Source organism: Hypanus sabinus, chromosome 9 (genome assembly GCF_030144855.1).
Source record: "Hypanus sabinus isolate sHypSab1 chromosome 9, sHypSab1.hap1, whole genome shotgun sequence".
Taxonomy (NCBI): Eukaryota; Metazoa; Chordata; class Chondrichthyes; order Myliobatiformes; family Dasyatidae; genus Hypanus; species Hypanus sabinus.
The window spans coordinates 87,589,541-87,733,719 of NC_082714.1; the positions used below are offsets into that span (position 1 = coordinate 87,589,541).

Consider the following 144,179-nt stretch of genomic DNA (forward strand, 5'->3'; position numbering starts at 1 on the left):
TGTAGGGGTGAATCACCCAGCCTCCCGCAGACTGTACCCTCTGCTGCTCCATCTCCACCGCCTTATGGCTGCCGAACATGCGGAGGGAGAACTTGTTGACCCCGGGCTGTAGCAGAGAGCCCAGTTGCCGCTGCATGAAGCTCGATCCCAGGCCAAGGTCGGCCTCGCCAGCCCGGGGCCGCTCCGGAGAGCCGCCGGCCCTCCGTACGCTACCGCGTCCCGGCCCGAGGGCAGGGGCAGGAGCCGGGGCCGGGGCGTTAGTCCCTCCCGCCGACTTCTCTTCCATCTCCCACCCCGGAGGAGTCCGACCCGGGGGAGTCCTACCCGCGGAGCTCCCGCTGCCCCTTCCTCTGCTGCTGCCCCTCCGGGAGGCCTCTTCCTGCCCGCTGCCCCCTCGCTCCATCACTGCAGACACAAGCCCTGCTCCCTCCCTCCCGCGGTTTCTTCCCTCCTGTCTCCTTTCCCTTTGCCCCTCTCTCCCTGCCTCTCCCTTTCGCCCTCCTTACTCTATCCTCTCCTTTTCTCTCCCTCCCTTCCTCCCTCCCTTCCTCCCTCCCTCCCTTCTCCCTCTCTGTCGTTCCTCCTGTCCCTCTTTCCTCCCCCCTCTCCCTTCTCCCTCCTTCCGACCCCCGCTCTCTCTTCCTCTCCCCCTGTCCTTCCCTTTCTCCTCCTCCTTTCCTCCTTCTCTCTGTCCTTCCCCCTCTCCTTCCTCCCTCCTTTTCTCCCCTCCGCGCTCTCTCCCTCTCTTACTCTGTGTCCTTCCCTCTCCTTTCCCCTGTTTCCTTAACCTCCGCTCTTGTGTCCTTCCTGTCGCGATTAATCCAGACCTATCCAAGCTCTGCCTTGGGTTGCCCGGGAGTCCGGGCCGGGCTCGTCAGCCGGGCTAGGGGCTCTCCGAGGCATGTTGGGGAGCTGGCCCACCGCACCGCGCCTGCCGGGCAGGGCTGCTGCAGCGGCCGCGACGAGATTTCAGCACCTGGACAGCGACCGGCGGAGCGCCGCACTCCCAGCCTCCGCGGCCCGGGCAGAGGCTGCGCACAGCCCGCTCCCGCTCCGTGCAAGGCAGGCAGCCGCGCCAGACTGTCGCCCACCCGCGTCGGAGCTGCTCACTGCAAGAGACGGAAGGGAGAGAGGGAGGAGGGAGAGGGGGAAAGAGAGCGCGGAAGAAACGCAAAGGCAGAGGGAGATCGGGGGTGAGAGATGAGGGAGTGGGATGTTGTCGGAAGGAAAGGAGGGAGAGTAGGGGATGGAGGAGAAAAGAGGCAGGGGAAAGAATATAGGGAGAAGGAGAGTGGGGTGGAGGGAAGGGAGGGATGAAAAAGATAGGCAGAAAGAGCAGAGAGAGGCTGAAGGGAGAGTAGGAGATAAGGAGAGGAGAGACCAGATATAGGGAGAGAGAGAAAATGAGAGGGATGAGGGAGGGAGGGAGAGAGATGGAGGGATGGTAAGGCGAGGTTTTAAAAGGGGCAAAGGGAGAGGGAAGAAAGAAAGGGAGAGGTCTCAGGAAGGTTGGACATGAAGAGTTGGGAGATAAAGGGAGGATGAGAGGTAGGGAGAAAATGGAAGGAGGGAATTAAGTAAAGGAGGGAGAGGGTAGAAGGAAGATGGGAAAGGAACTGAGAGAGATGTGGAGAGTGTAAAAAAAGGATCGGGGATAAGCACCTGCACACACTCACTTACACACAGACACACACACACTCATTCACACAGACACACACTTAGATACACACACACACACACACACACACACACTTACACATATACACATCCATACTCTCACTCTCACTCTCTCTCTCACACACACACTAACTCACCTTCAAAATACACTATTCAGCCTATTGGGTCTACTCCCCCATTTGATCATGGCTGATTTATTATCTCTCTCTACCCAATGCACACAGACGCACACATACACACATGTACACACACATACACGTACACACACATACACATGTATACACACACATGTACACACACGTATACACATACATACACACACGTACACACACACACACGTATACACACACACACACGTACACACACATACACGTACATACACACACGTATACACACACACACACACATACACGTACATACACACACGTATACACACACACACACACACACGTACACACACATACACGTATACACACACACACACACACGTACACACACATACACGTACATACACACACGTATACACACACACACACACACACACACACACACACGTACACACATGTACACACAGACACATACAGAAGTGGGTGTGTTTAGACGGAGTCACTGACACTTCGGGGTAAGGATACGCTCAGGAGAACTTGCAGCCACACAGGAATTATGAACTACGGAGACCATGTCATTGGGAATATTTAAAGCGAGCTTGAATGTATCTTGATTAGTAAGGGTGTCAAAGGTTATGGGGAGAGGGCTGGAGAATGGGGTTGAGAAAGAAAATAAATCAGCTATGATCTAATTTTTTTTAGTCAAAGAGAATGCTGTTGCCACGGACTGAGGTGGAGGCCGAGTCTGTGGATATATTTAAAGTGGAAGTTGATAGATTCCCAATTGGTCGGGGCATCATGGAATTTAGTGAGAGGGCAAGTGTATGGGATCTGTGATCAGCCATGATGGAATGGTGGAGCAGACTCGATGGGCTGAATGGCCTAATTCTGGTCCTATGTCTTATGGAATGGTGGAGCAGACTCGATGGGCTGAATGGTCTTATGGGAGGCAAAAGAAGGGCAAAGGACAGAGAGATTGAGGGAGGGAAAGGGCAAAAGAAACAGAGGGGGAGGGAGGAATGGAAGAGAAAGAGAGGGAACATGATGAAGAGTGGGTAGGGAGGAGTGGAAATAAGAAAAAGGAAGAAGGGAGAAGAGAGCTAGAGGTAAGAGAGGAAAGTGGGGGGAGGGGGCAGCAGGAAATGAGGGAAAGATGGAGAAGTGTGAATGTAATAAACAAGCGAATATGATGGTGAGAAGGGGATGGAGGGAGTGAGGGAAGGGTGAAAGAGATGGGGAGAGGGTGGGGAAGGTGGGTAGTGGGAAAGAAAGACAGAGAAAGTGAGGGAAAAAGAAAATTATGATTGGAGATCTGTGCTGTACTGTTCTGAGTTCGATGACATAGGCAGGACACTTAGAACTGAAGTGAGAAGGAATGTCTTCCCTCGGAGCATGGAGACGGGGACAGGGAGGGGTAGTGAATGGGAACAGTGGATAGTGAAGAAGCGAGTGTGGAGAGGGAGGGTGGGAGAGAGTGGATCAGGACAACCTCATAGGTTGATTGGACCGCTAGAGAGTAGGACTGCATGTCTAATGCAAAGGGGCATGGAAGTTTGGGGGGGTGGGGGGAAGCTGTCAGATAGGCTTTTTACACAGAGAGTTGTGGGTGAGTAGAAGGTGATGTCAGGGCGGTGGTAGAGGCAGATACATTGGGGCATTTAAGAGACTCTTAGACACATGGATGAAAGGGAAATAGAGGCTATAAGGGAGGGAAGGGATCTTGGAGTAGTTTAAAGGCTTGGCACAACACTGTGGGCCAAAGGGCTACTATTGTGCGACTCTATGTTCTATATGAGAATAGAGGCGCAGTGACTAATTAGGAAGTCATCTATTGCTCAGGGAATTGAAAACAGAAGTAGAAATGTTATGCCTCTGTTAATTTTGATCAGTTATGAAACTACATCTGGAGCGCTGTGAAGAGCATCGATCTCCTTTCTAAGGAAGGGCATTGCTGCATTGAGAGCAGTTTGAAAAAGGTTTGCAAGACTCGGAAAGGGCAGGGGGACCCACAGACAAGTTAGACAAGTTAGGCTTGTGCCCTTGGGAATATTATAGAACTAGAAGTGAAACATGCAACATCCTGAGGAGATCTGACTGGGAGGATGCAGAGAAGATGCCTTGTCTTGTCGGGCCGTCTAGAAGTCAGGGGTCATAAACGACAGATAGACGTGAGTTGAAATTATTGCTCTCACTGGGTCATCAGTCTTTGTATCAGATTAGAAGAATGTCATTTTAGAACAGAGACGAGGAGGAATTCCTTTAGCCAGGGAGCGGTGAATCTGTGGAATTCATTGCCGTCAACAGCTGTGGAGACCAAGTCACTGGGTGTACTTAAAGTTGAAGTTGATAGATTCTTGATTAGGAAGTATGTCAAAGGAAGAAGGCAGGAGAATGGGGTTAAGAGGGAAAATAGTCAGCCACGATTGTGTAGCAGACGTGAACAGTTAAAGATGCAATAATGATACGTGTCTTATGTTCTTCTGGAAATCTCTTTTTCAAATGGCAGTGGATCAAGGATCAACTTTATTCACCATATACATTATTAGGAATTTGCAGTGGTGTATTGATGAGGCTAACTTCAATAAAAAGCAACATTCTACAATTAAAAAGAATCATATAAAAGTAAAGTTAGAAATTAAAGGGCAGATATGGAACAAAATGTGCATTTTATAGTAGATAAGTACCACCACGTATTTGCAATGTTACAATAAAAAACATGTTTTAAAGTGTCTACAATGTACATGATAGAACATGCATTAAAGTGTACAATGTACTTTATAGAACATGCTTTAAAGTGTACAATGTACATTATACAACATGCTTTAATGTGTACAATGTACATGATAGAACAGACGTATGGATGGGCCAGGGTCATAAGATATCAGAGGAATTGAGACAGATTGACATTAGGAAAGAAACTGTGATGAGTAGACTGGTAGGACTGAAGGCTAATAAATCCCCGGGTCCAGATGGTCTGCATCCGAGGGTTCTAAAAGAGGTGGCTCAGGAAATTGCGGATGCATTGGTAATCATTTTCCAATGTTCCTTAGATTCAGGATCAGTTCCTGAAGATTGGAGAGTCGCTAATGTTGTCCCACTTTTCAAGAAGGGAGGGAAGGAGAAAACGGAGAACTATTGACCTGTTAGCCTAACGTCAGTCGTGGGGAAGATGCTTGAGTCCATTATTAAGGACGAAATAGTGGCACATCTAGATGGCAGAAATAGGATTAGGCCGAGCCAACATGGATTTACCAAGAGCAAATCATGCTTGACTAATCTGTTGGAGTTTTTTGAGGGTGTAACAAGGATGTTAGACGAGGGTAAGCCAGTAGATGTTGTGTACCTAGATTTTCAGAAGGCATTCGATAAGGTGCCACATAGGAGATTGGTGAGTAAAATCAGAGCTCATGGCATTGGGGGCAGGGTTTCAACATGGATAGAAAACTGGTTGGCAGATAGAAAGCAAAGGGTAGCAGTGAATGGGTGTTTCTCAGACTGGCTGGAGGTGACTAGTGGGGTACCACAGGGCTCTGTATTGGGACCACAGCTCTTTACGATTTATGTCAATGATTTAGATGAGGGCATTGAAAACTATATCAGCAAGTTTGCTGACGATACTAAACTGGGTGGCAGTGTGACATGCGAAGAGGACGTTAGGAGAATACAGGGAGACTTGGATAGGCTGAGTGCGTGGGCAGATACTTGGCAGATGTCATTCAATGTGAATAAATGTGAAGTTATCCACTTTGGAAGCTGGAACAAGAGGCAGAGTATTGTCTGAACGGTGTCGAGTTAGGTAAGGGAGAAATGCAAAGAGACCTAGGAGTCCTAGTTCACCAGTCAATGAAGGTGAATGAGCAAGTGCAACAGGCAGTGAAGAGGGCAAATGGAATGTTGGCCTTTGTTACAAGGGGAATTGAATACAAGAGCAAGGATGTTCTTTTGCATTTGTACAGGGCCCTGGTGAGACCACACCTGGAATATTGTGTACAGTTTTGGTCTCCAGGTTTAAGGAAGGACATTCTGGCAATTGAGGAAGTGCAGCGTAGATTCACTAGGTTGATTCCTGGGATGGCAGGGCTGTCTTACGCAGAGAGATTGGAGAGATTGGGCTTGTACTCGCTGGAATTGAGGAGATTGAGAGGGGATCTGATTGAAACGTTTAAGATAATTAAAGGATTTGATAGGATTGAGGCAGGAAATATGTTCCAGATGTTGGGAGAGTCCAGTACCAGAGGGCATGGATTGAGAATAAGAGGTCAGTTATTTAAAACAGAGTTGAGGAAGAGCTTCTTCTCCCAGAGAGTTGTGGAGGTGTGGAATGCACTGCCTCGGAAGACGGTGGAGGCCAATTCTCTGGATGCTTTCAAGAAGGAGCTGGATAGATATCTGATGGATAGGGGAATCAAGGGATATGGGGACAAGGCAGGGACTGGGTATTGATAGTGAATGATCAGCCATGATCTCAGAATGGCAGTGCAGACTCGAGGGGCCAAATGGTCTACTTCTGCACCTATTGTCTATTGTCTATTGTCTATTAACACGCATTAAAGTGTACAATGTACATTATAGAACACGCTTTAATGTGTACAGTGTACATGATAGAACATGCATTAAAGTGTACAATGTACATTATAGAACATGCTTTAATGTGTACAATGTACATGATAGAACATGCATTAAAGTGTACAATGTACATTATAGAACATGCTTTAATGTGTACAATGTACATGATAGAACATGCATTAAAGTGTACAATGTACATCATAGAACATGCTTTAACGTGCTTACAATGCAGTGCAGCAAGAGGGCACGAACTAGACTGGTTGATCAGATTAACTGATCAGACTAGTGTTAAACAAGAGCTTAATAAGCAATGGGAGGTGAAAGGTAACTTGGGGTTGGTGGGAATGAACAATGGATATTACAAATAGATCACTCGTGATTTTATTAAGTACCGTGTACAGTTCTGGTTGCCCAGCTGTAGGAAGGATGGTGTTAAGCTGGAGAGGGTGCAGGAAAGATTCACAGGGATGTTGCCAGCAGGGAAGTGTTTGAGTTGCGAGGAGTGACTGGATAGGCGGGGGCTTTGTTTTCCCCTGGACTGACCCTGGAGGCTAAGGAGTGACCTTATAGAGATTTATAAGACTTTCAGGAGCGGGCCCTTCAGCCTGCAAAGTTGTCCCAAACCAATTAAATTAACTAACTGATCTCTCCTGCCTACACAATGTCCATATCCTTCCACTTTTCTCACATTCATGTGTCTATATAAATGTCTCTTTAAAGTCTCTGAAGTTTCTGCCTCTACCACCACCCGAGACAGCACATTCCAGGCAAGCACCCCTCTCTGTGTAAAAAACTAGCCCCTCACCTCTCCTTTGAAATTACCCCCCTCACCTTAAATACATGCCCTCTGGTATCAGATATTTCAACCCTTGGAGAAAGATGCCAACTGTCTACTCCGTCTGTGCCTCTCGTGATCTATCAGATCTCCCCTCAGCCTCCAATGCTCCAGCAAAAACAACCCAAGTCTGTCAAACCTCTTGTTACAGCAGATGCCCTCTAATCCAGACAATGCCCCAGTAAACCTTTTCTGCCCCTCTCCAAAGCCTCAAAAATCCTTCCTATAGTGGGGCAACTAGAACTGTATGCAATAGTCCGGATACAGCCTAACGTGTTTCAAAAAGCTGCAGCATAACTCCCCGACTTTGGGACTCAATACCTTGACTAATAAAAGCAAACGTGCTATTGCCTTTCAACCTGACCACCCTGTCATCTTGTGTAGTCTCCAGTCAAGTCACTTTCATTGTCATTTCCACCATGACTGCTGGTACAGTACACAGTAAAAACGAGACAACGTTTTCCAGGACCATGGTGTTACATGACACAGTACAAAAACTAGACTGAACTACGTAAAAAAAAACACCGAGAAAGCTACACTAGACTACAGACCTACACTGGGCTGCATAAAGTGCTCAAAAACAGTGCAGGCATTACAATAAATAATAAACAGGACAGTAGGGCAAAGTGTCAGTCCGGGCTCTGGGTATTGAGGAGTCTGATAGCTTGGGGGAAGAAACTGTTACATAGTCTGATCGTGAGATCCCGAATGCTTTGGTGCCTTTTCCCAGATGGCAGGAGGGAGAAGAGATTGTATGAGGGGTGTGTGGGGTCCTTCATAATGCTGTTTGCTTTGTGGATGCAGCGTGTAGAGTAAATGTCTGTAATGGTGGGAAGAGAGACCCCGGTGATCTTCTCAGCTGACCTCACTATCCGCTGCAGGGTCTTGCGATCCGAGACGGTGCAATTTCCGAACCGGGCAGTGATGCAGCTGCTCAGGATGCTCTCAATACAACCCCTGTAGAATGTGATGAGGATGGGGGGAGGGAGATGGACTTTCCTCAGCCTCTTTCAGGGAGCTAAGAACTTGGACCTCAAGATCTCTCTGTTCATCAAGGGTCTTGGCCTGAACATGTTTCTGTCTCTTTGCATTTGACCTACCAAAGTGCAACATTTCACACTTGGCTGGGTTAAACTCCAGCTGTCATTTCACCTGCAACTTGATCAATATCCTGTAGTATTCCTTGTCAGTTTCCTACACTATCCACAACACCGCTAAACTTAATGTTATCTGCAAACTTATGAACACACCCATCTACACTTCCATCCAGATCATTTCTGTACTGTATATGTCAAATAGCAGAGGTCCCAGTATAGATCCCTGTGGAACACCATTAATCATAGATTTCCAGCTAGAATGAGTCTCTTTGTCCACTACCTTCTGTCTCCTATGAGCAAGCCAATTCTGAATCCAAAAGGCCAATTCACCATGGACCCCAAGGATCTGACTCTTCCGGATGAGCCTCCCAAGAGGGACCTTGTCAAACACCATACTAACAAAAAATCCATGTAGACAACATCCACAGCTCTACTTCCATCAATCACCCTCATCAAAAAACTCGATCAAGTTGGTAGTGTGTGACTTGTCCCGCACAAGGCCGTGCTAGCTCTCCCTAATTAGGCCATGCTTTTCCAAAAGCATGTCCTATCCCCAAGAATTCTCTCCAGTAGCTTCCCAACCACTGGCGTGAGACTCACTAGTCTATAGATTCCAGGAGTACCCCTGGGTCCCTTCCTGAATAATGGAACAAAAGGACTGCCACGGTCTATTTCCTTGGGTGGGACAGTCTAAAACTCGAGGGCACAAGTTAGAGTGGAAAGATTTAAAGGGGGCCTGAGGGGAAACTTTTTCACACCAAGGCTGATGGGTATTTGGACTGATCTGCCAGAGAGAGAAGTGGATGGGGTATAAAGATGGTTTTAAAGACATGTTATAGGTACATGGACAGGAAAGGTTCATGGGCCAAATGCAGACATGTTGGCTTAACTCAGGTAAACGGGTTGGATAACATGGATAAGTCGGGCTGAACATCCTGTTTTGATTCCAGTAGGTTGAACATGTTTGTGTGAGAGAGGGTGCAGAACAGACGGAGGAAAAGAGTCAGAAGGGGATGAGGAGAGGGGAGATGGAGGGCTGAGGGCGAAGGTGATAGGAAGAGAGGAATGGAGAGAGATTCAGTGAGTTGGAGGCAGAGAAGCAGGTAAATGAGAGTATGTGGGAGTAGAGGGAGGAGAGAGAGAGAGAGCAGAGAGAGGGGCTGGGGAGAGGGGGATGGGAGAGGGGGGAAGAGTGGGAAGGAATTGGAAAGACTTTGGAGGGAGAGTGAGGGAGTTCAGTGAGGAATCCTCAGTAGAGATTGTTAAGAGCACCAAATTTCTTGGTGTTTACCTGGTGGAGAATCTCACCTGGTCCCTCAACACCAACTCCGTAGCAAAGAAAGCCCAGCAGCGTCTCTACTTTCTGCAAAGGCTGAGGAAAGTCCATCTCCCACCCCCATCCTCATCACATTCTACAGGGGTTGTATTGAGAGCATCCTGAGCAGCTGCATCACTGCCTGGTTTGGAAATTGCACCGTCTCGGATCGCAAGACCCTGCAGCGGATAGGGAGGTCAGCTGAGAAGATCATCGGGGTCTCTCTTCCCGCCATCATAGACATTTACACTACACACTGCACCTGCAAAGCAAACAGCATTATGAAGGACCCCACACACCCCTTGTACAATCTCTTCTCCCTCCTGCCATCTGGGAAAAGGCACCAAAGCATTCGGGCTCTCACAACCAGACTATATAACAGTTTCTTCACCCAAGCCATCAGACTCCTCAATACCCAGAGTCTGGACTGACACCTTACTGCCCTACTGTCCTGTTTATTATTTACTGTAATGCCTGCACTGTTTTTGTGCACTTTATGCAGTCCTGGGTAGTTCTGTAGTCTAGTATAGTTTATTTCTGTGTTGTTTTCACATAGTTCAGTGTAGTTTTTGTATTGTTTCATGTAACACCATGGTCCTGAAAAACGTCTCACTTTTACTGTGTACTGTACCTGCAGTTATGGTCAAAATGACAATAAAAAGCGATGACTTGACTGGAAAAAAAGAGAAGAAAGAGAAAGAGGAGGGATTGAAAGGAATGGAGGTGAAGAGCTTATTGGTCAGACAGGGGTCAGGAGAGTGGGAGGGGGAGGAGAGGAATGGGAGGGAAGGGAGAGAATGAGAGAGATGGAAGTGTGAGGGGGACATGAAGGATGGGGAAGAATGAAGAGGGAGGGAAAGAGGGTATATATTGGAGAAGGTGCGGTAGGAAGAGGAGAGAATGCGAAAGAGGGGATGTCAGAAAGCTCTCTGTCATGGGGGATGATGGGCTGGACACGGACTGGAGGTCGTTTTCACTCACAGGGTTTGTGGGGGCGATGGTCCCCCCACCCTCCCCACACACACACCCTCTCTCCAGCAAAAGGGCCGCACACTCTGATACTCACAGGGAATCAGGTCCCACACAGAGAGTGACCCTCACTGGGAAGGGTGGGGGGGGGGTGGTCTGGTCCCACTCACACGCTGTCCCCCTACACAGTCGTCACTGCAGGTAGACTAACTTTACTGACCCTCAGACAGCGTGACATTCCTTCGGCTCTGCCAGAGCTGCGATTCCTAGTGCAGGAAATCCACTCCCTGTCCATTGGGAAATCACAATGGTTCAGCACCTTGATCACCGGGCGATGAACCTCAGGTTCCCCAGGCACACACGGTGGGGCACGGTTCACTCTCCCCTCAGTCGCCCCATCACTGAACTCTGCCCACAGCTGAGGGACTCACTGCCAAGCTCCCGTCATCTCAAGTTCTCGAAATTTATTTACCTACTATTTTAATTCCCTTTCTTTTTCTTTGCAAACTTTGTTGTCTCTGACTCATCAATTGTCTGTCCGTCCTGTTGGGGGCGTCTTTCATTAATTCTAATGTGTTTCTTGCGTTTACTGTGAATGCCCACAAGAATATGAACCTCAGGGTTGTACAGGGTGATATACATCAAAGTGTGTGTGTGTATATATATGTTGCCCTTCCCTTGGACAACATCGGTGGCGTGGAGAGGGGAAGGCCTGCAGCTTGGGCAACTGCCCGTCTCCCATACAACCCTGCCCAGGCCTGTGCCCTGGAAACCATCCAAGGTGCAAATCCATGGCCTATTGAAACTAACGGAGGCCTACACACACACACACACACACACACACACACACACACACACACACACACACACAGACACGCACACACATGCACACACACACACACACACACACACACACACACACACACACACACACACACACAGACACGCACACACATGCACACACACACACACACACACACACACACACACACACAGACACGCACACACATGCACACACACACACACACTCACACACACACACACACACACAGACACGCACACACATGCACACACACACACATGCACACACACACAGACTCTCACACACACGCGCATATGCACACGCACACACGCACGCACACACACACACACACACACTCTCACACACACACGCACATGCACACGCACACACATGCACACACACACACGCACACACATGCATGCACACTCAGGCACGCACACACACTCACATGCATACGCACACGCACACACACTCACGCACACACGCACACATACACACACACACTCTCACACACACACACACACACACTCACGCACACACGCACACATACACGCACACACACTCACGCACACACGCACACATACACACACACACACACACACACACTCACGCACACACGCACACATACACGCACACACACTCACGCACACACGCACACATACACACACACACACACACACACACACACACACACACACACACACACACACATATATACTTTAATAACAAAGTTACTTTGAACTTTGAACATTCACCCAGGCTGTGGGTCCTGCACTCCCTTTCAACTGACTGGGGCCCTGATTTCTTTGTTACCTACACGTACCAGGTCTCAGTTATCACTTAACCAGGGCCCCATTTCCCGTGCTCCCTTTAAAATTACTTGGTTTACTAGAGGTTCGGAGCCCTACCCTTCGGCCCACTATGTCCGTGGCGACCAGGATGGCAAAGGGAGCTAAGGTCCCTCCACAGCCTTCCCATTCACATGTCTGTATGAATTTGTTGTGATATGATGGACCAGCCTCAGAATAGAAGGAAGTCCCTTTAGCACAGGAATGAGGAGCAATTTCTTTAGTCTGAGGATGGTGGCTCAGTGAAATTCACTGCCACGGATGGCTGTGGAGGCTGAGTTATTGGGTGTAGTTAAAGCGGAGGTTGATAGGCTCTGGATTGGGATGAGGGGAGGAAAATTGAGTTAAGCTGGATAGTAATTCAGCCATGATAGAATGGCGGAGCAGATTCAATGGGCCGAAAAGCCTGATTCTGCTCCTATGTTTTTGGTCTAAATGTCTCCTAAATACAGAAATCAGATCTGCTTCCAGCACTACCCCTGGCAGCCTCTTCTAGACTCTCCCTGTGTCGGAAAAAATACCCCAGTAATCCCCCTTCAACCTTAAACATACCCCATACATCCCCTTCAACCTTAAACATACCCCACACATCCCCTTCAACCTTAAACATACCCCAGTAATCCCCCTTCAACTTTAAACATACCCTTGTAATCCTGCTTCAACCTTAAACATACTCCACACATCCCCTTCAACCTTAAACATACCCCACACATCCCCTTCAACCTTATACCCCACACATCCCCTTCAACCTTAAACATACCCCAGTAATCCCCCTTCAACGTTAAACATACCCTAGTAATCCCGCTTCAACCTTAAACATACCCCACACATCCCCCTTCAACCTTAAACATACCCCAGTAATCCCCCTTCAACTTTAAACATACTCTAGTAATCCCCCTTCAACCTTAAACATACCCCACACATCCCCCTTCAACCTTAAACATACCCCACACATCCCCCTTCAACCTTAAACATACCCCACACATCCCCTTCAACCTTAAACATACCCCAGTAATCCCCTTCAACTTTAAACATACCCTAGTAATCCCCCTTCAACCTTAAACATACCCCACACATTCCCCTTCAACCTTAAACATACCCCAGTAATCCCCCTTCAACCTTAAACATACCCCACACATCCCCCTTCAACCTTAAACATACCCCACACATCCCCTTCAACCTTAAACATACCCCATACATCCCCTTCAACCTTAAACATACCCCATACATCCCCTTCAACCTTAAACATACCCCACACATCCCCTTCAACTTTAAACACACCCCATATATCCCCTTCAACCTTAAACATACCCCACACATCCCCTTCAACCTTAAACATACCCCACATATCCCCTTCAACCTTATACCCCACACATCCCCTTCAACCTTAAACATACCCCAGTAGTCCCCCTTCAACCTTAAACATACCCTAGTAATCCCCCTTCAACCTTAAACATACTCCAGTAGTCCCCCTTCAACCTTAAACATACCCTAGTAATCCCCCTTCAACCTTAAACATACCCCAGTAATCCCCCTTCAACCTTATGCATACCCCACACATCCCCTATCAACCTTAAACATACCCCAGACATCCCCCTTCAATCTTAAAGTTTAGTTTTATGTGTTAGGTGTAACATGGTAACAGACAGTGAAATGCCTCATTTTGTGCTAATGTGCAAGTTCGTGCTGGGGGCAGCCCACAACTGACTGGTCTTTACATTTCCTACACCTTTGGAAAGTAGGAGGAAACCAGAACACCCCAAGGAAACCCACAGGGTCACAGGGCGACTGTACAAACCCCTCAGAGGCAGTGAAAGGAATTGCTGGCGCAGTACGTTAACCGCTATATGTAAATGTGTTGCCTCCTTAAACCTACTAATTGGTAAATTGGATCAGCAAATTTGCTGATGATACAAAGATTGGAGGTGTAGTAGACAGTGAGGAAGATTTTCAAAGCTTGCAGAGGGATTTGGACCAGCTGGAAAAACAGGCTGAAAAATGGCAGATGGAGTTTAATACAGACAAGTGTGAGGTTTTGCACTTTGGAAGGTCAAACCAAGGTAAGTGATAGGCACGGAGGAGTGCAGTAGAACAGAGGGATCTGGGAGTACAGGTACAAAATTCCCTAAAAGTGGCATCACAGGTAGATAGGGCCATAAAGAGAGCTTTTGGTACATTGGCCTTTATAAATCAAAGTATTGAGTATAAAAGTTGGAATGTTATGGTGAGGTTGTATAAGACATTGGTGAGGCCGAATTTGTGTGCAGTTTTGGTCACCGAATTACAGGAAGGATAGTAATAAGGCTGAAAGAGTGCAGAGAAGGTTTACAAGGATGTTGCCGGGACTTGAGAAACTGAGTTACAGAGAAAGGTTGAATAGGTTAGGACTTCATTCCCTGGAGGTTAGAAGAATGAGGGGTGATTTGATAGAGGTGTATAAAATTATGATGGGTAGAGTGAATGCAAGCAGGCCTTTTGCACTGAGGCCAGGGGAGAAAAAAAACCAGAGGTCATGGGTTAAGGGTGAAGGGGGAAAAGTTTAAAGGGAACATTGTGGGGGCTTCTTCACACAGAGAGTGGTGGGAGTGTGGAATGAGCTGCCAGATGAAGAGGGCTCACTTTTAACATTTAAGAAAAACTTGGACAGGTACACGGATGAGAGGGGTTTGGAGGGATATGGCCCAGGTGCAGGTCAGTGGGACTAGGCAGAAAAGTGGTTCGGCACAGCCAAGAAGGGCCGAAAGGCCTGTTTCTGTGCTGTCATGTTCTGTGGTTCTATGGCTTCTTTTTCTATACTCAGAGATGTAATGCAGAACAGGCTTTCCCAGCCCAACGAGCCTTTCCGCCCAGCAACCCATTAATTTGATCCGAGCCTAATCGCAGGACAATCTACAATGACAAATTAACCAAAACACTGTTCCATCTTTGGAGTGTGGAAACTCTTGTGGTCACGGGGCAAACGTACAAATGCCCTACAGATGCCACCGGAATTGAATTCTGAACTCTGAGGAATCGCACGGACTCCGACACCATCGTGGCGCCTCGTTCAAGTCCTTGACGTTTCTTTCTTGGGAGAAAAATCCTGACTGCTTACCGTATCTACGCCTCCCATAACGTTCGATCAGGTTGTCCCTCAGCCTCCTCCAGAGCTCCAGAGACAATAATCCGCCCGTCCAAGTCCGAACCACGTTCTGAGTGAAGGAACTCTGCACTCTCTCTTTGCCCCCTCACCGTCAGGAAGGAGGTACCACAGCATTAGGACAAGGACTGGGATTAGGACAGCAATGGGAAACAGCTCCCCCCAGGCCGTGAGACAACTGATCTCCCCTGCCACCCCACCCAGGTCACCATCGAGGATGAGGGTGGCTTTGTGCCATGGGGTATGACCTGGGTGATCGAGGGCTTTCCATCACCATGACTGTTCCTGGCAAAGTTTTCTACAGAACTGGTTTACCATTGCCTTCTGGGCGGTGCCTTTACAAGATGGGTGACCCCAAGCATTATCAAAACTCTTCAGAGTTTGTCTGCCTGGCGTAACCAGGACGTGATCTGCACCAGCTGCTCCCATGGCTTCACATGACCCTGTTTGTTGGGGAGGAGGGGCTACCCCTTTCCTACCCTGCAGATAAGCGGAGGAAAGAAGCACCTTACACCCCCTTTGGTAGGGACGCATCTCTACGCCACCACCCCCAGTAGCATTATAATGTTTACTTTTTAACTGGCGTTGTAAATTCACCTTAACTTTACTCATGTTAATATCATATCAGTTTTGTGTACAGTGTTGTACACCTTCATCCAGAGGAAGGTTGTTTCTTTTGGCCGGTGGGGGGGGGGGGGTATGCACATGTACAGCTAAATGACAGTGAACTTCAACTGAATCCGATTTACCTGTGTTGCAATTCTCAGGGAGTTGTGGACTTGGACCCCAAGATCTCTGTAATCTGACATTTTGTTATGTTTTCTGGTGTTAATATGAGTAACATTCAATAATCCGGACAATTTGCTAATCTGTCACCACAGGGAAGATCATAGTAACTGTGCACATGACTCTTCGCAGCCCTCTGCTCTCTGACAGGCTGACACCCCTCTGTGCTGTGGTTCCAGCCGCTAGACACACTCCCACCACAGAGGGGCGCTCCCTCACTGACCCTCTCACAGTCCGAGGATCCCTCCTCACTTCCCATCCCACAGAGTGACAATCCCTCCTTATTTCCCTCCCATTCCGTGACAATCCCTCATTTCCCTCCCACAGAGTGACGATCCCCCCCCCTCCCACCCACAGAGTGACAATCCCTCCTCACTTCCCTCACACAGTGTGACAATCCCTCCCACACCGTCCCTCTGACGAAGCACTGTTCTCTCACAATCTCTCCCCGGAGACGCTGTCTGGCAGCACGGATTTTGTCTGCTGCCTCGGTTTTGGCTGCGAACCCGGCACTCTCTGATGCAGACAAGTGGACATCTGCCTTCTCTGTGACCAACACAGAGACTGTGGGACAGGACCGTCCCTGAACACCGACACTGTGGGACAGGACCGTCCCTGAATACCGAGACTGTGGATCAGGACCTGAACACCGAGACGGTGGGACAGGACCGTCCCTGAACACCGAGACTGTGGATCAGGACCTGAACACCGAGACTGTGGGACAGGACCGTCCCTGAACACCGAGACTGTGGGACAGGACCGTCCCTGAACACCGAGACTGTGGGACAGGACCGTCCCTGAACACCGAGACTGTGGATCAGGACCTGAACACCGAAACTGTGGGACAGGACCGTCCCTGAACACCAAGACTGTGGGAGAGGAACTGAACACAGAGACTGTGGGACAGGACCTGAACACGGAGACTGTGGGTCGGGACCTTTACACAGAGACTGGGGGACAGGACCAGAACACGGAGACTGTGGGACAGGACCTGAACACAGAGACTGTGGGTCGGGACCTGAACACAGAGACCGTGGAACAGGACCGTACCTGAACACAGAGACTGTGGGACGGGACATGAACACGGAGACTGTGGGACCGGACCTGAACACAGAGACTGTGGGACCGGACCTGAACACGGAGACTGTGGGTCGGGACCTGAACACGGACACTGTGGGACGGGACCTGAACACAGAGACTGTGGGACGGGACCTGAACACGGAGACTGCGGGTCGGGACCTGAGCACGGAGACTACGGGACGGGACCTGAACACGGAGACTGCGGGACGGGACCTGAACACAGAGACTGTGGGACAGGACCTGAACACGGAGATTGTGGGACAGGACCGTACTTGAACACAGAGACTGTGGGACAGGACCGTACCTGAACACAGAGACTGTGGGACGGGACCTGAACACGGAGACTGTGGGACCGGACCTGAACACAGAGACTGTGGGACCGGACCTGAACACGGAGACTGTGGGTCGGGACCTGAACACGGAGATTGTGGGACAGGACCTGAACACAGAGACTGTGGGACGGGACATGAACACGGAGACTGCGGAAAGGGACCTGAACAGAGAGACCGTGGAACAGGACCGTACCTGAACACAGAGACTGTGGGACGGGACCTGAACACGGAGACCGTGGGACCGGACCTGAACACAGAGACTGTGGGACCGGACCTGAACACGGAGACTGTGGGTCGGGACCTGAACACAGAGACTGTGGGACCGGACCTGAACACGGGGACTGTGGGTCGGGACCTGAACACAGAGACTGCGGGACGGGACCTGAACACGGAGACTGCGGAACGGGAACTGAACACGGAGACTGCGGGTCGGGACCTGAGCACGGAGACTGCGGGACGGGACCTGAACACGGAGACTGCGGGACGGGACCTGAACACGGAGACTGTGGGACGGGACCTGAACACGGAGACTGTGGGACAGGACCGTACTTGAACACAGAGACTGTGGGTCAGGACCGTACCTGAACACAGAGACTGTGGGTCAGGACCTGAACACAGAGACTGTGGGACGGGACCGTACCTGAACACAGAGACTGTGGGGCGGGACCTGAACGCGGAGACTGTGGGACGGGACCTGAACACAGAGACTGTGGGACGGGACCGTACCTGAACACAGAGACTGTGGGACCGGACCTGAACACAGAGACTGTGGGACCGGACCTGAACACGGAGACTGTGGGTCGGGACCTGAACACGGAGAGTGTGTGACAGGATCGTACCTGAACACGAAGACTGTGGAACGGGACCTGAACACAGAGACCGTGGAACAGGACCGTACCTGAACACAGAGACTGTGGGACCGGACATGAACACAGAGACTGTGGGACAGGACCTGAACACAGAGACTGTGGGACGGGACCTAAACACGGAGACTGCGGAACAGGACCTGAACACGGAGACTGCGGGTCGGGACCTGAGCACGGAGACTGTGGGACGGGACCTGAACACGAAGACTGTGGGTCAGGACCTGAAGACAGAGACTGTGGGTCAGGACCTGAACACGGAGACTGTGGGTCGGGACCTGAACACGGAGACTGTGGGACAGGACCTGAACACAGAGACTGTGGGACGAGACCTGAACACGGAGACTGCGGAACGGGACATGAACACGGAGACTGCGGGTCGGGACCTGAGCACGGAGACTGTGGGACGGGACCTGAACACAGAGACTGTGGGACGGGACCTGAACACGGAGAATGTGGGTCGGCACCTGAACACGAAGACTGCGGGACAGGACCTGAACACAGAGACTGTGGGACAGGACCTGAACACGGAGACTGTGGTACAGGACCGTACTTGAACACAGGGACTGTGGGACAGGACCGTACCTGAACACAGAGGCCGTGGGTTAGGACCTGAACACGGAGACTGTGGGTCGGGACCTGAACACGGAGACTGTGGGACGGGACCTGAACACAGAGACTGTGGGACGGGACCTGAACACGGACAATGTGGGTCGGCACCTGAACACGAAGACTGCGGGACAGGACCTGAACACGGAGACTGTGGGTCGGGACCTGAACACAGAGACTGCAGGACAGGACCTGAACACAGAGACTGTGGGACGGGACCTGAACACGGAGACTGTGGGTCGGGACCTGAACACGAAGACTGCGGGACAGGACCTGAAGACAGAGACTGTGGGTCGGAACCTGAACACGGAGACTGTGGGACGGGACCTGAACACAGAGACTGTGGGACGGGACCTGAACACGGAGACTGTGGGTCGGGACCTGAACACGAAGACTGCGGGACAGGACCTGAACACGGAGACTGTGGGTCGGGACCTGAACACAGAGACGGCAGGACAGGACCTGAAAACTGAGACTGTGGGACGGGACCTGAACACGGAGACTGTGGGTCGGGACCTGATCACGAAGAGTGCGGGACAGGACCTGAAGACAGAGACTGTGGGTCGGGACCTGAACACGGAGACTGTGGGACAGGACCTGAAGACAGAGACTGTGGGTCAGGACCTGAACACGGAGACTGTGGGTCGGGACCTGAACACAGAGACTGTGAGTCAGGACCTGAACACGGAGACTGTGGGTCGGGACCTGAACACAAAGACTGTGGGTCGGGACCTGAAAACGGAGACTGTGGGTCGGGACCTGAACACGGAGACTGTGGGACGGGACCTGAACACGAAGTCTGTGGGTCAGGGCCGTACGTGAACAAAGAGACTCTAGGACCATAGCTGAACACAGAGTGTGGGTCGGGACCTGAACACGGAGACTGTGTGACAGGATCGTACCTGAACACGAAGACTGTGGAACGGGACCTGAACACAGAGACCGTGGAACAGGACCGTACCTGAACACGGAGACTGTGGGACGGGACCTGAACACAGAGACTGTGGGACCGGACCTGAACACGGAGACTGTGGGTCGGGACCTTTACACAGAGACTGTGGGACAGGACCAGAACACGGAGACTGTGGGACAGGACCTGAACACAGAGACTGTGGGTCGGGACCTGAACACAGAGACTGTGGAACAGGACCTGAACACAGAGACTGTGGGACGGGACCTGAACACGGAGAATGTGGGTCGGGACCTTTACACAGAGACTGTGGGACAGGACCAGAACACGGAGACTGTGGGACAGGACCTGAACACAGAGACTGTGTGTCGGGACCTGAACACAGAGACTGTGGGACAGGACCAGAACACGGAGATTGTGGGACGGGGCCTGAACACAGAGACTGTGGGTCAGGACCAGAACACGGAGACTGTGGGACGGGACCTGAACACGGAGACTGCGGGACGGGACCTGAACACGGAGACTGTGGGTCAGGACCTGAACAAAGAGACTGTGGGTCAGGACCTAAACCCACCGAGACTGTGGGACCGTACCTGAACACAGAGACTGTGGGACAGGACCAGAACACCGAGACTGTGGGACCGTACCTGAACACAGAGACTGTGGGACGGCACCTGAACACAGAGATTGTGGGACGGGACCTGAACACGGAGACTGTGGGACGGGATCTGAACACGGAGACTGTGGGTCAGGGCCGTACTTGAACAAAGAGACTCTAGGACCATAGCTGAACACAGAGTGTGGGTCGGGACCTGAACACGGAGACTGTGGGTCGGGACCTGAACACGGAGACTGTGGGACCGGAGCTGAATACAGAGACTGTGGGACCGGACCTGAACACGGAGACTGTGGGACGGGACCTGAGCACGGAGACTGTGGGACGGGACCTGAACATCGAGACTGTGGGTCGGGACCTGAACACGGAGACTGTGGGTCGGGACCTGAACACGGAGACTGTGGGACGGGATCTGAACACGGAGACTGTGGGTCAGGGCCGTACTTGAACAAAGAGACTCTAGGACCATAGCTGAACACAGAGTGTGGGTCGGGACCTGAACACGGAGACTGTGGGTCGGGACCTGAACACGGAGACTGTGGGACCGGAGCTGAATACAGAGACTGTGGGACCGGACCTGAACACGGAGACTGTGGGACGGGACCTGAGCACGGAGACTGTGGGACGGGACCTGAACATCGAGACTGTGGGTCGGGACCTGAACACGGAGACTGTGGGTCGGGACCTGAACACGGAGACTGCGGGTCGGGACCTGAACACGAAGACTGTGGGTCAGGACCTGAAGACAGAGACTGTGGGTCGGGACCTGAACACGGAGACTGTGGGTCAAGACCTGAATACGGATACCGTGGGTCAGGACCTGAACACGGAGACTGTGTGACAGGATCGTACCTGAACACGAAGACTGTGGAACGGAACCTGAACACAGAGACCGTGGAACAGGACCGTACCTGAACACAGAGACTGTGGGACGTGACCTAAACACGGAGACTGTGGGACAGGACCTGAACACAGAGACTGTGGGTCAGGACCTGAACATCGACACTGTGGGACAAGACCTGAACACAGAGAGTGTGGGTCAGGACCTGAGCACGGAGACTGTGGGACAGGACCTGAACACGAAGACTGTGGGTCAGGACCTGAAGACAGAGACTGTGGGTCAGGACCTGAACACGGAGACTGTGGGACGGGACCTGAACACGGAGACTGTGGGTCAGGGCCGTACCTGAACAAAGAGACTCTAGGACCATAGCTGAACACAGAGTGTGGGTCGGGACCTGAACACAGAGACTGTGGGTCAGGACCTGAACACAGAGACTGCGGGACAGGACCTGAACACAGAGACTGTGGGACCGTACCTGAACACGGAGACTGTGGGACAGGACCTGAACACAGAGACTGTGGGACCGTACCTGAACACGGAGACTGTGGGTCGGGACCTGAACATGAGGACTGTGGGTCAGGACCTGAAGACAGAGACTGTGGGTCAGGACCTGAACACGGAGACTGTGGGACGGGACCTGAACACGGAGACTGTGGGTCAGGGCCGTACCTGAACAAAGAGACTCTAGGACCATAGCTGAACACAGAGTGTGGGTCGGGACCTGAACACGGAGACTGTGGGTCGGGACCTGAACACGGAGACTGTGGGACGGGACCTGAACACGAAGACTGTGGGTCAGGACCTGAACACAGAGAGTGTGGGTCAGGACCTGAACACGGAGACTGTGGGTCGGGACCTGAACACGGAGACTGTGGGACGGGATCTGAACACGGAGACTGTGGGACCGGTGCTAAATACAGAGACTGTGGGACCGGACCTGAACACGGAGACTGTGGGTCGGGACCTGAGCATGGAGACTGCGGGACGGGATCTGAACATCGAGACTGTGGGTCGGGACCTGAACACGGAGACTGTGGGTCGGGACCTGAACACGGAGACTGCGGGTCGGGACCTGAACATCGAGACTGTGGGTCGGGACCTGAACACGGAGACTGTGGGTCGGGACCTGAACACGGAGACTGCGGGTCGGGACCTGAACACGGAGACTGTGGGTCAGGACCTGAAGACAGAGACTGTGGGTCAGGACCTGAACACGGAGACTGTGGGACGGGACCTGAACACGGAGACTGTGGGACGGGACCTGAACACGGAGACTGTGGGTCAGGGCCGTACCTGAACAAAGAGACTCTAGGACCATAGCTGAAACAGAGTGTGGGTCGGGACCTGAACACGGAGACTGTGGGTCGGGACCTGAACACGGAGACTGTGGGACGGGACCTGAACACGGAGACTGTGGGTCATGGCCGTACTTGAACAAAGAGAGTCTAGGACCATAGCTGAACACAGAGTGTGGGTCGGGACCTGAACACGGAGACTGTGGGTCGGGACCTGAACACAGAGACTGTGGGTCGGGACCTGAACACGGAGACTGTTGGACAGGACCTGAACACAGAGACTGTGGGTCAGGACCTGAACATCGAGACTGTGGGACAAGACCTGAACACAGAGACTGTGGGTCACGACCTTAACATCGAGACTGTCGGACAGGACCTGAACACGGAGACTGTGTGACAAGATCGTACCTGAACACGAAGACTGTGGAACGGAACCTGAACACAGAAACCGTGGAACAGAACCGTACCTGAACACAGAGACTGTGGGACGGGACCTGAACACGGAGACTGTGGGACAGGACCTGAACACAGAGACTGTGGGTCAGGACCTGAACATCGAGACTGTGGGACCGGACCTGAACACAGAGACTGTGGGACCGGACCTGAATACGAAGACTGTGGGTCGGGACCTGAGCACGGAGACTGTGAGACAGGACCTGAAAACAGAGACTGCGGAACAGGACCTGAACACGGAGACTGCGGGTCGGGACCTGAGCACGGAGACTGTGGGACGGGACCTGAACACGAAGACTGTGGGTCAGGACCTGAACACAGAGACTGTGGGTCAGGACCTGAACACGGAGACTGTGGGTCGGGACCTGAACACGGAGACTGTGGGACGGGATCTGAACACAGAGACTGTGGGTCAGGACCTGAACATCGAGACTTTGGGACAAGACCTGAACACAGAGACTGTGGGTCAGGACCTGAACATCGAGACTGTGGGACAACACCTGAACACGGAGACTGTGTGACAGGATTGTACCAGAACACGAAGACTGTGGAACGGAACCTGAACACAGAGACCGTGGAACAGGACCGTACCTGAACACAGAGACTGTGGGACGGGACCTGAACACGGAGACTGTGGGTCAGGACCTGAGCACGGAGACTGCGGGACGGGACCTGAACATCGAGACTGTGGGTCGGGACCTGAACACGGAGACTGTGGGTCGGGACCTGAACACGGAGACTGCGGGTCGGGACCTGAAGACAGAGACTGTGGGTCAGGAACTGAACACGGAGACTGTGGGACGGGACCTGAACACGGAGACTGTGGGACGGGACCTGAACACGGAGACTGTGTGACAGGATCGTACCTGAACACGAAGACTGTGGAACGGAACCTGAACACAGAGACCGTGGAACAGGACCGTACCTGAACACAGAGACTGTGGGACCGGACATGAACACAGAGACTGTGGGACAGGACCTGAACACAGAGACTGTGGGACGGGACCTAAACACGGAGACTGCGGAACAGGACCTGAACACGGAGACTGCGGGTCGGGACCTGAGCACGGAGACTGTGGGACGGGACCTGAACACGAAGACTGTGGGTCAGGACCTGAAGACAGAGACTGTGGGTCAGGACCTGAACACGGAGACTGTGGGTCGGGACCTGAACACGGAGACTGTGGGACAGGACCTGAACACAGAGACTGTGGGACGAGACCTGAACACGGAGACTGCGGAACGGGACATGAACACGGAGACTGCGGGTCGGGACCTGAGCACGGAGACTGTGGGACGGGACCTGAACACAGAGACTGTGGGACGGGACCTGAACACGGAGAATGTGGGTCGGCACCTGAACACGAAGACTGCGGGACAGGACCTGAACACAGAGACTGTGGGACAGGACCTGAACACGGAGACTGTGGTACAGGACCGTACTTGAACACAGGGACTGTGGGACAGGACCGTACCTGAACACAGAGGCCGTGGGTTAGGACCTGAACACGGAGACTGTGGGTCGGGACCTGAACACGGAGACTGTGGGACGGGACCTGAACACAGAGACTGTGGGACGGGACCTGAACACGGACAATGTGGGTCGGCACCTGAACACGAAGACTGCGGGACAGGACCTGAACACGGAGACTGTGGGTCGGGACCTGAACACAGAGACTGCAGGACAGGACCTGAACACAGAGACTGTGGGACGGGACCTGAACACGGAGACTGTGGGTCGGGACCTGAACACGAAGACTGCGGGACAGGACCTGAAGACAGAGACTGTGGGTCGGAACCTGAACACGGAGACTGTGGGACGGGACCTGAACACAGAGACTGTGGGACGGGACCTGAACACGGAGACTGTGGGTCGGGACCTGAACACGAAGACTGCGGGACAGGACCTGAACACGGAGACTGTGGGTCGGGACCTGAACACAGAGACGGCAGGACAGGACCTGAAAACTGAGACTGTGGGACGGGACCTGAACACGGAGACTGTGGGTCGGGACCTGATCACGAAGAGTGCGGGACAGGACCTGAAGACAGAGACTGTGGGTCGGGACCTGAACACGGAGACTGTGGGACAGGACCTGAAGACAGAGACTGTGGGTCAGGACCTGAACACGGAGACTGTGGGTCGGGACCTGAACACAGAGACTGTGAGTCAGGACCTGAACACGGAGACTGTGGGTCGGGACCTGAACACAAAGACTGTGGGTCGGGACCTGAAAACGGAGACTGTGGGTCGGGACCTGAACACGGAGACTGTGGGACGGGACCTGAACACGAAGTCTGTGGGTCAGGGCCGTACGTGAACAAAGAGACTCTAGGACCATAGCTGAACACAGAGTGTGGGTCGGGACCTGAACACGGAGACTGTGTGACAGGATCGTACCTGAACACGAAGACTGTGGAACGGGACCTGAACACAGAGACCGTGGAACAGGACCGTACCTGAACACGGAGACTGTGGGACGGGACCTGAACACAGAGACTGTGGGACCGGACCTGAACACGGAGACTGTGGGTCGGGACCTTTACACAGAGACTGTGGGACAGGACCAGAACACGGAGACTGTGGGACAGGACCTGAACACAGAGACTGTGGGTCGGGACCTGTACACAGAGACTGTGGAACAGGACCTGAACACAGAGACTGTGGGACGGGACCTGAACACGGAGAATGTGGGTCGGGACCTTTACACAGAGACTGTGGGACAGGACCAGAACACGGAGACTGTGGGACAGGACCTGAACACAGAGACTGTGTGTCGGGACCTGAACACAGAGACTGTGGGACAGGACCAGAACACGGAGATTGTGGGACGGGGCCTGAACACAGAGACTGTGGGTCAGGACCAGAACACGGAGACTGTGGGACGGGACCTGAACACGGAGACTGCGGGACGGGACCTGAACACGGAGACTGTGGGTCAGGACCTGAACAAAGAGACTGTGGGTCAGGACCTAAACCCACCGAGACTGTGGGACCGTACCTGAACACAGAGACTGTGGGACAGGACCAGAACACCGAGACTGTGGGACCGTACCTGAACACAGAGACTGTGGGACGGCACCTGAACACAGAGATTGTGGGACGGGACCTGAACACGGAGACTGTGGGACAGGACATGAACACGGAGACTGTGGGTCGGGACCTGAACACGGAGACTGTGGGACGGGATCTGAACACGGAGACTGTGGGTCAGGGCCGTACTTGAACAAAGAGACTCTAGGACCATAGCTGAACACAGAGTGTGGGTCGGGACCTGAACACGGAGACTGTGGGTCGGGACCTGAACACGGAGACTGTGGGACCGGAGCTGAATACAGAGACTGTGGGACCGGACCTGAACACGGAGACTGTGGGACGGGACCTGAGCACGGAGACTGTGGGACGGGACCTGAACATCGAGACTGTGGGTCGGGACCTGAACACGGAGACTGTGGGTCGGGACCTGAACACGGAGACTGCGGGTCGGGACCTGAACACGAAGACTGTGGGTCAGGACCTGAAGACAGAGACTGTGGGTCGGGACCTGAACACGGAGACTGTGGGTCAAGACCTGAATACGGATACCGTGGGTCAGGACCTGAACACGGAGACTGTGTGACAGGATCGTACCTGAACACGAAGACTGTGGAACGGAACCTGAACACAGAGACCGTGGAACAGGACCGTACCTGAACACAGAGACTGTGGGACGTGACCTAAACACGGAGACTGTGGGACATGACCTGAACACAGAGACTGTGGGTCAGGACCTGAACATCGACACTGTGGGACAAGACCTGAACACAGAGAGTGTGGGTCAGGACCTGAGCACGGAGACTGTGGGACAGGACCTGAACACGAAGACTGTGGGTCAGGACCTGAAGACAGAGACTGTGGGTCAGGACCTGAACACGGAGACTGTGGGACGGGACCTGAACACGGAGACTGTGGGTCAGGGCCGTACCTGAACAAAGAGACTCTAGGACCATAGCTGAACACAGAGTGTGGGTCGGGACCTGAACACAGAGACTGTGGGTCAGGACCTGAACACAGAGACTGCGGGACAGGACCTGAACACAGAGACTGTGGGACCGTACCTGAACACGGAGACTGTGGGACAGGACCTGAACACAGAGACTGTGGGACCGTACCTGAACACGGAGACTGTGGGTCGGGACCTGAACATGAGGACTGTGGGTCAGGACCTGAAGACAGAGACTGTGGGTCAGGACCTGAACACGGAGACTGTGGGACGGGACCTGAACACGGAGACTGTGGGTCAGGGCCGTACCTGAACAAAGAGACTCTAGGACCATAGCTGAACACAGAGTGTGGGTCGGGACCTGAACACGGAGACTGTGGGTCGGGACCTGAACACGGAGACTGTGGGACGGGACCTGAACACGAAGACTGTGGGTCAGGACCTGAACACAGAGAGTGTGGGTCAGGACCTGAACACGGAGACTGTGGGTCGGGACCTGAACACGGAGACTGTGGGACGGGATCTGAACACGGAGACTGTGGGACCGGTGCTAAATACAGAGACTGTGGGACCGGACCTGAACACGGAGACTGTGGGTCGGGACCTGAGCATGGAGACTGCGGGACGGGATCTGAACATCGAGACTGTGGGTCGGGACCTGAACACGGAGACTGTGGGTCGGGACCTGAACACGGAGACTGCGGGTCGGGACCTGAACATCGAGACTGTGGGTCGGGACCTGAACACGGAGACTGTGGGTCGGGACCTGAACACGGAGACTGCGGGTCGGGACCTGAACACGGAGACTGTGGGTCAGGACCTGAAGACAGAGACTGTGGGTCAGGACCTGAACACGGAGACTGTGGGACGGGACCTGAACACGGAGACTGTGGGACGGGACCTGAACACGGAGACTGTGGGTCAGGGCCGTACCTGAACAAAGAGACTCTAGGACCATAGCTGAAACAGAGTGTGGGTCGGGACCTGAACACGGAGACTGTGGGTCGGGACCTGAACACGGAGACTGTGGGACGGGACCTGAACACGGAGACTGTGGGTCATGGCCGTACTTGAACAAAGAGAGTCTAGGACCATAGCTGAACACAGAGTGTGGGTCGGGACCTGAACACGGAGACTGTGGGTCGGGACCTGAACACAGAGACTGTGGGTCGGGACCTGAACACGGAGACTGTTGGACAGGACCTGAACACAGAGACTGTGGGTCAGGACCTGAACATCGAGACTGTGGGACAAGACCTGAACACAGAGACTGTGGGTCACGACCTTAACATCGAGACTGTCGGACAGGACCTGAACACGGAGACTGTGTGACAAGATCGTACCTGAACACGAAGACTGTGGAACGGAACCTGAACACAGAAACCGTGGAACAGAACCGTACCTGAACACAGAGACTGTGGGACGGGACCTGAACACGGAGACTGTGGGACAGGACCTGAACACAGAGACTGTGGGTCAGGACCTGAACATCGAGACTGTGGGACCGGACCTGAACACAGAGACTGTGGGACCGGACCTGAATACGAAGACTGTGGGTCGGGACCTGAGCACGGAGACTGTGAGACAGGACCTGAAAACAGAGACTGCGGAACAGGACCTGAACACGGAGACTGCGGGTCGGGACCTGAGCACGGAGACTGTGGGACGGGACCTGAACACGAAGACTGTGGGTCAGGACCTGAACACAGAGACTGTGGGTCAGGACCTGAACACGGAGACTGTGGGTCGGGACCTGAACACGGAGACTGTGGGACGGGATCTGAACACAGAGACTGTGGGTCAGGACCTGAACATCGAGACTTTGGGACAAGACCTGAACACAGAGACTGTGGGTCAGGACCTGAACATCGAGACTGTGGGACAACACCTGAACACGGAGACTGTGTGACAGGATTGTACCAGAACACGAAGACTGTGGAACGGAACCTGAACACAGAGACCGTGGAACAGGACCGTACCTGAACACAGAGACTGTGGGACGGGACCTGAACACGGAGACTGTGGGTCAGGACCTGAACATCGACACTGTGGGATAAGACCTGAACACAGAGACTGTGGGTCGGGACCTGAGCACGGAGACTGCGGGACGGGACCTGAACATCGAGACTGTGGGTCGGGACCTGAACACGGAGACTGTGGGTCGGGACCTGAACACGGAGACTGCGGGTCGGGACCTGAAGACAGAGACTGTGGGTCAGGAACTGAACACGGAGACTGTGGGACGGGACCTGAACACGGAGACTGTGGGACGGGACCTGAACACGGAGACTGTGTGACAGGATCGTACCTGAACACGAAGACTGTGGAACGGAACCTGAACACAGAGACCGTGGAACAGGACCGTACCTGAACACAGAGACTGTGGGACGGGACCTGAACACGGAGACTGTGGGTCAGGACCTGAACATCGAGACTGTGGGACAAGACCTGAACACAGAGACTGTGGGACCGCACCTGAACACAGAGACTGTGGGACCGGACCTGAACACGGAGACTGTGGGTCGGGACCTGAACACGGAGACTGTGGGACGGGACCTGAACACGGAGACTGTGGGTCAGGGCCGTACCTGAACAAAGACCTGAACACGGAGACTGTGGGTCGGGACCTGAACACGGAGACTGTGGGACGGGATCTGAACACAGAGACTGTGGGTCAGGACCTGAAGACAGAGACTGTGGGTCAGGACCTGAACACGGAGACTGTGGGGCGGGACCTGAACACGGAGACTGTGGGACGGGACCTGAACACGGAGACTGTGTGACAGGATCGTACCTGAACACGAAGACTGTGGAACGGAACCTGAACACAGAGACCGTGGAACAGGACCGTACCTGAACACAGAGACTGTGGGACGGGACCTGAACACGGAGACTGTGGGTCAGGACCTGAACATCGAGACTGTGGGACAAGACCTGAACACAGAGACTGTGGGACCGCACCTGAACACAGAGACTGTGGGACCGGACCTGAACACGGAGACTATGGGTCGGGACCTGAACACGGAGACTGTGGGACGGGACCTGAACACGGAGACTGTGGGTCAGGGCCGTACCTGAACAAAGAGACTCTAGGACCATAGCTGAACACAGAGTGTGGGTCGGGACCTGAACACGGAGACTGTGGGTCGGGACCTGAACACGGAGACTGTGGGTCGGGGCCTGAACACGGAGATTGTTGGACAGGACCTGAACACAGAGACTGTGGGTCAGGACCTGAACATCGAGACTGTGGGACAAGACCTGAACACGGAGACTGTGTGACAGGATCGTACCTGAACACGAAGACTGTGGAACGGAACCTGAACACAGAGACCGTGGAACAGGACCGTACCTGAACACAGAGACTGTGGGTCGGGACCTGAGCACGGAGACTGTGGGACGGGACCTGAACACGAAGACTGTGGGTCAGGACCTGAACACAGAGAGTGTGGGTCAGGACCTGAACACGGAGACTGTGGGTCGGGACCTGAACACGGAGACTGTGGGACGGGATCTGAACACGGAGACTGTGGGACCGGTGCTAAATACAGAGACTGTGGGACCGGACCTGAACACGGAGACTGCGGGACGGGACCTGAACATCGAGACTGTGGGTCGGGACCTGAACACGGAGACTGTGGGTCGGGACCTGAACACGCAGACTGCGGGTCGGAACCTGAGCACGGAGACTGTGGGACGGGACCTGAACACGGAGACTGTGGGTCAGGACCTGAACATCGACACTGTGGGACAAGACCTGAACACAGAGACTGTGGGACCGGACCTGAACACAGAGACTGTGGGACCGGACCTGAACACGGAGACTGTGGGTCGGGACCTGAACACGGAGACTGCGGGTCGGGACCTGAACACGGAGACTGTGGGTCAGGACCTGAAGACAGAGACTGTGGGTCAGGACCTGAACACGGAGACTGTGGGGCGGGACCTGAACACGGAGACTGTGGAACGGGACCTGAACACGGAGACTGTGTGACAGGATCGTACCTGAACACGAAGACTGTGGAACGGAACCTGAACACAGAGACCGTGGAACAGGACCGTACCTGAACACAGAGACTGTGGGACGGGACCTGAACACGGAGACTGTGGGTCAGGACCTGAACATCGAGACTGTGGGACAAGACCTGAACACAGAGACTGTGGGACCGCACCTGAACACAGAGACTGTGGGACCGGACCTGAACACGGAGACTGTGGGTCGGGACCTGAACACGGAGACTGTGGGACGGGACCTGAACACGGAGACTGTGGGTCAGGGCCGTACCTGAACAAAGAGACTCTAGGACCATAGCTGAACACAGAGTGTGGGTCGGGACCTGAACACGGAGACTGTGGGTCGGGACCTGAACACGGAGACTGTGGGTCGGGACCTGAACACGGAGACTGTTGGACAGGACCTGAACACAGAGACTGTGGGTCAGGACCTGAACATCGAGACTGTGGGACAAGACCTGAACACAGAGACTGTGGGTCAGGACCTTAACATCGAGACTGTCGGACAGGACCTGAACACGGAGACTGTGTGACAAGATCGTACCTGAACACGAAGACTGTGGAACGGAACCTGAACACAGAGACCGTGGAACAGAACCGTACCTGAACACAGAGACTGTGGGACGGGACCTGAACACGGAGACTGTGGGACAGGACCTGAACACAGAGACTGTGGGTCAGGACCTGAACATCGAGACTGTGGGACCGGACCTGAACACAGAGACTGTGGGTCAGGACCTGAACATCGAGACTGTGGGACAAGACCTGAACACGGAGACTGTGTGACAGGATCGTACCTGAACACGAAGACTGTGGAACGGAACCTGAACACAGAGACCGTGGAACAGGACCGTACCTGAACACAGAGACTGTGGGTCGGGACCTGAACACGGAGACTGTGGCACGGGACCTGAACACGAAGACTGTGGGTCAGGACCTGAACACAGAGAGTGTGGGTCAGGACCTGAACACGGAGACTGTGGGTCGGGACCTGAACACGGAGACTGTGGGACGGGATCTGAACACGGAGACTGTGGGACCGGTGCTAAATACAGAGACTGTGGGACCGGACCTGAACACGGAGACTGCGGGACGGGACCTGAACATCGAGACTGTGGGTCGGGACCTGAACACGGAGACTGTGGGTCGGGACCTGAACACGGAGACTGCTAGTCGGGACCTGAACACGGAGACTGTGGGTCAGGACCAGAAGACAGAGACTGTGGGTCAGGACCTGAACACGGAGACTGTGGGACGGGACCTGAACACGGAGACTGTGGGACGGGACCTGAACACGGAGACTGTGGGTCAGGGCCGTACCTGAACAAAGAGACTCTAGGACCATAGCTGAACACAGAGTGTGGGTCGGGACCTGAACACGGAGACTGTGGGTCGGGACCTGAACACGGAGACTGTGGGACGGGACCTGAACACGGAGAATGTGGGTCAGGGCCGTACTTGAACAAAGAGAGTCTAGGACCATAGCTGAACACAGAGTATGGGTCGGGACCTGAACACGGAGACTGTGGGTCGGGACCTGAACACGGAGACTGTGGGTCGGGACCTGAACACGGAGACTGTGGGACGGGATCTGAACACGGAGACTGTGGGACCGGTGCTAAATACAGAGACTGTGGGACCGGACCTGAACACGGAGACTGTGGGTCTGGACCTGAGCACGGAGACTGCGGGACGGGACCTGAACATCGAGACTGTGGGTCGGGACCTGAACACGGAGACTGTGTGTCGGGACCTGAACACGGAGACTGCGGGTCGGGACCTGAACACGGAGACTGTGGGTCAGGACCTGAAGACAGAGACTGTGGGTCAGGACCTGAACACGGAGACTGTGGGACGGGACCTGAACACGGAGACTGTGGGACGGGACCTGAACACGGAGACTGTGTGACAGGATCGTACCTGAACACGAAGACTGTGGAACGGAACCTGAACACAGAGACCGTGGAACAGGACCGTACCTGAACACAGAGACTGTGGGACGGGACCTGAACACGGAGACTGTGGGTCAGGACCTGAACATCGAGACTGTGGGACAAGACCTGAACACAGAGACTGTGGGACCGCACCTGAACGTAGAGACTGTGGGACCGGACCTGAACACGGAGACTGTGGGTCGGGACCTGAACACGGAGTCTGTGGGACGGGACCTGAACACGGAGACTGTGGGTCAGGGCCGTACCTGAACAAAGAGACTCTAGGACCATAGCTGAACACAGAGTGTGGGTCGGGACCTGAACACGGAGACTGTGGGTCGGGACCTGAACATCGAGACTGTGGGACAAGACCTGAACACAGAGACTGTGGGACCGCACCTGAACACAGAGACTGTGGGACCGGACCTGAACACGGAGACTGTGGGTCGGGACCTGAACACGGAGACTGTGGGACGGGACCTGAACACGGAGACTGTGGGTCAGGGCCGTACCTGAACAAAGAGACTCTAGGACCATAGCTGAACACGGAGTGTGGGTCGGGACCTGAACACGGAGACTGTGGGTCGGGACCTGAACACGGAGACTGTGGGTCGGGACCTGAACACGGAGATTGTTGGACAGGACCTGAACACAGAGACTGTGGGTCAGGACCTGAACATCGAGACTGTGGGACAAGACCTGAACACGGAGACTGTGTGACAGGATCGTACCTGAACACGAAGACTGTGGAACGGAACCTGAACACAGAGACCGTGGAACAGGACCGAACCTGAACACAGAGACTGTGGGACGGGACCTGAACACGGAGACTGTGGGACAGGACCTGAACACAGAGACTGTGGGTCAGGACCTGAACATCGACACTGTGGGACAAGACCTGAACACAGAGACTGTGGGTCAGGACCTGAGCACGGAGACTGTGGGACAGGACCTGAACACGAAGACTGTGGGTCAGGACCTGAAGACAGAGACTGTGGGTCAGGACCTGAACACGGAGACTGTGGGACGGGACCTGAACACGGAGACTGTGGGTTAGGGCCGTACCTGAACAAAGAGACTCTAGGACCATAGCTGAACACAGAGTGTGGGTCGGGACCTGAACACAGAGACTGTGGGTCAGGACCTGAACACAGAGACTGCGGGACAGGACCTGAACACAGAGACTGTGGGACCGTACCTGAACACGGAGACTGTGGGACAGGACCTGAACACAGAGACTGTGGGACCGTACCTGAACACGGAGACTGTGGGTCTGGACCTGAACATGAGGACTGTGGGTCAGGACCTGAAGACAGAGACTGTGGGTCAGGACCTGAACACGGAGACTGTGGGACGGGACCTGAACACGGAGACTGTGGGTCAGGGCCGTACCTGAACAAAGAGACTCTAGGACCATAGCTGAACACAGAGTGTGGGTCGGGACCTGAACACGGAGACTGTGGGTCGGGACCTGAACACGGAGACTGTGGGACGGGACCTGAACACGAAGACTGTGGGTCAGGACCTGAACACAGAGAGTGTGGGTCAGGACCTGAACACGGAGACTGTGGGTCGGGACCTGAACACGGAGACTGTGGGACGGGATCTGAACACGGAGACTGTGGGACCGGTGCTAAATACAGAGACTGTGGGACCGGACCTGAACACGGAGACTGTGGGTCGGGACCTGAGCACGGAGACTGCGGGACGGGATCTGAACATCGAGACTGTGGGTCGGGACCTGAACACGGAGACTGTGGGTCGGGACCTGAACACGGAGACTGCGGGTCGGGACCTGAACACGGAGACTGTGGGTCAGGACCTGAAGACAGAGACTGTGGGTCAGGACCTGAACACGGAGACTGTGGGACGGGACCTGAACACGGAGACTGTGGGACGGGACCTGAACACGGAGACTGTGGGTCAGGGCCGTACTTGAACAAAGAGAGTCTAGGACCATAGCTGAACACAGAGTGTGGGTCGGGACCTGAACACGGAGACTGTGGGTCGGGACCTGAACACAGAGACTGTGGGACGGGACCTGAACACGGAGACTGTGGGAGAGGACCTGAACACAGAGACTGTGGGTCAGGACCTGAACATCGAGACTGTGGGACCGGACCTGAACACAGAGACTGTGGGACCGGACCTGAACACGGAGACTGTGGGTCGGGACCTGAGCACGGAGACTGTGAGACAGGACCTGAACACAGAGACTGCGGAACAGGACCTGGACACGGAGACTGCGGGTCGGGACCTGAGCACGGAGACTGTGGGACGGGACCTGAACACGAAGACTGTGGGTCAGGACCTGAACACAGAGACTGTGGGTCAGGACCTGAACACGGAGACTGTGGGTCGGGACCTGAACACGGAGACTGTGGGACGGGACCTGAACATCGATACTTTGGGACAAGACCTGAACACAGAGACTGTGGGTCAGGACCTGAACATCGAGACTGTGGGACAGGACCTGAACACGGAGACTGTGTGACAGGATTGTACCTGAACACGAAGACTGTGGAACGGAACCTGAACACAGAGACCGTGGAACAGGACCGTACCTGAACACAGAGACTGTGGGACGGGACCTGAACACGGAGACTGTGGGTCAGGACCTGAACATCGACACTGTGGGATAAGACCTGAACACAGAGACTGTGGGACCGGACCTGAACACAGAGACTGTGGGACCGGACCTGAACACGGAGACTGTGGGTCGGAACCTGAGTACGGAGACTGTGGGACTGGACCTGAACACGGAGACTGTGGGTCAGGACCTGAACATCGACACTGTGGGATAAGACCTGAACACAGAGACTGTGGGACCGGACCTGAACACAGAGACTGTGGGACCGGACCTGAACACGGAGACTGTGGGTCGGAACCTGAGCACGGAGACTGTGGGACGGGACCTGAACACGGAGACTGTGGGTCAGGGCCGTACCTGAACAAAGAGACTCTAGGACCATAGCTGAACACAGAGTGTGGGTCGGGATCTGAACACAGAGACTGTGGGTCAGGACCTGAACACAGAGACTGCGGGACAGGACCTGAACACAGAGACTGTGGGACTGTACCTGAACACGGAGACTGTGGGACAGGACCTGAACACAGAGACTGTGGGACCGTACCTGAACACGGAGACTGTGGGTCAGGACCTGAACACAGAGACTGTGAGACAGGACCTGAACACGGAGACTGTGGGACAGGACCTGAACAAAGAGACTGTGGGACAGGACCTGAACACAGAGACTGTGGGTTAGGACCTGAACTCGGAGACTGTGGGACAGGACCTGAACACAGAGACTGTGGTTCAGGACCGTACCTGTGGCCTTGTTGAAATCCTGGCTGCTGTGTAACAGGGTCTGCTTCTTGCAGGGGATAAGCTGGCAGTTGTTGACGCACTGTACATGGAAAGTCCTGTTTGAGAGGAGAATTAATCCAGGCAAGGCAAGTCCTGATAACAGAAAGGGTCAAAGGAAATGGCCCAAAGTATTGTTGAGGATCCCTAACACCCACTCCACAATCCCAATGAGCCCTGCAATGGGATTGAATGCTATTTTATTAACTTATTTGTGGGAATATTTTACTTAATGTGCTGTGTATGAGAAATACATTGTGAGTACACCGTGATCCAGAGGAACGTTGTTTTGTTTCTTTTATATGTGTATAGTCAGATGACAATAAACTTGAACTTGATGGGGGCGGGGGAAGGATACTGGAGGAGTGTGTGTGTGTGTGTGTGTTTAAAGGGGATGTGCAGGGCAAGTTACTTCAGTGCCTGGGATAGTGGTAGAAGTGGCTTCAGTACTGTGCAAAAATGTCAGGCACCTTGTTTTAAAAGTCTGGTTTCCGATGGGTTGGCTCCTCAGAAGCCTGATCACAACATCATCCAGGTTTTCTGGCACCACCCCGGGAGACGGAAGCAAGCTGGACCACAAAGTCTGCAGTAAAACTGTGGCAAGTTCCCCAAGATTCTTGGAACCACCCACCAGCCGATTGTTTTCAAATAAAACTTGCACAACAGCGTAGCTAAGAAAATTGATGTACTTTTAAAAGTTTTTTGTGGTCACACTAAATATTGATCCGATTTAGTTCCTTTTTACTGCTTACTGCTCTTTATGGTAATTTTTGATGTTTGGAAACTTTCAGGAAGTTTCAGGAACTTTTCAGAATTCTTTCTGAAAGCACTTTAGCTTTCAGAAATTCAAGCAACACACACAAAATGCTGGTGCAGGACTTCCCTTTCAGTTAGTCCTGATGAAGGGTCTCGGCCAGAAACGTCTTCAGTGCTTCTCCCTATAGATGCTGCCTGGCCTGCTGCTTGACTAATCTGTTGGAGTTTTTTGAGGGTGTAACAAGGATGTTAGACGAGGGTAAGCCAGTGGATGTTGTATACCTAGATTTTCAGAAGGCATTCGATAAGGTGCCACATAGGAGATTGGTGAGTAAAATCAGAGCTCATGGCATTGGGGGCAGGGTTTCAACATGGATAGAAAACTGGTTGGCAGATAGAAAGCAAAGGGTAGCAGTGAATGGGTGTTTCTCGGACTGGTTGGAGGTGACTAGTGGGGTACCACAGGGCTCTGTATTGGGACCACAGCTCTTTACGATTTATGTCAATGATTTAGATGAGGGCATTGAAAACTATATCAGCAAGTTTGCTGACGATACTAAACTGGGTGGCAGTGTGACATGCGAAGAGGACGTTAGGAGAATACAGGGAGACTTGGATAGGCTGGGTGAGTGGGCAGATGTCATTCAATGTGAATAAATGTGAAGTTATCCACTTTGGAAGCAGGAACAAGAGGGCAGAGTATTGTCTGAACGGTGTAGAGTTAGGTAAGAGAGAAATGCAAAGAGACCTAGGAGTCCTAGTTCACCAGTCAATGAAGGTGAATGAGCAAGTGCAACAGGCAGTGAAGAGGGCAAATGGAATGTTGGCCTTTGTTACAAGGGGAATTGAATACAAGAGCAAGGATGTCCTTTTGCATTTGTACAGGGCCCTGGTGAGACCACACCTGGAATATTGTGTACAGTTTTGGTCTCCAGGTTTAAGGAAGGACATTCTGGCAGTTGAGGAAGTGCAGCGTAGATTCACTAGGTTGATTCCTGGGATGGCAGGGCTGTCTTAAGCAGAGAGATTGGAGAGATTGGGCTTGTACACGCTGGAATTGAGGAGATTGAGAGGGGATCTGATTGGAACGTTTAAGATAATTAAAGGATTTGATAGGATTGAGGCAGGAAATATGTTCCAGATGTTGGGAGAGTCCAGTACCAGAGGGCATGGATTGAGAATAAGAGGTCAGTTATTTAAAACAGAGTTGAGGAAGAGCTTCTTCTCCCAGAGAGTTGTGCAGGTGTGGAATGCACTACCTCAGAAGACGGTGGAGGCCAATTCTCTGGATGCTTTCAAGAAGGAGCTAGATAGATATCTGATGGATAGGGGAATCAAGGGATATGGGGACAAGGCAGGGACTGGGTATTGATAGTGAATGATCAGCCATGATCTCAGAATGGCGGTGCAGACTCGAGGGGCCGAATGGTCTACTTCTGCACCTATTGTCTATTGTTCCACCAGCATTTTGTGTGTGTTGCTTTGTTTTATAGATTTTTTTACATGTTAGGACTTTTGCACAGGACTGTATGACAGTGGGAGAGGGTTTCACACAGACGCATGAAAATGCAAGGGATGGAGGGATAAGGATCATAGAATCAGAACCAGGTTTAATATCACAGGCATTTGTTGTTTTGCGGCAGTAGTACAGTACAATACATGGTAAAAAAAAACTGTAAAAATCACTACATATAAAATATACAAATATCTATAAATAGTGCAAGAAGAGAGGGATGACGCCTTCTTGAGGCTCTGCCGTTTGAAAGTGCCCTGGGTGCTGGGGAGGTCAGTGCCCATGATGGAGCTCGCTGAGTTTACTCGTTCCCGATATTGTGCAGTCGGAAGCGGTTTAATTTAATTTTGCATTGTGATTGCCACAGGCACCTTAGGCTGAGGGGCCTGTTCCTGTGCTGTGCCGTGAATGAACTGTGTATGCTCGGGTTGAAAGTGTTTAATTCAGGGCTCTGGAGTTGAGCAACTGCGCGACTCCTCCCACCGACCGGCTGCTCGGCCACCGTCCGCCCGATGAAGGCGGGAATCGGAGGCTGGGTCCGGTGGGACACCCGCTGCCATGTCGGAAGCGAGAGGTGCGGGAAAAGCGGGGCCCAGCCCTACCCCTCACCTTCCCGGGTCCCGGCACCCAGCACCTCCCCTCCCCCTCACCTTCCCGGGTCCCGGCACCCAGCACCTCCCCTACCCCTCACCTTCCCGGGTCCCGGCACCCAGCACCTCCCCTACCCCTCACCTTCCCGGGTCCCGGCACCCAGCACCTCCCCTCCCCCTCACCTTCCCGGGTCCCGGCACCCAGCACCTCCCCTCCCCCTCACCTTCCCGGGTCCCGGCACCCAGCACCTCCCCTCCCCCTCACCTTCCCGGGTCCCGGCACCCAGCACCTCCCCTCCCCCTCACCTTCCCGGGTCCCGGCACCCAGCACCTCCCCTCCCCCTCACCTTCCCGGGTCCCGGCACCCAGCACCTCCCCTCCACTACACCCCTACCCCTCCCCCTCACCTTCCCGGGTCCCGGCACCCAGCACCTCCCCTCCCCCTCACCTTCCCGGGTCCCGGCACCCAGCACCTCCCCTCCCCCTCACCTTCCCGGGTCCCGGCACCCAGCACCTCCCCTCCCCCTCACCTTCCCGGGTCCCGGCACCCACTACCTCCCCTCCACTACACCCCTACCCCTCCCCCTCACCTTCCCGGGTCCCGGCACCCAGCACCTCCCCTCCCCCTCACCTTCCCGGGTCCCGGCACCCAGCACCTCCCCTCCACTACACCCCTACCCCTCCCCCTCACCTTCCCGGGTCCCGGCACCCAGCACCTCCCCTCCCCCTCACCTTCCCGGGTCCCGGCACCCAGCACCTCCCCTCCACTACACCCCTACCCCTCCCCCTCACCTTCCCGGGTCCCGGCACCCAGCACCTCCCCTCCCCCTCACCTTCCCGGGTCCCGGCACCCAGCACCTCCCCTCCCCCTCACCTTCCCGGGTCCCGGCACCCAGCACCTCCCCTCCCCCTCACCTTCCCGGGTCCCGGCACCCAGCCCCTCCCCTCCACTACACCTCTCCCCCTCCCCCTCACCTTCCCGGGTCCCGGCACCCAGCACCTCCCCTCCCCCTCACCTTCCCGGGTCCCGGCACCCAGCACCTCCCCTCCACTACACCCCTACCCCTCCCCCTCACCTTCCCGGGTCCCGGCACCCAGCACCTCCCCTCCACTACACCCCTACCCTTCCCGGGTCCCGGCACCCAGCACCTCCCCTCCACTACACCCCTACCCCTCCCCCTCACCTTCCCGGGTCCCAGCACCTCCCCTCCACTACACCCCCGGGTCCCGGCACCCAGCACCTCCCCTCCACTACACCCCTACCCCTCCCCCTCACCTTCCCGAGTCCCAGCACCCAGCACCTCCCCTCCACTACACCCCTACCCCTCCCCCTCACCTTCCCGAGTCCCAGCACCCAGCACCTCCCCTCCACTACACCCCTACCCCTCCCCCTCACCTTCCCGGGTCCCGGCACCCAGCACCTCCCTCCCGCTGACCCACCACGTATTTACCATCTCCTCCTTCTGCTTCCCAGCCTCCCCTTCCTTAACCTTCACCTCCCCTCCACTACACCACTCCACCTCCCCCTCCACTACACCCCACCCCTCCCCCTCACCTTCCCTCTTCCCAAGTTCCCCTCTCCTCACCTCTTGCACTCCCACTTGCTCCCTCAAGACTTGCCCAAGCCACCCACTTACCTTGGCCCTGTGTGACACCATCCACCCCTACCTCTCCCCCCCCCCCCCAAATCTCTTCTAACGGCCTCCTGTGTTTTTGCAGAGCTGGCTGAGGCTGTGGAGGAGCTCAACGCCCAGTTGCTGAGGTTCCAAGAGAATCTGCAGAAGGTCACCGAGTTCCAGGTCTCTCTCCTCCGTGTCAACAAACTGATGGTAAGAGATGGGTATCCGGGGAAAGTGGGCAGGGGGGAATATTCGGCCAGTGAAATCCAACAGGATACTACTGTCAGAATCAATGGCATTGCTGCTTTCTCAATGTTTACGATCTCTCTGCGTCTCTGTCTGTCTCCCTGTCGGCCTCAAACTTCCCAGTAGTCCTTAGAGACGTTTACCAGACCAGGGATTGAGGTGAAGGTAATTAAAGAGTTTCGTAAAGGAATAATGAGGCTGTGCCTCTCGGTCCAGCATGCTAAGTACCACAGGCAGTAAATGAGGAACTTTGGTTTGGGGTGCAGCGAGGGTGTGAGGGCCTCGGTTAGACAGAGTTCACCATCGATTTTGCATCCTAGATGACTAGATACACGAGCCTGGGCAGTAGGATATAGAGAGTGAGCTGTTGCCCACGTAGCAAGCTCCGCTCTCCACGTGTCTGATGAACCCAAAGGAACGGCAGAGACTGACACAGTTTGGCACCAGAAATGTCGCAGGAGTTGCCAGTCAGTGTTGAACTCAATGTAAGTCTGCCTTAGGGACTCCAGCTCCAGGTTTTTCCCACCGGGTATACTCCCTACCCCGTGAGTGGGTATAGTCGTAAGGCAGCGGAGGTTTGAGATCAGAGTTTTCCTTCTAGATGGAGTGCCAACCACGGCTGATGTGTCCCATCTGCCCTGAAGCGACTGGTTTTAAGGAGCCTGTAACAAATGTTGCCCCTTCAGTCAGTAGAAACTATTCCGCCAGGCTTAGTAGCTAAACCACACGTGAAGGCCAAGAGCTGGACTTGGTTGGCAGAGGCTATTTGAGGCGCACGCCATTGGAAGTATCTATTGATAGTGGGAGCTTATTTCCACCCCCCCCCACCTGCTACAGAAACCTTAAAGAACCTTAAGCTATTGGAGGTATATCTACAGATATTGATCTAGAGACTTTAGTTCAAATCCAATAGTAGCTGGGGAATTTAATTCTATTGCAGTAAGTAGATCTCAAATAAAATGCTGGTATTAATGACTGTGAAACCTTGATCCAGGAACCCCTGGTTCCTTCATGGTCTCCAGCAATAGGAAATCTGCTGTGCTTTGACCTGTGGGAGATCTCTAACCCCCACAAACCACTGGGATAGGGCACTAAACGCCGACCTTCTTGCATCATTATCCTCAGAATAGGGTTTATTGTCCCTGACGTATGTCGTAAAATTTGTAGATTAACAGTAGTTGTGGAGTACATTAAAAAATCACTGTGTTACAATAAGAAATATTTTAAAAATAAACGAGTGGAGAGAGAAAGCACAATAGTGATTCTCAAAATGCTTGAAGAACTCAGCAGATCAGGCAGACTGGAATAAATATTTCGGGTTGAGACTCATCACTGTTTATTCCTCTCTATGGATGCTGCCTGACTTGCTGAGTTCCTCCAGAGTACTTGTATTACTCTGGGTGTGGAAATGGTTGTTGGGATGGGTGCAGTGGGTAGTGCTTGTCGCTCTCACTTTCAGCTTCCACCGCTGGCTAACAGTCTCGCGAAAAGGACAGCTGTATGTGCAGGTCTCACATCGCCTCTCTGACAGCAAGCCTCAAGTAGTGCCTCCTTGATGACGACACAGACTTTCGGACTCAGGCTGAACTACAGAGGACAGGGAGGTCTGGCCCCTGCACACGTAGCACGTAGGCCCACTAGTGTGTGGGCACGCCCTGGTGCTCATGAACCTGGTCCCCAGCTATGGGTAAATAGCCCCACTGCCTTGTGGGCAGCCTCGGGAGAGACGAAGGCTACGGGAGTAAACCCAGACAGCAAGTCCAGAGTGGAGACCCTCAGGCAGCTGGACATCATTGAACGTCCTTCCGGCAGCTCCTGCAGCTGAGCTGATGCCAAACGTATCGCTTTGCAAACTTTCCTTTGGGCCACGCTGTTGAGGCTGAGAATGGAATCTTAACAACTGGGCATCTCAGGATCTCCATACCTTCCCCCCAGGCTTGTGATGGTGATGGTCCTTCGAGAAAGACGGATGTCAAGCATCTGCAGAACCTCTTGTGATTAGCAAAATAATGAGTAGTTCATGTGTTCGTAGACCATTCAGAAATCTGATGGCGGAGAGGAAGAAGCTGTTCCTAGAACACTGAGGGGGGGTGTGTCTTCAGGCTCCTGTCCCTCCTCCCTGATGAGAAGAGTTGCTTCAAAAGGGTGGTGAACGTGTGGAATATCAACTGTGGAAGGCCAAGAGGATGAATACATTTAAGTGAGAGGTAGACAGATTTCTGTGCACAAGGAGTACGAGGGCAAAGTGGTAATGTTGCTTTGAGGAAGAGCATCAGCCGTTCACTGAATCACTATTTTATTTTTGTTTTCACAGTGCTTCTGGATGGAAAATACACACAAGTTAATAAAGCATCGCTCACTGATGTTTCAGACACCGCCTACCCTGAATCAGCCCAGGAAATGATTCCAGATGTGTTCTGGTCCCCCACCCCCCCCCCCCCATCCAGACCTTCCGGCTGGTCCCATCTGAAGATTGTAACTCTTTTCATTCCCAAGCTTTGGATTCTCCACTGGGGAGGTACACTGGCTGGTCCCTCCTAAGCCATGACATGCTGGAGTGCTGGCAGGCACGGAGAAACATCGTCGGACTTGTGAAGCTGCGGACAAAACCAGCTGAAACCAACCCCCCCCCCACCCCCGAATGGCTTGCAGGCTTTCTTTTAACCTGATGTTAAGTGTCTATCTGTCAGCTCTCTCTTACTACTTAAATAAACGGAGTGATATCTCTTTCTGTCTGCCGCAGCCCTGTTGACTGAATGTAGGTGTTGCCAGTGTTTAATGCACATCCCTAATTACCCCTGAAATATACAGCTTGCTGTGGCTTCAGTCAAGTCTAGGCCAGGCCAGGCACCTCCTCCTATAAAGGAGTTAGTGAAGCTGGTGGGTTTTGTGACTGGCTTGTAGGGGACTTTTGCCACATTAAGATCATAAAACATAGGAATAGAATTAGACCATTTGGCCCATTGAGTCTGCTCCGCCATTCCATCGTGTCTGTTTTATTCTAGCTCTCTCCCCCGTTCTCCTGCCTTCTCCCCATAACCTTTGACGCCCTGGCTAACCAAAACCTAACAACCTCCCTCTTAAATACACCCAATCACTCGGCCTCCACAGACATCTGAGGCAATAAGTTCCACAGATTCATCAAATTCTGGCTGAAGAAATTCCCTCTCATTTCTGTTCTAAAGGGATGTCCTTGTATTCTGAGGCTATGGCCTCTGGTCCTAGACTCTCCCACTAAAGGAAACATCCATTGTGTCCATGGGGTTCAGTGTTGATCACTGTAGGACCAATGTGTCTGTATTCACGGGGATTTTTCACGGAAACATATCCCTATCATTGGAATCAGTGTGGGGCCCAATGTATCCCCCTCCACGTTCCACTCTGCCATTCCATCTTCTGCGGGGCGAGGCTGTCTGCTGTACATTGGCTACTGTTGTAGAGATTAGAGAAATTAGCTTCGTTTGTCGCAAGTTACATCAAAAGCATACAGTTAATGTTTAGTTTTGCATCAGTGACCAACATGGTCTGAGGATGTGCTGGGGCCAACATAGCATGCCCAGAACACACTGGCCCTAACCCTGCGAGTGCGGGAGGAAATCAAAGTGCCCAGAGGAAACTGGGGAGAACGTACAACACCCACGTAGTGGTGGAAATCGGTGAAGTGTGCTAACTGCTACGCCCGATTGCATTCCCTCTGGAACCTCATCCTCATCTGCAGCCCTGGCAATCAGTCCCAGTGGACCTGTGTACAGGAGTTCCTCACCTATTCAATGGGGGCTTGGTGTCATCGCCATTGCCCTGACTAAGGGAGGTTTGCATTCCAGGCGCTGAGAGATTGGGAGGGAGTCACCTCAGTCTCACGATCCATGGCAATCTGGTGAGCCATGTGAAAGACCATATGATAAAGCCCTGGGCTAGAGGTGAGGTGCAGTGGTGGTGAGCTGCTGGAACTCGATGGCTGAAGATTGAAGAAGTGATCCATCACTTGAAGACTTTGACTTGTGGGGACTCTAGACCGAGTCAGTGGGACAGGTACAGAATGAGAGAAATGCCCAACAACTGGAGATGGATGGGAAGGATGCTGCAGCTGCTTTCAATGGGACATCCTCAAATGGCTTTAAAATCTAATCTCAAATCAACATTGTTTAAAGTACTGATGATAACTGTTTTGGGGAGTTAATTGTGCATCTGTTATCTAGTTGCCTTCTGAGAGTACAATCACATTTATTATCACTGATGTATGTTGGATCTAGTTTTGTGACGGCAGTACAGTGTAATACATTAAAAATACTGTAAATTACAAGAATAAACAGGTAGTGTAAAAAGTGAGGTATTTTACATGGATTCACTGTCCATTCAGAAATCTGATGGCAGGGAGGAAGATGCTGTTCGTTGAACGTTGAGTATGGATCTTCAGGTTTTTGTACTTCCTCCTTGATGGTAGTAATAAGAAGAGGGAATTGTTGGGTGATGAAGGTCCTTGAGGCCTCACCCATTGAAGATGTCCTTGGTGGGGAGGTTAGTGGCCATGATGGAGCTGGCTGAGACAATAAGGGCTGTTGTGTGTTCTCCCAGCTGAAGTCTACAATCATTTCCTTGGTCTTACTGATGTCGTGCAAGGTTGCGATGCCATTCAACCTGTTGATAAATCTCACGTCTGGCTTTCCTGTGCTGTTAGCTTAGGTTAGCAGATCTGTAGCACACTGTCCTTCTGGGCCTGGCCAAGATGGACAATCTCAGGTGGGGTTCTACCTCAAACCCTCTGCCACATACTAGTCTGGAAAATGCAGCCTGAAAAGGTGGTGGGTTGCATACTTGACACCAAGGGCAAGAGAGTGCAGTGCATGGGTATTGGTGAGAACCCTTGGCATTTAATGGGCACCCAAGGATGATAATGACATTGGAGCACACAATGAAAGGCAAAGGAAGCATTGGAATTCATGGCACAAGACACATTGATGCCCATGGTGAGGGACATTGGCATCCATAATGAGGGGGCTTATTGAAATAGTGAAGGAAACATGGATGCCCAGGGCAAAAGGCACATCAGTAAGATGGTAAAGGACCTTGGTAGCCATGGTGATGAGTGTTGCAGGTGTGGTTTGTAACAGAATGAGACAAGAACAGGTGGATTATAAGTGATGAAAAAGACATGACGAGACTACACAGTGAGTGGGCACATGGAATCAAACAGGGTTAATGATAATGAAACGTGTTACCTAAAATTCTAAATAGTAAGAAAATGGAACTCTGAGATGCAGAGGGAACTGGATGCCTTGGTTAGAATGTAGGCATGGTAAGTAATTAAGAAAGCCCAGACAATGTTGCCATGTTAGGAGAAATTAGGAGAATTGAATACAAACTAGTGAGAATGTGCACCAGTTATACATAGAATTGCAGAAACCATGTAGTCATTGAGTTATAGGCACATAATTTGGCTCAAATTGTCATTACTGCATAAATTGCCTGTGTTTGGCCCATATCACTCTAAACCTTTCCAATCCATGTACCCGTCCAAATGTCTGAAATGTTGTAATTTACCATCTCCTGCACTCCCCCTGGTAGCTTGATCTTGTGTACGGAAAAACTTACCCCTCAGTCTCCTTTATATCCTTCCCATCTTGCCTTAATCCTATTTTCCACCTACGCTCTGTCCGCCAGAGAAAGCAGGATCTCCCAGTGGCCACACATTTTAATTCCACATCCCATTCCCGTTCTGATATGTCTATCCATGGCCTCCTCAACTGTCAACATAAAGCCACACTCAGGTTGGAGGAACAACACCTTATATTCCTTCTGGTTAGCCTCCAACTTGATGGCATGACCATTGAGTTCTCTAACTTCTGTTAATGCCCCTCCTCCCCTTCTTACCCCATCCCTGATTTATTTATTCCCCCCCTTTTTTTCTCTCTCTGCCCATCACTCTGTTTGTTCTCCATCTCCCTCTGGTACTCCCCTCCCCCTTTCTTTCTCCCTAGGCCTCCTGTCTCATGATCCTTTCCCTTCTCCAGCTCTGTATCCATTTTGCCAATCGTCTTTCCAGCTCTTAGCTTCACCCCACCCCCTCCTGTTTTATCCTGTCATTTTGGATTTCCCCCTCCCACTTTCAAATCTCTTACTATCTTTTCTTTCAGTTGGTCCTGACAAAGGGTCTTGGCCCGAAACGTCGACAGTGCTTCTTCCTATAGATGCTGCCTGGCCTGCTGCATTCCACCAGCATTTTGTGTGTGTTCCCTCTATTTTTAGAGTCCCTTTTATGGGAAAGAGACTGTGACCTTAATCATCTTTCCCATGGTTTTATAAATATAAGATTACCCCTCAGCCAACTGGGAACAGATCCATAAAAAGTTGGTTGTATGGATTCAGAATTGGTTTGCCCACAGAAAGCAAAGGATGGTAATAGAGAGTGTATTCGTCTTGCAGTTCGGTGACTAGTGGTCACTGACTTTGAAGTGAGTCTGTGCTGGGACCCCTGGTCTTTGTAAACCTTTTATTAATGACGTGAATGAGAAAGTAGAGGCTTGGGTTGATTACTTTGCAGATGATAGAGGTTGCAGGTGTTGTGGATAGGGTTGCAAAGGGATATGGACAGGATGCAGAGCTGGGCAGAGAAATGGCAGATAGAGCTCAATCAAGAGAAGTGTTAAGTGATGCACTTCAGAAGTTTGAAATTGAATCCTTCAAAATTGCCATGCAAGTTGATAGGGTGGCTAAGAATGTGCGTCGTGTGCTGGCCTTCCTCAGTTGGGAGATTGACCTCGAGCGTTGAGGTACTGTTGAGCTCTGCAAAACTCTGGTTAGGCCACACTTATTTCGGGTTACCTCATTGTAAGAGGGATGTGGAAGTTTCAGGGAGGGCGCAGAGGAGAATTACCAGAGTGCTGCCTGGACCTCATGAGGAAAGGGTGAGTGAGCTCGGGCTTTTTGGAACATTGGACGATGAAAGGTGACTTGATGGAAGTGTATAAGATCATAAGAGGCATAGATAGAGTGGACCACCAGCACCTTTTTCTTGGGGTGGCAACGACAAATACCAGGGGACATACATTTGAGAGGAATGGAGGAAAGTTTTGGGGAGATGTCAGAGGTAGGTTTTTAACACAGAGATACCTGGAATGGAAAGCAGGGAGTGGAGGTGGAGGCAGATACAACAGGCACAAGAATGTGAAAAAAATGGAAGATAATGGGCTGTATTGGAAGGAAGGGTTAGATTGATCATAGGGTATGTTAATGTAAGGTGGCAGAACATCATGGGCTGAAGGGTTGTAATGTGCAGTGCTGTTCCACGTTCCTTGTAGCCCAAGCCCTTCAGTCCTGGCAACATCTTGTGAAAGCTTTCTGCACCCTGTCTAGCTTAATCACATCAGTCCTCTAGGTCACCTCTTCATAAAACTTAATTAGATTCAAGAGACACGATTTCCCAGGCACAAAAACACTCTGACAATCAGTTCCTGCCTTTCACAGTACGGAGAGATCCTGTGACTCGGAATTCACTCCAGTAACTATTCCACCGCTGATGATTGGCTCAGCAGCCTGTAGGTTCCTGGCTTGTGTTTGGAGCTCTTTGTAGATAATCTCACAGTAGCCACAGTCTTCCAGTACCTCACCCAAAAACCTGCCAGGGTCCCAGTAATTTCTTCCCTTTTCTCCCACATCTTCCCACATACTTGGGCCTCTGGAATTTCTCCACCTTTATGGAGCTCAAAATGAGCAACAGAGAGAGAATGGTGGATGCATGGAATGCGCTGCCAGGGATGGTGGTAAAGGCAGATACATCAGAGACAATTAAGAGATTCCTAGATAGGCTCATGGTTGAAAGGAAAATGGAGGGCGATGTGGAAGGGAAGGGTTAGACTGAACTTGGAGTAGGTTAAAGGGTCAGTACAACATCACAGGCCAAAGGCTTTAGTATTCTATGTTCTAACACCTAGTCTAGTAATATCAATATGTTTCAGGATATCACTGTTCCCTTCATTGAACTTACTAAATTCCATAACCACCTTCATGGTAAGTACAAACGAGAAATATTTCCACATGTAGACAACCACACTGATCCTTAACGAGGCCTATTCTTTCCCTCGTTACCTTCTGTTGCTCTAAATTTAGTTTCTTTTTGAATCCTCCTTTCCTGCCGAGGTAACTTGTTTCTCCTTTTTCAAACTCAAAACTGCTAAGTCAAAGTAAAATTATTATCTGAGAAACTATCTACAGTATGTTACATACTGTATATTGCCTTGAGATCAATTTTCTTTCAGACACTTACAGGAAAATAAAGAAACACAGTTTATGAAAATTGACAAGCTGCCAATGTGCAAGAGAAGACAAAGAGTGCAAAAATAAACTACTGAGAACATGATTTGTAAAACGAGGTTGAGTTGTTGGATGTGATGTTATCTACACTAGTTCAGGAGCCTGATGGTTCCTGAACCTTGTGATGTGGGACCTAAGCTTTCTGTACCTTCTGCTCATGGCCTGGATGGTGGGTTGGGGCCCTTGTTGATGGATGCTGCTTTCTTGTGGTAATGATGGTGGCGGGCTTTTCCTGTGATGGACTGGGTTGTATCCACCACCCTGCAGATATTTCCATTCCTGGGCATTGGTGCTTTCAACCAGACCATGATGCAATCAATCAGGATACTCACCTCACCAATTTTGTCCTTCCTGATTCCATTCTAAGTGTAAATGGTTGCCATGGTTAGCCTGAAGCTATTACTGCACAAGGGCGTTGGAGTTCGATCCCAGCGTCCTCAGTAAGGAGTCTCTCTATGTCCTCCCCTCTCCATGGAATGGGTTTTCCCTGGTCACTCTGGTTTCCTCCCACAGTCCAAAGACGTACCAATTAGGGTAGGCTAATTGGTCATTGTAAATTGTCCTGTGATTAGGTTAGGGTAAAAATGGGGCTGTCAGGTGGTTGCTGGGCAGTGCAGCTTGAAGGGCCTATTCCTCGCTGAGCGGAGGTGCAGCAGGCTCACTGGAATCCGTGCCTAAAGACCAGGCCCTCATGCCTTGGGCCTGGTCTTGCCAGGCTGGCCAACTCTCTCATTAATGCTGTTCCCTAGTGTGTGCTCCCCAGAGGATAAGCTGAATTACTTTTGGCCATGGGAGATAAGGAACTGCTGCGTGATTGTTCTTACAGGAAGTTGGCTCCAGGAGAACACTCGGACCTGTGTTACTATTATTTTGTGACAGTATGTCCTATTGTAACTATATGTGCTGTGCTCTGTGTGTGACTGTTGAAGGCCTCCTTTGGTCCTCATTACAGAAGTTGTGTCCAAAGGTACAGCAGAGGCCGATACTGTATGGTGCCAATTGGTGTTGAATTTAACATGGGTACGCCAGCTCCGGATTTTCCCTTGGGATTTACTCACAAAGCTTTCCCCGTGAGTGGGTATAGCCGCAAGGCAGCAGATGAGATCAGAGTTCTTCTAGAACTCTGCCAACCATGGCTCATATGCTGCAACTGTGTGTAACTGTATGCACTGTTTAGTCCTGGAGGAATGTTGTTTCATTTAGCCATTTGCACGTGTAATGTTGATGGCAATTAAACTTAAAACTTGAACTACTATGAGGTCACTGATGCTGATTGTGAGGGATAGTGGCACCCATGTGGCATAATGACGTGTATGATGTAAAGAATATTGACACCCAAATGTCAACATCCATGATGAAAGGATATTGGCACCCACTGTGAGGAGCGTTGTGGTGAACTACATTGCCAATGAGGGAACATTGCCACCTGTGAATAAGGGCTACTGATGCACATGAGGGGGCACTGACAGATCCTCTGAGGGACATTTACACTCATGAATGAGGGGTTATAATCCAGGTTTTGCTCTCTTCTTGCTGCTGTTGTCAGGAAGAAGGCACAGAAGCCTCAGGACCCACAACATTTAAGTTCAGAATGAGTTATTACCTCACATCCCCAGGCTCTTGAACCAGACAGCATAACATCAGACACCCCATCACTGAACTGTTCCCACAACCTCCGGACTTACTTTCAAGGACTCTACAGCTCATTTTCTCAATATTTATTGCTTAATTAGTATTATTATTTTCTCATTTTATATTTGTAGTTGGTTGTCCTTCACACATTGGTTGTTGTCTGTCCTATTGTCTTTAATTCTATTTTAATTATTGTGAGTGCCCGCAAGAAAATGATTCTCAGGGCTGTATATTAGTGACATATATGTACTTTGATCGTCAATTTACTTTGAACACTGACCCCAGCAGCATGTGTGTCTGACACATGTGAAGGAGCATGGACAGATTTTTTTGAGGGACACTACACTGATAGTGATGTTCAACTTTGGCACCTATGCCGAGGGACCTTTGACACTCGTGAATGAGGGACACCGACGCACACGCCGGGACAGGAGAAAATAATCTGCAGATGCTGGAAGTCCGAGCAACGCACACAAAATGCCGGGGGAGATCAGCAGGCCGGGCAATATCTGTCGAAAAGACCCTTCAGCAGGATTTCGGCCCGAACTGTCGACTGTTTACTCGGCTGCCCGGCCTGCCGAGTTCCTCTGGCATTTTGTGCGGGAAAGAAGAAGCGCGATTCCGGTCACGGAGAGCAGCGGGGCGTGTCTTTGATGCACCTGAAGGGCGGGGTAAGCGGCCACTCAGGCCCGGGTGAGTGGGCGGGACCCGCGGCGGCGTCAACAAATGGGCGGGAGTTGAGCTGCGTGAGTGCGTCACAGAGGGACGCATGGGCGTGGCTAGGCTGCCGTTGCGGAGAGTTTTTTTCAATTTGAGCGGTGGGGGAGAGAAGTTTGCGATCCGGAGGAATTCCGCCATCACGGATTTCTTGTGGGACAAGCACACTGGGCTGGCTGCGAAGACGGTGAGGAGGAGGGTTGGAAGACGGCGTGCAAGTAGATTGGTAGGGGGCGGGTGGCGGAGCAACGAACCGAGGGCCCGCTCCCGGGCTCGGCGAAGAGACAAGATGGCGGTGGCACTACCAAATGGCCGCCGCGGCAGATTTGGCTCGGCTCGACCGAGACCCGTACCCTTGCCCCCACGGTTTGTGGCCGAACCGCGCTCGCTGTATTTAGAGAGAGAATGTATCGCTTGAAAGTGGCTGTGAGGCGATTCGTAGTCTTTTTTTTTGGTGGGGGGAGGGGTGATAGTGGGGGAGGTGGAGGTGTTGTTGCGCGTGTGCAGAGCGTTGTGTCTGCTGGGAGTTGTAGTTCCTTTGGAGGCGTTGCCCGGATGGTGGGGAAAGCAAAAGAGTCTTGGGGAACCTTTACGACCCCAGAACTCATCGTGGAGCGTGGGTGAGTAGGCCCAGCTCATTTTCAGAAAAAGACGCGTGTAGGTACTGCGAATCTCAAAATAGTCTCCAACACGCCGGGCAGCAGCAGTGGAGAGAAGACAATGTTTGAGGTCAATGCATTATCTAGATGATAATGACATTCATCAACTGAAGGCAAATATTGCGTTAAAGAGAGTATCCCATACCCTTTAAAGTTGGCTTTGTCTACAGACATTGTCATACATCGCTCCCTTGGCATATCCTATGCCTATGGTGCTCAGCGGCCGACTGTTGACAGTGCGTAATTTGTTCTATGTTGTCTTCATTGACCTAAATCTAGGGTATTTCGCCACCTCTGTCTCAGCAACATCCTTTTAAGTTTTGGAGCTCATGATTGCGTTGGGACTTGTTTCTGATTTGGAAAAATGTCTACTCTGGAATTGAATCTGCTGGAAGGTAGTGGAACTCAGCAAGTCAAGCAGCATCTATGGAGGAGAATTAGCAGACAATGAGACAATGTTTTGGGCAGAAACCTTTCAGGACTCCCAAAATGTCAACTGTTTATTCATTTCCAAAAATGCTTGCTGAATTCCTCCAGCATTTTGTGTTGCTTTGAATTTCCAGCATCTATAGAATCTCTTGGTGTTTGGGTGATAGTGACCTACATTGTAACCAGCCTGCCCCACTGTGGTGTATTATTGGTAATCAAACTGAGATGTGTTTTCCAGTTGCTTCCCAAACCCATTACCTCATGTGTTACCCACAAATAGCTTTAGATCTGTTGCACTGTTCTGAGCAAACTGGTAACAATCCCAACAATATGGTTATTCTGAAGCCATTGAGTCAACTGATAAATCATATTATAAAATATAAATTCTAATCATTCCTAACAATCATATAAAAATGGAACCCACTATATTCAGCCCTTTAAGTCTATTCCACCATTCAGTGTGATCTTAAGACGGTACACACACAAATTTTGTTGCAAGCAGCATGCAGTGCTACCTTTTGATTCTTTAAGCTACAAATTTCAGGGATCTGGCAAAACAGGTGATGTTATGTTTGATAATATAAGAGCCTTTGAGATCAAGCAAGAGGTATTTAAATGTGATGCTGAAAACGGCAACTTTTAAGTATTTTCAAACCTAATAAAAACTCATTGAAATTCTTGAAAAGGCAAACATTCCTGAACCTTCCTTTCAACTAATGAACAATTTTCTTTTAAGACTAGCCAAGTTCAGGTCATTTGAAAAAACCTGCTAAGTTCATAAAGTATGCATGTAGTGTAACATTAGACGCACTGAATCTGGAAATGTTACAGTAGATTGATTTGGATCATTTTTAAATGCAATTGAGTGATTTACAAAGCAGTTCAATTTAGAGGCAAAAATTTTGTTACTTTAAGAGCTGAGCTAGAAAATATTGGAAGGTCAGCTAGTGACATAAAAATCTGGTTAATAAGATTCTGAAACTGGAATTCCATTCTTAAAACTTAATTGCCATTGCTAGATTCTTCAGACAATGTTAACAGTATTATCATCACATTTGTGTCATTGTTTTCACTTGGTTAATTGCAGGAGTAGACTTAATGAGTGATGATACGTGCATAGCTCTCAAATCAACCAATAGGAGGCAGATAAAAATATTTTAACAGTGCAGCAACAAAAGTCTCACTGAGAGTAAAGTTTATTTTCGTGAATATTTACTAGAACTTATCGCATTTGTATTTCTTCTGCTATAGGTGAGGTACAGTATTATTTAGAAATAATATATTTCAATTGTCTTTAACAGTTTTTCAAAAATAATTTATTTGAATCTGTTAGTAAAACAATGAATATGCATAAGTTAGCAACAGGGTTTATCCTTTTTCCTTAAAGTCCATAATTATTGGTACTAATCCATTAATCAATGATCTCTGCTCAAAATTACCATGGTGTGTGACAGCATTTTTTTAAGAAGATTATTGCCAATTTGGTCTCAAAAAATATTTGCTACCCCTGCTGTATAAGAGTCAAGAGAGACATTCAGCATGGAAACAGACCTTGAGTTTACTGAGCCCTTATTAACCATTAAATGCCCGTTTTACGCTAATTCTGCATTAATCCATTTTCTTTCTTTTCTCCGTGTTGCCTGTGCCCCTCGCACTTTTGGGAGAATTCATAACAGCCAATTAACCCCGATGATGTGCATATCTTTGGGATGTGGGAGTAACAGCACAGTCACAGGAGAGTGTGCAAATTCCATGCAAGCAGCACTCAGGGTCAGAATTGATACATAGCTGTGGTGCTGTGAGGCAGTCTAGTTATTACCTGTGCTGCTCCTGCAATTTGCCACCTTTACTGCTTTCTGCACCAAAGACTTGCATGCAGTGACTGGTGTACAGGGGCACGACGGGGTCCTATGTGCATCAGCATTCCCACTGCACTATTTTTTAAGTCAACCTCATTACGATTGATCTACTCAAGTGGATATCTTCTCATTTTCCCACATTACTATTGCAGCTGTCAGGATGCTCCACACTTGATCAACTTGGCTCAGTCACCTTGAAGTTTCTGCATCACCTTTGACCCAAAACCATGTGTCCTTTTCTTGCACAAATACTGCTTGCCCCACTCAGTTCTTCCAGCAGATTTTGTTTTATCTATTGTTTCCTATCTAGCCACTGATAACCAATTCTTGCCACTATATTACACAAAATACGTGCATTAACAACTTATACAACGTACTGGACAGTCAGGTCATTTCTGTCGATCTTCCTATTGATCTGGAAACTCACTCTTGCTTGCCCGTTGTGTACTGAGTGTTTTATTTATTTGGAGATATGGGCTCATTGAGCTCATGCCATCCAGTTACTTGAATGTGACTAATTAACCTGTATGTACTTGGAATGTGGGAGGTAACCAGATTGCTGGTGCCTTTGTAGTGTTATGCTAACTGCTGTGCTACTGTGCCACCCTGGTACAGTGACCTTGTTTTTTTAAAGTTCTTTTAAAAACAGTCTATGAATGTTTTCTGTAGAAGTTGGATACTCAAGTTCAATATTCCAGGTTGCTCATCAGCAATGCACAGGTTCATGAAGATAGGAATAGGAGGAGGTCATTCATCCCCTCTTGCCTCCATTTAGCAAACATGCAGATTGGCTCTGCTTGGCCACCTAGTAACAGAACACCCTCCTTTCTCTCTTGCAGATGCCTCGTTTGAGGCGATACCGCTCGTCAGACCGAGAGAGCCGGGAGAGTTACCATGATCGTTACCGGCGAAGTAGGCGAGGAAGGCGGAGATCGCGGTCAAGGAGCAGTGATAGAGACAGGCGACACAGGAATGAGAGTTACATCAGATCCAGAAGGTATTTATTTAGAGATACAGTGCAGAACATGCCCTTCTGGTCTAACAAGTCTCACCATAGTATGTGCTGTTTCCTACCTGTTCAGACCTTTAGCTTGGAACTTTGTCCCTTCTCTCCATCCTAAGTGTAGCTATGGAGAGATGGCATGTCAATTTATTGATCTATAGGAGCAATTCAGTTGGATTTAACAGATGTGGAGTGATCCAGCAAGGAAACTGGCTCTTGACCCTCTACATCCTGTCCTCACTATCAGATATCTACATATATACACACTTGTCCTGCTTTATCCCATTTCATTCTCCCCAAATTGCCATCAGCTAACTCTGGAGTCTGCCTCCTATCTGCACACTACAGCAGCTAATTAATCCACCATCCTGTGCATTTTTTGATGTAGAAGCAAGCAGGAGCACCCAGGGAACTCCTATTTACAAAGCTGAAGAGAAAGGTGATGTGCTTGGTAATCCAGATTGTAAATGTAGTCAGTGGACATTTAAGGATTTACCCAATTGTTATTTACTTTAAAGATGAGGTGCTTAAACTGGAATAAACTGTATAATTGTTTATTGATAGTTCAAAATAACACTTCATTTTCTCAATAATGATGTGGATGATAATTCCTTTTTGTAATCCTGATGTACAGATTTATAGGTATAGAACATTGTGTATACTGCAAGGCCTAGATAGAGTGGATGGGGAGAGAGTGTTTCCAGTAGTGGGGGAGTCTAGGACCAGAGGGCACAGCCTCAGAATAGAAGGATGTTCCTTTGGAACAGAGATGAGGAGGAATTTCTTTGTGTTTTTATTTTGTTTAGAAACAATGCGGAATAGGCCCTTTGAGCCACTCAGCCCATCAAACCCAACAGCCCCAGATTTAATTTCAACCTAATTATAGGACAATTTACAAACACCTATTAACGTACTAACTGGTACGTCTTTGGAATGTGAGAGAAAACCAACACATTTAACAAGGAGGATGTACATCCTTACAGAGGATCCTGGGATTGAACTCCCAGAGCCCTGAGTTGTAATATTGTGCTAACCACTACGCTACCGTGGTGCCTCTTTAGCCAGAGGGTGGTGAATCTGTGGAATTCATTGCCACAGACGGCTGTGGAGATCAAGTGTTTAGGTGTATTTAAAGTGGAGGTTGATAGGTTTTTGATTAGTAAGGCCATCACAGATTAAGGGGGAATAATAAATCAGCCATGATGGAATGGCAGAGCAGATCTGATGGGTCGGATTGCCTAATGCTGTTCCTGTGGTACATCTTGTGGTCTTCGCTGGGTCAGGATTGAACTTTCTGTGACTGTCTACTGTTTGGTGCTTCACTTGTTTTGGGGTGGGAGGAAATAAGGGTCATGATCTCCCGTGAAATAGTCTCGTGTTAGGACTGGTGACCTCTCCTCTTGCAACCTCCTGATTGGAGGTAATTTCTGGATTTGTTGCAGTGGTATCCTACCACACTGTGCGTCGTTTGGCTTTGAAGCTCACAGACACTGGTCAGGAAGGGTCACTATTTGGAGGCTGTTCCAGCTCTCCAACAGACAGGAAATTTGGGCTCATGAACATCTGCATGGAGCTGCTCAGTGACCGACATCCGCCCTCTATGGTGTGAAACAGATGGGCAGAAGTCTGTGAATTATAACTGGCTGTGCAAGTTGACGTATGAGTCACCAGGCAATTGCCTTCAGGCGAGCAGCTAACCAGTTACACTTGCCTGTTGCTTTTCTTCTCCCCATATTTGCAGTGTTACTGTTTAAAATTTTATTTAGAGGTAGAGCATGGTAACAGGCCCCTCCGGCCCAACACGCCCACGTTGTCCAATTACACCCGCGTGACCAATTAACCAGCTAACCTCTACATCTTTCCAAACTGGAGCTCCCAGAGGAATCCCACGTGGTCACGGGGAAAACGTACACACTGCTTACAGACGGTAGTAGGAATTGAACCCAAGTCACTGGCACTGTAATAGCATAATGCTAACATAAAATGAGTGCAACCTTCAAAGCAGAATTATTATCAAAGTACCTTGAGGATCAGTTTATCTCAGGCATTTACAGAAAAATAAAGAAATACAACAGCATTTTCAAAAAAAATCTAAATGTAAATAGATAAATAATCAGTATGCTAAACCAGATAAATTTTTTTAAAAATGCCAAGAACATGAGTTGTAAAGAGTGCTTAGATCTGAATCTGTAGGTGGAAGTGAGTGTAGTTATCCTCCCAGTTCAGGAACCAGATGGTTGTCAGGTAATAACTTCTCCTGAACTTGGTGCTATTCCTCTTGCTCAGTGGAAGTAGTGAGAAGAGACCATGGCCTGGGTCATCGGGGTCCTCTGCTGGATGCTGCTCTCTTGTAACAATGTTCCTCGTAGATGTGCTCAATGGTGGGGGGCGGGGTGTGTGCAAAGTGCTTTGCCTGCTGTGGTCTGGGCTGTATCCACCACTTTGTGTAGGCTAAGCTACAGAAAGAATCAGATGACTGTAGGCATCTTGCACTCAAAACTCCAACTTTAACACTCAATGTTGTGTTTAGTCCAAATAGGTTACTTCTGTGGGTCAGTATATTTACTTGCTGTCTCTTTTTGGTTTACGACAGTGAGAAGGGGCAGCATTTCACGCTAAGGCTGGTGTTACAACAGTGAGACCTGCCTTCTGGTGGTGCTGTCAGTAGTATGCAGAGTGCTTCTCTGCGCCAGATCCCTCATTCCCTCAACTCCCAAAGCTGTCTAAGGCGACGATGTGTGGTTAACTCATGACCAGTAGACTTATAAATGTAGACCATTTCCAACAGTAACAAGGATTCTTACTACTTTAGTGATTTAAAATTTCAAATAATATTTCAACTATAGTTCAATTTAGGATAATGTTTTCACCCATATTAAAATACGTGGCCCGAGTGGGTAGTGGAGGCAAATAGTCGCAGTATGTAAGTGTGTAGACAAGCATGTCGATAGTCAAGCTACAAAACAAAATGCAGGAAACAGGATGTGTTTATGGTTGGTGTGATGGTTCTGTGTGCTATCGAATTCTGGACTGTAGCATGTAGTGATCTCTAATGGAGAAACTGCAGGTGCTTGAAATCTGAAATTAAAATAGAAGCTTCTGGAAACTTCGACAGGTCATACAGCATTTGTAGAATGAGAAACAGATCTGAAAGGAAAACAGATTCTTGTCCTCTGATGCCAGGATCTCCAGAGGATTTCAAGCATTTTCTGTTTTGATCTCCATCAGAGCCCTCAGTGAGGACTAGTTGTTATTTTGTTGAACACACTGCGCCTGTGCATTAGCTGATGATTATATTTTTTATTATGTGCCGTGACGCTCATAATTTTATGATTTGTATTCAGTGCACATGATGTGATAATTTTGTTTGCCAGTTTTTAAAAAACTGTCCCTGGAGCCTTGAGCACACTACAGCTTATGTTGATTTGTCCTTGTGTGTTGAAGTCCAGGGGATTAGGGTAAGGAAAGCAAGTAACTACAGTAGTTTCTTGACACCCCAAACCAGCAATCCAGTTAAATGCTGCAGTGTGAGGGCACTGCTTTGCACCTCAGAACATCTAGGGACGAGCTTAGCGAATCTCAAAGGCTATCTCTGACCTTGGCTTACTGACTGTCTGTTAATGTGCTGAAGAAGCCTGGCTGCAAGGTCATAAAACAACTGTGTGGTTGCTGGAAAGAGGGAGAGAGTTAGGGTGGAGGGCTGGAGAAGATGTACTTCAGCCACCTGCTTTACAACGCTTGGAATGTAAACCAGGTTGGGAGGGGGGAGTCTGCAATGATTAAAGGTGATAGATACTCAAATCACTGAGGAGTGTAGGACAAGTGGATAGCGGAGCACCACTCCTTATTGCACAGGTGCCCGTAGCTAGATGGATTAGCTTTGTACTCCAGTTTCCTCCCATGTTCAGGCCATGCTCTCTTCTCACAACTGCCAGAAGGTACAGGAGCCTTGGGTCCCACACCATCAGGTTCAGGCACAGTTTGATAAACTTCTATAAATGCACAATGAAGAGTGTCACAGCCTGGTAGGAACCATCAGTGCCAAAAAATGAAAAAGCTTACAAAAAGTGGAGAATATAGCCGAGTTCATCACAGGTGGGAAAAAAACTTGGTCACCATTGAGCATATCTACTCAAAGAGTGCTGCTACAAGAAGATCGCATCCAGCAGCAAGGACCCACACCATCCAGGTCATGCTGTCTTCTTGCTGCTGTCATCAGGTAGTCTGTACAGGAGTCTTGGGTCCCACACCACCAGGTTCACAAACAGTTATTACCCTTCAACCATCAGGATGCTGAACCAGCATGGATTGCTTCACTCACCGCAACACTGAACCTATCACTGAAGATAACCTGTGGACTCACTTTCAAGGACTTTATAACTTGTGTTTTCAGTTTTTTAAATTTTTATATTTGCACTGTTTCTCTTGGTACATTGGTTGTGTGTATTTTTTTCATTGATTCTTTAGTGTTTTTTTTGTTCCTCTGTGAATGCCCACAAGAAAATGTTTCTCAGGTTAGTAATTGGAGGCATATACTGTATGTACTTAATTTACTTTGAAAGTTGAAGTTAATACCTTAAAACTATCGGGATCCTGAACTGGTGTAGATAACTTAATTCGCATTTGAACTGGCATAGATAACTCATGTCTGAACTAATTCCACAATCTACAGATTTCCTTTCTTAGACTGTATAAAACTGAACTCCAGGTGCACTTCAAGGACCCCACAGCTCATGTTCTTAGTATTATTTCTTTTGATTTGCACAATCTTATCTCTTGCTCATTGGTTGTTTGTCAGTCTTTATGTATGTTTTATCATACATTCTATTGAATTTCCTGTAAATGCCCACAAGAAAATAAATCTCAAGGTGGTATATGATAACGTGCATACTTTGAGAACAAGTTGAGTTTGACTTTAACATTCTAAAAGATGTACAGCTTAGTGTCAGTAAGTTGTGGACATGTTATGTTGTAGCAACACTTAAGGGCTTCCTCAGCACATCCTTGCACTGTTAGTTGTTGACGCAAATGACACATTACACTGTATATTTCGATGTGACAAATAAAACTGTTCTCTTTTTAGCGAGGGTATCTGAGAGAATTTATTTCAGCTAGGAGATAGATTGAGTCTGGATTGCTCTGTTTAGTGGGGTGGTGGTGGCAGAAGCTTCAGCAATTAAAAGATTGAGAGGTATTGGTAGAGTAGAAGGCAATAAATGTTTTCTTTGTAACAGAGGTGTCTAAGACTATGGTATGTGTTAGAGGTTTAGCGTGGATCTGTAGTAATTGATATATATAGCATATTGCCAGAAGTGGGTGTTCATGCCCATCTAGTCATAAGCACTTGAGTCGCTCCACCAGGCCGCTGAACTTTTTTTGAGAGCATGTGCCTAAATTGGTGATAATCTTCCAAAAGATTTCCTCATGGGCCATGGTAATTTTCAGCAAAGATCATCAATAATGAATAACAATAATTATGGACTTTTTTTAAAGGCTAAAGATTGTATGTAAATAAACAGCAGGACTCATTAATTGTTTACCATTAACAAAAGTATATCAGAGACTGTTTGAAATGGGTGGTGGTATGTATGCACGGAGCAAGAATGACAACAGAGCAGTTGTAGTGGCACACAAGTGCAGACTGCCACACAGTCGCATTTTATTGAGTCATTTTAGCCACGTACGCACAGTGCAGCTTATAGTGCAGGAGATCTGAACTGGACCCTCTGAGATGAAAGCATGCGCACTAGAAACCGCATAAAAAGTGAGTACCTCCTGCATGTAGGAGGCCCAGTTGATTCACTGCGTGAATCAGTTTGCCACGTGCACTTGCTGTATTCTCACAATCGATCCGATACAGTTCAGGCAGGGTTTAAGGTGTTGAGGTGCAGCACTGCATTCTCCTGACCACCATTGCAATAGAAATGTCGAACTAGTATAAAATTTTCATGGGCACGATGAGCCAAAGAGCCTGTGTTTGTGCTGTACAATTGAAATGGCAATCCTTCTCCACCCCCACATCACCAGTTACTCCACTGCCAATCAGTTACTTTAATCCTGTCTACTGCTGTTTCATGCTGGGTCAGCCTGCTGCAAACTGCCTGCACCAACACCACTTAATCCATGTTTCTTCCCTCCTCTTGCCATGGTCACCCTGCAGCATCGAGAACTGTTCGTGCGACAGGCGACTGTACAACGAGAGGAGGTACTGCGATGCCTATCGAGGCAACTACAGCCGGGACCAAGGAGACAGCTACCATGAACCAGACTACTGCTCGCGCAACTCGTATGACTACCGGCGCTCGCAGGACCGCGGCAGGAGCTACAGGAGTCGGAAGAGCAGCAGACGTAAGCACAAACGGCGGCGCCATCGAAGCAGGTCATATAGCCGCTCTTCCTCGGTGAGTACTTCCTCCTCTCTACTTAGTATATCAGTGTCTTTTTGTTCTTACAGCCGACAAGATTGGGTAAGTAGAGCCATTTTTTTTTTCTTTTTCTTCTCATCCTTTATGGTTGTGTGGGGAGTTTTTAAGATGGAATCCTTACATGTGTCCCATGGGTTCAAGGGAACCCCTTCTGGGTACCGTGCAATCTCCAGGCCAGTGCAACGCGTCATTTTCTTCTGTTAGATTGGTCATGAACCAGGAGTACTGTTGATGTTGCATGTAGGACTGGGTTGGTTTGTTTCAATAAGCCATCTCCCCCTACCGATTTCCCCCCCACCCTCAAAATGGCTCTGAGTAGGAGGGTTTGCTTTGGACTGGGTTGGAAGTTGGTTATTCTTTCCCTCCAAGCCCCTTGAACAGAAATGTACAAACATCTGCCCACTTGTTCACCTTGACTGTTGTTGCCATGGGGAAGGGAACTGAGATTCCCATGAAAGTACTGTGTCTCGAGGGGTGCTTTTTCCACCCATTCCTGATGCTGTTTCAGGGTGCGTGTGTGTTTGTGCATGTGAGCATGTGTGCAACCTTGCAGTGAAGTGAACAATCTTATTGTGAGCTGAGCTTGAAGCAGGGTAACTGAAGCCAAAGCTTCCTGTGTGCTCATCTGCTCTTTTTACTTTTTCTTTGTTCCTTTCCTTCCTCCCTGCTCCCTCCCTTCACTGTCTGTACTAAGTTCGCTCCTCTCTCCTTTCTCGCATTCTTTTCTGCCCTCTGCCCCCTTTCTTGCTCTCTGCCCTTGAAATCAGGTGTTCATTTTCTCCTATTTTGTAACAGAATGAGGGGATGTTTTGATTAGTTTGTAACCCTCCCTGCCCCCACAACCCTACATTAATATTGTCCTCCCTGTTTGAATGGGCATTCTTTAAGACAAGCCACTTTGCTTTGCAAAGCTGAGGGTGTTCTTAAATGTGCAGAACTGTCTTCTAAAGAAGACAGATTGAGGATATAAGTCTCTGTGGCCGTTGTATTTGCTGTGATGAAATAGGATCTCAGCTATATTAGAAGCGGGGGGCCTGTTTAACATTGGCAGTTAATGCACTGTGCAGTACTGCTGACTGTAATGCAGACTTGGGAGCTTTTAATGAGGAGTGGTTGCAGCGATATTACATTTTATTTTCCCATCCAGGTTAACTTAAGCAGCCTGTTATGCAGACTGTGAGCTAGAGCAGTGCAGGGATTGAGTCTTTCGCATGCTTCAACTGTTACTCATGCTCAGGGACCTGAACTCCAGCATGCACTATGGCTGCAACTCCTTGACATGTGCTGCATTGTTGCTGGGCTGGTAGAGGAGCCAACACTGTCTGCTCTTGGAGAGGCAGCAGCGGGGCAGGGGCCTATTGCTGAATGCTTACATTTAAAGGAAATAATATCTCTGCAACTCTCCTGGGACATGAACCATTATGTGACGTTATTAAATTAACTGCATTAGAAATGATTTATTGGGACTTTATAAATTAAACTTTGCTTAACTGTATGGAGTGGGGTGGGAAGATTTTAGGTGGGGATATTTGAAATGTTCGTTACTTTTTTTATTTTCTGAGTTAGTACTGTGTATCTTGACATGTTCCCTTGCAATATCCCTATCGTTATATATCCTGTGTGGGCGTATGAATTGCCTGGAATCTTGACAATCTGGCAATCGACCACTCCGTCGCTGCCCCCCTTCTTCTCTGCAATGCGAAAACCCCAAACCATCCAATGTGGCTGCTGGTTTGAAAATGTCTCTCTCCAATTGGCTTGGATGGTGGTTTGATGGGCGCCTCTGTGTCTTGGTGTCACCGCCCGGTCATCGGGGATTCTGCGTACACAGCGGAGCCATCAGAGCAGCAGGAGGGCCAAGAGTGTGGAAGATGACAGCGAGGGCCACCTGATCTATCGCACCGGCGACTGGCTACAAGAACGATGTACAAGCTTAAATCGTAACTTCATTTAGCTCTAATAGTTAAGATCCCAAAAAAAAGTTGCAGAACTCTCATTGCTGTTTTTATTTTCTAATCCCCTTCCTCCTCCTCCTGCTTTTTTTTATGTTTATACTTGTTATAATTTATCCTAAATGCAGGAAAATAATATTGTACAGAGATCTTTTTTTTCTCAGCAGATGGTGTTATATGCTTTCTGCTTCAGAACTGTGGCTTACTTGTACTCAAAAGTGCAAAAAAAAATAACTGTGTAATGAGAAGAGCCTTTGTAATTTACCTTCAGTCTGACTGTTGTTTTTAAATGTTGCTGTCCCTCAGTCCCTTTCAAGAGGTTCATTTTGTGTTTTTTCTCTCTCTTTCCTTTATCAGATGAAATTATTAGCACTTTAGGTGAAGGAACCTTTGGCAAAGTGATACAGTGCATTGACCATCGGAGGTAGGTGCCAGCTGTTAATGACTGCTTCCTTCATTCCCTGAAACAAACCATGGTAGTTGTGTTTTCGAGTAAAACAGCATGGAAATGCTGTGACCCAACAAGGCCAGGCCAACCAAGGTGTTTGTCCAAGATTGTCTCTGCCCATGTTTAGCACACATCCCTCTCAAACCCTTCCTATCCATGAATCAATCGGTCTGTGTCTTTTTAAAGATAATTCTATAATTTTTAAAGATCAATATCTATCACCTCTTCTCACAACATATCCATCACCCAGTGTTTCCCTTTAAATCTTGTCCCTCTCATGTATACCATGCCCTCAAGTTTTGGACTCCCCTATCCTAGGGAAAAGGCTGTGACCATCCACCTCATCTCTGCCCTCGTGATTTCATATCAGGGTTCTCCATCCTCAATTTGTGTGTGAATGTGAGATTAACAGAGCCAACTCCAGTGACCTAGGATCATTTCTTATCTCCTTTGCTGTTTGGAATTTGCACCTCTTTGTGGCTGTGTGAGCTACTGCTGGGTTGCTCCAGTCTCTTCCCACATCCTAAGAGCCTCCAGGGTCTGGGGACCTTCATATTTCTGGCAGTCTAAATTACTGGTACAGAGCAGATGACATTTTGCAGGCTACAGTTCCCAAGGAGATACTGGATTGTGCATGGTGAGCCACTTGGTAAGATCCAATAAAAAGTTGGGTTTAGGCAGAGTCGGACAGTGTTAGAGGGGAATTGAGGCTTCCGTGAAGAGAAGCATGGACCATAGGTAGATTTTTTTTTTTGTTTGTTTGTTCTTGTGGATTTAGAACAATGGGGAATGCCAGGCAGAATAGTGGAATGCTGCTGTTGTGGGATGTGGGAAGAAAGGGAGGCCTCCTGTGTCCTTGACCACTACAACTGGAAGAAGTGCATCCAGCTGCATTTTCTAACGGATTGTGTTAAGGAGTTGGAGGTAGAGCTGAATGAACTCTGGCTCATTCAGGAGACTGAAGGTTGAAGTACAGGACACGGAGGGAGCAAAGCGAGAAGGAGAAGGAAGGGCGATAGGCAGCCTGTGCAGTGTATCTCTGTGGTCATTCCCTTCAACAAAAGGTACAGCGCTTTAGATACTGTTGAGGGATGACCTAGCAGAGGAAAGCTCTTTGGCTGCAAAGAGAGGGATGGGTGGAGAAGAGGTGAGCTGTAGTGATGTGGATTCTTTGGTTAGATGAACTGAAAGGAGGTTCCATTGCAGGAGGATGTGAGAATAAGGGACATCTTGGATTGAGTCTACATCATTCTTAATGGGTGGCTACACTGGCTGGTGGCATCAGTGCCGGACTTCGGAAGCGAAGGCTCCCAAGTTCAAACCCAGTCGGCTCCCACCCCCCTGAGCACGCTTTTCACCCGTGCTGGGTTGAGCGCCGCCCACATAAAGATTAAGGGTTGAGTCAGGAACGTTCATACCGTGACCTGGTTAATCCGAAAGGAGACCAATCCTGACACTAAGTGCCAGACAAGCATGGCTGACTGGTGTGACAAGCTATGAATGAATAAAAGTGGGTGGGTGAGCAGCAGAGGTCGGGGCCTAAGTCAGTATCAATAATGCGGGTAAGAGGGGTGATGAGGTCCTGCAAAGTGAGTTCGGGGAATTGGGTGCTAAATTAAAGGATAGAACCTCCAGGGTTGTGATCTCAGGATTGCTACCTCTGCCAAGTGTTAGTGAAGCCAGAAATAGGAAGATCATACAGGGAAGGCCTCAGATTTTTGGATTACAAAAATCTTCTGAGGAAGGAAGGAAGGTTTGCTAGTGATGGTCTAGAGTTGCAGGGGATGGGAACCAGAGCTCCAGATAGTGGAGTAGTTGTGGAGAAAGATGTTGTTAAGCCTACATACAAAGTTGAGGATCAAAGGGTTGAGCGTGGTGGGTTGCAATGAGTATTTTAGGAACAGTGGATGAGTTTAGGGCACAGATTAGCATGTGCAATTAATATATTGTAGCCCTTATTGAGACTTGGTTGCAGGAAGGGCAGAACTGGTGTCTCAATGTTCCTGGGTTCTGTTGTTTTAGACATGATAGAGTGGGAGGGGTTAAAGGGGGGAGAGGTGGCATTACTAGTCAGGGAGAATGTCATGGCATTGCTTAGACATGACAGACTGAGAGCTTGTCTAGTGAGGCTTTATGGGTAGAATTGAGGAATAAGAAAGATATGACCGCGTTATTGGGATTAGACTATGGGACACCCAATTGTTCTTGCTGAATTTCGAGGACAAATTTGTAGAGACTGCAGACTGTTGCAAGAAACACAAGGGTGTGATAGTAGGTGATGTTAAGTTTCCACATATTGATTCCCATGCTGTAAAAGGGCTGGATGAGAAACAATTTGTCAGATGTATTCAAGAAAGTTTCCATAATTAGTACATAGAAGTTCCAACTAGAGAGTGTGATATTAGATTTCCTATTAGGAAATGAGTCCGGTCAGGTAAAACTTTGCATCTTGTGATCGTAATACAGTTAGTTTCAAGGTAATTATGGAAAAGGATAGGCATGGTCCTCCAGTTGAGATTCTGAATTTGAAAGGGGGCAGTTTTGATGGTACCAGAAAGGATCTGCCAAGTGTGGATTGGGACAGGCTGTCTTTGAAGGCCCCCACATGGGAGGCCTCTAGAAGTGAAATTTTGAGAGTGCAGAGTTTATAGGTTCCTGTCAGAATAAAAGATGGGGATAAGGGGTTTAGGGAACCTTGGCTTTTGAGAAATATTGAGATCCTGCTTAAGAAATAGAAGGAGGTGCATAGCACACACAGTCAGGTAGGAACCGTGAGGTATTTAAGGAGTAAGAAGTGCAAGAGAGCACTTAGGAAAATCAGGTAAGCTAAAAGAACACAAGGTTGCTCTAGCAAACAAGGTCAAGAAGAATCCTAAGGGTTTCGACAGATAAATTAAGAACAAAATGATAGCAAGGGATAAAGTTGGTCCTCTGAAAGATCAGTATGGTATTCTATCTGTGGAACCAAAAGATGGGGGAAATCTTGTGGATTTTTTGCAGATGTATTTACTCATGAAATGGACACAGTCTTCTGAAGTGAGGCAAAGCAACAACGAGGTCATGGGTGCTATACACATTTCAGAGGAAGCAAGTGTTTCTGTCTTAGTGGGGGCTAATAGATGGATGTTAAAAACATCCTTAGCCTCTGCTGAGATGCTGGAGGATAGTGATGTTGTTCCGTTGTTGAAGAAAGACTAAGAGTAAGCCAATTCTAGGCCAGTGAGTCTGACCTCAGAAGTGGGAAAGTTATTGGAAAGTATTCTAAAGTACTGGATATATAAGTATTTAGATATACAGTGACAGAGTAGGGATAGTCAACATGGCTTTGTGTGTGGTAGGTTGCATCTAACCAATCTTAATAGAATTTGTTTATTTTTGAGGAAAGTTGATGGAGGAAAGGGATGTCTACATGGACTTTAGCAAGGCTTTGTGGGAGTGGTGGTACATAGTTGCCTTTCTGACTAGAGGCCTACGACCAGTAGTGTGCCACAGGTATCAATGCTGTGTCTGTTGTTGTCTATCATCTATCTAAATCAACAATCTGGATGATAATGTAAACTGGATCAGCAAATTGGCAGATGATACCTAGATTGGAGGGTATAGTAGACAGTGAGGAAGATTATCAAAGCCTGCAGTAGGATCTGAAACAGTTGGAAAAATGGCAATATAATGCAGACAATTTTGACACCAGCCAGGGTAGGTCTTAGACAGAGATAGGGTTGTAAAGATAACTTTTTGGCACAAATAAATGTTAGGATGTTATGTTGAAATTATATAAGATGTTGATGAGGCCTATTTGGAGTATTGTCCAGTTTTGATCATCTACTTACAGGAAATATGTAAACAGATTTGAAAGAGTGCAGTTAAACTTTGCATTGATGTTGCCAGGACTTGAGTTACAGGGAAAGGCTGAGTAGATCAGCTCTTTATTTTCTAGAAGATTGAGGGGAGATTTGAAAGAGGTATACAAAATTATGAGGGGTAAATGCAGTCAGGTTTTTTCCTGAGGTTGGGTGAGACTAGAGCTAGAGGCCATAGATTAAGGGTGAAAGGTGAAATGTTTAAGGGGTAGGTGAGGGAAAACTTCACTCAATGGTGAGAGTGTGAAACGAGCTGACAGCGCAAGTGGTGAGTGCAGATTTGATTTCATCATGTAAGAGAAACTTGGATACATTGAGGTATGGAAGGCTATGGTCTGAGTACAGGTTGATGAGACTAGGAAGGTTAATAATTCGGCAGAGACTAAATGGCCGAAGGGCCTGTTTCTGTGCGGTAGTGTTTTATGGCAGTGGTCGCCAACCACCGGGCCACGAGGAAACGATATGAGTCAGCTGCACCTTTCCTCATTCCCTGTCACGCCCACTGTTGAGCTTGACCACACGTGAGGTCATCAGTCGCCTAAACACAGTGATACCCTCATGCCAGGGATCACTGGTTAGCCTCAGGTAACCAGCCGCCTCGCACGGTCGGTGAGAAGTACCATTGCTACTGGCCTGGAGCACGGACGGATGGGCACTACCTCTAAACCTGTTTAGTACACCGAATGTTCGTGGGGAACCCGGTGCTAAAATATTCACAGGCGACCTAATTTGAGCTCAGGGTTTTGTAAGTAGCAGAGCAGCTACCTCGCTGCGATCTACTGAAAGTCATCCCTCGAGACAAACTTTTGTCGGCCGATAGATCCGACCTACCTACAAGGGGGGTGGGCATGTTCCCTGTTGCACTCCTCGCTCGGTTGGTCACTTTCTCTGGACTGCGACCACCGCAGCCTCGACACGGGGACCTCCAGCATTTACTTTGTCCTCTCACCCCACCCATGACCAGCCACACCTGGCCAAGGCATCTGGCGGCTGGTGGGAGGCTGGCGTTCGGGCCCAGAGGCAGTGAAACCCTTGAAGCTGCTTCGGCACCATGAGTCCAAGCACCCTGCACTTAAATACAAATCCGTTGAGTTTTTTGAGCAAAAAAAACCATGAGCAAGAAGCAAGTGCTGATAGCCACAAAAACTAAATTTTGGAATAGACTGGACATAAGGAACCCCCTTCGAGTATCGCTGTCTCCCATCAGCCCACGATGGGACTGTCTCTTTGCAGGGAAACAGGGCCAGGGTTCCCACTGATTCAGCGATATTGTTGTGTTGCAATGATTTTATATATTCATACGAGAAAAATATGTACTGTGTGTTTAATATCCAAATGTTACTTAAAATGTTATGATGCTATTGACTTATAAGTGAGTTATAATTGACTTATCACTATATTCATGTGAGGAAAAAATGCGCTGTGTTTAATATTAAATTCATTAGATAAACCCTTTTAGAAATGAAATTGAGTGTATTAGCCACTTGTAAGTGACCTGTAGTTGACTTATCACCTATGTTTTGGTCATGATTAATTCCCTCCCCTGGTTGGCCAGTCTGCAAGAATATTGTCAATATTAAACTGGTCCACGGTGCAAAAAAGGTTGGTGACCCCTGTTTTATGGCTAATCTGACTGGGCGGCATTTTGTCGAACTTGCCTCTCATTCCAATTTTTTCTGGTGCAGAATTCATTGGTGATCATTGTTGCTATTTGGAATCTCAAATGAGGTCATTCAGGCGAAGAATTTCTCTGGCTGGGCATGTATTTCTTTGCATTGGGGCAGCATGGTAGTGCAGCAGTTAGCAATAAGCTATTACAGCACCGGTGACCTGATTTCATTTCCCACTGTTTTTGTAAGGAGTTTGTACATTCTCCTTCTGTCCATGTGTGTTTTCTCCCACATTCCAAAGAAATGCTAGCAGGCTAATTGGTCAGCATGGGCTTATTGGGCCAGAGGGTCCTTTATCGTGCTGTATCTCTAGATAAAATAAATTATATGCACATCTGTGTATGGAAGAGACAAATAAATAATATGTTGTACTAATTTATGTGAAAGAGATGGCTGTAGGGAGGGAGATAGATTCCACATTTGCAAAAGGGTATATCTATATGTACATGACCTGTTGGGAATGTGGGGAAGTAAATCTGGTTTAGTGTAAACAGGTGAAAGTTGTCACTATTGACCTGGAATCCAACTTGGTTGTGACATTGCTCTAAAGATATGAACTTCCATCTCGCTACCTCTGCCTATTCCCAGCAGGGATATAGCTTATTTTATCCAGTAAGCCCAGATTGCCCAGTTGTGCCTATGAATTAGCCTACTAATATGTATTTGAAAGTTACTGAACAGTACAGGCCCTTCAGCCCACAGTGTTATGTTGACACTTTAACCTACTCTTGAAGCTCAACCTAACCATTCCCTCCCACATAGCCCTCCATTTGGCTATCATCTATGTGGCTATCTAGAAGTCTCTTCTATCTTCCTTAATTGTATCTGCCTCTGCTATCTCTCCTGGCAGAGAGTGTTCCATCTGTGTTTATATATCTTAAAAAAAACAGTACCGCTGTCATTCCTCTCCCCACCCTCCACTTCTTTCTTCCCAATGTTTTAAAGTATTAGCCCCTTTAATGGTTCAGTAAGTCAGAGTAATTGTAAATGTACAGCAAAGACTTGGGTGTTTTGATTCCACTTCGCTCGAGTAACATCTTGTCCATTTTATTTAGAAATGCATATCTAAGCTCTTTTTGACAGTGTTTACCAATGGTTCCATTTTCCCTTTTCAGGGGTGGCTCTCGGGTGGCTCTTAAAATAATTAAGAATGTGGAGAAATACAGGGAGGCTGCCCGTCTAGAAATCAACGTGCTGGAGAAAATTAATGAGAAGGATCCTGAAAACAAATTGTAAGTGTTGTCACAGAACTTTGTTTGTGACAGAGTCTCATTTCTGTAGTTAATTATTGCCTGGATGGTTCTTGGGGGGGGGGGGGGGGGCGGTCTTGCCATTTGTTGACGTAATGACGTATTTCTTGGTGCAGAAGGCACAGGGGTGAATGCTTGATGGGGATGGGGATCTTTGCTTCCATTTCAAGGGGTTGGGTCAGTTCACAGAGCCATGCAATAGTCGAAGGTGAATACTGAGTCAAGACCATTGCAAAGTGTTGGTTTAAAACAGAACGCCAGAAGCACAACAGACCCATAGTCAGGTGCAGATGATAGGTCATGCACCTGAAACACTAACCCATTCCCGCAGATTACCAGCATCTAGGTTTTCTGATTTTTGCAGTTGCCACTTCTGAGAACTGTTGCCTTAAAATTTAATTTAATCCTGACCTCCAGCTATCTGTGTGGAGTTTGCAGATTCTCTGTGTGACCCCATTACTTTCCCCATTCATGCTCCTGTTTCTTCTCAAGTCCCAGAGGAGGGGAGTGTATAGTCATGCATTTTGGAAGAAGGAAAGGCATAATCTATTTACTAAATGGAGAAACTTACAGAAATCAGAGGTGCAAAGCAACTTGGTCCTAGTGCAGGATTTCCTAAAGGTTAACTTGCTGTTCAGTCATTTGTAAGGGGAGCAAATGCATTGTTAGCTTTCATTTTGAGAGTAGAATATAAAAGCAAGGATGTAATGCCGAGGCTCTATAAGGCATTGATCAAGCTACATTTGTAATATTGTGCACAGCTTTGGGCCTCGTAATAATGTTCTAGCTCTGGAGAGAGTATAGAGGAGGCTTGTGAGAATGTCCTAGGAATGAAAAGAAACGCATGAGTGTTTTGTGGCTCTGGGCCTGTACTCATTGGAGCTTAGAAGAATGAGGTACAGAGAATGTTTCCAGTTGTCTTGGACCAGAATGGGAGGAACAAAGATGAGGAATTTCTTTAGCCAGAGTGTGATGAATCTGGAATTCATTGCCATGGAAGGCTGTGGAGGCTGTATCATTAGAAGTTGATAGGTACAGAATTAGTAAGGGTATCGAAGTTTGTGAAGAGAGGGCAGGAGAATGGGGTTGAGAGGGAAAAAAATAAGACAGCCACAATCAAATGGTAGATTAGACCCTATGGGCCAAGCGGCCTAATTCTGCTTCCAAGTCATCCGGACAGCGGGCCTGATTGTGCTGTGTTAACTATGGAGTGTCTAAATGCTCTTCTTTTCTCCCATTCAGTCAATGCGTGCAGATGTTTGACTGGTTTGATTACCATGGCCACATCTGTATATCGTTTGAGTTGCTGGGCCAGAGTACCTTTGATTTCCTGAAGGATAACAACTACTCACCGTACCCCATCCACCAAGTGCGGCACATGGCCTTTCAGACCTGCCATGCAGTTAACTGTGAGTTCTCTACTGTTTCTAGTGCCGTGTCTGGTGGGTACACACACAGACATCGTAATACTGGGCTAATTTTGCATAGCAAGGCAAATGCCGTGCTTTTAAAAAATTCTGCTCTCCAAAGTGAAATGCTGTCAGTTCATTGCCTAATTTTTATTTATCCATTCATGGGTCATGGACAGTACTGGCATTGTTTATTACCCTTCCCTTATCTCCCAATAACTAGTCAAGAGCTGACAAATTAGAGATCTGGGGTCACTTACAAACAAGGACGAGCATTAATCTGCCATTACATGATCACCATTGCTGATTCTAGCTGTTTGCTCCTGATTTACTTTGATTAGTTGAGTGGGAGTTTCTTGGCTAGCATGTTTGTGTTTTTGATCTGTGCTGATGAACCAGTGGTCCAGAGCTTGGGCTGCTCATCCAAAATGTACTTATTGCTGAACTCTGGAGCTGCTGACCCGTATAGTTATCTAATATTTACTTTTATGTCTTTAATAGTTTTACATGACAACAAGCTCACTCACACTGACCTAAAGCCAGAAAACATTCTCTTTGTAAACTCTGACTACGAGATTGTGGGTAACGCAGAAAAGGTAGGAAGGAGTGTGTGTGTGAGTGATCTTGTGACTGCTGGGACTTTTGAAGCCTTGTGAATCTTGAAAGTTACCTCCGCATTTTCAGCTACCTTATACGCCTGACTTTCCCTCCTTGTAGAAGCGCGAGGAACGAGTGGTAAAAAATACAGCTACTAGGGTGGTGGACTTCGGCAGTGCCACTTTTGACCACGAGCACCACAGCACCATAGTCTCCACAAGGCACTACCGGGCACCAGAAGTCATATTAGGTGAGTGCCTTCTGCTGGTTTCCATAACACAATGTTTCTGAGCAGTCCGTGAATACTACCTTTTCTTTTACACCATTCATGTATATTTGTGGTGATTTTTTTTTATATATGCCTTTACCCTGTGAAGCAACAAATTTTGTTAAATCAGATTCTGAGAATTGGGCCTTTTGGCCCATAATGTTCTGCCATTCAGACATAGCTGATATTTTTCGACCACATTCTCCCACTTACTCATAACAGTTAGCTCCATACTAATCAAGAACCTATTAATCTCTGTTTTAAATACACCCAGTCATTTATGGCAATGAATTCCACAGACTCACCACCCATTTTCTCTTCGCCTCTATTCTAAAGGGATGTTCCTGTATTCTGAGTCTGTGCCCTCTGGTCCTACTGGTCTCCCACTGATGGAAGTATCCACTCTACACAAGCCTTTCAGTAGTAGGTTTCAATGAGACCCCTCCAGCAACAAATTCCACATTTTTGTCACCCTCTGGCTAGAGAAAGTTCCTCTCATCTGAGTTTTAAATGGATACCCCTTTATTCTGGGTTAGTGACTCCCTAATGAGAACATCCAAGCCTTTCAGTATCAGATAGTTTTCAATAAGATCCCCCTCCATCCATCCTTGAGTAGAAACCCTGGGCTGTTCTCATCGATTAAGCCTTTCATTCCTGGCATCATTTTCATGAGGCTCTTCTGGACCCCTCCAGGACAGTCGCATCTTTCCAGTCAACCAGTGAACTGCTTCCCTCAGTCTGCTCACCAGTGTGATTACTTTTTCTCCCCTTCAGAGCTTGGTTGGTCCCAGCCATGCGACGTGTGGAGCATAGGCTGCATTGTCTTTGAGTATTACCTCGGCTTTACACTATTCCAGGTAGGTTTGCTGCTGGCCATAACCTCTGAGGAAATTGAAAACTTGATGCCCACACCTGAGCTTTAGCAGACATTGTTCCCTTTCTGCCTTTCAGACACACGATAATCGTGAGCATTTGGCCATGATGGAGCGGATTCTGGGTCCTATTCCTGCACGGATGATCAGGAAGACCAGGTAAGGCTTGACTCTGATCTCCAGGGGGTGGGTCAGACATCATGGGAGAAGAAGAGATATGTCCTCCTTTCTGAAAGATAGTAAATCTGATATTCCAGCACCCTTAAGACTTTGGTGCTGAGAGAGAGCACAATACTAGTGGTCCAAGTTCATTATTCCCAGAAAATGGCTGCACAGGTTGATAGGGTTGGTAAAGAAGGTGTTTGGCAAGCTTGCCTTTATTAGTTGTTAAATTAACGTCAAATGTTGCAGCTTTATAAAACTAGTTGGGGTGCATCTGGAGTATTGCATTCATTTCTGGTCATCCCATTATTTGAGGATGTTGAGGCTTTGGGGAGGGTGTAGAAGAGGTTTGCCAGAATGCTGTCTTAATGAGAGGATGTGCTGTAAGGAGAGGTTGGATAAACTTGGGTGTTTTCTCTGGAGCAGCAGAGGTTGAGGGGAGATCTGATAGGGATTTATAAGATTGAGAGGAATAAATGGGAACAGATTTTGGCTCTCTACTCTCTCTAATCCCAAAGCGGGTACAGTGCCACTACAGCAGGAGGACAAAAGAAGTAGTGTAGTGTTCTCCTTGCAGGTAACATTGTCCCCTGAATTCTGGGACTCCCAGTGTCACAGTTCAAAATGGGGATAGAGATGTTGAGACATCCTCGTTCTGAAGAACCCAACCAAGAACTCCTCTTAACTCCTGTCAGCCAGCCATCTCTGAACCAGAGAGGAACCTAGTCACTCCCAGGGACTGTTTAAGGTGGAAAGAGGTTAAGGGTGCAGTGTATGTGAGGCATCTTGCTTAATGGAATGGAAGGGTGGTTGCAATATGTGTAGGGGAGGTTTTCTGTTGAAGGAAAGTGATGGGGTACAGGTGGTTCAAACATTGTATTGGCAATTTATTGTTAAACAGGAAGCAGAAATACTTCTACCATGGCCGCTTGGACTGGGATGACAACAGTTCTGCTGGGAGATACGTAAGGGAGAACTGCAAGCCATTAAAAGTAAGTGCCTTCTGGGCAGTATTATCTCTTTCAGGACCCCAAATATGCTATCTCCCCCTGCTGCTGCTGAAATCTTCCTCTGCTCCTAGACTTCCAGTTCTCCACTACTAATCTCCATAAATTCAGCTCCACTGCGACCACACCTGTTCCGTATTTCTACTGGCCTGTGTTTGTGTCTGAGAGACTGCGGGGGTTTCCTGCTAGAGCTGGCAGAGGCCACCATCTCTCAAGTAATCAAAACTTGCCATTTTAAAAGCTGCACTTAATAGCAGAGATAAATGAGAACTGTCCTCTTCTAAGTTGCTCACACTGATGGAAGTCATTTAGAGAGAAAACATGTTCTTTTTACCTCTGAGGCTGCACTGCATATCGAGCAGCCATATAGACGAATATGTATATATACGGGCCCATTCTCCAGATTCTACCCATCACCCATGTCTTTGTACACAAATGTTTGTGTGGTGTTTGCACATTCTCCCCTATGAACATATGGATTTCCATGGGTGCCCCAGCATCTTCTCACATTTCAAAGATGTGGGAGTCTTTGGGTTAATCGGCCATTATAACTTGCCTCGGGTGTGTGGGGGAGGGGGGAGGTTGATGGAGATGTGGGGAGAACAAATGACCGATAGGAGTGGTTGATGGTCAGTATGGACTCATTGGGCTGTAAGGTGCTGATTCAGTACAAGTGGGTAGTGAGCGTGGCCTGGGGTGGTTGGGAGCCGATCCTTCAGTGTACACTGACAGCTGCATCTTTCCACAGCGATACATGATTGCTGACACCGAGGAGCACTGCCAACTATTCAACCTGATCGAGAGGATGCTGGAGTATGAACCTTCAAAACGGATCACCCTCGCTGACGCTCTCCGGCACCCCTTTTTTGATCCACTCAAAACTGAGCCCAAAAGCACAAAGCCGTGGGAATCCAACCGAGATATCAGCAGATGACACGGAGCCCAGCTGGGGACTTATTGGGCGGGAGGGAGGGGCAAGAGAGAAGAACCTTTATTTTGTTTAGCCTAACTTATTCCTTCTGACTGCTGCCTTGTGGAGCCCCAGGCTGCCCTTCTGAGTTATGGAACCTCACTGCCGACAGTGTTCGGGGCAGGAGGATATGGAAGGATGGGCAAGTGTCCCTGTGCAGAACTCCAGGAGTGGCCGAAATAAACTTTATTTCTGGAGAGGCGGAGAACTTCGGATTGTGTCGGCTGCCTCCAAACTGGGAGGGGATGTCCATGAGTAAGCCAATCAAAGGCATCCACCAAGCCCCTCCCAACCCATGCGGGGCAGCGGCAGGACGCAACCCCACCTCCCGTGTGTCTGGCCAGTAGTGGGACTCTGTCAATATTTCGCTCCCACCATCAGCAAGCAGTTGCCCCTCCCACTCAGCCATGTACCACACCAATTCATCTGCAAGTAGTGTTAAAAACAGGAGTTCTTAAACTGTCCTGTCATGGACTTCATCATGACCACAACCTCTGTATTGCAATTCTTAATCTCCATCCTTTATGTTTACAGACTCGGCAGGTATGCTCTGTAGATCATCAAACGGAGAATATTATACAGGGGAAGGATTAGGCGCTTTTTTGTGATGGTTTAAAATAGTTTATTGGATATGTGTTTTTTTATATATATATTAAATAAAACCTTTGTATTGTCTTGAGTGGAAATGCACTGCGGCGAGAAGAGAGGAGGTCTCTCCCATAGCATTACTTAGCATTGCAAGGAAAGACTTCCCTCCCCCTGGGAGGGCCAGCTATGCGAGACGTGGGTGCCAGAACGATAGCAGGATCTGTCTAAGGTGAGTCCTGGCAGGTTGGTTGAGGGTAGGGACAGTGACAAGGAAATCTGTGACTGTTTGCTTCTAACTCTTAGCTTGCTGTACTGTTGACGCTGTACCCAGAAGGATTTTGCCCCTGTTGTTATACTTAAACCATTCCTCTGATTTATTTATTGATAAAGGCCCTTGCTGTCCAGTAGCCCACTAACCCAAGCCTGATCACAGGGCAATTCATAATCACCAAATTCCCTACTAACAAGTATGTCTCTGACTGTGGGAGGAAACAGGAGCACCTTTCAGTCACCGGAAGGAATGCTGTGTTAATGGCTTTGCTACGTAGCATCCCAGGGTGGGCCCACACATGCTGGTTGTTCAGTTTTATTTCCTCAGAGGCCAGGCGGCTTGTATTTGTGGCTGCCTGTCTTGCAGCTTCCCTCGGCTCCTCTCTTCACCCTGCTGAGTAAGGACCAAGGGCAAAAGTGCAGCTTCTGCAGCCTTTAAAGGGGTGTACTAGGAGTAAGCGGCCACACGTTGAATGTGTTCTAGTGCCAGCATAAGCCATGTATGTATGTAGCAGAGGTAGGAACAGGATATGCACAGCTGAGTCCACCATTTTTTGCCCTTCATTGAGCCATTTAAGAAGTCATTTCAGCTCTGAGTAAGGTTATCCTCAACAGAACCAGCTGGGTATTTAACCCTACCTGTTCCACAGCCACCATTCATGACACACAGAAGCAGAATTAAGCCATTCAGCCAATCAAGTCTTCTCTACCATTTTATCATGTCTGATATATTATCCCTCTCAATCTCATTATTTGTCCTACCTTCACCCTATTACCTTCGACGACCTGTTTAATCAAGAGCCTACCAACCTCTACAAGACTGGGATCTCCACAACTGTCATGGCAGTGAACTCTTAAGGTTCACTACCCTTGAGCTATAGAAATTATTCATCTTTGTATCTTCTAAAGGGATGTCCTTAGACTCCCACTCTTGGAAAATTCTCTCTCTCTTCCTCCCTATACCCCATATCATCCCCTGATTCTTAACAACTGCAGCAAGTAAAGGTCCCGAGCCATCAAATATTGGGGTTACTCACAGGAGCAGGCCATTTGGTCTCACTGCTATTCCAGCCCATTGTGTATTGCATTGCACTGGAACTCTCTAAAACTTGTAGGTGGTTATTCCCACTCTGGGTGACAGGAAGCGGGGGGAAGGTAAGAGTGGACACCCTATAGAGGTGAAATGAACTGATGCTGGGTTGAGCAGCATCAGAGAAAAGATGGTGATTCATTGTCCAGCAAACTGGTGGTGTAATTAAGTAGGGCCCTACGTGGTCTTGGCCAATAATATGGCCCCAGAGAATGCAAGTGGGACACGTTGAGAAGAGGACAAATTGCAGTGGACGAGGTACTGAATCATTCACTCGAGGCAGAGAGGAAAGTTTGTGGGGGTGTGGTCTGGTGATACCTGTGGGAAGCATGACCCCATCACTGGCCTTTGCATCCTGTGTAACTGGGACTGGCTGCCTTTTGATTGGAAACATTTTCCCTCATTTGCTTACTGGCTATTACTCTGGTGTTTAGGGCAGCAAAGGTCCTCTATCACTGATGGTGGTCAGGGCTTCCTCTCAGTTTTCACTGATGTCAGTCATGCAAGTCCAGGCTGGAGACTCAGGAATATTGTCACACTCAGATGTAGAATTTTTCATGGCTGTTTCCACAATTTTGTTCTACCAGTCAATGTTATTGTCCCTGAGCTGAACCCTGAACTTGGAGAACTGGTGGACCACTCTTAGTCTAGCCTCTACTGTTTGGCATACTAAGAGCAGAAGCATAAAGCCCGGACTACAACCAGCATCAGTCTCCATTCACTGAGATGCGCAACAAGCCCTCTTACAGGTTTTCCTCAGCACTTGCCACCACCACCACCAGCTCCTGGTCTTTTGAGCCCTATCCGCTTCATTGATGCCCCTGCTAATTTAAGTCCCCTATGGCTGCAGCACCTCAGATCAGTAGGGTAGAGTGTTGGGAAAAGGCAACAATTTTTATTTACCACACGAAATTGCTGTGGTAGAGGTAGCACCAAGTCGATGGGCCAAATGGCAGTCTTCAGTAAAAATGATATAAAATGCCGTGCAGTATCATTAAAGCGCATAAGAGCTTGCTCTATCAAGGTTCCCACAGGGGAATATCACCCCATTCCCTCTCTCCTGCTGGCCGTTTACAATGGATCTCCCATTGGAGGAGTGAGTCCCATTTTGAAAGGATTGTACTAAGATGGTGCAGATAAACACTTGGTGAATGTTGCATCCAAATAGAATAACTGGGTCACTTGATCCGTACGTAATGCAATGCTGGCTTATAATCTGTCCTAAACGGATTGGGATGGATTTGCAAGGAGCGGTCTTTTGATGCTTGGTCCTTCGGGAGGAACCGACCCTGTCTGTAAGGGAGCTGACAATGCAACATGAGGGTTACTTCGGGGCTCCGTAGATTCGAGAGCTAGGTGGGAGAGCGGAAGGGAGCAGATTTGGCGGAGAGACCGGTTGACAGGTGAGTACCTGGATACGTTGAATTGTTTGTAAAAATGCATGGAAGTGTTGTCCGGCCACGGCCGGTGTGTAAATCTTACAGGTAGCAATCGATGTCTGTTGTCCTTTAATATGGCAGAGGAAAGCTCGTTTCACTATCCCATTAGTATAGAGATCCCTCTATACCGTCCCATCAGACAGTATTAAGGTCCCTCCACATCGTCCCATCACACGCTCTCAGGATCAGACAGAATGAAGCTCCCTCTACACCGTCCCATCACAATCGTGGGGGGAGGGGGGTCAGATACAGTGAATCTCCTACACACGCAATGACTGCACTGGGTTGATCGGAGGGTGAGAGTGTGAGCAATGTTGGATCTGCGGCGTGTTTGGAGAAATTGATTTATCATCACGTGCACCGGGATTCAAGAAGATCATTTCCGTACGGCAGTAGTGTTACAGTACAGGGAAAGTGCAATGCGGGCCATGTAGAGGGAGACTGAGATCAAATCCATCTTATAGTACAATGGAATTGTTCAATAGAGTTATGACAGCGGGAAAAAGATTCTAGCTACACGTCTCCTTTCATATTTTTATAAATTTCCGTATGATCGAACACGTAGGAACGGGCCTTTTGGTATATAATGTGTCGAACTAATTTAATAATTGAATGTTTAACCAAACGAAACCCTGCTGTCTACACACCTCTCCATTTCTTGCACTTTCGCGTGCCTGTCTAAGAGCCTCTTAAATACCTCTGTCGTATTTGTCTTCGGCATCAGCCCTGGCATAATAGCCTTCATGTTCATCCATATCAGTGAATATGGATATCACTGATATCATATAATACGCTCTGCCCTTATAACCACAGCCCTCCAAGACACCAGTGAATCTCTTGGTCTAGAGAACGGTGGTGACGATCTGTTAGACTTTGTCCATGATCAGTCTAACCCTGTTGGTCGGGATCGACCAAGGATGTTTCGTTCCAGTCGTGCTCGTGATACGCAAATCAGAGCCGGGGAGAGCAGCCCGCGCAGCAGGCTCCTCCTTTCCACGCCCCTAATGAATCCAAAGGAAAGCAATTGGCTTTAAGGCACCCGTAACCCGCCTTTGCCCCTTCCCCGATGGGCTTAGTAGCTAAACCACACGTGAAGGCCAGGAGCTGGTCTTGGTTGTCAGAGGTTATTGGAGACGAATGCCTTTGGGAGCATTTAATAGGTAGTGGGAGCTTAGCCATTACCTACAACAACTTTAAGGAAACCTTCCCTTCTCCATTGTCCTTATACTCATGTGCCTACCTTAAATCCTAGTGTATCCGCCTCTACCCCTGGCAGCGCCTACAATACATTGTGTAAACAAAAGCCTACCCCTGACATGTCCCCTAAGCTTTCCTTCAATCACCTTAAAGGGAGCTGGACAATCCACATAAGGAGTGCGTGAAAAGAACTACTTTTTAATCAGGGCGGCGATCCAAGATTTCAAGGGCAGAATTTCGCGGCAGTGTTTCAGCTTTGAGGAGCGACCAATCAGCAAGAGGGATTCATAGAATAATCCCAGTGCAAGCGGAGCTGCCTTTCTTTCGAGTGTGCCGGTCTTTGGCTCACCAGGCTAGGGTGAGGTAGATTGTCTTCCAAGTTACTCTCTGTTCTTACTTGTTCATTCCTCATCTATCAGTGTATTCCATAAGACAAAGGAATGGAAGTCGGCCATTCGGCCCGTCGAGTCTGCTCCATTTTATCATGATCTGATCCAATCTCCCATTTAGTCCCACTCCCCCGCCTTCTCACCATAATCTTTGATGCCCTGGCAACTTAGATACCTATCAATCTCTGCCTTAAATATACCCAATGACTTGACTCCCACTGCCGCCCGTGGCAACAAATTCCATAGATTCACCACCTTCTGGCTAAAAAAAAAATTATTTGCATCTCTGTTCTGAATGGGCGCCCTTCAATCCTTATGTCATGCCCTCTCGTACTAGACTACCCCACCACAGCAACTTTGCCACATCCACTCTGTCCATGCCTTTCAATATTCGAAATGTTTCTGTGAGGTCCCCCCTCATTCTTCTAAACTACAAGGAGTACAGTCCAAGAGTGGTCAAACTTTCCTCATATGTTAACCCTCTAATTCCCGGAATCATTCTAGTCAATCTTCTCTGAACCCTCTCCAACGTCAGCACATCCTTTCTTAAATAAGGAGCCCAAAACTGCACACAGTACTCCAAGTGAGGTCTTAACCAGTGCCTTATAGAGCCTCAACATCACATCCCTACTCTTATATTCTATTCCTCTAGAAATAAATGTCAACATTGCATTAGCCTTTTTCACCACCGACTCAACCTGGAGGTTAACCTTAAGGGTATCCTGCATGAAGATTCTCAAGTCCTGTTGCATCTCAGAACTTTGAATTCTCTCCCAGTTTAAATAATAGTCTGCCCGTGTACTTCTACCAAAGTGCATGACCGTACACTTTCTGACATTGTAATTCATTTGCCACTTCTTTGCCCATTCCCCCAATCTATCCAAGTCCCTCTGCAGACTCTAACAAGATAAGAGCCCTAGGAATTATGGGGAAGTTACATATGTGGATAGAGCGTTGGCAGCACTACCAGCCCCTCCACCTATCTTTGTATCATCAGCAAACTTAGCCACAAAGCCAACTATTCCATAATCTAAATCATTGATAAACAACGTAAAAAGAAGCGACCCCAACATGGACCCCTGCGGAACACCACTGGTAACCGGCAGCCAGCCAGAATGGGATTCCTTTATTCCTGCTCTCTGTTTCCAGCCAATCAGCCAACGCTCTACCATGTATGTAACTTTCCTGTAATTCCTTGGGCTCTTGTTTAGCAGCCTCATGTGTGGCACCTTGTCGAAGACCTTCTGAAAATCCAAACAACATCCACTGTCTAGCCTACTTGTAATTTCCTCAAAAAATTGCAATAGGTTTGTAGGGCAGGATTTTCATTTAAGGAAACCATGCTGAGTTCAGCTTATCTTGTCAAATGCCTCCAGGTACTCTGTAACCTTATCTTTGACAATTGACTCCCAACCTCCAATGTCAAGCTATAATTTCCTTTTTGCTTCCTTGCCCCCTTCTTAAATAGCGGAGCGACATTTGAAATCTTACAGTCCTCCAGAGCCATGCCAGAATCTATTGACTATGATCTATAGATCATTGCTAATACCTCCACAATCTCCAAAGCTACTTCCTTCAGAACACAAGGGTGCATTCCATCTGGTCCGGGAGATTTATCTACCCTTAGACTATTCAGCTTCCTAATTACTTTCTCTGTTGTAATTGTGACTGTGCACACTTCTCTTCCCTGACACCCTTGAGTGTCCAGTATACTGCTGATATCTTCCCCAGAGAAGACTGATGCAAAATACTCATTCAGTTCCTCTGCCATCTCCTTATCTCCCATTAAAATTTCTCCAACATCATTTTCTAAAGGTCCTATATCTACTCTCACCTGTATTTTACTCTTTATATACTTGAAAAAGCTTTTAGTATCCCCTTTGATATTATTTGCTAGCTTTCTTTCATAGTTCATCTTTTCCCTCTTAATGACCTTCTTAGTTTCCTGTTGTAAGGTTTTAAAAACTTCCCAATCCTCTGTCATCCCACTAATTTTTGCTTCCTTGTATGCCCTCTCCTTTGCTTTTACTTTGGCTTTGACTTCTCTTTTCAGCCACGGTTGCATCCTTTCTCCATTCGAAAATTTCTTCTTTTTTGGAATATATCTGTCTTGCACCTTCCTCACTTCTCGCATAAACTCCAGCCACTGCTGCTCTGCCGTCCTTCCCGCTAGTGTCCCTTTCCAGTCAACCTTGGCCAGTTCCTCTCTCATGCCACTGTAATTTCCTTTACTCCACTGAAATACCGACACATCGGATTTCAGCTTCTCTTTCTCAAATTTCACAGTGAACTCAATCATGTTATGATCACTGTCTCCTAAAGGTTCCTTCACCTCAATTTCTCTAATCACCTCTGGTTCATTACACAATACGCAGTCCAGTACAGCCAATCCCCTAGTGGGCTCAACAACAAGCTGTTCTAAAAAGCCATCTCATAGACATTCTACAAATTCTCTCTCTTGAGATCCAGTGCCGACCTGATTTTCCCAATCCACTCACATGTTAAAATCCCCCACAATTATCATCCACTGCCCTTCTGGCAAGCCTTTTCAATTTCCTGTTGTAATTTGTAGTCCACATCACTGCAGCTGTTTGGAGGCCTGTAGATAACTGCCATCAGGGTCCTTTTACCCCTGTGATTTCTTAGCCCAACCCATAAAGATTCTGCACCTTCCGATGCTATTTGTGATAATAGCTCCAGTTGCATGGTTTTGTACCGTGTGTGGGAGACGTCATGTCTCCCAGTTAAGTACATCTACAGCCTGATGACCTTCAACTCATATGGGAGAATAACAGGAGCTACGGGAGACAGGTCCAGAGAAAGAGGGGAGGCAGTAGTGATAGGGGACTCTATAGTTAAAGGGTCAGACAGGTGATTCTGTGGACACAGAAAAGAAACTCAGATGGTCGTTTGCCTCCCGGGTGCCAGGGTCTGGGATGTTTCTGATCGCGTCCAAGATATCCTGCAGTGGGAGAGAGAACAGCCAGACGTCGTGGTACATATTGGTACCAATGACATAGGTAGGAAAAAGGAAGAGGTCCTGAAAAAAGACTACATGGAGTTAGGAAGGAAGTTGAGAAGCAGGACTGCAGAGGTAGTAATCTCAGAATTACTGCCTGTGCCATGCAACAGTGAGATTAGGAATAAAATGAGGTGGAGGATAAATGCATGGCTGAGGGATTGGAGTAGGAGGCAGGGATTCAGATTTCTGGATCATTGGGACCTCGTATGGGGCAGGTGTGACCTGTACAAAAAGGATGGGTTGCACTTGAATCCCAGGGGGACCAATATACTGGCGGGGAGGTTTGCTAAGGCTACTGGGGAGAGTTTAAACTAGAATTGCTGGGGGGTAGGAACCAAACTGAAGAGATGGAGGAAGATGCAGTTGGCTCACAAATAGAGAAAACTTGTAGGCAGTGTGAGAGGGAGGATAGGCAGGTGATAGAGAAGGGACGCTCTCAGACCAAAGGCTTGAGATGTGTCTATTTTAATGCAAGGAGTATTATGAACAAAGCGGATGAGCTTAGAGTGTGGATCAGTACTTGGAGCTGTGATGTTGTGGCTATTACAGAGACTTGGATGGCTCAGGGGCAGGAATGGTTACTTCAAGTGTTTCAGAAAGGACAGGGAGGGAGGCAAAAGAGGTGGGGGTGTGGCACTGTTGATCAGAGATAGTGTCACGGCTGCAGAAAAGGAAGACGCCATGGAGGGATTGTCTGTGGCTGGTGGTTAGGAAACAGAAGGAGTCAATAACTTTACTGCATGTTTTTTATAGGCTGCCCTATAGTAACAGGGATGTCGAGGAGTGGATAGGGAAACAGATCCTGGAAAGGTGTAATAATAACAGTTGCCGTAATGGGAGATTTTAATTTCCCAAATGTTATTGGCATCTCCCTAAAGCAAGGTGTTTAGATGGGGTGGAGTTTGTTAGGTGTGTTCAGGAAGGTTTCTTGATACAGAATGTAGATAATCCTACAAGAGGAGAGGCTGTACTTGATTTGGTAATGGGAAATCAACCTGGTCAGGTGTCAGGTTTCTCAGTGGGAGAGCATTTTGGAGATAGTGATCATAATTCTATCTCCTTTACAATAGCGTTGGAGAGAGATAGGAACAGACAAGTTAGAAAAGTGTTTAATTGGAGTAAGGGGAATTATGAGGCTCTCAGGCATGAAATTGCAAGCTTAAATTGGAAACATGTTCTCAGGGAAAAGTACAGAAGAAATGTGGTAAATATTCAGGGGATATTTGTGTAGAGATCTGTATAGGTATGTTCTAATGAGACAGGGAAGTTATAGTAGGATACAGGAACTGTGGTGTACAAAGGCTGTAATAAATCTAGTCAAAAAGAAAAGAAAAGTTTACAAAAAGTTCAGAGAGCGAGGTAATGTTAGAGATCTGGAAGATTATAAGGCTTCTAGGAAAGATCTTAAGAAGGAAATTAGGAGAGCCAGCAGGGACCATGATAAGGCCTTGGTGGGCAGAATTGAGGAAAACCCCAAGGCATTCTACAAGTATGTGAAGAGCAAGAGGATAAGACGTGAGAGAATAGGACCAATCAAGTGTGACAGTGGGAAAATGTCTATGGAATCGGAGGAGATAGCAGAGGTACTTAATGAGTACTTTGCTTCAGTATTCACTACAGAAAAGAAGAGCTACAATATGATTAGGAATAGTCAGCATGGCTTTGTCAAAGGCACGTCGTGCCTTACGAGCCTGATTGAATTTTTTGAGGATGTGACTAAACACATTGATGAAGGAAGAGCATTAGATGTAGTGTGTATGGATTTCAGCAAAGCATTTGAAGATGCAACCCCATGCAAGGCTTATTGAGAAAGTAAGGAGGCATGGGATCCAAGGGAAAACTGCTTTGTGGATCCAGAACTGGCTTGCCCACAGAAGGCAAAGAGTTGTTGTAGACGGGTCTGTTTGGGTTATTGTTGAAGATAACGAATGTGATCCAACTAGGATGGTAGAATTAGGGGGAGGTCCCCTTGCTGAGGTACACTAAGGTTGGTCTTAGGGTGTTTTCTTTTGGTTCAGTGAGAGATGAGGAGAGAAGACGCTGGGTAAAACCGGGTAACCTGGTGGGAGACCCGTTTATTCGAGACGGATGCAAGCGATGTTCAGAAGGTGATGTGTGCTTTCCCAGTGTGTGAATGTTCAGGATGAAGCTCCAAATTGTGCACATTTGACTGTTTAATTAAAATAGGCCCTTTTCTTTTTGTTATTGGGTAAGATTCATAAATATAATTCCTTTAATCATGTGCGGTGTACGGTCTGTTGTTTCGTGTCACTACTTTGTAACGGTGGTAAATTACACGGCATCCACACAAACTGGGGAGAGCCGTCTCCATCTCATGAGTTTTGTGGGACTAGAGAGTGTTTTCCCTAGACACGCAGCTGAGGAAAACAACCAGTTTCACAAGATAACAAGAGGCATTGATAGAGTGGAGAGCTTGAACTCTCCCCCTTCCCTCAGGAAAGCAATGACTAACATCAGAGACCATAAGACCAAAACACATAGGAGCAGAATTAGGGCATTTGGCCTCTCGAATATGCTCAGCTATTTCATCATGGCTGATAAGTTTTTCCTCTCCATCCTAATCTTCTGCCATTCCCATATCCCTTCATACCCCAAATCTATCAACCTCTGCCTTAAATATACACACAGATTTGGCTACCACAGCTGTCTGTGGCAGCGAGTTTGGCAGATTCACCTCTCTCTGGCTAAATAAATGCTTCCTCATCTCTGCTCTAAAAGTACGCCCCCCTATTTTGAGTCTGTACCCTCTGGTCTTAGACCTAGGAAGTATAGAAAACATCCTTTCCACATCGATTCTATCGAGGCCTTTCACCATTCGATAGGTTTCAATTAGGTCACTCCTCATTCATCTGAATTCCAGTGAATACATGCTCAGAGCCACTACATGCGGTTCATGTGACAATCCGTCTAATCCTGGAATCACTTTCGCAAACCTTCTCTGGACCCTCTCCAGTTTCTGCACATCCTTTCTCAAACCTGCTCACAGCACTCCAAGTGAGGCCATTATAAAGTCTCAACATTACATCCATGCTTTTCTGTTCCAGTGCCAACATCACATTTGCCTCCCTCACCACAGACTCAACCTGCAAATTAACCTTTAGGGAATCCTGCACAAAGACTCCCAAATCCCTTTGCTCCTCATATTTCTGTATTTTCTCTCCATTTAGAAAATAATCAACCCTTTCATTTCTACCAAAGAGCATGATCATACACTTTACAAGACTGCATTCCATCTGCCGTTTCTTTGCCCATTCTCCTGATCTGTCTAAGTCCTTCTGTAGCCTCATTTCTTCAAAATTTCCTGCCCCTTCTCCTGTCTGTGTATCATCTGCAAACTTTGCAACAAAACCATCAATTCCATCACCAAAATCATTGACGTACAATGTAAAAAGAATCGGTCTCAGCACAGACACCTGTGGAACACCACTAGTCACCAGCAGCCAACCAGAAAAGTCTCCCTTTATTCCCACTCTTTGTCTCCTGCCAGTCAGCCACTGCTCGAATCTTTCCTGTAGCACCATTGACCCATAAGCAGCCTCATATGTGGCACTTTGTCAAAGGCCTTCTGAAAATCCAAATACACAACATTGACCATTTCCCCTTTGTCTATCCTGCTTATTATTTTTTCAAAGAATTCCAACAGATTTGTCAGGCACGATTTTCCCTTTCTGGAAACCATGCTGACTACGGCCTATTTTATCATGTGCCTGAAACTGCATCCTTAACAATCGACTCCAACACCTTCCCAACCACTGAGGTCAGAGTAACTGGCCTAAAATTTCCCTCTTCTGCCCCTCTCCCTTTTTGAACGGTGCAGTGACATTTGTAGTTTCCCAGTCTTCCCGAACCTTGATTCTTGAAAGATCATTACTAATGCTCCACAATCTCTTCAGCCACCTCTTTCAGAACCCTGAGATGTAGTCCATCTGGTCCAGGTGACTTATCGACCTTCAGACCTTTCAGTTTCCCAATAACCTTCTCTCTAGCAATGGTTCTTGACCCTTGCACCATACTGCTAGTCCATCCACCATTTCCTTGTCTTCCATTACTACCTCTCCAGCATCGTTTTCCAGTAGTCCAATATTCATTCTCGCCTCTCTTTTACACTTTATGTATCTGAAGAAACTTTGGTATCCCTTTAACACTGGCAAACTTATTTTCATATTCCATCTTTACCTTCTTAATGACTTTTCGGTTTAGTTCTGTTGGTTTTGAAAAGCTTCCTATTCCCTGACCTTCACACTAATCTTTTATAGAATAGAAACATAGAAAACCTACAGCACAATACAGGCCCTTCAGCCCACAAAGCTGTGCCGAACATGTCCTTACCTTAGAACTACCTAGGGTCACCCATAGCCTCTATTTTTCTGCACTCCATATACCTGTCCAAGAGTCTCTTAAAAGATCCTATCGTGTCCACTTCCACCACCATCGCTGGCAGCCCATTCCACGCACTCACCACTCTCTGAGTAAAAAAACTTACCCCCGATATCTCCTCTGTACCTACTTGCAAGCAGCTTAAAACTATGCCCTCTCGTGCTAGCCAATTCAGCCCTGGGAAAAAGCCTCTGACTATCCACATGATCAATGCCTCTCATCACCTTGCACACCTCTATCAGGTCACCTCTCATCCTCCGTCACTCCAAGGAGAAAAGGCCAAGTTCACACAACCTATTCTCATAAGGCATGCTCCCCAATCCAGGCAACATCCTTGTAAATCTCCTCTGCACCCTTTCTATGATTTCCACATCCTTCCTGTAGTGAGGCGACCAGAACTGAGCATAGTACTCCAAGTGGGGTCTGACCAGGGTCCTATATAGCTGAAACATTACCTCTCAGCTCCTAAACCAAATCCCACTATTAATGAAGGCTAATGCACCATATGCCTTCTTAACCACAGAGTGTCCTATGGGCTCAGACTGCAAGATCCCTCTGATCTTCCACACTGCCAAGAGTCTTACCATTAATACTATATACTTTCATCATATTTGACCTACCAAAATGAACCACCTCACACTTATCTGGGTTGAACTCCATCTGCCACTTCTCAGCCCAGTTTTGCATCCCATTTGTAACCTCTGACAGCCCTCCATACAATCCACACCTCCAACTTTTGTGTCATCAGCGAAGTTTCTAACCCATACCTCCACTTCTTCATCCAGGTTATTTTAAAAATCACGAAGAGTAGGGGTCCCAGAACAGATCCCTGAGGCACTCCACTGGTCACTGACCTCCATGCAGAATATGACCTATTCCTCTACCTCACTCTATTCCTATACTCATTGTCGCGTGGCACAGGCTGTAATCCCAACTACCTTCGAGGTCCTGCTTCTCAACTTTCTTCCTAACTCCCTGTAGGCTGCTTTTGTCGTGGTTTTTTGTGCCTCACAAATGACCAGGAGACGCAGAAGATTCTTCAAGAAGGGTTAAACTTTAATTTGCAAATCAAAGCCGAGACAGTCATTCAGCTAGTCGCTGATTGCCCACCGATCCTCGGACACAGCATTTTTTATAGCAATCTCCTGGTCCAGTGGCATTAGCATATGTAATCGATCTATAGTTGCGTATTACACGTACTGCACATACATCATGTCCCTGTTGTTCCTATCAATTGGCTTAATCATGTTCTAATCTACATCTCTTAGCTACCTCTCATTAACATGCCATTGTCTTCTACATTTTTAAGACTTCAGTCTCCTACCAAATTGGGTACGTGCATAGCAAATAATAAACTCAGAACTGAGCAATGTTCTAATCTACATTTCTTTAGCTCTTTAGCTACCTTTCATTAACATACCATTGTCTTCTACATTCCTAAGATTTCATTCTACTAAATTGAGTGCATGCATAGCAAACTGACTACATAGTTTTGGTTACACAGCAAATGATACAAGTTTTATACTCCATAATATTTTTATACTCCAATATTACCCCCCTTTGAGACCCAGAGGGGCTCACACAGAGAAAGAAGACTAAGAGTCCGCGCACAAAAGCCTCAATAAACTCAAGCATTTATTCCCAAATCTCGGGTAAACTATAATTTTCTGCGCCAAGACCTCAAAGTATTCTCTCCCTGCTACCCTGGGTCGCTGAGCCAAAAACCTGTCCCTTTGTACCTGAGACAGGGAAAAAGACTCAGAAGCCCTTACAATCTACTCCCACACTGTCATTTTGCTCTTGTTCATCCTGCAGGTGTTGTAGGCTGTAACGATGCATTTTCGGTGTTTCTTTCTCCACTAAGCTTGCTTCAGTAATTGCCACGAGCATCGGAAATTGTTTGGTTGCAGCACGCACTACAAGAGATTTGAGACAAGGAAGAAAACAGCACAGCTGAACAATACAATAATGACAGTTATTGCTATTTTAGTCAGCCATGCTCCCCATCCTCCGAGTCTACTTTCTAACCAATCAAAAAACTGATGTTCAAATCCTGCATTCTGTTTGACCTCTGTCCGCAGATTCTTTAATTTATTCATTGCTTTAGATCCTTCTGGACTAGTATTGTTCGGTATGAAAGTGCAGCATTATTCTCCAAACATTACACACACACACCCTTTTTCTGCCAAAAGTCAATCCAGTACCTGTCTGTTTTGCCACGCCATCCTGCTAGTTGCATCCAGCTGTTGCCCTAAGGCCTCCAGTGCATCATCGGTGTAGTTGATGAATCTCTGATTATAGTATATATAGTTTATCCATTCAACATTTTTGCTTACCCCTATCACAGGTATGATAGCTTCCCAGTGAGCATCACATGCGGTGTCAGGCATGTGAATCGATTAGTTTGCATGTGATAACTCATCAATGCTAACGGTAAAGCATCGACCCAATTAAGTTTAGTGTCTGCACAAATTTTGTTTAGTTTGGCTTTTAGGGTTCCACTAATTCTCTCTACCACACCCTGCGACTGAGGGTGGTATACACATCCAAATCTTTGCTTTATCCTCAGCGCCTGTAGTACCGGTTTGACCACTTTCTGGATAAAAGCTGAACCATTGTCTGAGCTAACTTCTGTAGGTATTCCAAACCTTGGGATCACTTCATTTGTCAGACATTTTACCACTGTCTTTGACCCTTGATCTTTTGAAGGTACCGCCTCCACCCATCTGCTAAATCGATCAATTATTACCAGCATGTATCTTTTCCCTCTCACTGTCTTTATCATGTCTACGTAATCGATCACTAGATGTTTAAATGGTCCTTCAGGTACAGGAATGTGACCTATTGGGGTTGTAATTCCCTTCCAAACATTATTCTGTGCGCATACCTCGCACTGTGACAAGACAAAGTCCACTGAAGCCTGTAAGTAAAGTGACCAAAAACCATCCTTCTTTATTTCCTTTATCACTTCCCCCCTTGCACAATGGTCAATCCCATGCGCTTCTGAAATCAGAATCGTCAGGAGAGGGGTGGGCGCTACCAACAAACCGTCTTCCGTGCTTCTCAAGCCTTCCGGGTTCTGCTCACCCCCCCCCCCTTCATCTCCACATTGTCTGTTCTGCCAGTGTTGCCTTACCTTGTATTTCAATTAGGTCCTTTACGTCAGGTTCTGGAGTTAGACTTACCTGGGGGGCAATGACAGCAGACGTACACCCAGACGCTTTTCTGGCTGCCTCGTCCGCAGCTTGATTTCCCTTTGTTATTACATCGTTTCCCTTTTTATGTGCCTGGCATTTTACTATAGCCAATGCTTTAGGTTTCATTATGGCTTTTATTAAGTCTAGAATTTGCTGAAAATGTTGTATGGGATCTCCGCTACTTTTTTTAAAACCTCTCTGCTTCCACATTGCCCCCAACAAATGGCATACTCCATGAGCATTGATGCACCATCAATAACTCACTCGGAGACTTAAAGGCGAGATATCAGCTTTTATTGATTGGAAGAAGGAACCAGCAGTGAGTGACCATCATACTACATCCTGGAGACTGAGGCCGAGCATCAGGCCTCAGATCGCCTTTATACAGGGGTCTGTGGGAGGAGCCACAGGAGCAGTCAGCAGGGGGCGTGTCCAGACAGGCACACGTAGCTCACCACAAGCATATGCTGAATCAGTATAGATGTCTACTTTCTCACCTTCCATCATTTCACACGCAGCTGTCAGGGCTTTGATTTCCGCTAGTTGGGCGGAACACGGTTGGGGACAGGACTCCATCCTAATAATCTTATAGCTCGACTGATCCTGCTGCACGACTGAGAACCCTGCATGATTTCCATCATAGTCCCCATAACAAGAGCCATCTACGAACAGAACCTTTTTATCTGCATCCTCTAGTGGTTCTGACCGTAAATCTGCTCTCAATTTGGCAAATGTCATCGTCTTCCCTACACAATCGTGGGGTTCTCCTTCATAGCCCAAAGGGACAAAATCGGCTATATTACTGGCAGTGCATCTCTGTATAGTTATATCTGGAAATGTCAATAGCATCTGATACGCTGCTATCCTGGCTGGCGTCAACACAAATTTCCCTCTTTCCAGCAACTCTGCTACTTTGTGGTGTGTGTACAGAGTCACAGGATAGCCCAGGGTTACAGATGGTGCCTTTTCATATGCATAGTACAGCGCCGCCAATCCCTGATAACAGGGTGGATACCCCTGAGCCACCTCATCTAGTCTTGTACTGTAGTATGCTATCGGCTGCTTTGCTTTTCCTGTGCCTGTCTCTTGTGTTAGAACCGCTGGAACATAACCCTCCTGTCAGTTGGATACATACAAATGAAAAACTTTCTCGTAGTCAGCAAAGCTAATGCTGGTGCTGACTGCAATCCCTGCTTAATAGCATTGAAAGCTGTCTCCGCCTCTCCATTCCACTGCAAGCCGTTCTTCAAATTTGTATGTCCTGCTTCTTTCATTATCTTTCCTAAAGGTGCCACAATCTCAGCATATTCTCCTATCCAATCTGAGCTGTACCCTGCCATTCCCAAAAACGTCATCTGCCCTACAGTCTGGGGTTTTGGGGGCCTTAGTTATTGCCTCAATATGATCTAGTGCTATTGCCTTCACTCCCTTGGATATTACCCTGCCTAAGTATTCCACTTGCTGCGTGCAAAATTGCAGTTTCTTTTTGGATACTTTATGTCCTCCGTGCGCCAGCTTCTCTAACAGAGTTATAGTGTCCTGCTCACACTGTTCCTTACTGTGGGAGCAAATCAACAGGTCATCCACATACTGTAACAATGTACTTTCCAATGGTGTACCCTCTAGGTCTGCCTTCAACACCTGATTAAAACGTGTGGTGAATGTTTAAATCCTTGCGGTATTCTGGTATAGGTATACTGAGCACCTCTGTAAGTAAATGCAAACAGATACTAACACTGGTCGGCTAGAGGAATGCTGAAGAAAGCCGAACACAAATCAATCACTGAAAAGTAACTTGCTTCTGGTGGAACATTAGTCAAAAGCGTGTGTGGGTTGGGGACTACCGCTGGCCAGTCCTCTACCACATCATTTACCGCTCGCAAATCATACACCAATCTCCACTTAGATTTATCTGCTTTTAAGACCGGCAGCAACGGGGTATTGCATGGACTGTTTGTTCTATTTCAAGCAACCCCTGCACTGTCGATGCTATTCCCTCTTCCGCTTCTGGTCTTAGAGGGTATTGTGGTCTCCGGGGTGGAATTGCTCCCCTTTTCAGCCTTATTTCCACTGGACTTGCTGTTTTTATTTTCCCTCCATCCATGTCATGCTGTGACCACAGAATAGATGGCAACTCATCTAACCTTTTATCTTTCTGCTGGCCTCTTTCCTTTCCCAGCAAGGGCAGGTGTGGTTAGGGAGTTATTTCGACCCCTCTCACTGTCCCTACCATATCTACACTTACCATTATTTTAATGCAATTGTTGTCTTCTAATATCCACACCTCTGGCGTGATTTTCCTCCACACTGTTACGGTTTCAGCACTCTTAACTAAGGGTCCTAAGTCTTTAGACTGATATCCCTTATTTACCAACAACGTTACATGGGGCGCAGCCTCCGGTATCCTGTACCATTTTTCTAAAAAGGTGTTCCATTTGACTTGTAAAGCTGCCCCTTGCTTTCCAATTATCACAGCCTCCCCTTCCAGGCGCTGCTGGCTACATGCCTCCAGGTGCCATTTCTCCTCTAACTCCCTGTTCTGAGTCTCGTCAAAAATCACTGTACAATGTAGCTCAGATTTGGGCATTACCGCCCTGGGTAATATAGCCTGCACACCCTTTTTCCATTTCTCCCAGGTTTCCTGAATCTGATCTGCGACGTCTCCTATCCAAAAGACATTAGCCTTCTTGTCTTCTCGCACTATCAATTGAGCCCCTGCTCTTCCCACACTCAGCCCATTTCTGGTGCATTCTAATTTTAATTCCAATTTCAATAAGGCATCTCTGCCTAACAAATTAATCGGAGTTCCTTTAAATACTAGCACCAGCAAAATAATTCCTTTATTTCCCATTCTCAACCGCACTGGAGCCGTGCACTGTGTCAACTATGTTTTCCCAGAGAACCCTACCATCTTAATAAACTTTCCTGACATGGGAAGGTGAAGGGCAGACTGTGGCTGTACACAAGTGTACGTGGCTCCAGTATCTATCATCATTGGTGTCAGTTGCCCTTCTAACATAACCTGAACAATGGGTTCCTCATCTGCCTCCCTTGTTATCATTGGGTAATGTCCCTTCCCACTCAAGTTCTCGGGGCACCCCTAATACCTCGCATAGGGGTTCACAGGTCCGCTTGGCCCTGTGGGGGCTGGTCCTTGGCTAAACTTTAGTTTTCTTCTTATCGGTTCCTGCTGGTGTGTGACAGGCCATAGTGTAAACGGACAATCTCTTCTCATGTGACCTGGCTGATTACATCCCCAGCACAATCTCTCTACTTCTCTTTCCCTCTGTTTCCTCACTGGTCCCCTCTGCCCATAGCTCCTCAGTCTCCCTCCTTGGAACTTCCAGTCCTGTCTGGGCTGTTTGAATTTAGTCTGTTCCTGATAGGGCATTTGTGGGAATGCTCCCCCAAAGACAATTAATGGCATGGGGTTTTCCAGCCCCTGTCTTACAGTATGATCGGTCCCTCCATATAGCAGTGCTTTGTCCAGTTCGATGGCTGTACTCGGACCGGTGGTTGCTGGCAGCATCTTTTTGCTTTTCTCTTTTTCCTTCTTTTTGAGTTCTTCGAGCTGCATTTGTACTAACTTTCTTTGCACCTCTTCCTGCTGCTCAGCCAACCTTTGTTTGTTTTTCAGGTATTTCTCAACCGCATGGACTATGTGGTCTCTAAATTCTTGTGGGGTCATTGACGTTAGCCCAACCACTTCCTCCAGTTTGGATTTTACTTGTGGAGGCATTGCATCCAAAATACTATGTCGGAACAGTGTGGTGATAAATAAGCTATTCTCCACCTCTTGTTCAGTCTCCAGTCTCCACCTTTTTAACTGGTTTTCTATGTAGGCTGCTGGGTTTTCAGTGTCTCCCAGTTTGTCAGAAACACACTGAGTCTCAGCAATTTGCAGAACGGTAAACTTTATTTTTCGAGTCTGCAGAGTCGGACCCAACCAGCTCCTGCTAGATTGAGTGCCGAATTACACTTTGCACAGTTTTTTATACCCTACTTGTTTACGACTTTGTGAGTTGCACCCATGTGAGGTGCAGACATTCTTCCTTAATCTCATTACAAAATTACAAATGTGATTACCCTTTGGCCCACTTATCAGCCTCAGCGCATTAACACCGTTATTGTTCAACCGTTAAGCATGTCTTCCCGTTACCCGTATCGCTTCTTTAACCAGCAAGCTATTGTTTCATCCTGATTTTGCAAATTGGTTTATACGTTGCCCTGCAAGTTGCTTTGCACGTTCTTTCTGTGTCAGCACATTCTCAATGGACTCCTTAAGTACCGTCTTTAATTTAATCATTTCTCTCAATCCACCCTTTTTCTTTTTAGAATGTGCTATCAGTTGGGCTTTTGCCACGGGTTTACATAGGCTTCTTCCTCTAGCTCTATTTCCCTTTGTAGGAGTACCTGAACAGGATCAGCTGGGGCCCCTGGTTGCATGACTTGTCTTGCCACCCGAGCTACTAGCTCCCGCAAGCAGGGGATCAGACATGGTAGCAGAAGGAGGACCATCAATCCCCCTCCTATAACCCCTAAAGCGGTTCGCCACCAGCCTCCTTTCAACCATCCGTCCAGCCAGTCCCAATACCCCAGCGGCTTCCAGGTCTGTGCCGGCACGTGGGCCAGTTTCCTTATTTTATCTGATATTTTTTGAACCACCTTTCCGTTGTCATCTATCTTTAAGCAGCAGTTGGTTAGATTAAACTTTCCACATACTCCTCCTTTTTGTTGTAGTCATAACATTTCTCGTTTACATGCGAGTGTGATACAAAGGACCCTGGAAAAACCGTCATGCCCACCCTTACCGTCGTCCTGCACTTATCACATCCTCCTTCAGCGCTTCTCAACAATAGCAGTATATACATTACAGTCCCAAAGTTCATTCTGTCCGTCTTTTGAGCTTTAGCACCATCGGGTCTTCTCCCTGGACGCAAGTCCATTCTGCACCTTCTTCGGGCTTTACGGGTCCCTTGATTCTCGCGGCGTGGGTCCACCCTTTTTCTTTTGTCCTTACTGCGGCTTCGGTGGTCAGTAGCACCTGGAATGGGCCTTCCCACTGCGGCTGTAACTTCTCTGGCTTCCAAGTCTTAATCAGGACCCAGTCACCGGGCTGAGTTCGGTGGAGTGCGAAGTCCAGAGGTGGGGTTTGTGCGAGTAACCCCTTCCTGCGCAATTCTGCAAAAGAACGAGACAGTGCCTGTAAATAGTCCCTTACAAAGACATCTCCCCCTTGCAGGGAAGGATAGCCCTCCACCTTGTTCCAATATGGAAGGCCAAACAACATTTCATAAGGGGATACTCCTATATCTTTTCGAGGAGCCGTGCGGATTCTTAGTAGGGCCAGGGGTAGACACTTGGTCCAGGGTAGCTTGGTTTCCATCATTAGTTTTGTCAATTGCGTCTTCAAAGTACTGTTCATCCTCTCAACTCTTCCTGAGCTCTGAGGGTGCCAGGGGGTGTGCAGCTTCCACTGGATTCCTAAGGCGTCACAGATTAGCTGGTGTGTTTTTGAGGCAAAGTGTGTTCCCCTATCTGAATCAATAGACCCTATTATTCCATATCTCGGGACTATATTTTCTAATAGGATCCGTGCCACTGTAGGGGCGTCCGCTTTAGTGGTTGGGAATGCTTCCACCCACCGAGTGAAGTGATCCACAATTACTAACAGGTACTTCCATCTCTGAACTTGTGGTAGTTCCGTAAAGTCTATTTGGATCCGATGGAACGGTCGGACGACTAGTGTTTGTCCCCCCTTATGGGTGGCACGCATCATTTTCTTGTTTACCTTTTGGCAGGTGTAACAGCCCCACACCTCCTGTTGAGCTAGTGTGAATATCCCTTTACAAACATAGTCCCTTAGGATAGTGTCGCACATAGCTTGCACTCCCCAATGGCTTTGTTGGTGTAGTTGTTGCAGTATATGACGAGTTACTTCCTTATTCAGTACTTGCCGTCCGTCGGGGGTCTTCCACTCGCCTTCTGATGTTTGTCGGGCTCCCAGCTGGCTCATAGCGTCTATTTCTACTTGGGTGGACTGCTAGTTTGTTAAGCCCTTCCCTTATTGGTATCAGGGTTAGAAGTCGGGCCGTTTTTTTTCCATTGCTGCCCGTTTGGCTTCTTCATCTGCGAGCCGGTTTCCTATTGCTTCCGGGGCTGTTCCTCGTTGATGTCCTGGAACGTGAACCACTGCAATTTCTTGAGGTAATGTTAGGGCTTCCAGAGTCATGCTTATCATTTGTTCGTGAGCTAATTCCCTTCCCCTGGCTGTTATCAACCCCCGTTCTTTCCAAATCTTTCCGAAGGTGTGTACCACTCCATAGGCATACTTAGAATCGGTGTATATAGTGCCTATTTTGTTTCTTAACAGTTGCAGTCCCCTCTGCAAGGCATATAGTTCACAAGACTGGGCTGACCAATTACCCGGGAGCCGGCGGGACTCCACCGTCTCCCTAGTCCTCCCGTTTATAATAGCATATCCACTGTGTCGTACCCCATTGATGCATCTGGAGGAGCCGTCGATATATAGTTCCTCGCCTTCAATTAGGGGAACTTCTTGTAGATCTTCCCTACTTTTTGTCTGAAGGTCTGTTAGCTCCACGCAGTTATGCTCGGTTTCCTCCCCTGTTGATTCCCCGTATAAGAACTGTGCCGGGTTACAACTATTGTTCTTTTCAAAGCTTAAATCATCCCCGACCATCAGAATGGTTTCGTATTTCAGTATGCGAGAGTCCGTCAACCACCGCTGAGCTTTTTGGGCTAAGAGGGTGCTAACGGAGTGCGGGGTATACACCGTCATTCTTCCCCCAAAGGTTAATTTCCGTGCTTCTTCTACTAGTACGGCTGCTGCCGCTACGGCTTGTATGCACGTCGGCCATCCCCGGGATACCGGGTCTAACATTTTTGATAAAAAGGCCACAGGTTGCCGCTTTCCTCCTTTTTCTTGGGTTAGTACTCCTAACGCAGTTCCTTCATTGTTTGTTGCATACAGCTGAAAGGGCTTTTCCAGTGCTGGCAGTGTTAATACCGGGGCCCGAATTAGTTGCCCTTTTATTTTCCTGAACTTCTGTTCTTCTTCTTCGGTCCAGCTGATTATTCCCCGGTCTTCCTTTGCCAATTTGTCGTACATAAACTTCACCAGGGAGGTATAATTCTCTATCCAAATCCGGCAATAGTCCACTAAGCCCAGAAATTGTCTTATTTCCTTCTTTGTCCTGGGAAGCGGTATTTTAGTTATTCCCGCTATTCTTTCTGGGGTTATTTGGCGGTGCCCTTTACTGACTCTGTGTCCGAGATATGTTATTTCCTTCTCGACAAATTGCAGTTTCTTCTTGGACACCCGCAATCCTTTTTCTCCTAGGTAATTCAGGAGTCTTATAGTATCGTCTCGCACTACCTCCTCTGCTGGTCCCGATAGTAGTAGGTCATCGACATACTGTAATAGTTGGTTCTTTTCGGTACAATGGAATCCAGCCAATACTTGCTCCAGTACCTGTTCGAATAGGTTTGGGGACTCCGTGAACCCTTGGGGCAAGACGGTCCACCGGAGTTGCTTCTTCCGGATGTCTTGCCATGCTTTTGATACAAATTCAATTCGTATGAATTGTTCCCCTACTGCCGAATTAGGGTCCACCCCCGCATACTGTTGCACATTTTTCCGCACCCTATCGAGGAAGTCGGTTGGGCTCTCATCTTTCCCTTGGTGGTTTCCAAACGCCTTGGCAAAGTTGTGACCTTTTGGCACAGCCTCCCTTATTCCCTTAATGATGTACTCTCGCCACTGTCGCATATTGCGTCTTCCCTCTTCTGCTTGTTTGTCCCACTGTGGGTCGTTTACTGGAAATTTCCGGTCCCCCGGTAACTCATTCGGCTGTTCCCTTCCCCAAATTGATATTGCAGCTTGTCGTATCATTTGCCTCTCTTGTGCAGAAAATAGCGTTCCCATAATCGCATGCATTTCTTCCCAAGTGTAAACATTAGGTCCTAAGAATTGATCCAACTCTTCTGCCAGTCCCATTGGATCTTCTAATAAAGTTTTCATATCTTTCTTAAATCCTCGTACTTCGGTACTTGTCAGAGGGACGTTTACAAATCCTGTTCCTCCCCGTTCTCCTCCCATTGGAACCTCTCGAAGGGGACACAGCTGTACCTCTTCCTTTTTTAATTCGTCTTTCTTTTTCTTATCTGCTCCTGTCACACTCCTTGTTTCGATCCTTGCTTTTGCTTTTTCCCTAACATCCCTCTTTCTTCTGTTCCTTCACTTTCTTCACGTTCTCCCTCTGCTCCCGCAAGGGGCGCAGAAGGCTGGCCATAGGGAGGGGGTAAATGATCGAGTGGGTCCCACTTCCGCTCCCCTTTAATGCCCAATTTAAAACTCCTTGTTGTTACTCCTGGCCAGGGAGCCCAACAAAAAGCATAAGCAATTTCTTCCGGTTTTACATTTGGTTTTGAATTAACGTAAATGTTTAAGGCTTGTCGTACCCAATCCTCCTCAGACCCAAGCCGCGGCCACCAGACCGCAGGTTTTTCTATCGGCTGTTTCGACCAAATTAAACAGTACTGTATCATTTTTTTTTTGTTTCCCTTTTAGTCTTCCACATCCCCAATTCTCAAACATTCTACCGAGGGGGCTATCAGGAGGAACCCCCGGGTATGGTCCCGGTCTTTCCGTTTCCTCTTTCTTTTTAGAGCCACCCCCTCCCATCTTATTCCGCTCTTACTTAATCCCGCACCCTTCTACTGCAACAGTAGGCACTTTACCCGGTGCGTCCCAAGGACTTTTATCAGGAGGACCCCCGGGTAGCGATCCCGGACTTCTCCGTCCTTACTTATTCCCGCACCCTTCTACTGCAACAGTAGGCACTTACCCGGTGCGTCCCAAGGACTTTTATCAGGAGGACCCCCGGGTAGCGATCCCGGACTTCTCCGTCCTTACTTATTCCCGCACCCTTCTACTATAATAGTAGGCACTTACCCGGTGCGTCCTGGGGACTTCCAGTACCAGGTACTGTCCCCTTCTCTGCTCTGCGCTGTCCGGATATCACTCGCTCAAGCCGCGTTGGAGCGACGAGCAAGGAGTCAGGGACCGCCAAACTCGGCGGGGTGCACCGTCTCCGATGTCTTTCCTCGTGTCCACCGCGGCCGGAGTGTGGATCCCGGACGAGCCCCCACGTTGTCAGAAACACACTGAGTCTCAGCAATTTGCAGAACGGTAAACTTTATTTTTCGAGTCTGCAGAGTCGGACCCAACCAGCTCCTGCTAGATTGAGTGCCGAATTACACTTTGCACAGTTTTTTATACCCTACTTGTTTACGACTTTGTGAGTTGCACCCATGTGAGGTGCAGACATTCTTCCTTAATCTCATTACAAAATTACAAATGTGATTACCCTTTGGCCCACTTATCAGCCTCTGCGCATTAACACCGTTATTGTTCAACCGTTAAGCATGTCTTCCCGTTACCCGTATCGCTTCTTTAATCAGCAAGCTATTGTTTCATCCTGATTTTGCAAATTGGTTTATACGTTGCCCTGCAAGTTGCTTTGCACGCTCTTTCTGTGTCAGCACATTCTAAATGGACTCCTTAAGTACCGTCTTTAATTTAATCATTTCTCTCACAGTTGATCCCCTTTTAAGGCTTTGGGGTCCACTTTGCGTGGATAAAGCTTTCTGAGGGCCTGCCATACCCTCTGCCTCACTCTGTCAAACCCATCTCCATCAGTTCTTGGGTCGTTTGAGTTTACTATGCCAGCCATTTCCTTTAGTTCGTTAAATTTGGAGGTTCCCATCAACCTTATCAACAGTGCCTTCAAATCTCCCATAGCCAATAATCGTCCCGCTGTTTCTTCTTCAAAGGCTCTAATCCATTTCCCCGCTCCTTCATGGAGATTGGGCAGAGTGTTTTTTAGCCCTTCTAGGTCCTGGGATCCCCAAGGGATATACTGCACTTGTCCTGATCCTTTTACTAACAACGGCATCATTCTTCCTCCTTCTTCCCACCTGCCCTGGCTCTCCTCCTCACCTGACTCCCCATCTGTCTCAGGGTGTGTCTTTACTGCCTCCCACTCAAATATCTCCAGGGTCCCCTTCTTCCCTCGGTCTCCCTGTGGAGTCCTTCCTTTCTGTCTTGATTCAATACTTGGTTGACCCCTGGAGTATTTTTCGCATCTCCTCTGGCAATCCCCTCTCAGTAACTTATCTAGCTCTCTCTCTACTTCTGCAAGTCGCTCCCCTACCACCTCCTTCTGCTCTTCTAGGGTTCTGCCTCCTACCTCTTCCCCACAAATTCTCACATCCTCTCTCTCTCCACTTAACTCTTGCTCCTCCAATGAGTCACCTTCTCTTTCTTCCTGTCCGTGTCTGTACACCTGTGGCAGGGACTCCTGATCCTTACTTGTGCTTGATTCCCTTCTCTCTTGCGTTTCTCTAAGACTCTCATCTCCTATCTTTTTCACACTTCCTCTTGAATGCCTCATTTCTTCCTGCCCTGCTGAGCCACTTTCTTTTCTAGTCTGTTTATTTCTATGGTATAACCGATACTCCTCATACTCCTTTTCCTCTCTTAAGTATTTCATCCGTTAAATCCCTTCTTCCATTTCTCTCTGTACCTGTTCTATCTTCATCCTTTCTGCCTGTATCTCCTTCCATATCGCCGCTTTTTCCTTTTCGTATTGTTTTTTTTTCCTCCTCATTATCCCAAACTTGTACTTCTCCCTGCATGTTTACTGTTCCCTTCAGCAGGGGGCATTGCTTAGGGGTTCCTTCCTCATTATAGGGAGGGGGTTTTCTGTTTCTGTCGCATCCGGGTACGGAGCCGAAGCTAGCTTCTCACCATACCCTTCTCTCTCTAACAGGCTGTTTCTCCAGCACCTTAGTGTCTTCCTCGCTTGCAATCAATATTCTACCTGTCCTCCTCAGCCTTTCTCCCTCCGTTCTGAAGAGTTTTAGCACTTCCGTTTCTCGTTCTCTTTTTTGCCCTCTTTTCTTAGATTTATCTTTTGGTTTGTAATTTTTAATTAGTCCCTATTTCTTCGCACAAACTTACATCAAACGTTCCTTCTCTTGGCCAATTTGTGACCAGGTTATTGGTTCTTTTTTCCCATTTTTCTGAAGTTTTTGTGATCTCATTTGTTAATTAACGGGAATTTTTGTTTAGAATTTCTACTGCCGTTCCTTTACCTGTCATGTTATTCTCTCTTTTTAAGTTATTTCAGAGATTCACAGTTCGTTTACTGGATAATATTACTTACTCTAATTCTACGCCTAGTCTAACACCACGTGGACTTTTTCTACACTAAATTCGCTCTAATTCTACACACCACATGGACTTTTTCTTAACTAAACTTACTCTAATTCTATGCCTAATCTATTCTGTTCTGCCCATGCAGACCTCTTTTCAGAGCGGTACCCACAGAACTTTCTCTTAACACCTCGCCCATTCAGACCCTCATCTCTTAAGGCGGTATCCGCGAGGATTTACCAACACCACGTGGACTTTTTCTTAACTTAACTTATTTGTACTTACCTTCACTGCAGTGTTCTTGATCAATCCTCTGAGCCTCCTCTGTTAACCCCCAATTCTGCCAGATTCTTTGGGCCGGAGAGACCCTTCGGCAGTGGTTCCACACTTCTGAGACTCCAAGGCCTCCCCAAAGCCAACAGAGTTCTTAGTCCAAATTGTCGCAAAAAGCGCTTACTTTTTGTTTGGGTGCACCCTTAATTCTGTTAGCTTTGTGGGGGTCCCTAGAGAACTGGGAAGCGCCCCCAATCTGCCGTTTCCTTTCCGCGGGTCTCTATCCTGTCCTGTCGTGATTTCTCATGCCTCGCAAATGACCAGGAGACGCAGAAGATTCTTCAAGAAGTATTAAACTTTAATTTGCAAATCAAAGCCGAGACAGTCATTGAGCTAGTCGCTGATAGCCCACCGATCCTCGGACACGGCATTTTTTATAGCAATCTCCTGGTCCAGTGGCATTAGCATATGTAATCAATCTATAGTTGTGTATTACACGTACTACACATACATCATGTCCCTGTTGTTCCTATCAATTGGCTTAATCATGTTCTAATCTACATCTCTTAGCTACCTCTCATTAACTCTCATTGTCTTCTACATTTTTAAGACTTCAGTCTCCCACCAAATTGGGTACATGCACAGCAAATAATAAACTCAGAACTGAGCAATGTTCTAATCTACATTTCTTTAGCTCTTTAGCTACCTCTCATTAACACACCATTGTCTTCTACATTCCCAAGATTTCATTCTACTAAATTGAGAGCATGCATAGCCAACTGACTACATAGTTTTGGTTACACAGCAAATGATACAAGTTTTATATTCCATAATATTTTTATACTCCAATACTTTCAGGACCTCCTCCCTATTCCTGCCTCTGTCGTTTGTACCAATATGTAACACAACCTCTGGCTGTTCTCCTTCATACTTCAGGGTATCGAGGATGTGATCAGAAACATCTCGGACCCTGGTATCTGGGGGGCAAAGTACCATCCATGCTTCTTTCCTGTGTCCACAGAATCGCCTGTCTGACCCCCGACTACAGAGTCCCCTATCACTACTGCCTTCCTCTTCCTTTCCCTACCCTTCTGAGCCACAAGGCCGGACTCTGTGCCGGAGGCACGGCCACTGTCGCTTCCCCCAGGTAGGCTGTCCCCCCCCCCCCAACAGTACAGTACTCAAACAGGAGTACTTATTGTCAAGGGTGACAGCCACAGGGGTAACTCTCTACCCTACCCTCTTCTGTCTGTTACCCACTTATCTATCTCCCCAGGCCCCGAAGTGACTACCCACTCCTCTCTATCATCCCCTCTGCTCACTCTCTCTGACCAGATGAAGGTCATCGAGCTGGGCCTCCAGCTCCCTAAGGAGCTGCAGCTCGACATTCCTGGTGCAGATGTTGCCTTCAGGGAGGCTGGGAGTCTCCCGGACTTCCCACATCTGACACCGAGCACAGAAAACTAACCTCACACATATACTTCCTACCTCACCTCATCCTGTTGAGCCAAAGCCTCCCTACTCTGTCTCCCTCTGCTCTGACACCCGCTCTATAAAACTGTCTCCTTTTAAACTCCTCTTGCTGTTCTCACTGGCTGAAGTCCGCACGCTTGTGCAGTCATGACCCAATTAAACCGCTGAAAAAATAACCATATGCCATTTTTTGATTTTTATTTGGTTTAGACTTACTTTGTTAGCCATGGTTGTGACACACTTTTCCCTCTTCGGAATGTATGTATGTCCTGTGCCTTCCGACTTGCTTCCAAAAGCTGCAGCCATCGCTGCTCTGCCATCATCCCTGCCGGTGTTCTTTCCCATGCCTCTGTAATTCCCTTCACTCCACTGGAATATTGATACTTCTGACTTAGCTTCTCCTGCTCAGATTTCAGGCTGAATTTGATTACATTATGATCACGGCCCCTAAGGGTTCTTTTACCTTAAGCTCCCTAATCAATCCTGGTTCATTACACACCACCCAGTCCAGAACAGCTGATCCTTTACTGGGATCAACCACGAGCTGCAACTAAAAAGAAGCATTCTAGAAACCCCCTCTTGGGATCCCGCACCAACCCAATTTTCCTCATCTACCTACATATTGAAATTCCCATGACTACTGTAACATTACCCTTCTGGCATGCATTTTCTATCTCCCGTTGTAACTTGTAGTCCACATCCTTACAGCGCTTCTCCCTGTCGATGCTGCCTGGCCTGCTGTGTTCCACCAGCATTTTGTGTGTGTTGTTGTTTGAATTTCCAGCATCTGCAGATTTCCTCGTGTCCACATCCTTGCTACTGTTTGGGGCTCTGTATTAGAGTCCCACCAGAGTCCTTTTACCCTGGCAGTCCCTTAGCGCTCTCCTCAACAATTCAATACCTATGTCACCTCTTTCTAATGATTTGATTTAATTTTTTACCAACAGAGCAAAGCTGCCCCCTCTGCCTTCCTGCCTGTCTTTTCAGTGCAATGAGATTCCTCGGACATTAAGCTCCCAGCTGTAATCTTCTTTCAGCCACGACTCAGTGATACCTGCAACATCGTACTACCCTGGAGGTCCTGTTTCTCAGCTTTCTACCGAGCTCTCTGTGATCTCCCTTCAGGACCTCCTCCCCTGGTCTACCAGTGTCACTGGTGCCAAAAGGCTTGGTCATCCTGAGAAAGCCGTGGACCCGGCTGCCGCCATTTGTCAGTCCCACAGACCGACGGCCCTTTTGTCTGTGTCGGACCCCACTCGCTCGTCTTCCGGCTCTCCCTCCCAAGAAGCAACTTGCGTGAAAGCTCTTTGAAATGGCTCGTACAAAGCAGACAGCTCGCAAATCCACTGGAGGCGAGGTCCCCCCGGAAGAAGCCCGCAAGAGCGTGTGGCTTTGCGTGAAATCCGGCGATACCAGAAGTCCACGGAGTTGCTGATCAGGAAGCTTCCCTTCCAGCATCTGGTGTGTGAAATCGCACAGGACTTCAAAACTGACCTGAGTTTCCAGAGTGCTGCCATTGGGGCTCTGCAGGAAGCCAGTGAGGCATACCTGGTTGGTCTGTTTGTACTATCCATGCCAAACGTGTTACTGTTATGCCGAAGGACATACAGCTGACCCGCCGTATCCGAGGGGAGCATGCTTAAAAATGAAAGACAAAAAGGAAAAGGTCTAGGTCTCCTGTATTTGTATGTCCCAGAAAAATACTTTGTTGAAATATTCACTAACTTTCAGTGGTGTTTTTTGTAAAATTCGTTTTTCATACCAGCAAGCAATTCAAGTCCTTTTTGTACAGGTCACACCTGCCCCACACGAGGCCCCAATGATCCAGAAATCTGAATCCCTGCCTCCTGCTCCAATCCCTCAGCCACGCATTTATCTTCCACCTCACTCTATTCCTATTCTCACTGTCGTGTGGCTCCCGAGATTACTACCTTTGAGGTCCTGCTTCTCAACTTCCTTCTTAACTCCCTGTAGTCTTTTTTCAGGACCTCTTCCCTTTTCCTACCTATGTCATTGGTACCAATATGTACCACGGCCTCTGGCTGTTCTCCCTCCCACCGCAGGATATCTTGGACGTGATCTGAAACATCCCGGACCCTGGCACCTGGGAGGCATCCGAGTTTCTTTCCTACGTCCACAGAATCGGCTGTCTAACCCCCTAACTATAGAGTCCCCTATCACTACTTCCTTCCTTTTCCCTTCCCTACCCTTCTGAGCCACAGGGCCGGACTCTGTGCCAGAGGCACGGTCACTGTGGCTTCCCCCAGGTAGGCTGTTCCCCCCCCCAGTAGTACTTATTGTCAAGGGGTACAACCACTGGGGTACTCTCTAGTATCTGACTCTTCTCCTTCCCCCTCCTGACTATGACTCACTTGTCTGTCTCCCATGGCCCTGGAGTGACCACCTGCCTATAACTCCTCCCTATCACTTCCTCGCTCTACCTGACCAGGCAATTGTCATCGAGCTGCCTAACTCCATTTCCCTAACTGGGTCCCTCAGGAGCTGCAGCTCGACACACCTGGCGCTGATGTGGGAGGCTGGGAGACTCCAGGACCCCCCACATCTGACACCGAGCACAGAAAACTGGCCTCACACACATACTTCCTACTTCACCTTGTTCCGTTGAGCCAAAGCCCAGTCACTCTGCTGCCCGCTGGATACGGCAGTCTTTTTAAACCTTTTTGGGCTCCATTGGCTGTCGTCACACGCCTGCGCAGTGTTGCCTCTTTAATCCATTTAAAGTGCTGCGGAGTAGGTACAGAGGAGATGTCAGGGGTAAGTTTTTTACTCAGAGAGTGGTGAGTGCGTGGAATGGGCTGCCGACAACGGTGGTGGAGGCGGATACGATAGGGTCTTTTAAGAGACGTTTAGACAGGTACATGGAGCTTAGTAAAATAGAGGGCTATAGGTAACCCTTGTAGTTTCGAAGGTAAGGACGTGTTCGGCACGACTTTGTGGGCCGAAGGCCCTGTACTGTGCTGTAAGTTTTCCATGAGGTTTTCCTTATTATTGAGGGGAACGGCTACAGGTGTACTCTGCACGGGCTGTGCATTCCCCCTCCTTCTCCTGACCTGTCTCCCGTAGCTCCTGTCTATCACCTCCTCCTTCTCCCATATGAGTTGAAGGTTATCGGGCTGCAGATGTGCTGATCTGGGAGACAGGACGTCTCCCACACTTCCCACAAACCACACACGGTACAAAACCGTGCAAATGGAGTATTATCACTAATAGATGAGGAATGAACAAGTAAGAACAGATAGAGAGGGAGTAACTTGGAAGACAATCTACCTCACCCTAGCCTGGTGAGCCAAAGACCGGTACACTCGAAAGAAAGGCAGCTCCGCTTGCACTGGGATTATTCTATGAATCCCTCTTGCTGATTGGTCGCTCCTCAAAGCTGAGAAAGAGCAATGCGGGCCATCTAAAGGGAGACTGAGATCAAATCCGTCTGATGTACAATGGAATTTTCAATGGAGTTGTGACAGCGGGATAGAAGCTGCGGGAAAAAAAAGATTTTGGCTTCCCGTCTCCTTTCATATTTTTATAAATTTCTTCTTTGGGACCGGTGATAGTATTGGGCTCGCTAGGCGACGCCGCGGCTTTGAGGCCCAGTCCTCGCATATACAAGCACATACAGAATATTAGTGAAATGGAATGGCGCAGAATATGAACGTTTTAGTTCAGAGCTCCCAGTCCAATTGACATCTTCAGTCGACCCCCAACTGCGCGCCGCCGCCCGCGGTGGAGCCTCTTCCCCGGCGGCTTGAGGCCCAGTCCACTGAGTGCCGCCAAAACAAAACATGAAGTCGACGGCAACAGAACGAGTTTTCCGCCGAGCGAAACCCCAGGAGGGCCATGCCGGCTCCTGTCTGGACGCCACGACGCCCCCAGGTGAAGGGCTCTCTCCAGCGGTTGCGGGCAGGCGGCTCTGTGGACGGTTGGCCTCGACCTCCCGACTAACGGAGGTCACGTCGTCTCACCTTCTCCATTGCTTGCACTGGTGACCAGAGAAAGCCGGTCGAGGCCTGACCAGTATTCAGCGGCCGAAATGTCATCCTGATACTTTCAACAGTACATCTGTCAGCGTGTTTGGTGACAAGCGGAACACGGGCGGGGGTACGTCCGTATAAAAAGCCCTCCACTGGGAACCCCCTCGCTGCCCAGTGGTAAACCCGACCGTCACGGCTTGTCCTTTCGGCAGGCGAGGGCGAGGAAGGGGCAAGAACCGCCTCGGGGCATCACCAAACGGCAGCGTGGGGATCTTTGCCGGGGGCTGATGTTGTGTGGCACCGCGGACTTTGAGCGCTTCCCTCAGCTTTAATGTTTGGAAGGGAGTGGGCAATTTTGGGCCCCAATCTAGGGAAAGAGGTGCTGCCTCTGGAGAAGGTATAGAGGACAGAGGATCCTGAGATGAACGATCCCAGGGTTAAGGTATGAGGTGTGTTTGACGTCTTTGGACCTACACTCACAGGAGTTTAGAAGAACTGGGTGGGGTGGAGCGGAATCCCATTCAAACCTATCGGAAAGGTCTAGACAAGGTTGAGTGAAGAGAATGTTTCCAGTCGTGGGAGAACCTAGGACCAGGGATCACAGCCTCATTGGGTCTCGGTCCGAAATATGATCGTTTATTGCCGTCCGCCCCGCTGAGTTTCTCCAGCATCTTGTGCGTGTGGCTCCAGATTTCCAGCGTCTGCAGATTCCTTTGCCTCTGGAACAGAGGGCAGCGAATCTGTGAGGCTCGTTGCCACACGGGTCTCTGGAGGGTGTGTTTAAGGCAGAAAATGAGGGGTGCTTGATTGGTGAGGGGAACGTGCGAGAGAACGGTGTTGGGGGGGGGGGAACACCAACCGTGATCAAATGGAGGAGCAGTCTTTATTTTAAAGATGAAGGTGAAAGGTGACTTGATAGAGTTGTGTAAGATGATAAGGTGCACTGAGAGAGTGGACGGTGAAGAAATTTTTCCCAAGGCGGAAATGGCTCATTCTAGGGTCTTAACTAAGTTAGGTCTTTATTTTTTGGAGCGCAGAAGGTTAAGGGGGGACTTGATAGAGGTATTTAAATTATGAGGGGGATAAATAGAGTTGACGTGGATAGACTTTTTCCATTGAGAGTAGGGGAGATTCAAACAAGAGGACATGAGAGTTAGGGGGCAAAAGTTTAAGGGTAACACGAGGGGGAATTTCTTTACTCAGAGAGTGGTAGCTGTGTGGAACGAGCTTCCAGTAGAAGTGGTAGAGGCAGGTTTGGTATTGTCATTTAAAGTAAAATTGGATAGGTATATGGACAGGAAAGGAGTGGAGGGTTATGGGCTGAGTGCGGGTCGGTGGGACTAGGTGAGAGTAAGCGTTCGGCACGGACTGGAAGGCCTGTTTCCGTGCTGTAATTGTTATATGGTTGTAACTTCTTCAGGGTCTCGGCCCGAAACGTCTTTTCCACAGATGCTGCCTGGCCTGCTGAGTTCCTCCAGCATTTTGTGTATGTGTGTGTGTTACAAAGGTAGTATTTTTTTAAAACAGAGAGCGGTGAAGTGTGCGGCCAGGGCTGGTGGTAAGGCCGGATATATCAGAATCAGACTTTAATCGCCAAGTACCTGCGCACATACAAGGAATTTACTTCCGGCAGATGTTGTCTCTCTGCTCATAACAATAATAATGATAAATATAAATGAAAATATAGATTATACATACAAGTAGTGCAATCCAAGTAATAGTTAGCCGACAGTTAACTGGCAGTTAACTGTTCAGCAAAGTGACCGCAGTAGGGAAAAAACTTCTCCAGTGCCTATTAGTCTTAGTCTGGAGGGATCTGAAGCGCCTACCAGACGGAAGCAGTTCAAACAGTCCGTGCACAGGATGGAAGGAGTCCTTTATGATGTTCCCCGCCCTCTTCTTCAACCTGGAAGAGTACAGGTCCACAATAGAGGGCAGGGAGGCTCCAATGATGCGCTCGGCAGTCCTCACTGTGCGCTGTAGTCTGGTTCTGTCCTGCTTGGTGGCGGCTCCAAACCACACAGTGACAGACTCAATGACTGCAGTGTAGAACTGCAGCGTAGAACTGCAGCAGCAATTCCTGAGGCAGACCATATTTCCTCAAGAGCCGCAGGAAGTACATCTGCTGCTGGGCCTTCTTCAGGATGGAGCTGATATTCTGCTCCCACTTCAGATCCTGAGAGATGGTGGTTCCCAGGAACCTGAAGTTCTCCACGGTGGACACAGGGCTGCCGAGGACTGTGAGGGGGGACATAACGGGGGGATGTCTCCTGAAATCCACTATCATCTCCTTTGTCTTGAGCGTGTTCAGCTCCAGATTGTTCCGACTGCACTAGAGTTCGGGACATCTAAGAGACTCAAAGAGAGACACGTGCATTAGAGAAAATCTGAGGGCCTTCTGAGGAGAAGGGTCATAGGCCGGCACACAGTCGTGGGCCGAAGGCCCTGTATTGTTCTATGTTCTATATAGCAGGCTAACAGGCCACGAGCACGGACGATTCCCGGGAAGAATGTATTTTAAAGATTAGCTTTATTTGTCACATGTACAATGAAATTAGGTCGTTTGAAACACGTCCGGGGATTGTGGTGGTGGGGGAGAGGGGCAGCCCGCAAGTGTCGCCACACTTCCCACGTCAATATTGTATTGCCGTAACTTACTGTCTATCCTTGAATGTGGGTCGAGACCGATGCATCTGGAGGAGAATCACGCGGTCACGGGAAGAAGGTAGAAACTCCTTAGAGACGGCGGCGGAATTGAACCCGGGTCGTTGTAAAGCGTTACGTTGCCCCCCCCCCCCCCATGGGCAGTTGGATCGGGCAGAACCCTCGGCCAGCCCGCTGCTTGGGCCTGTGACTGGCAGTCAGGCCCAGGAGCAAACTGGTGGAGAGGTTCTACAACCAATTCACTCACCCCTCCTCACAGTGGGTTCCTGCTCCCCATCATTGACCAGTGACCCCGGGGTTAGAGAGAGAGTTCCTGCTCCCCAATCACTGTCCAGTAATCCCGGGGATACGGAAGAGGGAATCAGCCGGTGTTTCCACTCCTCATCACTGCCCGGTGACACAAGTTAGAAAGAGGGTGCATTAGCCAGAGCTCCTGCTCCCCATAATTGCCCTGTGACCCCTGGGTTAGAGAGACAGAGAGGGGGAACTAGCCAGGGTTCCTGCTCCCCATCTCTGCCCTGTGACCCCTGGGTTAGAGATCAGGAGTATAGACAGAACTTGTGGAATCTCGTAAAGGGGTCAGCGGTCTCCTCATACCCCGCATCTACACGGAACACGGACTTCCCCCGTGGAGGGCGGCTAGCGGGGCATTGGGGGTCTGGGGTCCTGGATCTTTTTAAAGAATCTAACGCTGGGCACTGCTTCTTGCAACGCTCTCCGCCCCAGGTCTCCGGGAAGTCCAGCGTAGAATGGATGGAGGTCTCCAATTGAGGTCGCTAGTAACCACGCTGAATTGTCTGCTTGTTACCAGGAGCGGGGACCGGTCGTTGACTCCATCCTCGCCTCGCCCACTCTCCCCACCCCATCTGGAGGAATGGGCTCGGTAGCCAAACTAGCGTCCGGAGGACCGGTGGCCTGGCTCGGCTGCTGCGTGGCCCCCCAGCCGGACGGGCGGAAGCAGACGCGAGGCGAGCGGAAGCCGAGGCTGAACCGGGAAGAGTACCGGATGCACTTGGAGGAGCTGGAGAAGGAGAAGTGGGTGTCCCGGTCGGGTTCGCCTCTGTTCACGGCCGGCTGTTCAGTGGGCGGGGCTTGCCATCGGTCGCCGAGAAACCGGACCTTCGGCCCATTTGGTCTATGCCGTCCAAGATTCCCATCTAGGCCAGTCCCACTTGGCCAGCATCAAAGTTTCGAATCTAAACCTTCCCTGTCCATTGATCTGTCCAAGTACTTTTTAAATGTTAATGTTACCTCGCGGGTTCCCCTCTCGCCCTAAACTTGTGCCCTCTAGTTCTTGATTCCCCAATCCCGGGGAAAAGTGTGCAGATTCCCCCAGTCACCCCTCAGGTTTCTCTGCCCCAGTGGATAAAATCCCAACCCTCTCCTTAACTCAGTAACTCGAGCCCCGGCAACATCCTCGTAAATCTCCTCTGCACGCTGTCCAGCTTAACGGCATCAGCAGGGTGACCAAAATTGCACACAATTTTTCAAATGCGGCCTCGCCAACCACAACGTGACGCCCCGCGTGATGCTGCAGCTCTATAAAACCCCGGTCGGACCACACTCGGAGCACCGTACTCAGTTCTTACTTACTTAGGGGTCAAAGGCTGCCGTCAGCAGCTCGCCAGCGTCCTCTGTCCGGGGGCCGATAGCAGGCTGATTGCCCGCTTATCTTCAGCTCTCACCGCTCGACCTCTGCGTTTTCTAGGCAGGGGTCGCCCCCCTCCCTCTCCCAGAGATGAAGCATTTGGAGCTTCTGTTGGCTTCTCTGTAGCTCTGGGCTTTTACGGGACGGGGTTGCACGCCCCAAATCCGACCCTCCTTCTTTCCCAGCCGGGCCTTTCACCGTCGCCTCATTATAGGAAGAGTGCGAGAGGGTGCAGAGGAGATTTAGCAGGATGCTGCCTGGATTAGAGAGGGTGCAGAGGAGATTTAGCAGGATGCTGCCTGGATTAGAGAGGGTGCAGAGGAGATTTAGCAGGATGCTGCCTGGATTAGAGAGCGTGCAGAGGAGATTTAGCAGGATGCTGTCTGGATTAGAGAGGGTGCAGAGGAGATTTAGCAGGATGCTGCCTGGATTAGAGAGGGTGCAGAGGAGATTTAGCAGGATGCTGCCTGGATTAGAGAGGGTGCAGAGGAGATTTAGCAGGATGCTGCCTGGATTAGAGAGGGTGCAGAGGAGATTTAGCAGGATGCTGCCTGGATTAGAGAGGGTGCAGAGGAGATTTAGCAGGATGCTGCCTGGATTAGAGAGCGTGCAGAGGAGATTTAGCAGGATGCTGCCTGGATTGGAGAGGTTACAGAGGAGATTTAGCAGGATGCTGCCTGGATTGGAGAGGTTACAGAGGAGATTTACCAGGATGCTGCCTGGATTGGAGAGGTTACAGAGGAGATTTAGCAGGATGCTGCCTGGATTAGAGAGCGTGCAGAGGAGATTTAGCAGGATGCTGCCTGGATTGGAGAGGTTACAGAGGAGATTTAGCAGGATGCTGCCTGGATTGGAGAGGTTACAGAGGAGATTTACCAGGATGCTGCCTGGATTGGAGAGGTTACAGAGGAGATTTACCAGGATGCTGCCTGGATTAGAGAGGGTGCAGAGGAGGTTTACCAGGATGCTGCCTGGATTAGAGAGCATGGCTTAAGCGGAAACTTTGAGCGAGCTCTTCGGAGCGAAGGGGGATGAGAGGTGCCTTGGTAGAGATTGCAAGATGAAGAGTCATAGAGCGGACAGTCAGAGACGTTTTCCCAGGCCCAGGGGCGTAAATTTAAGTAGTTTTGAGAGAAGTATGAGGGCATGTCAGAGGTAGTTTTTTTTTACAAATGGAGTTTTGGGTGAATGGAACAGACTGACAGGGTCTGTGGAAGCGACCGATACATTAGGGACGTTTATCACATTGATGAATGAAATTGGAGGTTGACGTGGGAGGGAAGGGTTAGATGGGTTGAAGAGTCGGCCGTGGGCCGAGGAGCCTGCACTGTTCAGTGTCACCGCTTCCATGCTCATCCCCCCGGCCGATAAAGGCCCCCTCACCCCCCTGTTTACCTCTGACGCTAGCTCGACCTGCAAACAGAAGCTTCAGGATTCAACATTCAAAAATGTTTGATGTCATTTCCAGCAGAAATGAGGGTAAAGGAGAAGGAAGTAATTGTTACTCTGGATCCGATGCAACACCACGGACACAATAAGATAAAGAACGCAATAATAAAAACACAATAAATATAAATACGTAAGGTAGCTGATATACATACATTGATTTCAGGTCCATAAAGTGACACTAGGCAGAGCGGTGTCTGTACAGAAGGTGACTGACAGGAAATAATAAAGTAGTGATGGTGGGGGTATGAGAAGGGGATGGGTTAGAGGGAGGAGGTGTTAATCAGCTTTACTGCTTGGGGAAAGTGACTGTTTACGAGCCTGGTGCTACATAACCTTCTCCCTGACGCAAGTGGAGCAAACAGCCCACGACCAGCGTGGGTGGGATCCTTACTGGACCTTTTCCAGCACCTTTATATACATATGGCAGGAAGGCTAGTACCGGCGATGCGTTGGTGAATTTTAATTACCCACTATCGAGCTTTTGTTGGTGGGAGCATTGTTACAAGAATCGGTAGCGGTTGGTCACTTTGATAAGACCGCATTTGGAGTACTGCGCTGTTGCAGAAAGGCTCTGGGGAGGGTCTAGAAGAGGTTCACAAGGATGTTGCCTGGATTAGAGAGCATGGGCTATGAGGAGAGATCGGGCTCGACGGGCCGAATGGCATTCTGCTGCTCCAGGTTTCCCTGGAGCTTCAGTGGCTGAGAGGAGATCTAATTGAAGCGTGTAACATTATCAGATAGTGTCGACAGTCAGAATCTTTCTCGTAGGGTGGAAATGTCCAATACAGGAGGCGGTGTACTTACGGTGAGAGGGGGAAAGTTTAAAGGGGATCCGAGGGTAGAATTCTCACACAAAGAGTTGGTGGCTGGAATGAGGTGGTGGGGCAGGAACAGTGACAACATTTAACAGGCTTCTAGACAAGGCACAGAAAAGTGAGATTAGTATAGATACGCATAGTGGTTAGCACAGTCGCAGAGGGCCGAAGGGTCATCTCTGCTTTATTCCCCACCCCCCCACCTTGCCGCCACCTTCCCTCTGCCTTTCCTGAAGCCTATTACTCTGTATCTGGTGTCCGTCTCTGGCCGTTTCCCTCCCCACCTATCACAGTCTGGGCTGAGGTGACATAGCGGGTAGAGCCGCTGCCTCACAGTCCCCGAGACGCCGGTTCGATCCCAGCCTCCGGCGCTGTGAGAGTGCGCAGCTTGTACAACCTCCTCGTGACCGTGTGGGTTTCCCCTCCGGTGTTCTGGTTTACCCCCCCCCCCCCCACACACACCCGCTGTAAATATCCCCCAGTCTGTGGGTAAGGGAGTAGAGTCCGGGGGCGTTTTGATGGGAACGGGTGGGGGGGGGGGAATTGGTGGTCACGGACAGTGGGCGGGGTCGTGTTGTCTATCCCTCTCTCCCTTCTCCATCTGTCCTTTCTCTTGCTGTCCGGCTGTCTGTCACCGGCTCTCTCCCCTCTGCCGCTCTCCTCCTCCCTTTTTCCCTGACACTGCGCCCCTGTCTGGTCCTCACCAACCCCCCCCCCCCCGGCGGTGCGTGGCTGTTACCCCAACCCCATCCTGACCATCGTGGGTGACGATGGCGTTTTTTCCTGACGATGTCGGTGCCGCTTGCAGGAGGAAACGGCATGAAGACTTCGCGCAGAGAAAGGCGGAGAGAGCGGCGTTGAGAATTCGCCTGCGGGAGAGATATCAGCTACAGCAGGTATTGATCTTGCCAAACCCACCCGGTCATTCGGCCCGCAGTTGGCCCACTAGGTCAGCGTTGCTGCTCCCTCTCCCACTCTCCGGCACCCCATTCCCAGAAACTCTCCGGGACCCCATTTCCACGATCACACAAACTCTCAAGACTGGCCTGCTGAGTTCCTCCAGCATTTTGAGTGTGTGCTCGGATTCCCAGCAGATTTTCTCTCGATTCCCCATTCCCAAATTCCCATAGTTGCCCCAGAACCTCGGTTCTGCATTCCCACGGACGATCCGAACTTTTTCCCAAATTCCTGTAGCGTCTTCAGAACCCCATTCCTACATTGTTATAGTGCCTCTAGGACCACATACCCATATTCTCGCGGTCTCTCCGTCACCATTCCCAAATTCCAATAGATTCTCCGGAACTTCATTATCACGTTCCAAGACTCTCCGCGATCCTATTCATACATTCCCAGAGGCTCTCTGGGACCCAATTCCCGTAGTTTCTCTGGGACCCCATTCCCACATCCCTGTAGTCTCTCCGGGATCCCATTCCTTGTAGTTTTCTCTGGGACCCCATTCCCAAGTTCTCGTAGTTTTTCCAGAATCCTATTCCCACAGTCTCTCCGGGACCTCATTCCCACATTCTCGAGGAGTCACTGGGACTCCGATCACACCGCCAGTTCAGTGGACTTGGTATGGGGGAGGTGTCCGGGTGTCGGACGAAACAGCCAGCGATCCGGAGGGCGCCGGATTAACGGTGGTGGTGATGGGCGGGAATGGGAAACGATTGAGGAATGCGTTGTTACTGTGGGAGCTCTGCCCTATGTGAGGGGGTACGGGGGGGGGCAAACCCTCAGCTCTGCCCCTCCCACAGGACAGAGCTCCTTCACGACCACTCCCTCGGCGCTCCCTCCCAAAACGTTGCCTCCTCACTATCCTCCATTTTCTTCAACTGCCTCCTCCCCTATAATAAAGCTCTCTGGTCTCCACACTTCTCCCCCCCCCCCGCACCAACCTCACCACCCAGCCTCCCACTATGACCTCCCTGCGACGAGTGGGGATGGATGAAGGATGGTTGGAGGGTTGGGTGGGGAATGTGGGTGGTCGGCGGGGTGGATAGGGGATTTGCTAGGGACAGTTGAGGGAGTGGGTGGGTGAGTTCCCGGTGGGGAGAGGGACCCCTTCCTATCCGTTCCTCTCCTGACCCTTTGTCCTACCTCCAGGACGAGCGGGACGGCCGGCAGCTGCGGGAAGCGACCCGCACGGTGGAGCTGCCGGCGGAACTGGTGGCCATCGCCCGGACGGAGCCCGGCTCCTCCTTCCTCACCGACGTCCCGGGACTGAGCCAGATCAACAGCGTGGCCCGGGACACTGTTCAACGCCTGCGTCAACACGCTGCCTGTCCCCTGATGTGACCGTATCAGAGAATCGGGGCAGGGGCTTCAATATCACCCTCCCTCCCCCCGCCCTTACTTTCCCCACTCTCCCCGGACACCCAACACCCGGCTCGGGAGGGAACCCGTCGCGTTCACGTTTGGCCCCAACTCCGCCTTTTCAACACGGTTCCAGGTCTCCTCGTTACGAGGAGGATTGGGCGCGTTTCAGAGATTTACCAGGATGCTGCTTGGATCAGCGAGCGTGACTTGTGAGGATATTTTTGTCTTCGGGGCGAAGGAGAGTGAGCGGTGTCTTGATAGAGGTGTACAACATAAGGGATATGCAGTCCCCTTTCCCCCCCCCCCCCCCGCCCCCCAGGTTGAAGTGGCTAATCTGAGGGCACACCACTGTAAGGTAAACACAAAGTACACTGCAGATGCTGTGGTCAAATCAAGAGGTACAAGCAAGCTGGATGAATAAAACGAATGTCAGGGGTGAGTGGTGGGTGCGTGGAACTCGCTGGCAGGGGCGATGGTAGAACAGCCACATCGGGGACGTTTCAGAGACTATGAACACGGATGGAAGAAAAATGGAGGGGAGGTTAGATTGTTTTTGGAGTAGGTTAAAGGGTCGGTACAACGTCGTGAGCCGAAGGGCCCTTCTCGTTATACTGGTCTACGCGACGATCCATTCATCACCAATAGTTTTCCTGGAAACTTCCCCCCCCCCATTATTTCCCATCATCTAAACCCCCCTGCCCAACAACCACTTACACCGGACTCCCATCTCCGTCCCGGATTCCCATCAGCACCCCCTCGGGTTTTACCCTGGTGGGGAGGGGTGGTGGTGTTGGCAATTAAAATCAGCCGATTAACCCGCCAGCCACGTCCCGGTGTGAGAGGGGACGGCGGCGCGGGGAGTGAGTGGGGCGGGGGGGAGGAGGAATCCGCGATTTCATGGGGAAACAAGCACAAGCTGACCGTGCTGGGCGGACCGGGATCGACCCGGGGTCTCTCGGGTTCTCAGGCAGTGGTTCTACCCGCTACACCAACGGGCCACCAGTGGCGGAAATGGCGTCGGGGCGACAGAAGAGAATGGGGTGACGTTAATGCCCACCCACAGTTGAAATATTTGAAAGGAGGGATGAAGAGCGTCGTGCAGGACAGTACAGTACAGGAGCAGGCCCTTCGGCCCATCCCGTCTTTGCCGAGCACGGTGCTAAATGAGACGAAGTACCTGCGGCCTGCACATGATCCACGTCCCTCCATTCTCCGCACCGCCGTGTGTCTAACAACATCCTTACCGCCTCCACCCCCGGCAGCCCGTTCAGGCAACCTGTGTAAGAACGTTTGCCTCACACGTCCCCTTTAAGCTTTCTCCTTCTCACCTTAAGCTGATGCCCTCTAGTATTAGACGCTTCTAACCTGCGGGGAAGACCCCGAATGCCGACGCTTTCCCTGCCTCGGATCACCTCTGGGCCGAACGGTAGCGCAGCGGTTAGTGAGGCTGCGAGCCGCGAGCCGGGTTCCGGTGTCCCCTCACCCTCCAATCCGCGCAGCAGCCTGCTGGACCGCTTCTCCACATATCACATCTGTAGCGAGGCATCCAGAACCGCAGACGATCCTGCAAGTGTGGTTGAATTTAACATTTGTAGCGAGGTACTTGAAGGCTGGTCCGACGAAAGGCTGGCGTAGTAGGCAAAGGTTAGCTGAGCGGTGGGGGTGGGTGACCAGTCTGAAAGCTGCCTAGGCATTTCCAAACTCTCCAGGGGTGGCTGCAATGGAACCAGACTTGGACCCCCGTGCGTGGGGAGGACTGAAATTCACCTCCCCTGGGGGCATCGCCATGCCCTTCAGAGTCCCAGCTTCCTCCACTCCCTCAACACACTTCCTCGCACCCAGCCACCAACCCCGAAACACGAAGGAGGTCAGAGCGCCTCTACGGAGAGGAATACACAGCCGCGGTTTAGGGACTAAACCCTCTGGAATGAAACGGGGATGGCGATACAAGGGTTGAAACGCTCACAGTTTATTCCCCTCCATAGCTGCTACCTGATCTACCGAGTTTACGCAGCATTTTATGTGTGTTAGGCTGGATTTCCAGCATCTGAAGACTCACTTGTGTTTAACGCAACAGGGGTACCTGCTTCATTTTCTTTCAAAAATAAAACCTGTTCCTCCTCAACTGGTATCTGAAAACTGTTCCTTTGATTCTCCCAGCTGTAACCAGCCCCAGAAATATGTGATGGGCCAGTGTAGAGGGAGTTTCACTCTGTGTCTGACCCCAGGAGTGTGATGGGACAGTGTAGAGGGAGTTTCACTCTGTGTCTGACCCCGGGAGTGTGTGATGGGACAGTGTGGAGGGAGCTTCACTCTGTGTCTGACCCCAGGAGTGTGTGATGGGACAGTGTGGAGGGAGCTTCACTCTGTGTCTGACCCCGGGAGTGTGTGACGGGACGGTGTAGAGGGAGCTGCACTCTGTGTCTGACCCCGGGAGTGTGTGATGGGACAGTGTAGAGAGAGCTTCACTCTGTGTCTGACCCCGGGAGTGTGTGATGGGACAGTGTGGAGGGAGCTTCACTCTGTGTCTGACCCCGGGAGTGTGTGACGGGACGGTGTAGAGGGAGCTGCACTCTGTGTCTGACCCCGGGAGTGTGTGATGGGACAGTGTAGAGAGAGCTTCACTCTGTGTCTGACCCCGGGAGTGTGTGATGGGACAGTGGAGGGAGTTTCACTCTGTGCCTGACCCCGGGAGTGTGTGATGGGACCGTGTGGAGGGAGTTTCATTCTGTGTCTGACCCCGGGAGTGTGTGATGGGACGGTGTAGAGGGAGTTTCACTCTGTGTCTGACCCCGGGAGTGTGTGATGGGACGGTGTAGAGGGAGTTTCACTCTGTGACTGACCCCGGGAGTGTGTGATGGGACAGTGTGGAGGGAGTTTCACTGTGTGTCTGACCCCGGGAGTGTGTGATGGGACGGTGTAGAGGGAGTTTCACTCTGTGTCTGACCCCGGGAGTGTGTGATGGGACGGTGTAGAGGGAGTTTCACTCTGTGTCTGACCCCGGGAGTGTGTGATGGGACGGTGTAGAGGGAGTTTCACTCTGTGACTGACCCCGGGAGTGTGTGATGGGACGGTGTGGAGGGAGTTTCACTCTGTGCCTGACCCCTTTTTTTTATATATTACAAAATCCTTTATTACAAATTTCGGTGCTATACAATATATACAAAACAGTGGCAAACACAATTACTGCACTACAAATAGACAATAGACATGACACCAGAATGTTGCCATCCCTATCCACGATGGCATTTACACCCCGCGGAGCCCAACGGTCTCGAAACTCCTCCAAGGCCGCTGTGGACTGCGCGTGTTCTTTTTCAATAGTTACCCGGGCCCGAACATACCCCCTAAACATTGCCAGGCAGTCTGCCCGGGGAGATCCTCCCGCCACCCGTTTCCAAGACCCTCGGATGGCAGATTTCGCCAGCCCCAGGAGCAAGTTGACTAGGACATCCTCATCCCTCCATGCCCTCTTCCTTACTGGATGACCATATATAAACAGGGCGGGACTAAAATGCAGCCAGAAGGCGAGAAGCAGCCCACGCAAATACGCAAAAAGAGGCTGCAGCCTCACACACTCCATGTACATGTGGTACACGGTTTCCTCCAGCCCGCAGAAGTGGCATGTGGGTGGGAGATCCATGTACAAACTGAAAAACTTATTGCAGGGCACTGCTCTATGCAGTACCCTCCAGCCGAGATCCCCCAGGTGCATGGGAAGAACCCCGGCATAAAGGGACTTCCAGTGGGGACCCTCCTCACCTCCGGGTGGAAGGACCGACCGCCATGGCGTGTCGGGACGGTGGACAAGGGCAAGGAAGTGGAGGATGTGGAGTAGCAGCCAATACAGATACCCCCTACTTGCATCCCTGAATGGGACTGTGGGTATCGATGAGCGACGGCTCAAGTTGTGTGGACACGACTCCCGGAGAAGATTGCGGGGTCTGGGCCCGACCAGCAGCTCGGCCTGAGTCGGTCCACACAACTGAACCGCACCGACAGTCACTGAGGTAGGGGAAGGGTCGGCCAGGACTCCGCCCTCCGCCTGAGGAAGGGATTCCCGGCCTGAGGCGACCACGTTCCAGACTCTCAGTAGGTCCTGATAGAAGCCGGGCAGACTCCGCAAAGCAGTACGGCTGACACCCGCCGGTGGTAGCCGCATGTCTTCATGAAGACAGCAGCCCCTCCGGAGGAAGAAAGTCGCCAACACGTGCCACCTGGGAGGGTGCTCGGCGTCCAGGAATCTCTGCAGAGTCCTGAGGGGGAGAGCCGCCAGCTGCGTTCAGACACACACCAGCGACTGTCCGCCCTCTCCCACTGGGAGACTCAAGACCGCTGCAGAGACCCAGTGTTTCCTGTTGCCCCAGAAGAAGTCCACTAACTTCCTCTGCATTCTTGCAACAAACGGGGCAGGAGGGGCCAAGGTGACCATCCGATACCACAACATGGAGGCCACCAGCTGGTTTATGACCACCACCCTGCCTCGATAGGAAAGCACCCTGAGAAGGCCTGACCAGCGCCCCAGCCGGGCCATGACTTTCGTCTCCAGCGTCCTGCCAGTTCGCCAGCCAGGTCTCCCCAGAAGGACTCAGGTAGACTCCCAGGTAGAGGATGCGCCTAGTGTTCCACTCAAAAGCTCTCATCTCCTCCGGCAGGGAGTCCACCTGCCACTGACCTACTAAGAGTCCGGAACATTTCGCCCAGTTGATCCTGGCGGAGGATACCGCCGAGAAAACGTCTTGGCACTCGCGCATCCTCCGCAGGTCATTGGGATCTGTCATCATGAGGAGTACATCATCAGCGTAGGCCGAGAGGACGACCTCCATGTCCAGTTCACGCAGAACCAGACCTGTCAGCCTTCGCCGTAGGAGGCTCAGGAATGGCTCAACACAGATCGCGTACAATTGACCAGACATGGGGCATCCCTGACGTACTCCTCTCCTGAAGGGAATGGGTGCTGCCAGTGATCCATTGACCTTAACAAGGCACTCTGCGGCAGAGTAGAGGAGCCGAACTCGGGCCACAAAGTGTAGTCCGAGCCCAAAGGCCTGCAGAGTGCCCACCAGGAAACTGTGGTCTACCCAGTCAAACGTCTTCTCCTGGTCAAGAGAAAGAAACGCAGCCCGGGACCCAGTCTCCTGGTGCAGGTGGATCAGGACCCGTACTAGGTGGACATTGTCCTGGATGGAGCGGCCCGGGACCGTGTAGGATTGGTCAGGATGGATCACCTGTCTCCGTACTGAACCAAGACGGTTGGCCATTGCCTGGGCGAAGATCTTGTAGTCCGCGCACAAGAGGGAGACTGGGTGCCAGTTCTTTAGCAGGCGAAGGTCTCCCTTCTTGGGCAGCAGGACCACGACAGCTCTCCGCCATGAGAGGGGCATTTCCCCGGTGGCTAGGCTCTCCCCTAGAACAAGGCTGTAATCGACCCCCAGGACATCCCAAAAAGACTGATAAAACTCCACACTCAGACCATTTAAGCCAGGGGATTTACCCCTCCGGAGTTGCCGAAGGGCAGTAGACAGCTCCTCCCCAGTCAGGGTGGCATCCAGACGCGCTGCGTCATCTGGGCTGACCTTTGGCAAATCTTCCCAGACCTCACTGCACGCCCCCGCATTTGACGGATCTGGTGAAAGTGCGGACTTCTTTGATAATTTCGTCAGGGTCTGTGACGGAGGAGCCATCAGCAGCCAGTAGCTCCACCAGCTGCTTTTGAACTCCCCGCCACTTCTCCAACGAGTAGAAGGGTGAGCCGCGGTCCAAATCTTGCAGCATTTGGATCCGCGACCTCACATACGCACCTCGGGACTGCTGAAGCTGCAGATTCCTGAGTGCGTCCTTCTTCTCCTGGTATTCCTGCCACATTTGATGGTCTCCACTGGTCAGACCAAGACGGGACTCTAGGTCAAGCAACGCTCTCTCAAGCCGCTCAATCTCAGAGTCCCGCCTCTTTGTCGACCCCCTAGTGTACTCCCGACATAAAAACCGGACGTGGGCCTTGCCCACATCCCACCACAGCCGTAGGGAGCGAAACTCTCTCCGTCTCTCTCTCCAGGTGGCCCAGAATGCTCGGAATGAATCTCGGAATCGGCTGTCCTCCAGCAGCCGGTTGTTAAAGTGCCAATACCCGGATCCCACCCTAGGGTGCAGAGGAGTAAATTCCATCCACACAAGGTGATGATCCGGGCACGACACCGGCCGCATGGAGGACGCCGACTCGCGGGAGACATAAGCCCGAGAGATATACAGGCGGTCTATCCGGGAACCCCCCTCTCTAGATCTTCTGGAGAAGGCGCTAGAGTCGGGGTGAAGATTCCGCCAGCTGTCCACCAAGTCAAAGGAGCCAACTAGCTCCTTTAACTTTTTCGCTGATGCCGGGTCGCGTTGGAGGTCTGAGCGGTCCTCCACCTCGAGGGTACAGTTGAAGTCTCCCCCGAGGACGACGCAGTCCCCCGGGTTGATGGAACTCAGCAAGGTGGACAGCTGACAGAATAGGCGCGTCTGCATCACCCCGCGCCTCGGAGCATACACGTTGATAAAATGTAACGGTACTCCATCCAGGCGCACAGCCAGGTGGAGCAGACGGCCGGGCAAAACATCTCGGACTCCTAAGATTTCTGGCCGGAAGGCTGGGGCCAACAGGATCGCCATCTCACTAGAGTTGGAGCTAAGGTGACTCATGTAGACCCCGCCCTGCCACTCCAGGAGCCAAGCGGACTCGTCTCCCGGGGTGGTCTGGGTTTCCTGCAGGAAACTCACCACGTATCTCCCATCCCTGAGGACTGAGAGATCGTTATACCTGCGGAGAGAGCCCCTGCTACCGTTCACATTGAGACTAGCTATGGTCACTTTCATGTCGGGAGCACACTAGGCCTCAGCACCAGTCCCCTTCCCACAGCCGCACTCTCCCGAAGAAAACCAAGAATATCCTTCGCTTTCCGGGCCCGACTGCTACCATCGCTACCCTGTGACCCACCATCTCCCGAAGGAGCGAGGCTGCTTTTCATCCTGATGTCCCGCACCAGGTCATCCAGGAACGATTTCAGCTGCGGCCTGTCAATCCCCGACACAGCATTCCTCTTCCCCTTCCCCTTCCGTCTGAGAATGACCCTCAGGGACTTCACCAGCCTCGGCATGCTAGGCCAGCGAAGCGAGGCTAGTTCAGGCCGATGCTTTGCACCCACGGAGGAGTGAATAAACTCTCTGATCTCCTCCACAGGTATCAATGGGGACTTCTCTGGAGGGCTGAGGATGTCCATTGTCTCGCTATCAGATGAATCCCCCTCCAACCCCTCACTGCAGACAGATCCCCCACCGTTCTCCTCATGTGGTGTATAAGGTGGCTGCCCCTGTAACCTACACTGCACAGTGGGTACCTCCCCTGTACCTTCCCGCTCCACCGTCGCAGCAGTCTTACCCACAGTTGCAACGATGGAGGGAAAATCCCCAGGGACTCCCTGCAGGCCATTAGTTGATGGGGTCTCCCCAGGAGACAGGTATGAAGGGGACCCCAGCAGCTCTGGTCCAATGGATTCACCGGCAGCCTGATGCTGACTGTGAGAGAGCCTGGTCTTCTCTCCACTTGTACTACCTAATACATTTCCCTCCAGGGAGGCGCTGACTGCTAAGTCCTGGGTGGAGGGCTCCAGGACTGTTTTAGGCGTGCAAACAGGCTTAGCACTAGCTTCATGCACAACCACACCACCCACCACAGGACTGGTGGCTACATCTGGGGATTCAGGGTTAGACACAACTCCCACCCGGATCCCCACCCCTTTCTGGGACCCCCCCCCCCCTCATCTGCATTCTCTGCCCTCTTGGGGGAACAATCCTATCTCCTCTTCAAGCCGGAGGAGCACACAGGTGCGGAATTCACCGATGGAGCGGTACTCTCCGCTCCTATCGCCCCGTCCAACCGTACGCTTCCCCGAACCTCCCTCTCCACCTCAGGGCAAATGAGCGTGAGCTCTGCGGTCTCGGGGGCCGACTTCTTCACGTGTTTCGACTTCTTCCTCGCTTTCTTGCCCCGCACAGACTCCACCCCGTCCCTCGCCTGAACCTCCCCGCACGTAGCCCCAGGATCACCCGCCTGAACCACAGGGGTAGGAGCAGAGACTGGAACAGACGTAGGAACAGGAACAGGGGTAGAGACAGGGTCAGGGGCAGGAGCAGGGGCCGGCACAGGTGTAGGAGCAGGAATGGGATCAGGGGCAGAGTTAGCTGGGGCACTGGTTTCCGAAGTGGACTCCCTGGGTTTTCGGGTGCTAGGACAGTCCCTCCGAAAGTGCCCCACCTCCCCGCACGCATGGCACCGTGGGCGCTCAGAGCTCCAATACACCTGATAATCTACCCCCCCGTGCCGGACAGTAAACCGGCCCTCAACTTCATCCTCCCTTTCCAGTTTCATAAATACCTGTCGCCGGAGGGTGCGCCTCCTGAATTTGTGCCTGATGGCAGTTATCTCTGACCGTACTTGCCCCATTGCGGGCCAATGCGGGAAGCAGGTCCTCGTTGGGGATGAAAGGCTGTATGTGACCGAGGACGATGCGTTGTGTGGGAGCTGTCACTAGCTCCATCTGTAAAAAGATGTTCTCCACCGTGATCCCTCTACTGAGGGCCCGATGCACCAACTCATCATTCCTCAGGTAAAACACCGCCTTCCCGAACTCTTTCTCAGCGGCCAAAACACCATCTCTCCCCAACAAGTCCTCCATAGCCTCCGCGCACTTTTCCAGGGTAGTTCCAGTTCGCAAAATACATTGCACCCCGCGTTCAACTTTCACCGTCCGAAACAGGGCGTTGTCTGAGGCCGGAGAGGCAGCCGCCTTTGCATAACTCCCCGCAGGCCTGCGACTCCCTGTAGACCGGTCCGGCATGTTACTTGTGTGTCCGAATCGAGAATGATACGGTGGTGCTGGTTATAAAGTCCTGGAGCGAGTGGAGTAACTGGCGGGAAAAGTTTGTACTCGACGGTACCTTGCTTGGCTCCGTGCCAGAGATTCCAACGCCAGGAAAGGCTCCATTAGACCTATAGAAACTTCCAGGCCGTGAGAGGTCGAGACGTCTCAAACGACGGTTCGGCTCCAACACCGAACGAGAATCCTGACGATAGAGATGGAAGGAGGTTGCCCCGATGTCAGTGGGGCCAAACAACGCCGTTTGCCTCCGGTTTTTGGAGCGAACCTGCTTCCTGGCGAGTTGCCCCCGGCCACAGCTGGGAGCTACGCAGTTCGAAGCCGCCAACGAACCCCGTCCAAACTGGCAGAAAAACTCCAAACGAAGCTTCCACTCTAAACCAGCCGCTCACTTAGACGTTCAAGGGACGTTTCAAACCAATTTCCAAGTAATTCAAGACCTTCATAAAGTAGTTTTTCCCCGATTTCTCCCAGCGCAATCAGAACAGCTGCACTCTGTGTCTGACCCCGGGAGTGTGTGATGGGACAGTGTGGAGGGAGCTTCACTCTGTGTCTGACCCGGGAGTGTGTGATGGGACAGTGTGGAGGGAGTTTCACTCTATGTCTGACCCCGGGAGTGTGTAATGGGACGGTGTGGAGGGAGCTTCACTCTGTGTCTGACCCCGGGAATGTGTAATGGGACAGTGTGGAGGGAGTTTCACTCTGTGTCTGACCCCGGGAGTGTGTGATGGGACGGTGTGGAGGGAGTTCCACTCTGTCTCTGACCCCGGGAGTGTGTGATGGGACAGTGTGGAGGGAGCTTCACTCTGTGTCTGACCCCGGGAGTGTGTGATGGGACAGTGTAGACTAGAGGGAGCTTTGACACACATGCACAAAGACATGCACACACACCCACACACAGATGCACATAGACACCAGGCATATCCACACACAGACTGAAACGCACATAAAGACATAGACACACTATTTCACTTAGATTCCCTGTAAACCGTCTCAATTATTCCACACATCCTCTCCCTCCCCTTCGCTCTCACACACACCGTCTTTCACTTAGATTGCTCTCTCTGTCCCTTCCCCTTTCTCTCTCACCCTCTCGTTCATCCTCTTCCCTTTCCTCCGCTCTCCTTTCTTTCTCACGCTCTTAGTCTCTCTCTCTCACCCGTTCTGTCTCATCTTCGTTTTCCCCTCCCACCCCCTACCCTTTCTATCCCGCATCACTCTATCTTTCTCTCTCTCGCTCTCTTTCACTTCTCTCTCTCTGCCCTCCCTGTTTCAGTGACCCTGGGCTCCTGTTACCTGCGGTACGACTGACTGACATTGGGCCGTGGCGCCGGTGAAACAGCTTCAAGGCCAGCGTGTTCTCAGCTCATGACCCTTCCGTGATGTTTATCACCCATCAGCAGGCAGCTCAAGGGAACACCGAGTGATCCGTGAGCGACAGCGTCGTCAGACCAGATCCGCTGTGGAAGGCTGCACACGGGATGTCAGATTATATCCGCACCCGGCTGCGTTGAAGTTCCCCGCTTGTGTGAAACTCACGGAGTAAACGGAGTTTAATAACCAGAAACAGATTTTTTTTAAAAACCACCCTCCCCGAACAGAGGCAGAAGGCACAGAAGCACGCACCACCGGGCTCACCTACGCCGCTGCTATCTCCCAAACCATGTCTTGCACAACTTCTATTCCAGTGATATCAGAATCTTCTGTGGCAGCACTCAGCCAGGTTTTCAATCTTCAACCTATTCGTCGCCGCCTTTGATTCGGTCTACATCCCCCTCTTTCTCCCTCCTCTTTTTCTCTCTCTCGTTCCTTGTATCTCTCCCTGCTCCCTTCCTCCTCCTTCACCCCCTACTTCTCTCTCTCTCTATCCTGTCTTTGCCTCCCCCTCTCTCCCCTTCTCTCACTCTTTTCCCCTCCTTCCCCCGTATCTCTTTCTCGCTCCCCCTTCCCCTCCCTCCGTTTCTCACCCAGAGCTTTGCCCTCCACTGCAGGCAGACTCTTCCCCTGACCCCACACGCCAACATGCCCCATTAATTTCCCTCTGGGACGGGCTCCTCCCTCCTGCAGTATTTAAGCCAGTCCCCGAGACACACGGAGCCGAGTCCCAATGAGGAGGCTAACGAGGCGGATTTGGGATGCTCCGAGGGCAGGGTGCCCCGCGGGGGCTCGCAGAGTCTCTCAGTCAGGGGAGACACAGCCCCTTCCTTACCGGGAGATCCCGTCGACCGGAGGGAGCGGCTGGGTCAACCTGTACCGGCTGTGGCGCGACAGGAATATCGGTAATCAGCATCTGATCATAAACCGGAACTTCCAGCGGCTGGGTCCCATCTACAGGTGGGTAGAGACCCCCTCCCTCCATGTCGCAGAGATCCTGCTACTGCCCCTCCCACGGCGCAGATCCCTCATCATCGCCCCCGCAATACAGAGATCCCTTCTCACTGCCCCTCCCACAGCGCAGAACTCCGTCCTCACCAGCCCTCCCGCGGTGCAAAGATCCCTCATCACCACCCCCCCCCCCCCGTAGTACTGACACCCTTTTTCACCACCCCTCCCGCAGCGTAGAGATCCCCCTCACCGTCCCTCCTGCAGTACTAAGATCCCTCTTCGCCATTCCTCACGCAGCGCAAAGATCCCTTATCACCGCCCCCCGCAGTACAGAGATCCCTCCTTACTGCCCCCCCCGCTTCGCAGAGATCCATCCCATAGTGCAAAGATCCCTCTTCGCCGCCCCTCCCACAACAGAGCTTCCTTACTACTCCCTCCGATGGTGTGATAGGTTGGCTTGGGGGCAATGGGTTGGCGTGGGGGTTTCCCCGGGTTGGGAAATGGTCTGTTCTGTGTTGGGTTGTGGGAGGTATTTCTTGGGCAATTGGGTGTGAGAGCTGGTTTGAAGACGGGAGGAGGTGTGATGCCATCCCCCGCGGAATATTGGCTCATGTTCGATATCACTGTCTGTCTAATCGCAGTCGGGAAGGAAAATACTGTAATGTTATGATTCATTTCAAAAGTGCGAGGATATAAAAGCAAGGATGCAACGTTGAGGCGTGGAGCATTGTGAACAGTTATAGGCCCCTTATGGATGTGTTAACACTGGGGAGGATCCGGAGGAAGTTCACGGGAACGATCCCGGGAATAGAAGGGAATGACATATGGGGAGCGTTTTGAGGTCTCTGGGCCTGTACTCACAGGAGTTTAGAAGAACGAGACAGGAACCTTTGGAATATTGAAAGATCAGGATAGAGTGGATGTGGAGAGGATGTATCCTATACGGCGGCTTTAGCCTCAGTATAGAGGGACATTCCTTTCGAACAGCAAACTTCTTTAGCCAAAGGGTGGTGAATCTGTGGGATTCATTGCTACAGTGGCTGCGGAGCACAAGTCATTTGGGTACATTTAAAGCAAAGGCTCACAGGTTATTGATTAGGAAGGGAATTAAAGGTTACAAGTAGAAGGCAGGAGAATGGGGCTGAGATGGAAAATAAATCAGCCATGATGGTATGGCAGAGCAGACTCGACGGGCCGAATGGGCTAATTCTGCTCCGACGTCTCATGGTCTTATGCAGGGGGAGGGGGCAGGTAGGGAAGGAAGAGAGGGTGGGTAGAGAGAGAGGGGAGAAACTAGGGGAGGGGAAGGCAGGAGGTGAGGAGTGGGGATAAGGAGGAAATGGAAGGGGTGGTCTGATAGGGAAAGGAGGGAGAGAGGGGTAAGGACAGAGGGGAGAGAGGAAGGCCCAGGGTCCATAGGAAGGGGAGAAAACGGGAAGGTGTAGGACGGAGGGATGATCTAGGGTACAGTTTGTACACCTCTTGTTGGGGTGAAAGGGAGGAGCTAGAGGGGGATCGAGAAAGGGGAAAGGATGGGAGGGGTCAGGTAGAATGGGAAGGGAGTGGGTGAGGGGGAAGGTGGGGTGGAAAGCGGAGGGGACATAGGGAGGGAAGTGTTGGGGAAGGTGTGAGGGAGGGGAGAATCATCTGAGTGGGTTGCAAGGATCGACAGTCTAGGTCGCCGTTTGTACCCCTCCCACAGAGATAAACTGGGAACTAGGGAGAGTGTCTACATCTTCCACCCCGAGGATGCAATGGCTCTGTTCCAGACAGAGGGACCCAACCCGGAGAGGATGGTGCTGGAGGCCTGGGCGGAGCATCGGGAGTACCGGAATCACAAACGAGGCCTCTTCCTAAAGTGAGTGTGCGGGAGATTCCTCAGTGAGGGAGAGGGGCGGTCCCTCCGTGGGGGACTGGGGAAGCTTGGGGATCCCTCAGTTGAGGCAAAGTGGATCCTTCAGTTTGAAGAATATTCACATTGAGAAGTGTGTGAAGTCCCGCTATGGAGAGATCCCTCTGTAGGGTCCCTTAGTGGGGGCGAGGGGATATCACTCGTGCGTGATTGGGAGTGGGAGATCCCTCAATGAGGGACTGGGGAAGCTTGGGGATCCCTCAGTGGGGGAATAGGGAGCCTGTCGGTGGAGGCAGTTATGTTTGGAGTGGGGGGAGGGAATGGGACACCCTCCAAGTGATGGAGAAGTCAGGAGATTGTTCTCTCAGTGGGGTGTGAGATCCCTCGATGGGTGAAAGTGGGGAGATCCTTTCAGTGCGTGGAGAGTGGGGAGATCTCTCCGAGGTGAGGTCCCTCTGTGGTGTGTGTGTGTGTGTGGAGCCCTCTCCATGGGAAGCTCCCTCTAGCTTTCCCAAAACCCCAGGACAGGTGCTGGTTGGTGATGTTTGGGGGAGCTCCGTCCAAGGCGAGTTGGAGGCACCCACCGTGAGAAGATCCCTCAGCGGGGAGCTGGCTCTGTGAGGTATGTGCTTGCCTCGGCAGTAGTCGATGTTGAGGGAAGCTCCCTCCATGGATAGATCCCGCCATCGGGCAACAGCATCTTGGTAGGGGGTCGGTATTGAGGGGAGGGGAGTTGCCTCAATGACCCGCCTGTGGGGAGCTCCCTCCGTGGGGCTGAGGTACATCGGTCAGGGTATGTGTTGTCGTCAAAGTGCTCTCCCACCCCCATGGACAGCGGTCGGTGCTTCCTTTTGTGGGCAGATCCCTCCGCAGGGAGCTCCCTCCGTGCGCTGGGGTGACTGTTGTGAGGAGATCCCTCTGGTTACTCGGGCAGTGTTCAGGGGAGATCTCTCCAGTGGGGAACGGTATCTCAGTCGAGACCGCCTGTAGGGGCCTGTCTCTCTGCGGCTGCTGGGTTGAGATCAGTGTGGAGCAGAAACGCTTCCTCGGTGCGCTGCGGTACCTCCGGGACTGGGGGGGGGGGGGTGATACCGGGGAGTTCTCCCTGTGGGCTATGCACCCTCGTCGAGGGGAGATCCTCCCCTGGTGAGTTCTTGTGGTGGGCTGTGCTCGGCGATCGGTGACTGAACGCAGTCGGCGCTGCTGTCGGCAGGAACGGCGGAGAGTGGCGCAGGGAGAGGATGGCGCTGAACCAGGAGGTGATCCGGCCCGCGGCCGTCGGCAATATCGCGTCGCTACTCGAGCCCGTGGCCCACGACTTCACCCTCCTCGTCGACCGGAAGATGCAGACCGGCAGCTGCACCGAACCCAGCAATGTCCTGCCCGACCTCTTCCGTTTCGCCCTCGAGTGTAAGTGGCTCAGGAACGGAAGGCGGGGGCGGGGGCGGGGGGGAAAGCAGGTTATTCACCTACCCTCAGGGAGGAACGGGGTGAAGGCACGAATGGTGCCTCATATAGATTACAGAAAGGAAGGGGTGACGTACACTACTTGATCGAGGGCCCATTTACCCGGGTATATCGGACGCTCCTGGAACCGATTACCCAGGTTATATCGGACTCTCCAGTCCATTTTACCCTGGACCGTTTCATCTGAGTAATATCGGACATTTCCTGAACCATTCACCCCTGTTACATCGGACGCTCCTGAACCCATTTATTCGGGCTATATCCGATACTCTCCAACCCCTTTACCGCGTTACATCAGACACTCCCGGGTCCGTTTGCTGTGTTAAATCAGAAACTCCCTGACGCCTTGATCTGAGTTACATCGGACACTCCCGGACAAACTTACCCGGGTTATATCGGACACTCCCGGACAAACTTACCCGGGTTAGATCGGACACTCCCGGACAAACTTACCCAGGTTAGATCGGACACTCCCGGACAAACTTACCCGGGTTATATCGGACACTCCCGGACAAACTTACCCGGGTTATATCGGACACTCCCGGACAAACTTACCCGGGTTATATCGGACACTCCCGGACAAACTTACCCGGGTTAGATCGGACACTCCCGGACAAACTTACCCGGGTTAGATCGGACACTCCCGGACAAACTTACCCGGGTTAGATCGGACACTCCCGGACAAACTTACCCGGGTTAGATCGGACACTCCCGGACAAACTTACCCGGGTTAGATCGGATACTCCCGGACAAACTTACCCGGGTTATATCGGACACTCCCGGACAAACTTACCCGGGTTAGATCGGACACTCCCGGACAAACTTACCCGGGTTATATCGGATACTCCCGGACAAATTTACCCGGGTTATATCGGACACTCCCGGACAAATTTACCCGGGTTATATCGGACACTCCCGGACAAACTTACCCGGGTTATATCGGACACTCCCGGACAAATTTACCCGGGTTAGATCGGATACTCCCGGACAAATTTAACCGGGTTATATCGGACACTCCCGGACAAATTTACCCGGGTTAGATCGGATACTCCCGGACAAACTTACCCGGGTTAGATCGGACACTCCCGGACAAACTTACCCGGGTTATATCGGATACTCCCGGACAAACTTACCCGGGTTAGACCTGACTCTTCCAAACACCTTTACCACACACTCTCAGACCCACTTACTCAGGATATATCAAATACACCCAGGCCCCTTTGCATCGGACATAACTGGATGCTTTCATCTGGGTTATACCGGACACCCTTTGACCCCTTACACCCGGTTTTTACCGGAACTGCCGATCCACTCTACCCGGATTACATCGGACCACTTTACCCCGGATATAATGGATAATCCGGGACACCTTTATTCTTGTTATATCGGACACTGCCTTGACCACTGTACCCCGGTTATATCGGAAACTCTCGGTCCATTTTACCCGGATTACATTCGAACTCCCTATCCCCTTTACCCGGGTTAACCCAGACACCTCCGGTCCCTGTTACCCGGTCCTGTGTAATACAGGACACCCTCCAGACCCTTTTACCCTGCTTGTATCCGACACTCCCGTCCCCATTTGTTATGTCGGACAGACACTGACACCTTTACCAGCATCATATCAGAAACTCTAGACGACACGGAGCTAATATGGCAGGGGGGATGGGAACCAGCTGAGGTTGAGCTCGCAGGTTCACAAGCAGATGTAATACGTGATATGAATATAGGAAGAACAAGCGAGTGATTGGATGCAACTGCAGACAGAGCAAAGAGTGAAGTAGTACCGCAGAGGCAAAACTGTCAGGTTTGGTTGGGTTACGGTAGGGCTCAAGTGCAGACCAATCAATGCTTTTTACCAGGATTTATTAGGGAGCAAAGGGCAACAGAATTCTTAGTCCAAATTGTCGCAAAAAGCGCTTACCTTTTGTTTGGGTGCACCCTTAATTCTGTTAGCCTTGTGGGGGTCCCTAGAGAACTGGGAAGCGCCCCCAATCTGCCGTTTCCTTTCCGCGGGTCTCTATCCGGTCCTGTCGCCGTCGCCAATTATGTCGTGGTTTTTCGTGCCTCACAAATGACCAGGAGACGCAGAAGATTCTTCAAGAAGGGTTAAACTTTAATTTGCAAATCAAAGCCGAGACAGTCATTCAGCTAGTCGCTGATAGCCCACTGATCCTCGGATACGGCATTTTTTATAGCAATCTCCTGGTCCAGTGGCATTAGCATATCCAATCGGTCTATAGTTGTGTATTACACGTACTACACATACATCATGTCCCTGTTGTTCCTATCAATTGGCTTAATCATGTTCTAATCTACATCTCTTAGCTACCTCTCATTGCCTTCTACATTCCTAAGACGTCAGTCTCCTACCAAATTGGGTACGTGCACAGCAAATAATAAACTCAGAACTGAGCAATGTTCTAATCTACATTTCTTTAGCTCTTTAGCTACCTTTCATTAACACACCATTGTCTTCTACATTCCTAAGATTTCATTCTACTAAATTGAGTGCATGCATAGCAAACTGACTACATAGTTTTGGTTACACAGCAAATGATACAAGTTTTATACTCCATAATATTTTTATACTCCAATATTACCCCCCTTTGAGACCCAGAGGGGCTCACACAGAGAAAGAAGACTAAGAGTCCGCGCACAAAAGCCTCAATAAACTCAAGCATTTATTCCCAAATCTCGGGTAAACTATAATTTTCTGCGCCAAGACCTCAAAGTATTCTCTCCCTGCTACCCTGGGTCGCTGAGCCAAAAACCTGTCCCTTTGTACCTGAGACAGGGAAAAAGACTCAGAAGCCCTTACAATCTACTCCCACACTGTCGTTTTGCTCTTGTTCATCCTGCAGGTGTTGTAGGCTGTAACGATACATTTTCGGTGTTTCTTTCTCCACTAAGCTTGCTTCAGTAATTGCCACGAGCATCGGAAATTGTTTGGTTGCAGTACGCACTACAAGAGATTTGAGACAAGGAAGAAAACAGCACAGCTGAACAATACAATAATGACAGTTATTGCTATTTTAGTCAGCCATGCTCCCCATCCTCTGAGTCTACTTTCTAACCAATCAAAAAACTGATGTTCAAATCCTGCATTCTGTTTGACCTCTGTCCGCAGATTCTTTAATTTATTCATTGCTTTAGATCCTTCTGGACTAGTATTGTTCGGTATGAAAGTGCAGCATTGTTCTCCAAACATTACACACACACACCCTTTTTCTGCCAAAAGCCAATCCAGTACCTGTCTGTTTTGCCACGCCATCCTGCTAGTTGCATCTAGCTGTTGCCCTAAGGCCTCCAGTGCATCATCGATGATGAACCTCTGATTATAGTATATATAGTTTATCCATTCAACATTTTTGCTTACCCCTATCACAGGTATGATAGCTTCCCAGTGAGCATCTCATGCGGTGTCAGGCATGTGAATCGATTAGTTTGCATGTGGTAACTCATCAATGCTAACGGTAAAGCATCGACCCAATTAAGTTTAGTGCCTGCACAAATTTTGTTTAGTTTGGCTTTCAGGGTTCCATTAATTCTCTCTACCACACCCTGCGACTGAGGGTGGTATACACATCCAAATCTTTGCTTTATCCTCAGCGCCTGTAGTACCGGTTTGACCACTTTCTGGATAAAAGCTGAACCATTGTCTGAGCTAACTTCTGTAGGTATTCCAAACCTTGGGATCACTTCATTTGTCAGACATTTTACCACTGTCTTTGCCCCTTGATCTTTTGAAGGTACCGCCTCCACCCATCTGCTAAATCGATCAATTATTACCAGCATGTATCTTTTCCCTCTCACTGTCTTTATCATGTCTACGTAATCGATCACTAGATGTTTAAATGGTCCTTCAGGTACAGGAATGTGACCTATTGGGGTTGTAATTCCCTTCCAAACATTATTCTGTGCGCATACCTCGCACTGTGACTAGACAAAGTCCTCTGAAGCCTGTAAGTAAAGTGACCAAAAACCATCCTTCTTTATTTTCTTTATCACTTCCCCCCTTGAACAATGGTCAATCCCATGCGCTTCTGAAATCAGAATCGTCAGGAGAGGGGTGGGCGCTACCAACAAACCGTCTTCCGTGCTTCTCAAGCCTTCCGGGTTCTGCTTGCCCCCACCCCCCCCCCCCCCCGCTTTGTCTCCACATTGTCTGTTCTGCCAGTGTTGCCTTACCTTGTATTTCAATTAGGTCCTTTACGTCAGGTTCTGGAGTTAGACTTACCTGGGGGGCAATGACAGCTGACGTACACCCAGACGCTTTTCTGGCTGCCTCATCCGCAGCTTGATTTTCTTTTGTTATTACATTGTTTCCCTTTTCATGTGCCTGGCATTTTACCAATGCTTTAGATTTCATTATGGCTTTTATTAAGTCTAGAATTTGCTGACAATGTTGTATGGGATCTCCGCTACTTTTTTTAAAACCTCTCTGCTTCCACACTGCCCCGAACAAATGGCATACTCCATGAGCATATGCCGAATCAGTATAGATGTCTACTTTCTCACCTTCCATCATTTCACACGCAGCTGTCAGGGCTTTGATTTCCGCTAGTTGGGCGGAACACGGTTGGGGACAGGGCTCCATCCTAATAATCTTATAGCTCGACTGATCCTGCTGCACGACTGAGAACCCTGCATGATTTCCATCATAGTCCCTATAACAAGAGCCATCTACGAACAGAACCTTTTTATCTGCATCCTCTAGTGGTTCTGACCGTAAATCTGCTCTTAATTTGGCAAATGTCATCGTCTTCCCTACACAATCGTGGGGTTCTCCTTCATAGCCCAAAGGGGCAAAATCGGCTATATTACTGGCAGTGCATCTCTGTATAGTTATATCTGGAAATGTCAATAGCATCTGATACGCTGCCATCCTGGCTGGCGTCAACACAAATTTCCCCCTTTCCAGCAACTCTGTTACTTTGTGGTGTGTGTACAGAGTCACGGAATAGCCCAGGGTTACAGATGATGCCTTTTCATATACATAGTACAGCGCCGCCAATTCCTGATAACAGGGTGGATACCCCTGAGCCACCTCATCTAGTCTCGTACTGTAGTATGCTATCGGCTGTTTTGCTTTTCCTGTGCCTGTCTCTTCTGTTAGAACTGTTGTAACATAACCCTCTTGTCGGTTGGATACATGCAAATGAAAAACTTTCTCGTAGTCAGCAAAGCTAATGCTGGTGCTGACTGCAATTCCCGCTTAATAGCATTGAAAGCTGTCTCCGCCTCTCCATTCCACTGTAAGCTGTTCTTCAAATTTGTATGTCCTGCTTCTTTCATTATCTTTCTTAAAGGTGCCACAATCTCAGCATATTCTCCTATTCAATCTGAGCTGTACCCTGCCATTCCCAAAAACGTCATCATCTGCCCTACAGTCTGGGGTTTGGGGGCCTTAGTTATTGCCTCAATCTGATCTGGTGCTATCGCCTTCACTCCCTTGGATATTACCCTGCCTAAGTATTCCACTTGCTATGTGCAAAATTGCAGTTTCTTTTTGGATACTTTATGTCCTCCGTGCACCAGCTTCTCTAACAGAGTTATAGTGTCCTGCTCACACTGTTCCTTACTGTGGGAGCAAATCAACAGGTCATCCACATACTGTAACAATGTACTTTCCAATGGTATACCCTCTAGGTCTGCCTTCAACACCTGATTAAAACGTGTGGTGAATGTTTAAATCCTTGCGGCATTCTGGTATAGGTATACTGAGCACCTCTGTAAGTAAATGCAAACAGATACTAACACTGGTCGGCTAGAGGAATGCTGAAGAAAGCCGAACACAAATCAATCACTGAAAAGTAACTTGCTTCTGGTGGAACATTAGTCAAAAGCGTGTGTGGGTTGGGGACTACCGCTGGCCAGTCCTCTACCACATCATTTACCGCTCGCAAATCATACACCAATCTCCACTTAGATTTATCTGCTTTTAAGACCGGCAGCAACGGGGTATTGCATGGACTGTTTGTTCTTTTAAGCACTCCTATTTCAAGCAACCCCTGCACTGTCGATGCTATTCCCTCTTCTGCTTCTGGTCTTAGAGGGTATTGTGGTCTCCGGGGTGGAATTGCTCCCCTTTTCAGCCTTATTTCCAGCGGATTAGCTGTTTTTATTTTCCCTACGTCCATGTCATGCTGTGACCACAGAATAGATGGCAACTCATCTAACCTTTTATCTTTCTGCTGGCCTCTTTCCTTTCCCAGCAAGGGCAGGTGTGGTTAGGGAGTTATTTCGACCCCTCTCACTGTCCCTACCATATCTACACTTACCATTATTTTAATGCAATTGTTGTCCTCCGATATCCACACCTCTGGTGTGATTTTCCTCCACACTGTTACGGTTTCAGCACTCTTAACTAAGGGTCCTAAGTCTTTAGACTGATATCCCTTATTTACCAACAACGTTACATGGGGCGCAGCCTCCGGTATCCTGTACCATTTTTCTAAAAAGGTGTTCCATTTGACTTGTAAAGCTGCCCCTTGCTTTCCAATTATCACAGCCTCCCCTTCCAGGCGCTGCTGGCTACATGCCTCCAGGTGCCATTTCTCCTCTAACTCCCTGTTCTGAGTCTCGTCAAAAATCACTGTACAATGTAGCTCAGATTTGGGCATTACCGCCCTGGGTAATATAGCCTGCACGCCCTTTTTCCATTTCTCCCAGGTTTCCTGAATCTGATCTGCGATGTCTCCTATCCAAAAGACATTAGCCTTCTTGTCTTCTCGCACTATCAATTGAGCCCCTGCTCTTCCCACACTCAGCCCATTTCTGGTGCATTCTAATTTTAATTCCAATTTCAGTAAGGCATCTCTGCCTAACAAATTAATCGGAGTTCCTTTAAATACTAGCACCAGCAAAATAATTCCTTTATTTCCCATTCTCAACCGCACTGGAGCCGTGCACTGTGTCAACTGTGTTTTCCCAGAGAGCCCTACCATCTTAATAAACTTTCCTGACATGGGAAGGTGAAGGGCAGACTGTGGCTGTACACAAGTGTACGTGGCTCCAGTATCTATCATCATTGGTGTCAGTTGTCCTTCTAACATAACCTGAACAATGGGTTCCTCATCTGCCTCCCTTGTTATCATTGGGTAATGTCCCTTCCCACTCGAGTTCTCGGGGCACCCCTAATACCTCGCATAGGGGTTTACAGGTCCGCTTGGGCCTGTGGGGGCTGGTCCTTGGCTAAACTTTAGTTTTCTTCTTCCTGCTGGTGTGTGACAGGCCATGTTGCAAACGGACAATCTCTTCTCATGTGACCTGGCTGATTACATCCCCAGTACAATCTCTCTACTTCTCTTTCCCCCTGTTTCCTCACTGGTCCCCTTTGCCCATAGCTCCTCTGTCCCCCTCCTTGGAACTTCCAGTCCTGTCTGGGCTGTTTGAATTTAGTCTGTTCCTGATAGGGCATTTGTGGGAATGCTCCCCCAAAGACGATTATTGGCATGGGGTTTTCCCGCCCCTGTCTTACAGTATGATTGGTCATATAGCAGTGCTTTGTCCAGTTCGATGGCTGTACTCGGACCGGTGGTTGCTGGCAGCATCTTTTTGCTTTTCTCTTTTTCCTTCTTTTTGAGTTCTTCGAGCTGCATTTGTATTAACTTTCTTTGCACCTCTTCCTGCTGCTCAGCCAACCTTTGTTTGTTTTTCAGGTATTTCTCAACCGCATGGACTATGTGGTCTCTAGATTCTTGTGGGGTCATTGACATTAGCCCAACCACTTCCTCCAGCTTGGATTTTACTTGTGGAGGCATTGCATCCAAAATGCTATGTCGGAACAGTGTGGTGATAAATAAGCTATTCTCCACCTCTTGTTCAGTCTCCAGTCTCCACCTTTTTAACTGGTTTTCTACGTAGGCTGCTGGGTTTTCAGTGTCTCCCAGTGGATCCCCTTTTAAGGCTTTGGGGTCCACTTTGCGTGGATAAAGCTTTCTGAGGGCCTGCCATACCCTCTGCCTCACTCTGTCAAACCCATCTCCATCAGTTCTTGGGTCGTTTGAGTTTACTATGCCAGCCATTTCCATTAGTTCGTTAAATTTGGAGGTTCCCATCAACCTTATCAACAGTGCCTTCAAATCTCCCACAGCCAATAATCGTCCCACTGTTTCTTCTTCAAAGGCTCTAATCCATTTCCCCGCTCCTTCATGTAGATTGGACAGAGTGTTTTTCAGCCCTTCTAGGTCCTGGGATCCCCAAGGGATACACTGCACTTGTCCGGATCCTTTTACTAACAATGGCATCATTCTTCCTCCTTCTTCCCACCTGCCCTGGCTCTCCTCCTCACCTGACTCCCCATCTGTCTCAGGGTATATCTTTACTGCCTCCCACACAAATATCTCCAGGGTCCCCTTCTTCCCTCGGTCTCCCTGTGGAGTCCTTCCTTTCTGTCTTGATTCAATACTTGGTTGACCCCTGGAGTATTTTTCGCATCTCCTCTGGCAATCCCCTCTCAGTAACGTATCTGGCTCTCTCTCTACTTCCGCAAGTCGCTCCCCTACCACCTCCTTCTGCTCTTCTAGGGTTCTGCCTCCTACCTCTTACCCACAAATTCTCACATCCTCTCTCTCTCTCCACTTAACTCTTGCCCCTCCAATGAGTCACCTTCTCTTTCTTCCTGTCCGTGTCCGTACACCTGTGGCAGGGACTCCTGATCCTTACTTGTGCTTGATTCCCTTCTCTCTTGCGTTTCTCTAAGACTCTCATCTCCTATCTTTTTCACACTTCCTCTTGAATGCCTCATTTCTTCCTGCCCTGATGAGCCACTTTCTTTTCTAGTCTGTTTATTTCCATAGTATAACCGATACTCCTCATACTCCTTTTCCTCTCTTAAGTATTTCATCCGTTAAATCCCTTCTTCCATTTCTCTCAGTACCTGTTCTATCTTCATCCTTTCTGCCTGTATCTCCTTCCATATCGCCGCTTTTTCCTTTTCGTATTGTTTTTTTTTCCTCCTCATTATCCCAAACTTGTACTTCTCCCTGCATGTTTACTGTTCCCTTCAGCAGGGGGCACTGCTTAGGGGTTCCTTCCTCATTATAGGGAGGGGGTTTTTCTGTTTCTGTCGCATTCGGGTACGGAGCCAAAGCCAGCTTCTCACCGTACCCTTCTCTCTCTCTAACAGGCTGTTTCTCCAGCACCTTAGTGTCTTCCTCGCTTGTAATCAATATTCTACCTGTCCTCCTCAGCCTTTCTCCCTCCGTTCTGAAGAGTTTTAGCACTTCCGTTTCTCGTTCTCTTTTTTGCTCTCTTTTCTTAGATTTATCTTTTGGTTTGTAATTTTTAATTAGTCCCTCCATTTCTTCGCACAAACTTACATCAAACGTTCCTTCTCTTGGCCAGTTTGTGACCAGGTTATTGGTTCTTTTTTCCCATTTTTCTGAAGTTTTGTGATCTCATTTTTAATTAACGGGAATTTTTTGCTCAGAATCTCTACTGCCGTTCCTTTACCTGTCATGTTATTCTCTCTTTTTAAGTTATTTCAGAGATTCACAGTTTGTTTACTGGATAATATTACTTACTCTAATTCTACGCCTAGTCTATTCTGTTCTGCCCGTGCAGACCTCTATTCAGAGCGGTACCCACAGAACTTGCTCTTTGCACCTCGCCCGTTCAGACCCTTATCTCTTAAGGCGGTATCCGCGAGGATTTACCAACACCACGTGGACTTTTTCTTAACTTATTTGTACTTACCTTCACTGTAGTGTTCTTGATCAATCCTCGAGCCTCCTCTGTTAACCCCCAATTCTCCCAGATTCTTTGGGCCGGAGAGACCCTTCGGCAGTGGTTCCACACTTCTGAGACTCCAAGACCTCCCCAAAGCCAACAGAGTTCTTAGTCCAAGTTGTCGCAAAATGCGCTTACCTTTTGTTTGGGTGCACCCTTAATTCTGTTAGCCTTGTGGGGGTCCCTAGAGAACTGGGAAGCGCCCCCAATCTGCCGTTTCCTTTCCGCGGGTCTCTATCCGGTCCTGTCGCCGTCGCCAATTATGTCGTGGTTTTTCGTGCCTCACAAATGACCAGGAGACGCAGAAGATTCTTCAAGAAGGGTTAAACTTTAATTTGCAAATCAAAGCCGAGACAGTCATTCAGCTAGTCGCTGATAGCCCACTGATCCTCGGATACGGCATTTTTTATAGCAATCTCCTGGTCCAGTGGCATTAGCATATCCAATCGGTCTATAGTTGTGTATTACACGTACTGCACGTACATCATGTCCCTGTTGTTCCTATCAATTGGCTTAATCATGTTCTAATCTACATCTCTTAGCTACCTCTCATTAACATACCATTGTCTTCTACATTCCTAAGATTTCATTCTACTAAATTGAGTGCATGCATAGCAAACTGACTACATAGTTTTGGTTACACAGCAAATGATACAAGTTTTATACTCCATAATATTTTTATACTCCAATATTACCCCCCTTTGAGACCCAGAGGGGCTCACACAGAGAAAGAAGACTAAGAGTCCGCGCACAAAAGCCTCAATAAACTTAAGCATTTATTCCCAAATCTCGGGTAAACTATAATTTTCTGCGCCAAGTCCTCAAAGTATTCTCTCCGTGTTACCCTGGGCCGCTGAGCCAAAAACCTGTCCCAAAAACATCAAGGGATGTGGTAAGAGGGCAGGTGTATGGGGTCGAATGGGATCCGGGATCGGCCATGATGAAATGGCGGAGCGAACTCGATGGGCTGAATGGCCTAATTCTGTTCCAATATCTTGTCGTCTGATGGAGTTCTCTGCCTCATATTAGACACCACCGGACCCAGTTCTCAGGGTTTATCGCCACTCCCGGACTTCTTTACAAGGGTTATATCGGACACACGCGGACCCCTTTACCAGGATTGTATCGGAGCCTCCCTCACCTCTTTACCCGGTTACAGTGGGCACTTCCAAACCCTTTGACCAGGATTAAACAAGGCATTCGCGAGACCCGTTACCCGGATAATATCAGACTCTCCTGGACCCCTTTCCACATGCGATATTCGAAACTCCCTGTGGCCTTGACCTGGGTTATATCGGACACTCCTGGACGACTTAACTCGATTTATATCGGGCACTCTCCGATAAATTGCCCAGGTTATATTTAACACTCCCCGACCCCTTTATCCGTGACACAGCTAGACTAATTTCCACTGGTTATATCGGAAGCTAGCAGACCCCTTTACCTGGGTTATAGTGGATACCCCCCCCCCCCCAAAACCCTTTACCCCGTTATATTGGACAATCGCTGACCCCTGTACTCGGGTTATATCGAATACTCCTGGAGCCTTTCATCTGGGTTCTATCGGACATTCCTTAACCCATTCACCCGCGCGTTTCCTGACACTCACGGACCCAATTGCCAGGGTTTCACTACCGAACCCCGTTACCCAAGTTATCTTAGGCATAGCGCAGACCTTTCCCCGGATTTAACCGGGCAATGGCAACTCCCTTTAACGATCGCACTCCTACCCGGGATATTTCGGACAATCCTGGAGCCTGGGTTA

The 144,179-nt window shown here is 49.5% G+C and overlaps 4 protein-coding genes and 1 long non-coding RNA gene across 5 annotated transcripts in view; 4 read left to right on the plus strand and 1 right to left on the minus strand.

Annotated features, from left to right (window-relative positions):
• The window catches only part of LOC132400067 (potassium/sodium hyperpolarization-activated cyclic nucleotide-gated channel 3-like), a 73,942-nt gene extending 73,539 nt beyond the window's left edge, over positions 1 to 403 (minus strand). Inside the window, exon 1 of the mRNA XM_059981151.1 lies at positions 1 to 403. This exon is cut by the window's left edge and continues 10 nt beyond it. Within this exon, the coding sequence (XP_059837134.1) occupies positions 1 to 403 (403 nt within the window).
• A 38,698-nt stretch (positions 404 to 39,101) lies between these two features.
• LOC132399569 (uncharacterized) lies at positions 39,102 to 43,889 on the plus strand. Its single transcript, XR_009514021.1, has 3 exons — positions 39,102 to 39,281; positions 41,017 to 41,126; positions 43,477 to 43,889. It is a non-coding gene; the product is annotated as an uncharacterized LOC132399569 (long non-coding RNA).
• A 7,958-nt stretch (positions 43,890 to 51,847) lies between these two features.
• Positions 51,848 to 77,336, plus strand: clk2a (CDC-like kinase 2a). The gene is made up of 13 exons (XM_059980078.1): positions 51,848 to 52,008; positions 55,608 to 55,765; positions 61,932 to 62,172; positions 64,028 to 64,121; positions 64,506 to 64,572; positions 71,242 to 71,358; positions 72,619 to 72,785; positions 73,287 to 73,381; positions 73,503 to 73,632; positions 74,425 to 74,507; positions 74,602 to 74,681; positions 75,586 to 75,676; positions 76,440 to 77,336. Exons 1-13 carry the CDS (start codon positions 51,874 to 51,876, stop codon positions 76,623 to 76,625), a joined length of 1,644 nt encoding a protein of 547 aa, XP_059836061.1. The 5' UTR covers positions 51,848 to 51,873; the 3' UTR covers positions 76,626 to 77,336.
• A 2,637-nt stretch (positions 77,337 to 79,973) lies between these two features.
• Positions 79,974 to 118,099, plus strand: LOC132400068 (complexin-3-like). Its single transcript, XM_059981152.1, has 4 exons — positions 79,974 to 80,012; positions 112,704 to 112,927; positions 116,613 to 116,700; positions 117,908 to 118,099. Exons 2-4 carry the CDS (start codon positions 112,767 to 112,769, stop codon positions 118,097 to 118,099), a joined length of 441 nt encoding a protein of 146 aa, XP_059837135.1. The 5' UTR covers positions 79,974 to 80,012; positions 112,704 to 112,766.
• An 11,043-nt stretch (positions 118,100 to 129,142) lies between these two features.
• The window catches only part of LOC132400069 (cytochrome P450 11B, mitochondrial), a 33,177-nt gene continuing 18,140 nt past the window's right edge, over positions 129,143 to 144,179 (plus strand). The window contains exons 1-3 of the mRNA XM_059981153.1: positions 129,143 to 129,369; positions 131,063 to 131,218; positions 132,426 to 132,622. Coding sequence (XP_059837136.1) covers positions 129,143 to 129,369; positions 131,063 to 131,218; positions 132,426 to 132,622 — 580 coding nt within the window. The remainder of the gene's footprint in view (positions 129,370 to 131,062; positions 131,219 to 132,425; positions 132,623 to 144,179) is intronic.

What these genes read in the sequence shown, in the direction of transcription:
- clk2a (XM_059980078.1), top strand. Translation starts at nt 51,874, where the DNA reads ATGGGCGTGGCTAGGCTGCCGTTGCGGAGAGTTTTTTTCAATTTGAGC. An exon ending in AGTTACATCAGATCCAGAAG is followed by an intron (nt 55,766 to 61,931) that starts GTATTTATTTAG and finishes GTCACCCTGCAG; the next exon opens with CATCGAGAACTGTTCGTGCG. An exon ending in TCGGCTTTACACTATTCCAG is followed by an intron (nt 74,508 to 74,601) that starts GTAGGTTTGCTG and finishes TCTGCCTTTCAG; the next exon opens with ACACACGATAATCGTGAGCA.
- LOC132400068 (XM_059981152.1), top strand. Translation starts at nt 112,767, where the DNA reads ATGGGCTCGGTAGCCAAACTAGCGTCCGGAGGACCGGTGGCCTGGCTC. An exon ending in GAGGAGCTGGAGAAGGAGAA is followed by an intron (nt 112,928 to 116,612) that starts GTGGGTGTCCCG and finishes TGCCGCTTGCAG; the next exon opens with GAGGAAACGGCATGAAGACT. An exon ending in AGAGATATCAGCTACAGCAG is followed by an intron (nt 116,701 to 117,907) that starts GTATTGATCTTG and finishes TCCTACCTCCAG; the next exon opens with GACGAGCGGGACGGCCGGCA.